The 121896-nt window shown below is 46.8% G+C and overlaps 1 protein-coding gene and 2 long non-coding RNA genes across 14 annotated transcripts, besides 1 other annotated feature; 1 reads left to right on the top strand and 2 right to left on the bottom strand.

Annotated features, from left to right (window-relative positions):
• Positions 1-1363: 1363 nt before the first annotated feature.
• Positions 1364-97135, top strand: Dennd2a (DENN/MADD domain containing 2A). Of its 10 annotated transcripts, none has more exons than XM_011241272.3 (20): positions 1364-1468; positions 31926-32027; positions 35750-36853; positions 51140-51267; positions 52687-52808; positions 62338-62535; positions 64239-64332; positions 64805-64855; positions 66323-66510; positions 70633-70742; positions 71620-71689; positions 73873-73950; positions 76356-76496; positions 79160-79308; positions 89133-89310; positions 90695-90736; positions 93808-93925; positions 94219-94458; positions 95211-95297; positions 96058-96600. In XM_011241272.3, the coding sequence occupies exons 1-20, from the start codon at positions 1413-1415 to the stop codon at positions 96087-96089; spliced, it is 3288 nt and encodes a 1095-aa protein (XP_011239574.2). In that variant the 5' UTR covers positions 1364-1412; the 3' UTR covers positions 96090-96600. The 10 variants fall into 10 exon arrangements, with proteins under 10 accessions (XP_011239574.2, XP_017176973.1, XP_011239575.2 ...); XM_017321484.2 differs by having other exon boundaries at positions 1365-1468; positions 62335-62535; positions 96058-97135; XM_006505836.4 differs by lacking the exon at positions 1364-1468 and adding an exon at positions 1647-1934 and having other exon boundaries at positions 62335-62535.
• Positions 13160-17754: an enhancer, noted in NCBI's record as "VISTA enhancer mm1321". NCBI's record gives its function as "enhancer in: nose[3/4] | heart[3/4] | other[3/4]" and the evidence as "EXISTENCE:transgenic organism evidence [ECO:0001131][PMID:17130149]".
• On the bottom strand, positions 15020-31968 carry 8030453O22Rik (RIKEN cDNA 8030453O22 gene). Of its 2 annotated transcripts, NR_167679.1 has the most exons (4): positions 31865-31968; positions 29987-30060; positions 29690-29817; positions 15020-16405 (listed from the first exon to the last, which is right to left on the bottom strand). It is a non-coding gene; the product is annotated as an RIKEN cDNA 8030453O22 gene (long non-coding RNA). The 2 variants fall into 2 exon arrangements; NR_167680.1 differs by lacking the exons at positions 29690-29817; positions 29987-30060.
• On the bottom strand, positions 51261-89069 carry Gm52860. Of its 2 annotated transcripts, none has more exons than XR_003956284.1 (3): positions 79135-89069; positions 57800-58047; positions 51261-51342 (listed from the first exon to the last, which is right to left on the bottom strand). It is a non-coding gene; the product is annotated as a predicted gene, 52860 (long non-coding RNA). The 2 variants fall into 2 exon arrangements; XR_003956285.1 differs by lacking the exon at positions 79135-89069 and adding an exon at positions 70141-70275.
• Positions 97136-121896: the final 24761 nt, after the last annotated feature.

The following is a 121896-nucleotide window of genomic DNA, read 5'->3' as shown; positions in this document are numbered from 1 at the left end:
ATTTAGGAAGGCCTCAACGATCTCCTGCAATGAGCAAACCCCTCAACTATGAAGGACATGCAACTTTGTTTCGCCTGGAACTTTAAGTCCCAGTTCCCTGGTGTCTGAAGTCCACTCTCATTACCATACCTCACCCCCTGCACACAGACTAGAGATCTCCTGCCTCAGTCTCCTGAGTGTTGGGTTACAGACATGCCTCGCCTGGTTTCCTCTTTATATGAAGCTCTAGTTTTCTTCTGAGGACCCACTTTGTGAAGTTGTAAGACTCTGGGTCTGTACCTATCCCACCCCCAACTGGCCACCCCAACCTAAGCTTTAGGCCATTAGGCTACTCTTGAAGGTCTCTAATAGCCAGGAAGGAGACTGGCTGGCACCTACCCTCAGGGCAGATAAATTGTCACTGTCAGGCCTGAGCACTTAGCATCTGGTGTTTCTCTGCTTGGACCCCTTTGCCTTTAGCATAATATTCAAATTCTGCCCAGGCCACTTGAATCCCTCCAGGCCTACCCATCGATCCTTATTCCCTCCCACTTAAGGGTCCCCCAAATACCATAATGTGACACCCCCACAACACCAGTCACACTCTTCCCTCTTTTCAGGCTGTCTTTTCTTGCCCTGTTTCTCCACCTTCTATAACTGATTCACTATCGCTGGTCACCAAAGCCCCAGAGAATGCCCCAGCCTGTGTTGGCTCCCTTAAGGCCCCCACAGCATTTTCAAGTGGACTCCAATTTGGCAATCCTTTTTTTTTTTTTTTTTTTAAGATTTATTTATTTATTATATGTAAGTACACTGTAGCTGTCTTCAGACACTCCAGAAGAGGGAGTCAGATCTCATTACGGATGGTTGTGAGCCACCATGTGGTTGCTGGGATTTGAACTCTGGACCTTTGGAAGAGCAGTCGGGTGCTCTTACCCACTGAGCCATCTCACCAGCCCCCCAATTTGGCAATCCTACTGTCTTAAAAACCTCCTGTGTGAGTGCTTTGACTGCACCCTGTGTACGTGGGACCGTGGGACCGTGGAACCGTGGGACCGTGGGACCGGTGTGCTGTAGAAAGCCAGTTCTCTGATCACTTTTCCTGACCAGGGCTTGGGACCCATTCTGTACCCTTCTGTAGGGAGGTGGGCCCCTGGATCCTTATGGCCCAGGCTCCTGAGTTGCTTAGGGGCAAATATGGACCCTTGGGTCCAAATAGCTTGTCTCATGACTGTGAGTTGTTGCTTATGGGCAAACTGGGCCTCGAAGGCCTATCTCATGACTGTCAGTTGCTTGGGGGCAAATGTGGAGCCCAATTCTGCCTGAGGCGTCCACCCTAACTGCTCAGAAACAAAGCAAGGGCAGGGAGTGTGGCTACGGCTTTGGTGCTGTCTAAATCTGGTTCTCGGCCCCTGGCTAAGCGCATCTCAAGAATGGACCTCAGTCGGGGTAGCAGAGAACCGGTTCGGCGATCTTCAGCACAGAAAAGGTTAAGCCACCGTCTCCCCCACCCCTCGAAAGGCGAGGGGGCGAGTGAGTGCGGCAGAAGGTCCTGTTTACCGTGGCTCCCCTCGGCGGCGGGCCCTGGGAGAGTGGTTGCTGTGGCAACCGGCCGGGCGCCCGCCAGCTGCGGATTAGCTCACTGGAGCCGCGGGATGGGTCGGGAGGAGGGGGCGCGCGTCACTGCAGACGGTCGCGGCGCAGCCCAGGGCAGAGGAAGGGGCCGCGCGCGCGGGAGGCCAGAGGAGACGCAGCACGCCTCCGAGGCCGGAGGCGGCGGGGACCGGACGGGAGCGCGCGCGGCGGGGACCCGAGGGGCTCGCGGCGGCCGGGGGAGGCCGCGCGGACAAAGGCGCGGAGGGCAGCGGGCCATGGCGCCCCAGGCCCCCGCCGCCCCTGCCCCGGGCGACCGCGAGTTGCGCCCCAGAACCCGCGGAGCCGACGCCCGTAGAGAGGTAGGGCTGGGCGCCGGAGTGCGGGCGACCTCGGGGGAGACCCGGGAGGGTACGCGCGGGGGCGACGAGGAGACTGCAGGCGCAAGCCGGGGCTCCTCGCAGGCGGCGCTGGGGACGCTTCAGCGGGGCCCTGGGGACCCGCGCAGGAAGCGATCCACAGCTCTTTCCCGGGTCGGGCTAACTTCAGGGCCGAAGAAACTTGCAGAAACTGGGCAGAGCCCGGCCCTGCGCTGTGCCGGAGCTCCCGGGCGGCTGTGAGTGAGTACGCGCGTGTGAGACCGAGTGTGTACGCTGGGGTGGGGGAGTCCAGGCGGCTCTAGTCGGGATTTGTCGTGGTGGAAAGTGGGGTACGTTGAAGTTTACTTCTCCCACTTTCCTCCCCAAGGATGGAGTTGGGAGTAGATGGAGCCCAGGGTAAGTCTCTTAACCACACAGGATATAGTCCTGTGCAGGAGAGTCACTGTGATATGGAGTCAGACCACTGAGCCAGAGGGAGCTCAGCGCCCGGAATCCTGTAGTGAGGGGCAGACACAGGAAGCTAAGGAGTGCCTTCCTTTGGCCCTGGATTGGAACAAGGAGAGAGCTGGGACCCTAATTTAACCAGCCTGCTGAGGAAGGAGCAGGCTGACTTCTGGCCGGGTGCTCTGATGGCTTTCAGGGTTGTGACTATAGCTCCCCAAAAGACAGGTAATTGTGGAGTGTGGTAATAGTGTTATAATAGGCACTTTACAGTAATTTGTTATGAAACACTTGCACCTGCTGTGGTTACTATAGAAAAGCCTTTCTCCTTCAGTACCAAACACCTGAAGAGTTGAATAGGCTCTTTAGGGAATGGACCACAGAGGAGAGAGTTGGAGATTCAGAGAGGAAGCAGAAGGCAAACAGAAACAGACAGTTTATTTATTTGAGACAGGGTCTCAGTATGTGACCCAGGCTGGCCTCAAACTTAAAGTCCTCCCTTTTGTCTTAACTCTCTAAATTCAGGATTACTGGTAGGCAGGCAGGCTCAGTTCAGGGACTTGTTTGTTTGAGGCAGGGTCTCAGGTAGCTTAGACAGACCTTGAACTTGATTTTGAATTAATTTTTTTAAATGTACTATATCTTTATGAGTTTCCCTGAATGTATGTCTGTACACCATGTTCATGCAGTGCCCACGGCCGCTCTAGTGCCTATCCTCTAGGACTGGAGTTAGTTACACACAGTTGTGGGCTGCTATGTGAGTGCTAGGAATTGAACCCAGGTCCTCTGGAAGAGCAGCCCGAGCTCGTGCTCTTAACTGATGAGCCATCTCTCTAGTCCCTGAGTCTACCTCCAAAACACTAGAATTACGGGAGTGTGGCACAAACCTTTATGAGATGTCTGGGGTCAAACCTGGGGCTTCCTGCTTGCTCAGTAAGTTCTCTACCAACTAAGCTATGTCTCCAGCTCTGAGACTATTTTTTAAATTAAAATAATTTTATTGCATTTTTATTTATTGTGTATGTGCTACTAGTCATGTATGTAGATCAGAAGACAATTTGTAGGAGTCAGTTCTGCCCTCCCATCGTGTGGGTGGTCAGGATTGAACTTTCAGGACATCAGGCTGAGCCAACTTGCCATTCCTCAGAGACTGTAAGGGATGGTAATAAGGGACTGGCAGAGAGCTTCGTGTCTGGATGTTCATTCTGGAAGATGCACCTGCCAGGTCTTACTTCACTCATATAAATGGGTCTGCGTGCTGGTGACTGGGGACATGTTGGTACCAGAAGCTACCATTCCAGTCTGGCCTGGCTATTCATGCTGTATGCTGTAGAACCAGGAGAATCCAGAGAGGATGCCTGTGGATGCCCTGGGAGTCACTCCACCATGAAAGTGCAGGGAAGGTTATCTGGGACAGAGGAGACAGCAAAGTCACCCAAAGGCCAGAGAGGCAGGCATGGGGGAGAACCCGTGTGTCTGCAGCATGGAGTCAGAGCCTCTCCCTTTCTTCCTGCCGCCTCCATTGTGCATGCGTCTGTCTGTCTGTCTGTTGTCTGTCTCAGCAAGGCAGGGCAAGGTGGAATGTGGAAGGAGGAGTTCCTCTGAGTAGGAATGATGGACCGGCTTTGTGTTTTAGAAAGCTCACTCTGGCCTTGAGGCCAGTGAGACCCAGGCTTTGCAGCCCTGTTGCATGGCAGTGGTAAGGCAAGAGAAATGGATGGGGTCTGGAGGTTGAAAAGTAGGCAAGGGTGATGGGTGTGGGCACGGGATGAGGTTACTTAAACTAAAACCAACGCCAGAGATGTTCAGCAGGAGAGGGCAGAAGAGGGGCGACATTTTGAATGGCGTGAATGGAGCAGATTACAGCACTTGGACAATGAACTTGGCTTCCAGTTTTCTGGCAGCTTAGGAACAAACAAAAAATGCACTAGATTGCATAGCTTTGGACTGGGGACAACAGAAAGCATACAAATGAACTTTCAGAACAAATTTTTTCCTGGAATTGAACTCAACTGGGAGTTCATCAGAGGAACTTCATGTAAAGAGTAGAGAGCGACAGAGGGGGAAAAATAAAGTCCTCATACGTAAACAAAATGATAAACACAGATAAGGCAGAGAGAGAGAGAGGGAGAGAGAGAGAGAGAGAGAGAAAACACGAGAACAGTCTGGATTTGGTCAGGGTGGAGTGTCAGCTGGGGTGTAGCCTTGAGAGCAGCATTTCGGTTTCCTTCCTGATTGATGCGGCCCAGATCCTCTGCCCTCCGGCCTTAATTCTGGGTCTGAATCTAAAGGGGAGGGCAGGATTCAGCAGATCTGAACTCCTCTGCCCAAGAGAGGTCCCAACCATGGGGGTGCTGTTTGCACAAGGTGAAGTTTCAGAAAGAATGAGCTGGGAAGTCCTACACAGCGTGCACAGGTTTCTTAGTGACCCTTCCCGCTGACATCCGCCCGAGGCTGACAGCCTGCAGAGTCCGTGGCCACAGCCTTGTTATTGAGCCCTGTAAGCTTCATGACAGATCTCACGTTATTGGCATTGAGGAAGTGTGGGTTCTGCTCTCTCCATCACATGTCTTTTCTCTCTCTTCCTTTCATTTGTTTGAAACTTCCATGTGTATGGGTGTTTGCCTGCGTGTGTGTCCATGTACCACGCGTAAGCCTGGCAGTCGTAGAGGACAGAGAAGAGGATTGGATCTCCTGAAACTGGAGTTACAGATGAGTGTGAACTGCCATGTGGATGCCGGGAATCAAACCTGAGTCCTCTGGAAGAGCAGCTGGTACTCTTAACTGCTGAGCTATCTCCCCGGCACTCTGTGCCCCGTTAAGTTTCTTTGCCTCTTTGACTATGAGACAGTGTATCAGCATGCAGAGCCTTACTGGTCCTTTTCCTCAGCCTTCTGTATTAGTGCTTTTTCTATCGCTTTGATAAAACACCATGACCGTGGCAACGTATAGAAGAAAGAGTTTATTTGGAGCTAATGGTTCCAGTGGTTGGAGTCCAATACAGCAAACCAGTTGTGGCAGTCGCTGGAGAACCCAGCTGGGGGCTCACATCTCAAGCCACAGACGGGAAGCAAGAGCTAACCCAAAATGGTGTGAGACTTTTGAAACCTCAAAGGCCACCTTCAGTGGTGTTCTTTCCACAGTAAAGCCATACTTCCTAATCCCCTCCACCAACTGGGGACTGATTATTCAAATGCCCAAGACTTATGGGGCACATTTCACCTGAACCACCACAGTCCTCCGAGGGGTGAGTTACAGGTGTGTCCCACCACGCCTGTCTCACATTTCTAAATATTTTAAACTTGTCTTACACCTTAGGATGTATATGTAAGTGCCGGAGAGGGACATTTTTGGGGAGGAGGGGTTGTTTTGTGGTACCAAAGTCAAATGCAGGGATTGATATGTATAGAAGATAAGCACCCTACCACTAAGCTACATCCCCAGGCCGAGGGAAGGAGATTGTTTTAAAGATTAACTTATTTATTTTATGTATGTGAGGGCATCAGATCCCATTACAGATGGTTGTGAGCCACCATGTGGTTGCTGGGATTTGAACTCAGGACCTCTGGAAGAGCAGACAGTGCTTTTAACCACTGAGCTACCTCTCCAGCTATTATTTTAAAAAATAGCTGGTGTTCCCATTTCACCTTTTGTACCAGTTAAAGAAACAAAACAAAACAGTCTGTGATAGTGGTCTCTGAGTGTCAGGTACTTTTTGCTTGTTTAGTTGGTTTGGTTTCTTAGGGGTGGGGGTGGGGGGAGGGGTGGGGAGAGGGTGGTCTCCAGATGAGTTTAAGTTTCAAAGTCGAAGCTTTTGGCTCCTCCCCAGAACGCAGATAAACCTTGGGTTCCAAAAGGACTCAGGGAACATATGGGTTATATCACAGGTACCAAGTAGCCCAGGCTGACCCTGCTTGGGGCTGTGTGTCCCACAGTCTCTGTGTAGCTCTTGGTTGCTGTTTCACCTCTAAGTCTATACAGACCCTTCTGTATCGCTCTGGTGGTTACCTTGTTCAAGGCTGGGGGTCGGGGGTTCCTTCCCTGAGTCTACCTTGGATACTAGTGAAATGATCTTCTGATGTGAAATGGCTGACAGTCACACACTTTTCAAGCTGTGAGATCTTACTGTTTCCTTAGCCACCTCTCAGCCCACATTCTATTTTTTTAAAGATTTGATTTATTATATATATATGTATATATATATATATATATATATACATATATATATATATATGAGATGAGTACATTGTAGCTGTCTTTAGACATACCGGAAGAGGACCTTGGATCCTGTTACAGATGGATGCTGGGAATTGAGCTCAGGACCTCTTGAAGAGCAGTCAGTTCTCTTAACCACTGAGTCATCTCTCCAGCCCTCAGTCCACATTCTTGTCCCTCTGTAGCACTAGGGACACAGCCTTGGGCCCAGCCAGCAGCCTCAAGTGTTCATGTATGAACCTTTTCACAGCCAGAACCTCCGGTCTCCTCAGAATCCAGAGGCCAGCCCAGGCTCTGTTGAAGGTCTTCTCTCAAGCCGTAGCAGAGAGGCTGCTAGACCTGCCTGCACTTGAGGGACAGGAGGCAGATGATCAGCTCAGCCCTCGCCTTTGATGCTCAGAAGACAGCGCTGTGCAGAGAGGCCACAGTCAGACCCTTGCCCTGGTTTTATAAGCAGAGGCTGATTCAGGCCAAAATCCAGTCACTTTGTGCAGAACTTGGACCCTGTATCATCTGGGCCAGAGTCACGGCCCCTTCATGAGTTACAGTCCTTCAGAGACCTCCTTCTCTAACTGCTCAATTTGAAAAACCAAGTAATGGGGTTTCCCCCTAGCTGGGGGGGGGGGGTCGGGGGGATGACTCATCCTTGCAGCAAGCTTAGGGAAGAGGCTCCCTGCCCCCAAGCTCCAGGGCATGGGAGGGCATCAAGCTGCGGGGGAGGGGTCAGGCTAAAGACCCATGACCGTGACTATGGCTATGACTGAGACAGTGACTAGCTACTCTTTCTGTGAAGGTGGCTCTCAGTCGGACAGTTGACAGACTAGGAGTACAGTGTCAGTCAAATTCATTCCCTTTTGTGTTTTGCTTTCTTAGAATTTATGCTTTAAAATTTTCACTTTTATGCCTATGTGCTTCCATGTAAGCTAAGAGAGATTGTGTTCCCTATAAAACCTTTTAGAGCCGAGCAGTTTTAATCCCAACACTCTGGAGGCAGAGGCAGGGGGTTCCCTATGAGTTTGGGGCCAGCCTGGACTACAGAGTGAGTTCCGGGACAACCAGGAAGAAACCTTGTCTCGAAAAACAAAGCAAAACAAAACCAGAACCTTTCAGCAACGTATAAGGAGACTGTGATGAAAACATATCCCCTATGCTCCCTCCAGCCTCAAAGAAGGTTGATGTGTTGTATATAAAACAAATCCTTTTTCCATTTCTTTATTTACTGGGAATTGAACCCAAGGCCTTGCATATGGTGGACATTAACTCTACATTCAAGGTTGTGTCTAACCTTTTAATTTAAAGATTCGTTTTATCTTTAATTACGTGCATGTGTGTGCAGGTGCTCATGAAGGCCAGAGATAGCAGATTCCTCTACAGCTGGAACTTCAGGTGGTTGTGAGCTGCCTGAAGTGGGTGCTGGGAATCGAACTCAGGTCCTCTGCAAGAGCAATGTATGCTCCTAACCCTTGAGCCATCTCTCCAGCTTCTATTTAAGTTTACACACACACACACACACACACACAGAGAGAGAGAGAGAGAGAGAGAGAGAGAGAGAGAGAGAGAGAGAGAGAGAGATTGATTTAGTACGAGGGTGCACATGAATTTATGAGCACCAAAACTCGTAGAAGTCAGAAGTCATTTTGGGAGATTTAGTTTTTTCCTTCTACCAGGTGGGTCCCTGGGATCAAATTCAGGTCCCAGGCCTGCATCAGGTGCCATTACCTGCAGAGCCATGTCATCAGCACCATATCCATTTTTTTTTAGATTTGTTTATTTATTATATGTAAGTACACTGTAGCTATCTTCAGACATTCCAGAAGAGGGCATCAGATCTCTGTTACAGGTGGTTGTGAGCCACCATGTGGTTGCTGGGATTTGAACTCCGGACCTTTGGAAGAGCAGTTCGGTGCTCTTACCCACTGAGCCATCTCACCAGCCCCCAATTTTTTTTAATACCACCCCCACTACCACCTCCTACTCCCCACAAAAGCTTCAGTCTATAATCCTAACTGGTCTGGAAATTTCTGTGTAGGTCAGGCTGTCCTCAAACTAAAAGAGTCCTCCTTCCTCTGCTCTTGTTGCTGGAAAGGCTTTGATCACCTTCCTGGGCCCCCCTTTTAGCTTTCTGTTTTCAAACAGAGCATCACTAAATTGCCCAGGCTGACCTTGAACTCACTTATAGCCTGAGCAGGCCTTACCTTTGATTTCACTGTCCTACCTCCAATTATAAGCCTGCATCACCAAGACTCCTAGGTCTTTTTTCCTTTGCATAGGTGTATAATATGTTATATGTGTGTGTGTGTGTGTGTGTATGTATACGTATGTATATGTATGTGTGTGTGTGTCAAAATGGAACATTTCTGTAACAGTATCACAATATAACAACATTTTATAAGAATAATTTCACTTAACAGCCTTCTTTTTTTAAAAAAAAATTTATTTAATTTAAGTATATGTCTTCATACACACTAGAAGAGGGCATCAGACTCCATTACAGGTGGTTGTGAGCTACCATGTGGTTGCTGGGAATTGAACTCGGGACCTCTAGGAAGAGCAGCCAGTGCTCTTAACTGCTGAGCCATCTCTCCAGCCCCCAACAGCCTTCTTTTTAACAGCTGCCTGCGGTGCCTCTGTTTAAGTTAATTTGAGCAAGCTATCAATTATGGTTCAATTTTAGTTACTGCAAATGATGTTGCCACAAGTCCTGGCTCTAATATTCCTGTCAGCTAAATTCTTAAAAGTGGAATTGCTGGCTCAAAGAGGATCTCAAAGCCCAAGCACTTATTAAATAGCATTTGTGCACAGTCACTCCTGTGAAAATGAAGTTCTGATGGTCTCTTTAAAAATTATACATATTACCTATCGTCGTACTTCACTTGTCCCCACACCAGCTCCATGCTGAATTCATTATGAATTTTTATTTAAGTTTATATGAAATTAAAGTTTGTGGTATGGCACATTCAGAAGCAGTTTGTTATTTTGAGGCTTGTTAAGTATAAAAAAGACAGCATGTTAAAGTTTCTAAGGAAAATGGGATGGATTGTTAGCTAACAAATTGTTTCAATTTTGTCTCTTGCTGTAGCTTTGACTTGAGTCAGTTCTGGATGGGTGTGGTAGCACACCCCTAGATGCTGAGGCAGGAGGATTGTGAATTCCAGGACAACCTGACCTACATAGCAAGACCTCTATAGAAAACAAAAAAACAAATCAACAAGAAAAAATGTGCCATATGGTTCCTCCCTTTTCTCTCTTGCACTTACTCATTTATTTATTTATTATGTTTATTTTTCTTTTATTTTTGTAGCTACTTGGCTAGCTTCCAACTCACTATGTAGTTGAATATTATTACAGAACATTGTGCGTGCCTCCTAGTCAAAGTTCTACCAACTGAGCTGCCCATTTCTCCCTCAATTTCCTCCTCCTCAGAAGATGGAGTGAGAGTCCAAAGATACAAATCTGATTCAATGAGAGTTCTCTGCAAATCCGTACTGGGTGACAGATGACTTGTGTACAAGCCAGATTGGGTCTTTCAAGTGTCGCTCAGGAGCAATGTCTGTCTAGCATGCCTAAGGTATTACCCTGCAGATAAGGGGGTGGTCACAAACTGGGGGCAGACTGAAGGTAAAATTGGGGAACCAGGCATGCTGGCACATGCTTTTAACCCCAGTCCTTGCAAGGTGGGGAGGGGAGGCAGAGGCAGGCGGATCTCTGTGACTTTGAGGCCAGACCAGTTTACATAGTAAATTACAGGTGAACTAGGGCTACTTAGTGAGACCCTGTTGAGAAACGAAGAAAGAAGGTAGGTAGGTAAAATAGGGCTAGGTATGTGGCACAGTTGGTACTTGCTAGCACTGAGCAATCCCTGAGTTCCTTCCTCCAGACTCACTCACACTCCTCCCAACTCCAGACTCACTCCCCCCACCACATAAAACTTACCAGGCTGTAGCCAGGCGTGGTGCTTGGTGCTGCATACCTCTAATCCTAGCACTCAGGCAGGCACTCAGGCGGCAGAGGCAGGCAGATCTCGAGACTGGACTGGTCTATATAGTGAGCTCCAGGACAGCCAGAGCTACATAGAAAAACCCTGCCCCCCCCCCCAAAGCACTAAGTGGGTTTACTTAGCTGCTTATAATTGGAATTCTAACCCAGTCATCTACATGCGGTAGCTCACAAATGCCTACACCTCCAAGTGCTCTGACACCTGCTTCTGGCCTCCATGGGTGTTCAAATACACGTTTGCACATACCTGTGTGCACACAGACCCACTCATATACAAGCACACATAAACCAATCTCTTTTAAAAAATCATCATTAAGGGGGAATATTTTTCCTTTTCCTTGTTTGAGGGACTCACTATATAGCACTTGGCTAGTCTGACACTCACTTTGTAGACCAGGCTGTCTTCAGAGTCATGGAGAACCACCTGCCTCGGCCTCCCCAGTCCTGGGGTTGAAGGAACTTGCCACCACATCCAGCTGGCTCCTTTTTGAAGAGAAGACAGGATCTTGCCATGTTGCTAAGGCGGCCTCATGCTTGTGATCCTTCTGCCTCTACCTCCAGCCTTGCTGGGACTGCTTGTGTCTGCCCCTGTACTCAGCATAAGTAAAAATGAGTTTTCCACAGGAGCGTAGGCAGAACTGGGCAGTCCTGGAGGCTGTGCCTTGTAGTGTTGCTGGCAAAGGCTGAAAGCCAGAAGCACTCGTTCTTCTGACCCAGTTGGCTGAGCAGAATAATTTGGTACTATTCTTCTGTCTCCTGGACTTTTCTTGCCCTCTAGAGTTAGAACCAGAGCCCAGGAAAGGAGAGGGGGCAAGGCGGATGCTGCGGCTTGTGAGTGAACTGGCTTTTCCTGGTCTGAGCCAGAGGAGGAGGGTCCTGTGCCTTCCTCTTCCAGCTCACCATGGGACAAACCTCATCACAACAACCTTCCTGAGGCGGGTTGTTAATTTAGTGACAAGGAAGTGGATGCTCTTGTGTGGTTCCTGGACACGTGTGAGATGGCCAGCTTGAGACCCAGGACATCCCTTTACAGGGGAGGGTGACCATTCTTCATAGACTTGGTCAGAGATGGGGGCAGTAAGACAGGAGATTTCAGATGCCACTGGCTGGCTGTTCTGGGCATCTTTACCAGAGCATTGTGTCTGACTCCCCAGGGGCAGAGGAGTTCGCTACTTCATCCTTTAGGCTACAGGTAACATTAGTTCAGCCTTGGAATGGAGTAGGTGACTGTCTAACTAAAAAGAATATATATTTTGGCATCCTTTGGTGGCTGTCACCCTTTCCATCTGGCCCATGTCATCGTTTGTGTTCACAGCAATCCGCATTCACAAAGCTCCCAGGACATCAAAGAGGTCGCAGTGATCTCTGTTTACCTCCCAGCTGACTGAAGCATCTAACATGATGGGAAAGTGGCGGAGAGGGGGCAGAGCTGTTTAATGGCTCTCAAAACAACCAAGCTTAGTTCCCAGCTGCATGGGCAAGACCAAGAGAGCCGCTTACTCCCAAACACAGTACAGCCAGGATGTCTGGCCTGGGCCTCACCGTGGAGACTGAGGTTGCCTCTAGCCACATACATATAAAGCATAAGGCCCGGGATGACAGTTTGTTGGAGGGAAAGAGAAAGCAGCTTTCAAGATGAGGGGAGACACTTTGCAAATGGAAGCATACAGAGACAAGTCCCCAAGTTTCTTCCCCCGAAGTCCTGAAACTGGTTTTCGCCTCTAACCATCTATAAATACAGGGGCCAATTCCCCATGATCATGGCTGCTGATCCCTTTTTGGAACTCAGGTCAAGGCTAATAGGAAGTTGGTGTAGACTAATACCTTTGTGCCTTTGGTCAGATCATTGAAATACTGCTGTGCTAGTATAGGACTAGTCACCTAGAACCATGTAGAATGGCCATTAAGGAGTTAACCAGAAGGCAGTTCTGATTGGCTGGTGCCCATATCCTGACTTTCTTACATATGTGTGTGTGTGTGTGTGTGTGTGTGTGTGTATGCATGCATGCATGTATGCATACATGCATGTGGATATGCTGCTTCCTTGCCATGGATGCTGTGCCTCACTAGTTGCCCATAGCTGTCTCTCCCCCCACTTCTTACTGTTGTGCAAATGAGAGACTGCTCTGGTGTGCAAGGGGTCGTGAGAGGACAGCTTTGTGGGGCGTTTTTCTCCTTCCTCCTCTATGTGGTAGATGTCAGGGATCAAACTCAGGTCTCAAGATCTGCAGCTCTCTTATCCACTGTGATATCTCTCGAACCCCTCTTTTGCAAAAAAGATCTTCACTGATCACCCCTCTCATTCTCAGTAGCCCTAGAGTGGGCTAGACAATAGTAGAGACATAAAAAGAAATAAAACAAATTCAGTCAGATGTTATGAGCCTAGAGTCTTAGTTTCTTGGGAGACTGAGGCAGGAGAATCACTTGAGTTACTAGCCTGGGTAACAAAGGGAGGGCTGGAGAGATGACTCATGAGTTAAGAGTGCTTACCACTCTCTCAGAACCAAAGTTTAGTTCCCAGCACCCACATCAAGTGGCTCACCACCACCTCTGGTCTTTGCAGGGACCCAAACTCATGTTCAGTGCGCGCACACACACACACACACATACACACAATTTTTTGGTGATTGTTTTTGGTTTTCAAGACAGGGATTCTCTGTGGCTTTGGCTATCCTGGAATACTCTGTAAACCAAGCTGGCCTTGAATTCACAGAGACCCACCTGCCTCTGCCTCTGCCTCTGGAGTATTGGGATCAAAGGCCTATGCCATCACGTGCTGCCTATATACACAATTTAAAATAAAATCTTATTTTCATAAGATAAAAAGTCCAATGCACATATAAGGCCTAGAGACAGCAATGTTAGAAGCAGTGAGCGGAGGGTGATGTGAGATCCCATGTGGCTCGCCCCTCTCACAGACATCTCATTTATGCTCAAATCTCAGCCTGGCCCCTTCAGAGCTGTTCTTTCTCTCTCACTTAGCTCACTGCTCTGCCTACTCTACACTACTGGTCAAGCCACCCAGACCTTAGTGTGTGCACAAGAGAACAGCTCTTTCCTGCAGGCCCTCCACATTGCCTAGGGTAGCAAACACTAGCTAGTTTTTCTGTCCTGTTTTGCAAGTGCCTTCCGTTCCAGCTCACCGGACTTCTGTCTTCTTCTGTGTCCTCTCAGCATCCTAGCTTGCAAGTTTTCCTATTTCCAGACAGTAGAGCCCATCTGTTACGGCTCCTTCTCTGAGGCTGACGCTTGCTTTATTGCTGAGGCTGGGCTCACGTTCTGTTTCTGAGTGCTGGGATTACAGAGATTTTCCATCATGTCAGATGGCTGTACAGTTTCTGTTGCTAACACAGTACCAGAGGCCGAGCGGGTTATAAAGAAAAGAGGGTTTTGGTAGCTTGGTTCTGACCCAAGGTCAGCAATATCTGGCAATGCCCTTTCTGTCAGAATCCTGAAATGATGCAGGACATTGTATGGTCGAGTCAGGGAGCTGGGGATACCTACCAAAGCTGGCTTTTAAATTTACAAGCTGTTTAATAAGAGGTTTTTGTTTTCCGCTTTGTGGTTCTGGGGTTTGAGCCCATGGCCTCAAGCATGCTAAGAAGGCACTATACCACTGCGTCTCCAGGGAAACTGGCTCATGGAGTAGATCCACTCTTTAGATAGTTCAGTGGCTCAGCCTGCTAACTGTGTGACTGGATGAATTCATTCATAAGGCCAGAGGCCTGAACACCTCAGGGTTCTCTCAAGGCCTCACCATAATATCTCAGAACAGGGGCTAAACTTCAGCACAGCTTCAAAGGGACCAATGTTCAAATGGTATGGCAAGTCTCATCTAAGAACTTGTTAAGTTCTGCTTTCTGTGACGGCGGCTGTGGCTCTTAACACAGCCCATGCGGTGTTACAGGGTTCACTGCCCTCCTGAATTCCTTAACATCGCCCACTCAGTGTTACAGGGTTCACTGCCCTCCTGGATTCTTATACCTTTTGTTTCATATTTACCGCTGTAATGGTAAATTCAGCACCTAGGCAGAGTCACTGGGATTTTTGTTTTGTTTGTTTGTTTAATGTAATAGCTCACATTTCCTGGGCCTGGTATGTCTTATATGTCTGCCTGTTTGTTTTTAAGACAGAGTTTCTCTATGTAGCTCTGACTATTCTGGAACTCCCTTTGTAGACCAGGCTGGCCTCGAACTCAGGGATTTCTGCGCCCCCGGCGGCCCCCCCCCCCTCTTCCTCCAGAGTGCTCGGATTAAAGGCTACACTACCACACCTGACTTCCAGCCTGGCTTTTTGTCTAGAATAGTAGCAGTTCTTTATTGCATTCATACTGCCTGGCATTATGTCTCATCTGACTAGCTTAGGGCAGAGACTAATTCTTATACTGGTGTGTTCCAGACAGTAACAATGCTGTGTTCTGCTTGGTGACTGAGTTTATTGGTCAATTTCAAATCCATTCATGCTGCCTCAGATTAACTAAATTGTAGGTGAAAGACCATTTTTCATATCTCAGAATTTAGCCAGTGAAGAAGAACATACTCGCAGGCGTTACGAAACTTTTGAGTACAAAAACACCAGGCTAAGATAGTAAACAGACAGATCCGGGCCTTAGCCCACAAGAAACTGAAAAATAGCTCTGGCTGGGGAGGTCAGGACAGACAGCAGGCTCGGTGACCCCTGGCGAACAGAGGCTGAGGGTCAGCGTGTCCTGGGTGTCTTGCTTCTCCTGCAGAAGAAAGGGGCTCAGCTCTTGGAATAACCGAAACGTTCTCAGATCACGTTGCCGCTTCGGTCATTTGCTTGAGAGTTTGCTGGTGGGTGTGTGAGCGTGAGGGTGGAGGGTGGGTGTTATAGCGCTGGGGATTTATCCTAGGGCATTGTTAGTGTTAGGGAAGTCCTCCCTCTAGCATTGAACTACACCCCCAGCCTGGTGTGAGAGAGTATTTTAGGTTTCAGAGAACTTGGGAACAATCAGCCCCCTAAATGAGTCGAGTGCACAGTCCTTATCAATTCAGGACCCTGCATCATCAATGCTAGTATCACTTGCCAGGGTGAGGCTCACTTTAAAAAATCTCAGCAGACATTTGTTGAGCACTTCTCCCAGAATGTGCCAGAGTGTCCCACAGGTGCAGCCTCACGTCATCCTTTCCAAGGTCTTGCAAACTTGCTGGTAAAACCAAGAGGCCTGGGGCATAGGGAAGAACTTGCCAGAAGGCCTGCAGCTCTCAGGTTCATTGGAATCAGAGCCTGGGGTCCAGAACCATCCAGATCCTCTGCTTTTAATCGAAGGGATTAAAAGCACCCCTTTCCCAGAACCTTGGGAGCAGCCAGGGGAGCAGCCTTACTAACGAGGCTGTGCCGGCCCTGTGGACAGCATGGAAGGTGACGTCTCCCTCTAAGTCTTTTGTCCACATGTGCTGGCTGTGGGCCAAGCCTGGAAACTCTCTGCTCATGGAAAGAAAGAACAGAAGCCAGCAAAAGAAAAAAAGGGTGGGAAGGAGGCTGAGGGGGAGGAAAGGAAGAGAGAGACAGGAAGGGGAGGGAGGGAGGGAGGCAACACAGCTGGAGCTGGGGCGGCTGCCAGGAAGCAAGTGAATGTGACCTCCAGGTCACTGCCTCCACTCTGCTCACTCTGCTCTGGTCTGCACTGCTCAGTGGTGTGGTGTGAACATCCAGCCCGAAGAGGCACAGGCCACGGTGCTCTCTGGGTTTCCACGGCCCTGGACAGATGAGCAGGGTGGCCCTTCCTCCTCTTTGTGTTATGTGCAGTAAGGTCAGGTTAAGGCAAACATCAGGAAAGCCTGCAGAGAGAAAGAAATTTCAAACGGCAGTGTATGGCTTCCTCTGGAAGTGTAGGCGACTGTACCAGGCATGCCTCTGTACCAGGGCACGGCTGGTGGACAGGAGGCTGACATTTGGCTGCTTTGAATGCAATCAGTTCCGTTGAGTTGAAGGCTGTACCCCACCCCCGGACTTCTGGAATCCTGAGTCTGACCAGCTGTGTTCATTCAGGCATGGGCAAAGTTCATCCCGCCAGATGTCGTCTGTAAAGGGGGCAGTAGTATAGTAGGTTTTGTGTGAAGATGGAATGAAAGCCAGATGTGGGGGTGCAGGCCTGTAACCCCAGCACCTGAGAGGTGGAGTCAGGAGGATCTGGAGCTTAAACTCATCCAAGGCTTGAACAGAGAGAGTTCAAGATCGGCCTGGATTACATAGACCCCCATCTCAAAAACTGAACAAGGGCCAGAAAGGTGGCCACCCACTTAAACAGCTCACAGTGCACCTTACCTAGAAAATAGTGAGTGCTCAGAGGGTGTGGTGTGGTGGTTCATACCTTTAACTCTAGCATTAAAGGCACAGGCAGGTAGGTCTCTGAGTTCCAGGCCAGCCAAGGCTACATAGTGAGACCGTTCCTCCCTCCCCCAAATCAAAGCAAAACAAAACAACAACAAAAACCAAATAGTGAGTCCTCAGTAGTTCTAGGTATCTGTTCATCATTGCAGCATTAACATGGGAAGCCTCGGGCAAAAACACATAAGTGACATTTGAAACTAACTGTAAGAGAGCAAACACGAGGGCTGGCGAGATTGACTGCTCTTCCAGAGGTCCTGAGTTTGATTCCCAGCACCCACATGGTGGCTCACAAGCATCTGTAACGGGATCCGATGCCCTCTTCCTTAGTACAAGCCAAAAAGTCCAAATGCTTATTTTTATTTTCTACAAAAATACAAGGAAGAACATTCGGTAGGACTCTTTCTTTAGGTAAAGGGCATATTTTTATTTTATTTCAAAATAGAGTCACAGTGTAGCCCAGGCGAGATGTTTGAGCTACATATGTTTGCGGATGACTTTGCAGTACTGAGATTACAAATGTGTGCAATTAACCCTGCTTTTGTTTTGTTTTTTCGAGACAGGGTTTCTCTGTATAGCCCTGGCTGTCCTGGGACTCACTCTGTAGCCCAGGCTGGCCTGCTTATTTTTTTTATTACTTATCTATCTATCTATCTATCTATCTATCTATCTATCTATCTATTTTGCTACTGAAAAAGTATCATATCATATGTATGCATTCTTACTTAGCTATACTTCCAACTTCTAGGTGTGTATGTTTTCTTAAAGATGTAGTGACTGAACCTGGGGCCTTCTATGTTGGCCAGGCTGGTTTTTAACTTTGCGTCCAGGCTCGAGAGATGGCTCAGCGGATAAGAGCACTGACTGCTCTTCTGAAGGTCCTGAGTTCAATTCCCAGCACCCACATGGTGGCTCACAACCATCCATAATGAGATCTGGTGTGTCTGAAGACACGTACAGTGTACTTAGACATAATAATAAACAAATCTTTAGGCCGGACTGAGCAGGGCTGTAGCAAACTCAAATTTCCAGCAACCACATGATGGCTCACAACCATGAGTACAGCTAAGCTACAGTGTATATATATATATATATATATATATATATATATAGAGAGAGAGAGAGAGAGAGAGAGAGAAAGAGAGAGAGAGCGCATTACTGCTAAAAGAGGGGGGGAGTTTAACCTTTGCATCCTCCATCTTCAGTATCTGAGTTGAGATTGGTCGTCTGTCTGTCTGTCTGATTCAACATCCTAATAACAAAGACAATTAGCTTACTTGTTTCTTTCTTTTTTTGTTTCTTTGTTTGGTTTTCAATATAGGGTTTCTTTATGTAACTCAGGCTATACTGGAACTTTCTCTGTAGTTCCAGCTGTCTGTGAAATCTTCCTGCCTCCCAAATGCTAGGATCAAAGGCCTGCTGCTCATGTACCACTACGTCTTGACTAGACTATTACTTCTTTAAAAAACCCAAACTAACAGCCAGATGTTGGTGTCGAACACCTTTAATCCCAGCACGTAGCACATGGCAACATAGCAAGACCTGCCTTTTCTTTAAAAGGTCAGCCAGGTGGCAGTGGCACATTCCTTTAACTGTGGGAGGCAGGGGCAGGTGGATCTTTTGATCTGGTCTACAACATGAGTTCCAGGGCAGCCAGAGCTACACAGAGAAACCCTGTCTCAGAAACCCCTCCCCCCCAAAGAAGCACCCCCCCTTCATTACATGTTATGTATTCTGTCTGTCTGTCTGTCTGTCTGTCTTGGTGTGTGACCATCTGCCACAGCAGATGTGTGGAGGTCAGAGGGCCCTTTCACCGTGTTGGTTCTGGATAGTCTCCGCCCACCATGTGGGTCCCAGTGATCAAACTCAGACTTGAAAGCCCTTTGCTTGCTGAGTGGCTCCTCAGTCCAGAACAGCACTTCTTCAAATAAAATTCACTAACTTCAGAGCTTTCTGATAATTCAGAAAAACAAACAAAAACAACTTGGGGGAAGAGAGAGAAGAGGTTGGGGACTACAGCTCAGTTGGTAGAAAGCTTGCCTAGCACATTTGGGGCCCTAGGTTTAATCTTCAGTAGTACTACCTAAACCGCTGGCGGTGGGGATGATAGAGGTGCATGGCTGTAATGCAAGCACTTGGAGGTGGAGGTATATGAGAAGTTTAGGTTCATCCTTGGCTAAAAGGTGAGTTTCAATGCCAACCTAAGATACAGGAAGCCTTGTCAGCAGAGGACAGCCGTGTGTGTGTGTGTGTGTGTGTGTGTGTGTGTGTGTGTGTGTGTGTGTGTGAGTGAGAGAGAGAGAGAGAGAGAGAGAGAGAGAGGCAGAGAGCGAGAGCGAGAGCAAGAGAGAGAGAGAGAGAGAGGAACCCTTCATTCCCTTGAGCAGCTCTGTACAGAAACAGAGTCATCTGAAGAAAGGACTAGGGAGGAGCCAGGCGGGTGGGTGTGGATGAATGATGGCGGTAGCCTTGGGTTCTGCAGGGTCTGTTCCTGCCTTTCTCAGCTCTGCAGGGAAGGCTCGGGGAGCCCCTGGGCTAGTGTTGTCATTTCCAGACCTGACTTCCTGCCCCTCTCTCCCCTGTGAGCGCGTTTGGGAGTATCTCCCCATGGGCTTTTCTAGCTCATTATGTGCCCCACCCCCTTCCTCTTTGAATCTCCTCACTAGACTAGGGCTCTTTAGGAGCACAGTCATTTACAGGCTGGGTTCCCAGTGACCCCTGGGTCAGGAGGAGAGAGCTGCTGAGGCCAGCAGGAGGATGTGGCAGCCTGGGTCAGCCAGTGTAGGCGTCACTCCCAACAGGGTCCTGGGAGAAGGGGCTCCGCACTTCCTGGAACCAATGACTCCATAAGTAGAAGGGTGGGAAAAGTGGGAAGAGATTTGGGCATCCTCTCCCTCCCAGCAGCCCAGATCTGGCTTCTGCTCCTGATGCTGTGAGTGTTTTCATTCACGTGTGTCCCCGGCAGCTGCCGGGTGAATGTGCAGTCTGCTGTCTCGTGTAGTGTAGGTCCCAAAGCAAGAATTGAACAAGCCAGGAGTGGCTATTATTTGGTCCTCTATCTGTAGTGGCCACTCATTAAATTATCTCAGGACACACTGGTTGTTTGTTTTGCTTTTAGTGGGTGGTGGTGGTTTTGCAATGCAAAGAAATTTTACACACTTTCTAATATGGTGACTTCATTTACTTCATCTGGGGCTCAGTACACCCTCTGGTTTAGCACTTAATACCTTCATAGTCTTCAGAGAAACTTAGGTCTTGTGGCCATCTGCCTTACTGAGACTACAACAGACATTCCTGGCACCTCCAGAGTTATAAGGAATCAGCCTCACCAAGGAAAAGGGACTTCCTGAAAGCAGTTTTCCTAAGTTTGTGTTGAAAGCTGTTAGATCACACCCAGTCTGCTATTCAGGCTGGAGGCAAAGGGCTGGGGCTTGGGTTTCATCAGTGGCTGTCTCAGTTAGGGTTTTACTGCTGTGAACAGACACCATGACCAACTCTTAGAAAGGAAAATGTTTAATTGGAGCTGGCTTACAGGTTCAGAGGCTCAGTCCATAATCAAGGCAGGAGCATGACAGCATCCAGACAGACATGGTGCAGGCAGAGCTGAGAGTTCTACATCTTCCTCTGAAGGCTGCTAACAGAATACTGGCTCCCAGGCAGCTAGGATGAGGGTCTTAAAGCTCACACCCACAGTGACACACCTACTCCAACAAGCCCACACCATTGAATAGTGCCACACTCCCTGGGCCGAGCATATACAAACCATCTCAGTAGCCTAGAGAGCTCAGCTTCCACTAATGAACCACACGAATGCAGATGCCTCTTCAAGACTCTCTCTCCCCTTCCCTTTCCACTTTGGAAAATAGGTGTGTACTTATTGAACATAACATTGTGTGTCAATAGAGATCCTTTGTGTTGTTTAAACAAAGATGATGATATCTCATCGAACCTGTGGACAGGAGTGCGGGCTTCCCAAAGAGGGTCGGAACTAGGACGTACACAGTCGCCTGCTACCATCATTCTTTCTCACTGCTAGGCTCTGTGTTCCTTAGCCCGCAGGGAGGGAAACAGCTGCTTTATAGCAACTGTTTCCTGTTCCAAACCCACAGAAATTGACCCAACTTCCCTAAAGTGGAATCTGATTGGCCAAACACAAGTTGTCCCTTAGAGCCAATTAGCCGGGATCTGTTGCTAGGGGTTGCGGGGGAGTGAGTCTCTGGCTTAAATATGGCTGCCAGTGGCCTTGGGATCTGTGGTTGAAGGCAGGGAAAGACTGTAGAAGGTGATTGCTTCTCTGCAGGGTAAGCTAGCCCCTTTCTGTGCATGAACTACCTGCTACCTGTGAGTGCTTTCTTTAAGCATAGCATTTATTGAGCTTAGCTTTTTTGCTTCTTAGATCCTAAAGTCCACTCAGTGAATGCTTTGACACAAGCAGAAAATGAGGATTTGGGGAAAGATACAGCTATCCTGAGGCTTAGTGCTAGATACTGTTCACCTACTTCAGGACTCTTTTTATAAATTGAAATGGCCTTCCTGTTGTGATCAGTTCATTGTATTCAGTTGTTACACTATCAAAATTTGAGGTCAATTTTTCACTGTGCAAAAGAAACCTAGAAAAAGAAACCCGGGCTGGAGAGATGGCTCAGTGGTTAAGAGCACTGACTGCTCTTCTGAAGGTCCTGAGTTCAAATCCCAGCAACCACATGGTGGCTCACAACCATCCGTAATGAGATCTGATGCTTCTTCTAGGGTGTCTGAAGACAGCTACAGTGTACTTACATATATATAATAAATAAATAAATCTTTAAAAAAAAAAAGAAAAAGAAAAAGAAACCCGTATCCAGCATGTCCCTTGGTCATCCAACCTCCAGAAGCCCTAAATGACCTCTAAGCTGCTTTGTCTGTGTGGACTGGCCTATTGGGGACATTTTAAATGAAATTACACAGTATGTGGACTTTTAAAAAAGAGTCTTAAAAATTATTCTTTTATTTAATGTATGCGTGTGTATGTGGTGCGGGTGGGTGCCTGCAGGGTGCAGAAGTCCTGGATCCCTCAGAGCTGCAGTAACAGGTGGTTATGAATCACCAGATGTGGGTTCTGGGAACCAAACTCATGTTCTCGGCGAGAGCAGTGCATGTTCCTGTCCATTGACCCAGACAGGCCAGGTCTCACTCCAGACCCAGATTCGTTTTATTTTAAATTGTGTGTGTCAGTGTTTCTGTGTATGGGTGTGTTCTTTCCAGGGCAGGTGCCCACAGAGGCCAGAGGCATCAATCCCCCTTGTGTTGGAGTTAGGTGGTTGTTAGCCATCTTACCTAGGTGCTTGGTACCAAACTCAGGGCTCCTCTGCAAAAAGAGTTGTAGCACGTGTCTGTACTGCAGTCCTGTTTATGGCTCAGTAATATTCTGTTATTACTGGATATACCACATTATTTATCCATTCATTGGCTGATGGTTATTTGGAATTATTTGTTCAATGCTTCCATTTTATTGCTTTCTGGCCATTATGTGCAATGCCCCTCTGGACATTTCTGTAGAATATTTATGGGCATTGGTTTTTGTTTTTCAGGGCAAGTGTTACTTCTGTTACTAATTGTGCTTGTGCTTAGAGCAATGCCTGGCAGACTGTAACTGTTAGTTTCCTCACCCTGACCATCCCAGAAGGTTATGAATGAAAGTTATTTCCTGCCTGTTGCCCTTAGAAGCAGGTCAAGCTGCTCCAAATAGCCTGACCCTATGGGGTTCCTGAGGTTGCTGTCTCCATTGGGGCCTGGCAGAGCTGAGATTCTTGAATCAAGTCTTAGAGAGGTGATGATCCCATGTCATTCTTTATCTCGGGTGTGTAGGGGACAGAAACCAAGGCTTGAAAGGTGAAAAGGTGAAATATGGGATTTGGACTAGAGAGATCTGCCTGAACTCCCAGTTGTTTTACTTAAACTTGGTGATAATAAGCAAGCCTCTGACCCTTGATTTCATTTTTAAAGTGAGGCCAATTCCTAGTGGGTGGACATCTAGTTCTTCAGAGGCTGCTGTGGACCCCCAGGCTCCGGCTGTGTTGTGAAACTAGTTCTCGTTGGCTGTTGCTGGGTTTCTGACTGAGAAAGACCCAGGCCCTTCTCAGAAGTTCCCCAGGGCTCAAGACTCATCCAGTTTTATGGAATTACCTTTTCTCTTTTGGTACTGGAGGTTGAATCCAGGGTCTTCTTAGTACTAAATGTGTGTTCTACCACTGACTAACGACCTGACCACTGGCTAACTGTAATTGACCACTATTCAGTTGAGCTGCTCAGGTGTCCAGTAGCACATTAAGAACTCTGTCGTCCCCACCAACCCCAGCAACGGCATCAAGGGTGAATTGAAAACCATGCCTGGGACATTAAATGGGTGCTGGGATTCAAGCGCAGGTCCTCATGGCTGCAGAGAGTGCTCTGAACCACTGAGCTTTCCTGCCCCAGAATCATAGTCCTCTAAAATACAGTTTACTTTATAATATTCTAGGGGAAAAAGTTATTATTTAGGGTTTGAGTTGTTTTTAGTTTTCCAGTATTATAAATAATAGCTATGGATGTCATGCATACTTTTATTCCTGTCTTTAGCGTTATCTCTTAGGATAAATTCCCTAAGTATAGAAATACACAGTTATAGAAAAAAAAAAAAAGACAGTTCCATTAAAGACATAGTCCTTTCCCCTGCTCCATTTTAAAAAAACATTTGTTTTATTACTTTTGGTATGTGAGTGCAAATCTGTGTATGTGAGTTGAGGTGTGCATGGGAGCCATGGGCTCAGATCCCTCCTGGAGCTGCAGTTACAGCTGGCTGGGGGCTGCTTGACATGGGATCTGGGACCTGCCCTTGAACTCACAGTAGCCTAAAACTCATAGATCCTCCTGCCTCTACCCCCACCCAAACACTGAGACTAAAGACCCACCATATCCACTCCCCCAGCCACCCTCACCCCCACCCCCCCAATGAACAAGTGTTGTAAAACTCTGTGGTACAAAAAGAATATAAACGAGGAGGTTAACAATAATAACTAGTGACATAGAGAATAATATAGTTATAGTGCAATAAAACAGGACGGCCATTAATAATGGTAATAAGGATATGTGAACTAACTCTCTCAAAATATCTTGCCCTACTCCCATACTCTCCCTTCTTGTGGTGATGAACAAGGATGCAGGGCCTGTGTGGTGAGATGACCTGAGGTGAATGATGTCAGCCTGGGCAGTAATAGGCTTGCACATGAGCACCCTGATATCATTACTGAACTGGTAAGCTACCCTGTGACACAACCTGCACTGCAGGACCAAGGACTGATTCCCATCTGGTGAGATGGAGCAGGACAGCATGAGATTTCCCCCATGCTAGCACTCATGTGAAATATGCAAATGAGCTGGGTGTGGTGGCACATGCCCTTAGGATGCTGAGGCAGGCAGTTTGTGAGTTCCAGTCCAGCCTGGTCTACAGAATGAATTCCAGTACAGCCAGAGCTACTGAGTGAGACTGGGACTCAGACAAAAACAAAACAAAACAAAAGAAACAAAACAAAAAATTACAGATCCTTTCCCTTTTGCCTATCAGTTTTCAGGTAATAATTTAACTTATGGCACCTGACCACAGGTAAATGAAAGTGTGGGTGAGGGAGGCGTCAGGGATGTAGCCTCGACACCCGGACCCTGTCGCCTGCTTGCATTTCATGAGTAGCTGCAATCCTGCTTTCATTATCTGTGAGTTATGAATTTAAGCAAGTGGCTGAATTCTCGCAGATTCATTTTCTCGTCAGATAAATGGCAGAGCCTTGATCTCTGAGGAAATAGAGATAGGAAATAAAACATAATTCCTGTCATGTCTGAGAACAGAGAGAAGCAAGAGTGGTTTAAATATTTAGGAGTTTAAAGAAAGTTAGAATCTGACTCTTACCAGTTTGTGAACCTGCGCTGCACCAAAAAAAAAAAAAAAAAAAAAAAAGACGTGTACTTTTTTTTGGAGGGCGGGGGGTTGGTTGGTTTTTTTGTTTGTTTGTTTGTTTGTTTTTTCGAGACAGGGTTTCTCTGTGTAGCCCTGGCTGTCCTGGAACTCACTCTGTAGAACAGGCTGGCCTCGAACTCAGAAATCCGCCTGCCTCTGCCTCCCAAGTGCTGGGATTAAGGACGTGTACTTTTTATTTTTATTTTTAAATTTTATGTGCTTTTTTTTTTTCTTCAAAACAGTATTTCTCTGTGTAACCCTGGCTGTCCCAGAACTTACTCTGTAGACCAGGCTGGCCTTGAACTCAGAGATCAGCCTACCTGATCCCTCCTGAGTGCTGGGATTAAAGGTATGCCCCACCACTGCCAGGCGTATGTGCATTATGTTTTGTCTGCGTGTATGTCTGTATACCATACCTGGTGCCCTTGGAAATCACAAAAGAGCACCGGTCCCCTAATACTGAAGTTACAGACGGTTGTGAGCCGCCACGTGGGTGCTGGGAATCAAATACAGGTCCTTCGGAAGAGCAGCCAGTGCTGCTCTGAGTATCTGAGCATCTCTCCAGCTCTGTACGACTTCTTATTTCAAAACGAAACAAAAGCAGAAGGATTGCGCTCAGGATGGAGCTTGTGTTAGTTGGATGTGTGTTAGTCCCTGGCTTCAGTTTCCAGTCCACACTAAAGGGAAATCCAAATGGAGCCTATGAAGTCATACTTGAGTACATTTCACAGCGCATACTTTTCGAATTGTACTGTTTGTATGGGATCATCAGATAGCTGAGAAAATCCTTGATCTCCAAAGTGTTCTGCCGCTATCTCTCGAATACTGGAATTGTGAGGTGCGCCACCCAGCTCTATAACTTCTGGTTATATAGTGCTTATGACAGACACACACTGGCTTCGTCAGAGCCAGCACTGTTAGGGACACTGAGGGGGACTGACACCATAACCCTTCCTCACCCTGTAACTTGTGTACACGAAGGTTCTGACCCTCCATAGAAGGCAACAGGGAAGCAATTCTAATTTCTAATTAGCATTAGCATTGCTTGTTTGTTTTTTGTTTTTTAGACAGGGTCTCTCTGTGTAGCCCTGGCTGTCCTGGAACTCACTTTGTAGACCAGGCTGGCCTCGAACTCAGAAATCCGCCTGCCTCTGCCTCCCCAGTGCTGGGATTAAAGGCGTGCTCCACCACGCCCGGCTAGCATTAGCATTGCTAAGGAGAGAAGAGAACTGGAACATGCTTTCTACATAATGTCAAGAGAGAGAAAGAAAAACAAACAAACAAACAAACAAAAAACAAAACGCCTTCCCTGGATGTATTGGTGGCCAAATACATCTCTATATGAAAGAGTGCTCTGCACACTGCAGAAAACCCTTCCTGCCTTTAGGGAAGGGAGAAGGTGACATCTTGACCTGCTTTCAGCCTCGTCAGCACCACGTGAGGTCTCTCAGGCAGGCAAGCCACAGGTTCCCATAGGCACTGATACATCAGACTGACAGGTATCAGGAAAATACCTATCAGATGGCTAAAAGAAAATATCACTGACTGAGTGAGTGTTCATGGTCACAGGCATTCGCGGTGTGACTCGGTTTATGCTCCTGACCCAAAAGCAGCCTTGATATTGAAGCCAGTGTAGGGAACTGCGGCCCTCCATTTCTGTAGCAAATCCCCGAGAGAATAAGGAGAAAAGGCTTGCCTTGCTTCAAAATAAGTCATATTAAGATGTTACAGTCCAGGCTGGTGAAATGGCTCAGCGGTTAAGAACGCCGACAGCTCTTCCAAAGGTCCTGAGTTCAAATCCCAACAACCACATGGTGGCTCACAACCATCCGTAAGAGAAATCTGATGCCCTCTTCTGGAGTATGTGAAGACAGCTACAGTGTACACACATATAATAAACAAACAAACAAATACATCTTTTAAAAAAAGATGTTACAGTCCAAGATCAATGGGCATGGTGGCACGTAGCTACAGTCCATGAGCTGAGGCAGGAGGATAGAAGTTTGAGATAAGCTTTTCCTGTCTCAGAAACAAAACAAGGGCTGGTGTGATGACCCTTGGACCCCCATGGTGGAAAGAAAGGACCAACTCCCCAGAGCTGTTCTCTGACATCCATATAAATGCTGTGCTACACATAATAAATAAATAAAGTTTGTAAATGTGTACATGAAGCTGGCAGTGGTGGCGTACACCTTTAATCGCAACACCTGGGATACAGAGGCAGGCAGATCTTTGTGAGTTCAAGGCCAGCCTGGTCTACAAATCAAGTCCAGGACAGCCAGGGCTCTGTTAGAGAAAAAACATGTCCTAAACCCCCACTCCCCTCCCCAAATCGTACATGTTTAATACAGACAGATGCAGCGCTTTCTCCCCAAACATCTCTGAGCTATGATTGTAAACATCTTGTACAGAAAGCTTATGGTGTGATTCCTCGAGGTCATTGTGAGGCAGCGCACAGCCATTTTTAGGAGGGTCCTGGGGTTCAGATTTCTCCATCATCTTCCATATGTGCAAATATTGGATTGTTTTTGAAAATACTGACAACTAAGAGGCAGGCGGATCTCAGTGAATCCAAGGCCAGCCTGATTTACAGAGCAAGGTCCAGGATAGACAGAGCTATACAGAGAAAACCTGTCTTGGGAAAAAAAAAAAAACAGTAGAAAGAAAAAGAAAATACTAATAAATAATAAGTGTAATCTGCAAGTCTAGCACTAACCACTGAGCATTGGTCCAGCCTGCGTATGACCATTTTAAAAATCAAGTTATATAAATATTGTGCTGCAGAAATAGTATGCCAACTTGAAGTCGGGAGATGTGCCTGCTTCTGGATTCCTTTATTCTCAATTAAGTAAACATACTTTTATTAGTTACAGTTTTACTGACTTTACCTGCGCATGTGTGGTGCACCATGCATGGCTGATGTCCATGGAGGCTGACAAGGTGCGTGTCTCCTGGCACTGGAGTTACAGATGGTTTGTCAGCAGTCTTGCCAGTGCTGAGAATGGAAATGGGTCCTCAGGAGGAGCAGCCAGTGCTCTCCTGCTGAGCCATCTCTCTAGCTCCAGGTGAGACATTTCACAACCACCTGTAACTCCAACTCCTGGAGATCTGATGCCTCTGGCCGCTTGCACTCACACCCACACACCCACACACAGACCTACATATGTGCACATGATTAAAACAGCAAGAATATACTTGATGAGATTCTGAACCATCCTATTTAAGTCCTAAGGGGAGGATTAATGCCCAAGTCTCCCTGGTCACTGGGGAGGGAAGAGAGGCAGAAAGTCAGGCTGGGGTGGACTCCACAGACAGTGCCAGGGCCCTGGAGGCTCCCCCCTTCTACCTTGGAATAAACTCATTTCTGTTTTAATTCTCTAGCCTTTGCCAGAGAGGCGTTGGTTTTTTTTTTTTTGTTTTTGTTTTTTTGTTTTGTTTTGTTTTTGTTTTTGTTTTTTTTTTGAGACAGGGTTTCTCTGTATAGCCCTGGCTGTCCTGGAACTCACTTAGTAGACCAGGCTGGCCTCGAACTCAGAAATCCACCTGCCTCCTGAGTGCTGGGATTAAAGGTGTGCGTCACCACTCCCGGCTGAGGTGTTGTTTTTCTAATTAATGACTTGACTCGTAGTTCAAGCCCCCTGCAAATAGAAAAAATGGTGTATAGGGAGGTAGGTTTGACTGGACTGTAAATCCCGCGGATGGGATATGCTTAAAGGATCTGAAAAAAAATGCTTTTTAAATAAATGCAGCAATGGCCTTGAGAGATGGCTTGGCAGCTCAGAGCTCAGAAGACCAGAGTCTGGTTCCCCGTGCCACGTCATAGCTGCAGTCCAGTTCTAGAAGAGCCATCCAACCAACGCCCTCTTCTTACCTCTGTAGGTTCCAAGCGTGTATGTGACACAGACATACATACTGGCAAAACACTCATACACGTAAAAGCAAATCCTTAAAAAAAAATATGAACTCTGTATCTATAGATCATTTTAGGGCTGTTAAATTTTTTTAATAGTCGGAGATGAGATGGTACACTCCTATAATACCAGTCTGAGGCAGGAGAATTGCCATTAATTCTAAGACAGCCTGACACACATACATACACACACTCATGCATGTGTGTGTGTGCTGCACACTCTGTTTCAGAAAACAAAAAATAGTAATAATTAAGCCCAGCTGGCTAATAGGAAGTTCTGCTTTTATAGAAAACAGTTGGGTGAGGAAATGTGGTATTAATATTCTTTCATTATCCCTCTTGGTCAGCAGTCTGAATCACAAGGCCAAATTGCCGGAGAGAAAAATGAGTTCTCAATTGTGTGAAAATCATCTAAATACTATTATTTATCATGCTAGGTTCCAGACCAGCCCCAGACAGTTGGTTTGGTGTGTCACAGATGTCCCCAGGTTCACAGATTTGAAAACTTGACTGTCTCCCAGACCTATAAAGTGACAGTAAGGCGTATGTGTCCAAAGTATTCCCAAACAAGCCTAGACATACCGTCTTAGTCTTTTATTTACTTCTTTCTTTTAGGATTGATTTTTAGGAAGCAAGCCTGTTGATACACGCATTTGATCCCAGCACTTGGGAAGCAGAGGCAGGCAGATTTCTGAGTTCAAGGCCAGCCTGGTGTACTGAGTGAGTTCCAGGACAGCCAGGGATACACAGAGAAACCCTGTCTCAAAAAAAAAAACAACAACAACAACAACAAAAAAAACAAAGGGGGAAAAAAAGATTGATTATTCTTATTTACATGTGTGTGTGAGTACATACCGTGTGTGCTGATGCCAGTGCAGGCCAGAAGGGTGTGTCAGACCCCCACAGAGCTGAAGTTATATATAGGTGGTGGCGAGCCTCTTCATGTGGCTGTTAGAAGCTGAACTCAGGTCTTAGTTCAGTTCCTAAAATAAAAAGTGTTCTTAACCACTGAGCCATCTCTCCAGCCTGGATTTATTATTTTTTATGTGTACATTTGTGTGTGTGTGTGTGTGTGTGTGTGTGTGTGTAGTGTATGTGTTGCGTGTGTGCCATAGCATGCCGGTAAAGGTCAGAGGAGTCAATTTCTCTTACCATGTGGGCTCTGGTGGCGAACTCTTGATTGGCAGCAAGTATCTCTACCCACTGAGACATCTGTCTAACCTATTCTAATCGTCAAGGGCAAAAAAAAAAAAAAAAAGAAAGAATGAATGAGAGCAGCATACTCCATACTTGTGAGAATTGAGACACTCTGATTGCTAAATGTGAACCGCGCATGCGTTCTTTATCTCTTCACTTCCAGACTCTGCTGCCCTTTCAGATTCACTCTTGCAGTAGGGCTGGTCCCCAGGAGCCTGTGATTTTAGTACTGGGCGTTATTACCTGGTGGGAAGTGACTTCACTTAAGTGTCACGCGTTTGGGGCTAAAGCTACTTAGAAGCATCCCCTGGAAGGATGGTGGTGGCTCTGCTCCATCTGGAAAACGCTTTGCTTCCTCAGACAGTGGGGGGAAGGGCTCCCCTCAGGGAGAGCTGCTGCAGGAGCTGACTGCAGTCCAGGCACTGTCCTGGTGTGCTCCTCAAGGAAGGAGTCAGAGTCTTACTTAACTTGGAGTCTCCTAGAGCATCCTGCACACAGCTTGGCACGAGCCTAAAAGAAAAAGATGGAGAGCTGCCTGGCTCAATGGGAGAAGATTGCGTGGTGGGTGTTTGGTCTGTGGAGCCAGAGTGCAGGCTGTAGAGAGCAGGGGGGTGGGGTGGAGATCGGCTGTGCTCCCTTCTCCCCACCCCCTGGCCCATGTGGCTATCTGCCAGAAGAGGACAGAAAGGCAGTGTCTGTGGGCCCAGCCACATGGAGAGACTCCAGAAGCTTCAGCTGTGTGAGAGTTGTGAGAGGGACAATGAGTTCCTTCCTGTCCCTGAAAGGCCTTTCAGGGCTCCCCTCCACTGTGGGATGGGTGGACCTGAGCTCCTAGCTTCCTTGGAGAACTGGGCTCGGTTACACCACAGATTTATTCCAGAGTATATGGTGCTGGGTTGCCGTAAAGCAACAGCTAGACTCCTGGGCAAGTCTATGCTCCAGTTCTCCCTGTGCCCAACTCCCAATGGCTTCGCCTGCTCCATTTCAGCTTTCAGGTCCCTCCTTGCCTGCTTCCTCTTAAAAAGAGTGTTTGTGCACATTATTTATTTGGATGTGCACGCACACTGGTGAAAAGGACAGACTGGGGCTTGAACTCAGGTCCTCGGGTTCGGTGGCAGGCACTTTTATACCCCCTGAGCCATCTCACCAGACTGTGTCTTCATTTCATAAAGGGTGATCCATGAGTGCTCTATTTTTATTTGTCTTATGTTTTAATTGAATTTATGTATTTGTTGTCTTAGTCACTATTCTATTGCTGTCAAGAGACACCATGGCCAAGGCAGCTCTTTTAGGAAGGAAAAGGGTTTAACTGGGGCTTGCGTAAAGTTTCAGAGGTTTTACTCCACCCTGATCGTTATGATGAAGAGTGCTGGGACAGATGGCACTAGAACAGTAGCTGAGAAGTTTACATCCTGATCCCCAGGCGGCAGCCAGAGACAGACAGACACTGACTGAGAGAGGCAGAGACTGACTGAGCCTGGCTCATGCTTTTGAAACATCAAAGCCCACCCCTGGCAACATACTTCCTCTAACTGGGGACTAAATATGCAAATATATGAGCCTGTGGGGTCATTAACATTCAGACCACATTTATTTATTTCTGTCTCTTCGCTGGCCTTTCCCTCCTGGTACCTAAGATCTGTTAGCATGTTTTGAAACAGGCCTCTTGATTCCTTTGAGGAAGTTCTGAGCCAAGACACTGAGTACCCTCAGTTTTACCTGGCAGGTAGAAGTCTTGGAAGCCCCAGGAGATCATGTGACCTCATCCACCTAAGACAGATTTTCTAGTTTCTTCTTGCCACCTCCCATTCCGGGTGAAATGGGGCCACATACCTGCTTCCTTCTGAAGGAGGGGCCCATGTGCCTCATGGAGTCTTTATCACTGGTCCTCTAGGCTTCCTGGAGTCTCTCTTGGTGCTGACATGGTGACCGTGTGCAAGCAGGCCACAGACAGCCACAGCCCAACTGGAACTCTGAGCTACAGATTGGCTGACAAGTAAGAGCCGCCCTTAGCATGCGCATGCGCCCTGGAAGTAGATGAGCACGCTTCTCCACCTCCTTCTGTTCTCCCTAAGAGTGTAGGAACTGACGGCCTGTCTACTTCTCCCTTTTACTACTTGCACCTACTCCCTTTCCTTAACCGGGGAATGTCACTCTCCTGAGCCTCCTGTCAGACGGCTCCTTGAACTGCCTTCATTTGAGACTTGAGAGGTCTGGATATTGCTGAGTGAGTGTTGTGTGCCTTCCAGGCCAGGGTATCTTTTTCTAGCTATAGAATCACGGTTTTTCACTTCTCTCTAAACGCTAAAGCTTTGCAGCCGTAGCTGTTCCCATCTTCTGCTAGCGGGAAGCCTTCCCCCTCCTCACCCCCCCCCCCCCCCCCCCCCGCTCATATTCTGCTATCACCAATCTCATCACAACTCTCAGCAGCCCAGACGCTAGAAACAGGAACTGCAGACACCCACGGGTATAAGAGTCACGTGGAGAAGACACTCTGTCAGTCCTGGGGACAGTTAAAATAGTGTCATCGCCCTGTACGCTTCTTGCTTGACCTTGGTAATGTTCTTCCAACAAGCCATTGTCTCTTCCTCGAGTATTGTTGAGTCACTCCAGGTATTTGAAAACTATAATGGTCACAGTTAGTTGTAATTAGTTGAGTGCCTTGGGATATATATATATATATTTTTTTTTTTTCTTTTTGGTTTTTTGAGACAGGGTTTCTCTGTATAGCCCTGGCTGTCCTGGAACTCACTTTGTAGACCAGGCTGGCCTCGAACTCAGAAATCCGCCTGCCTCTGCCTCACGAGTGCTGGGATTAAAGGCGTGTGCCACCACGGCCGGCTAAATATATAGTTTTATAATGCATATTTATATATTTAAATGTGTTTATTCTATTTTAAAATATATATATTTATATAATATATAAACATTGTATAAATATATAGTATATTTATATATAAATATATATGCTTATTTTATATATATTCATTTATTAAATGCATATGTACTATCAACCTACCATACACCAGTAACAACAAACTAGATTATGCGGCTTCTGCATGCAGAAGGCTCTCGTCTACAGAAGGCAGCTAGCATTCCTCCTTTTAAAAGAAAAAAGGAGGACTAGGTACATGGTTCGGTGGTAGAGCCCACCCAGCTCAATTCCTGTGCTCACTCTCCATGTTGAGAAGGAAAATGAGCAAGGGCTCAAGCCCCAGTCTTTCATCCCCTGTCCAGAGCCGTGAGGTAGCATATGTGACTGGGGGATTCTGCTCTGTTGGTGGCTGCCAGCAAGCATACACTAACCTGGATGGTCACATTCTCCCCTGTCTGCCATTTCAGTTCTCAGGAAAATAGCAATGAATGGTGATTCTGCCTCAAATCTAAATTCATCTACCATCCTGGAGACAACTAAAAAATTCTTTTTTTTTTTTTTTTTTTTTAAAGATTTATTTATTTATTATATGTAAGTACACTGTAGCTGTCTTCAGACACACCAGAAGAGGGAGTCAGATCTCGTTACGGATGGTTGTGAGCCACCATGTGGTTGCTGGGATTTGAACTCTGGACCTTCGGAAGAGCAGTCAGGTGCTCTTACCCACTGAGCCATCTCACCAGCCCTAAAAAATTCTTTAAGGATTGGGAGGTGGCTCAGAAGTTAAGAGCTCTTGATTTCCAGCACCCACACAGCAGCTCACAATCATCTGTAACTCCAGTTCCAAGGGTGTGGCACCCTCTTCTGGTCTCCAGGGACACCAGGCATACATGTGGCACACATACATCTATGCAGGCAAACACTCTTGCATAAAGTACAAATAAAATAAATACTATTTTTTTCTTTTGTAAGCACTATTATGAATCCTAATTGTTTTCAAAAAGAAATTCTACTCTGATCACCATGGAAAGTGTATTTGTGCTCTCTCAAGTTTGAAATTTATACTGTGCAACCAAGAACAGCAGCCTAATTTGTGGGCCCATGATGTAACTAAGGGAGAGGTCTTTTATATAAACAACTCCTGGTCTTTAGAATGCAAAGTTATAGTAACAGGATGAATGCAGTGGCTAACTATGCATGCCTTGCTGTGAACCTTAGCTGGAGTTCCTTGGTCACTATACAGTCAGATTTATGTAAACTTGGGAAATGTGCCCCGCTAACTTCACACCTGTTTACAGCACCCACGCATCTAGATACCATACATAGCGTGATCTATGCTGTGCAAATGTTTTCTATTTCTAAGCACATATATTCTCACTCTCATTAGCATTCAGATATTTTCTGCCTAAAGAGTCTTTGGCACCTTTGTGGTACTGACCTCCTAAAGTCATATTTAGAGGAGTCTAGTTCCACATGTATATGCTAGACAAAGCTATCTGCAATCACAGAGGACCTCTTTTATCCACTAAGAAGCCATTTGCCACATGGGGTTTGTGAGTGTCTTGCAGGCATCTGGGGCAACTGAGGGACTTGAGTTCAAATAGCTACTCATGGCTGCTAGAGACTGTATTGGACGGTGCATTGCTAGGCCATGTATAAAATCTAGATCTCCCTGTGGACTCACATTCACTCAGGCAACAGGTATCACTGACTCCAGCCCTGCCAGGGAAGTAGACATAACAACCTCTCTCCTGGAGAGCCCTTTCAGTGGGGTACATGCTCCAGAGAGAGTCCTCAACTCACCCTGGCTTCCCACCTCACCTCAAGGCAGTTTGTTAAGCCTAGGATTGGCAAAGACTTACAGACTTGTGGCATTATTTTAGTTTTTAGTCATTGCTGTGCTGGGTATGGATATTTCCTGTGTGAAATAGTTGGGTATGGCAGTTTATGATCCTAGCAATGGGGATGCAGAGACAGCAGGATCCCAAAGGCCCACTACCCAGCCAGTCTAGCCTAATAGTTCCAGGCCAGTGAAAAAACCCAATCTCAAGAAAAGACATACATACAAAAGTAATAAAATAGCTGGGCCGTAGTGGTGCATGCCTTTAATCCCAGCACTTAGGAGGCAGAGGCAGGTGGATCTCTTGAGTTCAAGGCCAGCCTGATCTACAGAATGAGTTCCAGGACAGCCAGGGCTATACAGAGAAACCCTGTCTTGAAAGAAATAACAACAAGAAATAAAATAATTTTTTTTTTAAGTAGCTTCAAAGGCTGGAAAGATGGCTCAGCAGTTAAAAGTACTGTTCTAATAGAGGACCTGGATTCAGTTCCCAGCACCCACCTGGCAGCTCATAACCATCTATCTATAACTCCAGTTCCAGGGATCTGACCCCACTTCTGACTTCCCTGGGCACCGGGCACCGGCACACACAAGGTTAATGGGCATGATATGCAGGAGAACACCCATACACATTAAATTTAAAGATGATAAAAATAAATCTCTTTTTAAAAATGATAGATAGCTTCAGGGCTGGAGAGATGGCTCAGTGGTTAAGAGCACTGACTACTCTTGCAGAGGTCCTGAGTTCAATTCCTAGCAACCACATGGTGGCTCACAACCATCTGTAATGGGACCCGATGTCCTCTTCTGGTGTGCCTGAAGATAACGACAGTGTACTCATATACATAAAATAAATTTTTTTTTAAAAAGTGATAGCTTCAGTGTTGTGGCTGGCAATTTATATATAATATTTACATCTGAGTCCTGGCAATTCTCTATGATTGGCCAAGAACTGTAACTTACAAACCCCTCCTGTGTTTATATCTCTGTGTCTCTGGTACAGGGTCAAGGCAGAAGTTGCAAAGACTAGGGAAGTACCTGGAAGGCAACCACTTGGGAGGCCCATTCCTTTGCCGAAGACTCATCCAGCAGTGCCCTTGGGAAGGAGTCCCTCCGGGAGCCCCCACACCCTCATGCTGGAGGCCAGAGTGGACATGCTCAGCTCCAACATGATCATCAGTGGCCCGGCTGCAGACCTTGGCGCTAAAGAAGCCAGCAGACCCTGGAAGAAGCAGCTTAACAGTGTCCCGAACTCTGGACCATCCGCCCGAGCCAGAGCCCAGCCCCAGCCCCTCAGCATAAAGGACAAGATATCCAAGTGGGAAGGCAAGAAGGAGCCACCCGCCTCCGATCCCGCCAGGCAAACAGATGGCCAAGAGGACCACCTGCCATCCTGCAAGGTAGAGAGAAGAGGCAGTGAGCTCACCAGAACTAAGAATGGAATGAGGCTTGAAACAGAGAGATTGCAAAATGACAGCCGGGCAAGAACTGTGTGTCAGGACACAGAACAGTTGCCAGGCCCGAGGCCTATCGATGGACAGCCAGAGCTCAGCCAGCACCGAGGTCGTGAGCTGAAACCCAGCGATCTACGCTTTCAAAGTGACCATCTCTCTGTGCTGAGACAGGTCAAGAGACTAGAGAAGGCCTTGAAGGATGGCTCCGCTGGCTTGGACCCTCAGATGCCGGGGACTTGTTATTCACCTCACTGTCTGCCTGACAAAACAGAGGAAGACCTGCCCAGTCTTGAAAGCCACGAGAAGGGGGGTGTCTTAGCAGCTGGCCGGAGAGCTCACCACCTGGAGGTCAGGGAGCCGGGCCCTGAGATTTCAGAGGATTGGAAAGGCCAGGAGAGTGTCTATAGGGGCTCCAGGTGGTACCCCCCAAAGCCTTTTATCAACCCTGTCCCCAAGCCCCGCAGAACATTCAAACATGCTGGAGAAGGGGACAAGGATGTCAGCCCAGGCATCAGCTTCAAGAAAGAGAAGAGAAACCTGCCTCCCCTGCCCTCTCTGCCTCCCCCTCCCCCACCGCTGCCTTCCTCCCCTCCTCCCACTTCCGTGAATAGAAGACTGTGGACCGGGAGGCAGAGACCCAGTGCTGACCACAGGTAGGTGCTCACCAGATGACTCTGCTGCTGCCCGTGTTCCTGTGTAACTGCCTCCTCTCCACCTGCTGGCTCACATTCACCTCAGGGCTCTTACATAAGGCCAGTCAGTGTTTGTTCTGTGAGGCAGCTTGTTGGTCTACCTGGAAGGGTGTTAACTGCTGGGTTTTGCTTCTGTTCTCACAAAGGAATGTTTGCTTCTAAATATCTCCTTCTGGAGGCAGGCACGGTGGTACAAGCCTATCATCCCAGCTCTTGGGAGTTTGAGGAAGGAGGATCATAAATTCAAAGCCAGCCTGTTCAACATAGCAAGTTTTAGGCTAACTTGGGCAACTTCGTGAGATCCTGTCTCAAAACAACAAAATTACATTTCAGGTGTGATAAGCACTTATAATTGTAACCAAAGGTTAAGTGAAGAAGTTGTGAACCCAACCACTTCCTAGTTTACTAACTTAAACCTTTCCCGGCTTACCTTTTTCTGTGTCTGTGTATCAGTGTCTCTGTCTGTCTGACTGACTGTCTGGGTGTGGAGGTCAGAGTTGACATCAGGTGTCTTCCTTGATTGTTTTATTTACTGAGACCGGATCTTTTGTCTTTCACTAACCCAGCTTGGCAGAGGGATCCCACGTCTGTACCCTCAGAGTGCTAGGGTCATGGGTGGTCTACAGCGCCCACCTTCAGAGTGCTAGGATCATGGGTGGTCTATAGTGCCCACCTACCTTTCTTGTGGGTTTCAGGAATCAAACCCTGGTACACTTTACAATGCACCCACTCTCTTTACAGGGTCTGTGTATGTAGTCTTGGCTGTCCTGGCATTCTCTATGTAGCCCAGGCTGGCCTTGAACTCAAAGATGTCTCAGCCTGCCATTGCTGGGATTAAAAGTATGTGCCACCGCTCCCAGCTGGGTCTTTGTAGGGGTCCCTACAAACTCTACAGCCAGCAGAGAAACTAACCTTGAGAGGCAAGAAGGAAATTAGGTTCAGCACAACTTAACCAGTCCTGGTTCAAACTTCTAGAGCCTGACACCAGTCAGTTGATTGTAGACATATTTGAGTACACCACAGTTCTGGAAAAAGGCTTCTTGGTAACAATTTTCTTAACTCCATGTGCACAGTAAAGCTTAAGGCACAGTTGCATCAAAACTCCATTGCAAACTGCATGTGGCCTCTACCATGAACACAGGTTCTATAACTTAAGGGCCTAGGATCTGATGTGGTCTCTCTGTCTCTCTCTCTCTCTTTCTCTCTCTCTTTCTCTCTCTCTCTCTCTCTCTCTCTCTCTGTCTCTCTCTTAACATAATTATCAACACAAAATCTAGCTTTATTTGATTTGAAATCTGAAAAGAGAATATTTTTCACAGACCCACAGGATAGTTATTATAGTGGCCAGAGAAAAAATATGATGAATTAATAACATAATGATAGAGGAAACACTCTCCGATAGCTATGTATTTATTAGTCCTAAAGTTAATATATAAAGTGGGAAACAAATAAACAATTCATGCTACCTCAGAGTCTGAAAAGTCTGTCTTAAAAAAATTTTTTTAAAGTATGAAACTAGTTAAAGAGATGCTTGAAGAAATTAAAACAAGACTGGTATGATCTCTTATCTAGGTAGCATAGAGGTCACCAGGCTATAAAGTACATATGAAGTCTCCCCTAAGGATGGGTTCTGTTGACTGAGGAAAAAAACCAAAAAAAAACAAAAAACTAAAGATGAAGGTCTAGGAGGGGGAGACCAGAAACATTCTGGGGGTTTTGGGTGAGGTTTGGCCATACAGACAGCAAAGATCACCTGGTTTGAACAACATCCTCTCCAGCCTTCTAGGTGGAAAACAGGTACACACATCCTTCTGTTGAAGTGATAAGCATGCTTAACATTCCTGATTTCCCTAGTGGTTGTCTATACGGGATATTGAGCCCTCTACGGGTCTTACTCTGTAGACCAAGATGTCATAGAACTCAGGCTGTGTAGCTCAGGCTGGCCTTGAACTTGTGGCTTCCCAAGTGCTGAGATTACAGTGAGCCACCATGTATGACTTATTTTATTCCCTTGTTTGCTTTCTAAATTTGCTTGGCATCTTCCACGTGGGCTTTGGCCGTTCATCCTCAATCTACCATTGCCCAAGGCCACCAGCAGCCTCCATCTCAGTAAATACAATAGCCAATTTTCTGTCCTTTCTTAGATGACATCCCTAGTATTGGGACAACTGCTGATTACCCTGTAAAATACCTTTTATTCACTCTATGTAATTGTTGATTTGGATATTTACTGCTGATAAGCTCACCCTTTCTAGTTCTTTCTGAACTCTGGCTGGCTGGTTCAACTCAGCTGTTCTGTCTCAAAGGCCTCTCCAAGCTGACTGACTCAATCTGGCTTCTCTAGGGTTCTCAATGAATTGTTCTCTTTGACCTCAAACTAAGTCTGGGAGTTTGTTCTAATCTTCTAGCTCCTTATTCTCTGGCTTCAACTGCCTTTGCTGACCTGTACTGAACTACATAAACTAACTCAAATCCCCTGCACTGTGCTCACTGACTGATTCTCCCTGCATTGCTCTTAAATGAGTTCTCTTTCCTGTGCTATTCTCATGAGAATTGGGCATATTCTGTCGAATCTTTCTCTGATTCATCACTTTGTCTGCCCCTCAATTAGACATCACTTTCAAACATGGCTGCTTTCTTCTACAAACTACTTTTACCCTAATTGTTTGGGATTAAAGGTGTGTACAACGGGCTTGTATTCCAGCCAGAAGGATTAAAGATGTCTCTGAATTCCAGCCAGATCACTCAGACTTAGGTCTTCGTATGTGATCTCTTTCCAGAGCAGCCTGTTGCTGGATTAAAAATCATCTACACCATTTATCATGAAACATTGCTTTCATTTGGTGTCTGGGTCAGGAACTTCCAGGTGAGGCCTCCTTCCAGCTGCTCTCAAGAATTTCTTGACTCCTTATACTGTTAGAATAGTACTAGTTAGCCTGGTCTATAGAGTGAGTCCCAAGGCAGCTAGGACTACAGAGAAACCCTGTCTTGAAAAAACAAAAAGAATAGTACCTAGTATCCTAACCTGCTCCTACACCAGCCAGGCTCAAACCAAGGACTTCTCTTGCCTGCCTGCACTTGTTCCTTGATGGTCTCCTCCCATCCTCTGCATGGTCTTGTGAGTGTCTGGCTTCCCAGTTGAGATTTCGTCAGTCTCAGATGTGTGTGGTCATTCCTTGCTTGGATGAGTGTCTAGATCTCCATGTGGTTGTCACTCCAGGCCACCACTAACCATCTCCTCTCACCGTAACCAATATCTCATTAAACAGCATCTCCCTTCATTTAGTTAACAGACCCAAGAGCTAGATGCTCTCTCTGATATTCTTTGTCACACGACCCCGATTAATCCAGCAAGTAACTTCTTCAGTCCTACTTTTGAAGCTTGATCTTGAATCTGATTATATCACCTTGGATCCACTGCCCACCTCTAAAATAGTCCTCCCTCAGCAGTCCATAGAAGTTTCCAGACATTAAGTTCTGTCCTGTACCTACTTAGTATCATTTGTCAGCTAAAGTGCTTTCGGCTCAGATAACTTGATTTTTCCTGTTGTCTTCTGAGAGGAAAAAAGTTTGCATGTTCTAAAGTTGTGTGTGTGTGTGTGTGTGTCCTGGTGTCCTGGCTGTTCTAGAGCTCCCTATATAGACCAGACTGGCCCCAAACTCACAGAGATGCTTCTCCCTCCCAAATACAGGGATTAAGGGTGTCATTGGGCATACATAATTATTTATATATAAAATTCTTGTATTCTAATTTCTAAATATTTTCTCTATTGCTATCTTTTTTGTTTGTTTGTTTTTGTTTTGTTTTGTTTTGTTTTTCAAGACAGGGTTTCTCTGTATAGCCCTGGCTGTCCTGGAACTCACTCTGTAGACCAGACTGGCCTCGAACTCAGAAATCTGCCTGCCTCTGCCTCCCAAGTGCTGGGATTAAAGGTATGCGCCACCACTGCCCGGCTTGCTATCATATTTTACAACTCCAATACATGTTTTAAATTAGGATCGTGTACATTCGTTTCTTCTTAAGTGACTTCATATTTTTGCTGCAATTTTTAAATTATTTTAATTATGTATATGAGTGTAGGTATGTGTAGATGAGTGCAGATGCCTATGAAGACCAGAGGCATTGAATCCCCTGGAGCTGGAGTTATAGTCAGTTGTTAGGTGAATTCAGGCTCTCTGCAAGAGCAATGAGTTCTCTTAACCCCTAAGCTATCTTTCTAGCCCTGTGTTGTCATTTTGTTTTTGTCTTGTTGTTGTTTTGGTTTTTCAAGAAAAGGTCTTACTATGTAGCTCTGGCCATCCTGGAACTAAGTATGTAGACCAGCCTGGCATTGAACTCACAGAGATCTACCTGCCTCTGCCTCTCAAGTACTAGAATTAAAGGCATGCACTACTATGCCTGACTCCTTTGTTGTAATTTTAATGTGATTTATTCCTCTTTTATAGTATGAAAAGTTAAGGAATTTTTAATATTATCTTTAATTTTTTTCTTAGATTCACTCTTTGTATTTTATGTATGAGTGTTTTGACTGAGTGTATATATGTGTATCACCTGCATCCTGGGTGACTCCGTTGATCAGAAGATGGTATCAGATCCTCAAGAGCTGGAGGTATGGATGGGTGTGAACCACCTTATGAGTGTTGGGAATTGAACCCAGGTCCGATGGAGAAGCAGTGAGCGCTCGTAACCACTGAGATATTTCTCCAACCTCTATGTTGTCTTTTAAAGACACCTTAGAGAAACATCTTTCTGCTTTTCTAGGGGTTCACTGTCAGATGATCTTACCTGTGCTTTTATGATGTCACCATAGTATTGTATTATAGATAACTTTTAAAGGACTTATTCATTTTTATGAGTATAAGTATTTGCCTGTACATACAGGTCAGCTTCAGGTGTGCCTGTTACCTACAGAGGCTAGAAGAGAGCATTGGATGCCCTGGAACTGGAGCTGCAGGTGGGAGTGAGCTACCAGGTGCTGCTGGGACCTGAACTTAGGTTCTCTGGAAGAGCAGCCAGTGTTCTCAACCACCAGCCCATCTCTCCAGCCCTTTCCTTCTTGGTTTTAAAAGATATCTTTTCTTTTCTCTTCTTTTCTTCTCTTCTCTTTTCTTTTTTTTTAACTCCTGTCCCACCTCCCAGGGTTTGATTTAGTTTTAATTGTGTGTGTGTGTGTGTGTGTGTGTGTATGTATGTATGTACGTGTACACATACCACAGTAAGAAAGCAACTTGTAGATCCACCATGTAGATTTTGACTTTTGGTATCTATAGGACAAGGCCTCACTAAAACCCCCCAGAGTGTTTATCCCATACTCCCCCTCCTAGACCTTCATCTTTAGCTTTGTTTCTCAGTCAACAGAACCCATCCTTAACAGGAGATTTCATGTGTACTTTACAGCCTGGTGACCTCTCTGCTACCTCCATAAGGGACCACACCAGATCCTAGGCCCTTAAGCTCTAGAACCTGTGTTCATGGTAGAGGCCACATGCAGTTTGCAATGGAGTTTTGATGCAACCGTGCCTTAAGCTTTACTGTGCACATGGGGCTGAGGAAATTGTTACCAAGAAGCCTTTTTCCAGAAAGAACTATGGTGTATTCAACTGCCTGGTGTCAGACTCTAGAAGTTTGAACCAGGACTTCTTAAGTCATGCTGAACCTCACTTAGGCCAGATCGTTTCCCCGCTGACTTTGATTCTTGTTAGATCTCCTACAAATCAGTCCTAGCTAGCCTGGAACTCTCTATGCAGACCAGACTGATTTCACACTCACAGATCCAGTATATTTGTTTTGTTGTTGTTCATTTGTTTGTTTAAATTTGCTTAATTAAAAAAATATGTACATGGGTGTTGTGCCTGCATGTATGTGTGTTTACTACATACAAACCTGGGACCCATGGAAGCCAAAAGATGGTTTCAAATTTCCTGGAACTAGAGATACATAGGGTTGTTACCTACCCTGGGAGTGCTGGGAATTACATTTATATACCATGGAGGGAGCAGCCAGTTCTCCTAACCTGTGCCATCTCTCCAGCCTGCTAGTTGTTGTTGTTAAATTAAGATTTATTTTTATTTGTATGTCTCTGTTTGTACCCTTTGATTTTGTGCCTATAGAGGCCAGAGAGGGTATTGGATCCTTTGGAGGTGGAGATCCAGGTGGTTGTGAGCCACCTGATGAGGTGGCTGGAATAGATCTTGGGTCCTGGGGCTGGCAAGATGGCTCAGTGGTTAAGAGCGCCGACTGCTCTTCCGAAGGTCCCGAGTTCAAATCCCAGCAATCACATGGTGGCTCACAACCATCTGTAACGAAATGTGATACCCTCTTCTGGAGTGTCTGAAGACAGCTACAGTGTACTTACATATAATAAATAAATAAATCTTAAAAAAAAAAATCCTCTGCAGGAGCAACTGCTCTGAACTGCTGTACCAGCTCCCCAGTGCATTGGTAAAGTTTGTTGTTGAAGGAAGAACTGGAAGAATTGGCTGTGGCGCTGGGCATTGAACCCAGAGCCTTGTGCATGTTACACTCAGGTTTCCCTGACCCACGTGGCCTTAGCCTCCAACTCCTAAGCCCTTCCCCAGCCCAGTGCAAAAGCCTGGCTGCCTTAATTACAGCCTTGTGGCTTCTCTGGGGGATAGCCCCCCTAGCCCCTCCCTAGGGCAGGTTGGTTCTGGAAACAGAGATCTTTTGTCCGTGTGTGTCATGGTTGGACAGGCGAGCAAGCGATCAGCCTGGTGAGTCACTGATCTCGTTATCTTTCCCTCCTTGCTACAATCTGCTGCTTTTAGCAGTCTAGCATTTTCTTTCTAAGCAGCCAGAGTTTCTTAGTTTCAATCCAACAGTGAAATTTTTCTTGGCTAGTTTGAATATGATCACATCAGCTGTGCTTTTAGCACTTTTGACTCTAAGTTTCTCATTTTGTTTAAAATACTACAACGGAGGTGATTAGGGCAAGATGCTCACAGTCTACATTTAAGAGAAAAAAAAAAAGAATGCTCTTTGTTGTGGTCCTATCTTGTAGAGAAAGAAAAATGGCTCGCTCTTACATTTGGCAGACGGCCTGGCCTCTCTGAGTCAGGAGAGCCAAGCCAAGGCTGAAGAAAGAAATGGAGGATTCTGAGGCTTGAGGGTTTAGAGTGACACAGCCAGTCTGGGGGCTACGGGCTGAAGTCACTGTATTTCACGGGCCAATCAGCAAACCCCAGCCACCACACCAGGGAATGCTGAGTCTTGGTTTGAGGGAAACGCCTTTTCCCCCCTCTTCTCTCTGTCCTCTTTCCCCTCCTCTCCTCCCTTACCTGCCCCCTTCCTTTTCTTCATTTCTCCAAAACCTCAGGAAATTAACTGCAAAGACACGGGCCCAGCCTAGCCCCTCATGTGTCAGGAAATTCCAAAGATAAGCTTCCTACAGTAATGTGAGCTTGGCTATGTGTGTTTTATGGCGTACGTTTAATAACGCTGCCAGGAGAGCTCCGAGGCTGCCATGAAACAAAAGTGATTTTTTTTTTTTTAAGTATAAGCAATATCTTGAATTCACACTCAGATGCATGCTCCAAATACTTGAGCTTGAATTCAGATTTTTTACATCATTCGAGTTGCACTTTTGAATCTTCATAAAACCAAACGCCTCTCCACTGAAGATGGTTTTAACTTTTCAGCAGATGGTTTTAGCATCAGATAGATTTGTCCTCAGACTTTAGGACCTGAGGAAATCAGACACACTGCCCCGGAGCAGGTGATACATGACATCACTGACTCTGTCATCCCCACCCTGGGCTGGTGCTCCCCACAGTAGTCTGACAGTACAGAACTCTTAGCTATCATCTGTTTGCCAGGTAAAGTTAACTCTGGAGCCTTGCTGCTGTGTCCATGTCATTGTGAGATAGTCTCAGTCAGCATGGGTGCCAGTCTCTAAACCCAAAACATGGATTCGTTTAAGAGCTTCAGAGGGGTGCTGGAGAGACGGCTCAGTGGTTAGAGCTGTGCTGATCCATGTTCAATTCCCAACTCCCATGTCTGGGACTCACAGCCACCTGTAACTCTGGCTCCAGGAGATTCATTGAAAGCTCCTAGCCTCTGCAGGCACCTTCACACACACATACACACACACACACACACACACACACACACACACACACACACACACTAAAAGCTATATATATATATATATATATATTTTAAATTGCACTAGATTTATTTTTCATGTGTGAGTATTTGGCCTGCACGTGTGTGCATACATATACCATGTATGTGCATAGTGCCCATGGAAGTCAGAAGAGAACTTTGGATCTCCTGGACTTGGAGTCACAGATGTTGTGAACCACCATGTGGGTACTGGGAATCAAACCTAAGTCCTCTGAAAGAGCAGCATACTCTCTTAACCATTGAGCCATTCCTCTAACCCCAAATAAATTGTTTAAAAAGAATGTGTCAGGCTGGTGAGATGGCTCAGTGGGTAAGAGCACCCGACTGCTCTTCCGAAGGTCCGAAGTTCAAATCCCAGCAACCACATGGTGGCTCACAACCATCCGTAATGAGATCTGACTCCCTCTTCTGGAGGGTCTGAAGACAGCTACAGTGTACTTACATGTAATAAATAAATAAATCTTAAAAAAAAAAAAAAAAAAGAATGTGTCAAACTAGGCTTGGTGGCGCATGCCTGTAATCCCAGCACTTGGGAGGCAGAGGCTGGTGATCTATGAGTTAACAGCCATCCCAGTCTACACAGTGAATTTCAGGACAGCCAGGGCTATGCAGAGAATCCCTGCTTCCCCCCATCCCCCAAAAAAGCCCGAAGGAACACACTTTTAATCCCAGCAAGTGAGCAAGGGAGGCAGAGCAGGCAGATCTCTATGAGTTCAAGGCCAGCCTGATCTACAGAGTGAGTTACAGTACAGCTAAAACTACACAGAGAAACCCTGCCTCCCCCCAAAATAAAACAAAAACAAAAACAAAAAAAACAACAACAAAATGAATGTCAGAAAGGAGTCTGAAGTTCAGAGCAAAATTGCCTTGAAAGCTTTGGTAAGCTTGGGTTAACAGGCATTTCACCAGTAGCAACATTGGAAAACAGAAATGCCTTAGTTGCTGATATGTGTGTGTGTGTGTGTGTGTGTGTGTGTGTGTGTGTGTGTGTGTGTGTGTGATATGTGTGTGTGTGTGTATATATATATATATATATATATATATATATATATATATATATGATTTATTTATTAAAGGGGTGCACGCCTTTAATCCCAGCACTTGGGAGGCAGAGGCAGGTGGATTTCTGAGTTCGAGGCCAGCCTGGTCTACAGAGTGAGTTCCAGGACAGTCAGGGCTATACAGAGAAATCCTGTCTTGAAAAACAAAATGAGAACAACAAAAAGGTTTGTTTATTTATTTTATGTATATGAGACACCCCAGAAGAGGGCATCAGATCTCATTACAGATGGTTGTGAGCCACCATGTGGTTGCTTGGAACTGAACTCAGGACCTCTGGAAGAGCAGACAGTGCTCTTAACCACTGAGCCATCTCTCCAGCCCACTGTTCTATATTCTAAGAGCCAAGATTGCGTCTTATTATTCAGGTGAGGACCTTTGGGCCTTACATTCTATGCCTTCATGCTTTTATCTCCAGCAGTATCAGAGTTTCACGTCTTATGCAAGGATCTTTAATCAGAGAGATTTTTCTGCAGATAAGAGATTCGGGTGATCGTTTTTCCTAGCACTGTTTGTTGAATCGGCAGGCTGTCATTTCCAATTTATGTGTATGACACATTGGTCCAAGATTAGGTGGCTATAACTGTGTTTATTCCTGGCTCCCCAGCTCTGCTCCATAAGTTTATACATTTACATGTCTGAGGGTTTTGTTTGTTTGTTTTCATTTTGGGTTTTTTGAGACAGATCTCTCTATGCAGCCCTGGGCACTGTGCAGACATTGCTAGTCTCAAACTCACAGAGATCTGCTTGCCTCTGCCTCCAGAGTGCTGGATTAAAGGTATGTGCCAGCATATCAGGCTAAAAGCAACTTTTCATATATTTGTTCATTCATAGCCAGACACAGTGGTACACACTGTTAGTCCATGAACACAGGAGGATTGCTGTGAGTTCAAGATCAGCCTGCTCTATAGAGTGAGACTCTGCTTCAAAAATCAGTCAGTCAACTAATTAATAAATGCTCATTTACCTATTCAGCCAGCTGCTTGCTGTGAATATACTTAGTGCTATGTGTGGGGATTTATTAATGAGCAAAACTGACAGAGACCCCACCATTGTTGAGCACATAGGCAGCAGTGGAGTGCACGGTGCTTATGTGTGGCTTGGCTGCTAACCTCAGTGTTAGCGCTCTGAGGAAATGTAAGGTGCTGTGGGAATCCAGTGTGCCAGGGAAGGGCAGCCTTGAGAGGGGGAGAAGGTCAGATGCCCTGCACGGGAGGAGGTAGCAGACGGTCAAGTAGGTGTAGATCCTGAGCTTTCTTTGTTCTGGAGGAACTAAAGGAGGAGGGTGTGGCCAGAGTTGGGTAGGGGTCCCTAAGGATGAAAGAGGAGGCCTCGACGTCCAATGACCAGTTCTCCAGGAGGTCTGGAGATGAGGGGAACGGTGGGAAGCATTTGACTAGGAGGCATTTGACTGCTTCGAAGGGAGCAGTCATCAGATTGGCATCTGCCAGGGTTCCCCTTGGTGGCTCAGTGGGTGTTGTGGTCACAGCCCCTGATGTAATTACAGTGAGGACAGAAGACATGGTCAGTTTCTAGGAGGCTGGGGAGGTAGAAGGCCACTTAGCTGGTTAGGTGTAGGTGGACTAGAAGGGCTTTGCGGTATGCCTTGTGGCTCCCAAGCGAAAACATCTGGTTGGCCTTCCGGAAGGCAGCTCTGAGAGGAGCTTCATTTAAGACATGTTAATGTTGCAGTCCTTGCCCATTGTCTTCAATTAACATTTCATTTCCAAGAATATGGGAAAGCCATTAGTAACCCTCACACACTATTTGGACATTGGTCATGATTTCTTTTTTCTTTTTCTTTTTAATGTTTTTTTTGAGGCAATTTCATGATATATTCCAGGCTGGTCTCAAACTCAAGATCCCCTGCCTCAGCCTCCTGATTGGAATTAGACTCTCATGAGGGGGAAATGTGGAAAATAAAGGGGACTAGGAAAGAAGGGGGGAGTAGAGGAAATTCACCAAGGGAGTGGGGTGCGTGCTGGAGATGTCTCCGCCGCTTGCCTAACATCCATGAGGACCTGCATTTAATCCCTAGCACCTATAAAGCAGGCATGGGATGCACACTAGTGATCCCGCCTTTAGGGGACAGAGAGGCAGGAGAATCATAAGTTCCAGGCCATCCTCTTCTGCATAGTGAATTGGACCAAGCCTGGCCTATAAGGGGGGGGGGGGGTTCATCGCAACAGTGACACCAGTGTCTCTAAAACCAGCTGTCATGTGATCACTGGCGGGCGTGGAAGGCAGAGAACTTAGAGGAGGTCACATCCTCCCTAGTTCTGAGCATAGTTAGATCCATGGAAGGCGCTTAGCACACATGTGGGTGGTGTGCACAGTGAGTGCCCGGCATGCTTAGCTAGAGAGTCACCTGTTGCGTTGTGCCTGTTACTCATTCATTCACCTGTGGAAAGTCCCCTTTTCTCCAAGTTCATACATAAAGATGCTGAAACCTTTCTCAAGTTCAAACATGTTCATAGAGAATTAGCTCATTGGATCAGTCTTCGATGCGAGCGGATTTCTCTTCAGGGTGTGTGATCTCCTGCTATGTTAAGGCTGGGCTCTTCTCAGCCAAGAGGAGACCAGGATGAGCTCTTTATGAATTTAAAGTGTTTATTGAGCCATATAGACCTTATTGAGCCATTCTAGACCCTAATACAAGCCTATAGAGACAGTTCTGAGCTGTCTGAGCAGGGGGGTTATAAGAGTAAAAACCATGTGTGCTACATCCCCCTGATGTAGCTGTGATGGCTGTTAGCAAGCATGGCAGAATATGAACTTTTAATAATAAGGTGCAGTGTGCCACTGTGGTATTTCTGTTTGGTAGGGGACCAGAAAGCCTTTGGTTACAGAAGCAGAACCATGCAGGTTAGCAGAAGTTCCTGTAAGTACTGTACATGCATGAGGGTCAGCCTGACCTCATGTAGCCCAAGGTCAGGTCAGGATTTAGCAAATATGTTTTTCTCGTTTCATCAGGGCTCAGAATAAGAGGACAGAAGTCCCTGCAAGCCACCACTTGCACCTGTGATGCCAACACAGGACAGTGATCCACCAGATCTTGTAGTGATTGTAACTGCTTTCCTGTCATTTCTAGAAACTGATCATGCCAAGTTTGTGGCTCTCCCTTGCTCCTCTGTAGACCTGAGTTTGTGTTGGCTTATGATGTTGCTTTCTAGATTTCACACATTGGTCACCCGAAAACCAGAGCTTTAACACAGAGATGGAATTGCTATTAGGAAACCCCGTGGTAGCTTATATTACAAGTTAAGTCTTGCGTTAGAGGCAGAAAATCGCCAGTCTGGGCTACAAAGTGAGACCCTCTCTCAAAAGGCCAGGGACTGAGCCACACATGGTGACACATGGCTTTAATCCCAGCACTTGGAAGGCAAAGGAAGGTGGTTCTCTGAGTTCAAGGACAGCCTGGTCTATAGAGTGAGATAGATCCAGGACAGCCAGGGCTACACAGAGAAACCCTGTCTTGAAAAACAAACAAACAAACAAAGCCAGGAACTTAAGGTAAAGCGACAGGGCTCTTGCCTGGCATGCACAAGGCTGTGAAGGGCTTGTAGTGTGACTGCTTATTTCTGATTTTGTTTGGATTTTGTATTACATTTAATTGTTTGTGGGTGTGTATGAGTGGGGTGCTCAGGTACCATGATGCATGAGAGCAGGACAGCTTGCAGGAGCAGGGTCTCATCTTCTACCATGTGGGTCCTAAGCCCCTTTGCCTGCAGAGCTACCTCGTGGACCCTGGTTTTGGTTTTTGGATTTTGTTTTGTTTTGGTTGGTTCTTATTATGCTTTTTACTGTTGTTGTTGTTGTTGTTGTTGTTGTTGTTGTTAATTGTTGTTGTTATGCTTTTTACTGTTGTTGTTATGCTTTTTGTTGTTGTTGTTGTTGTTCATTTTGAGACGGAATCTACTGGCCAGACTGGTCTGAAACTTATTGTACCCTAAGTGGGCCACAGACCTTGACAGTTCCCTTACCTCAGAGTATTGGAATTATAAACATGAATCATCATGCCCAGCTTTTATTTGCTTTGTTTTGTTGTGTTGTACTTTTGGGGTTTTTGGGGTTTTTTTTTTTTTTTTGAGACAGGGTCTCATTATGTGGCTCTGGCTGGACTGGAATTCACTGTGTAGACCAGGCTGGTCTAGAACTCACATAGATCTGCCTGCCTGTGCCTCCTAAATGCTGTGAATAAAGGCTTATTCCATAATGCCTATCATTGATTTTTAAGACAGAATCTCACTATATTGACCAGGCTGACCTACAGCTTGATGTTAACCCTCCAGCTTTAGCCTCCCAGGTGCAGGCATTGCAGACGTGCACTGCCACACCCGCCTCCTAGCCACTTTTTAAAAGTTTAGACTAACAAACCCTTCTTTATGTGTCAGGATCCAAATGCAAAGCATGCCTCATATGTTGACATCTTGATCTCACAAATATGGGGGAAAAAAATCACAACAGAGTTGAGGTATATCCTGAAAGGCCAGGATGTCCTGCAGAGTCCATTTGGATGGTGGCTAATCCCGTCCCATCAAACCCACGATCATCTAAATTAGTTGTTGTGTTGCATGCTCTGTAAGAAAGGGCTTGTACAGTGAAGCATGCAGACACCTTTCGTTGTTAGTGCTAGGAACTTCAAACTACACCTTCACCCTATCCTCTACCCTTATGGGACAAGTCTAGGCAAATAACCTGGACCGGCAGAGGTCAGAGTCCGTGCACCACAGCACATTATCATCCCAGAAAGCAGTTAATATGTATGACCCAGATCCCATAAGCTGGTGCTCTAAGACTTGGTCCCTCTGTCCCGCTTGGAGCCCTCAGTGGAGGCAGAAGAGGCTAATGGAGCGATAGCCCCTCCTTTGGGGATGGGTTTCTGCTGCAAGTCGGGCATTTGCCCTGGCTTACATTACAGCTCTGCAGCCCTGGTCCGAAAGCTTTGGCTTGACCCACTTTGCATTCTGACCTCTGCTGTGTTTGGAACCGGCCTGAATTGATTCAAGTTCTCTCTTTGTTTCTCTCCACGGTGCACAACCCAGAAAGTCCTATGAGTTCGAGGACTTACTACAGTCTTCCTCAGAGAACAGCAGGGTGGACTGGTATGCACAGACCAAATTGGGACTCACACGCACTTTATCGGAGGAGAACGTCTATGAAGACATTCTAGGTAAGAGGTCAGAAAATCCAGAAGTAGAGCTGCTTCCCCTCGAGCTGGCAGAAAGGAAGGAGAAACACCAGGCTGCTGTAAAAGAAAGTAATAAAAAGGGAAGCACTGCTTGCTTTGTACAACCCACCTCAGGAAAAGACACCAAAAAATGGTTGTGTATCCACAGATGGTATACAACTTTTACTATATTAAATGTACTCATCATTACACTGTGACTGTTATAAATACATATGCTCAAAATCACTAATAAAAATATAATGTAACCTTAAAAACCAAAAACTGAGCCAGGCGTGGTGGCGCATGCCTTTAATCCCAGCACTTGGTAGGCAGAGGCAGGCGGATTTCTGAGTTTGAGGCCAGCCTGGTCTACAGAGTGAGTTCCAGGACAGCCAGGGCTACACAGAGAAACCCTGTCTCAAAAAACAAAAAACAAAAAAACACCCCAAAAACCGAAATGGAGCTGGTGAGAGGGAAAAGGCCCACAGGTATTTGTGCATGTGGGGCAGAGGGGGTAGATGCTCACAGACAACATTCATGGTGCAACCAGTACCAGAAATGCCTCATAAGAGGAAGCCCAGGACTGAGGGAGGGCTTAGCAGAGCCGCTTCTGTCTGGGTTCCCACCCATGTGATGAGAGAGCAAAGGAAGTTTGGGAGAATAATAATCTGTAACCCAAACTGGCTTCTTCTTTCTCTTTCTCCCAGGGTGGCCTATTCTCAGCGGGGCTTCTCACAGTCCCCAGGAAGGCTGCTACCAGCTCCCTGGAACCCATGGCTTTCCTCTGTAGAACCAGAGCCTTGGGGCCTGCAAGTCCCAGCAAATGTCCCCAGCCACTCCAGCCAGATCACCTTATGTCCTATGTCCACTTTTAGAGCCAGAAGTGCTATTCAGCAATTGCCTTAGGCCTGGGCTGTCAGCCCTCCCTGAGCGCACCTCTGAGGCAGAGTCCGGGCCTGGCAGAACAGGTAGCCCGGAAACTGAGAGTGGAGTTTATTTGATACAGCTACAAATGGAAAGATGGGGAGTTATCACCTCAGTGAGAATTAGGATCTGCTGCCAGAGGAAAGGATGGCCAAAGAAACAACACACATCCCACAAGCACTCCCAGGAGGAGGCCAAGATAGGGGCTTAGTGCTCCCAGGGCTGGAGAGATTTCGCAGCAGTTGAAAGCACTGGCTGCTTGCTATTCAGAGGACCCAGGTTCAGTTTCCAGTGCCCACCTGGCGGCTCATAATCATCTGTAACCCCAATGCCATGGGATTTGACATCCTCTTCCGGCCTTCTCGGGTGTCAGCCATGCACGTGGTACACAGATAATATGTTCAAGCAAAGCACCATTCACATAAAATAAATCTTTTAAATGTAAAAGAGGAAGAGGCAAAGCTCTAACATTCTGACCCATGTTGTCACTGGTCACAGATCCGCCAATGAAGGAAAATCCTTATGAAGATGTGGAGCTGCATGGCCGCTGCCTGGGCAAGAAGTGTGTCTTGACTTTCCCCGCATCTCCCACCTCTTCCATCCCGGACACGTCCACCAAGGTACTAGCTTGGGCATGCTGCCTGACTGCTCTCCTGAAACCAGCCCTCTCCACAGAGCTCCCTAAAGTACCTCTGGGTGCCTAGCTCAGGACCCTCTCCTAACTCAGTAACTGAAAAGCAGTGCATTCAAACTGCACATCTCCTGATGAGTGTCCTGAGTCACGAGTGGTGGACCACACCTGGAGTCCCAAGACTTGGAAGATAGAGGCAAGAGACCTGTTGCTCAGGGCAGCCTGACTAAGACCGTGAGATCTTGACTATAAATAAGCAAACAAGTAGATAGAAAAAGAAATGGAGAGATGAGAAAGAAAGGCAGAGTGTAGCGTGGATTAGTATGGCATCATCTGCTATCATCTGTGTACATATTTTAGAAACATTTCTTTATTTGCCAGATGTGGTGGTGAATGCCTTTCTTCCCAGCCTTCAGAGCAGGGCAGAGGTAGGCAGACCTTTGTGAGTTTGAGGGCAGCCCAGTCTACGCAGTAAATTCCAGGCATCCAGAGCTACACCCTGTCTTAAAAAAAAAAAGTATTTATTCATGTATATGTATGTGAATTTATGTGTATCACATGTGTTCAGGAGCCATTGAAGCCCACAGGGGACATGAAATCCCCTGGAACTGGAGGAATAGGCAGTTGTGAGCCACCATGTGGGTTCTCAGAACTGGACCCATGTCCTCTGTAAGAGAACTTAATCACTGAGCAGCCTCTCTAGACCCCATGAGCATTTTATAACTCAAAGAATATGTGTACTTGTAAACTCACATGGATTTGCTTATCCACGTACAGAGCATTTCTGTGAGGGAAGCAGCTACCTCACTGGTCTTGTGATGTCTGAGAACCCAGAGATCAAGACTCCAAGACTGACTTCCCTCTCATAGAAGATCCTTTCAGACCTTCTAGGAGATTTGTTGTTGAGGAAAATAAATAAAGGAAGACCAAATGTAAATTGCAGCATCATTCGATGTCCATTGTCAGGATTTGTTTCCAGCCTGAGCCTTGCAGCTATGTACCTGTAGTCCCCCAGGGTGGCATCAGCATTTGCTGGAAGGAGGGGGGTCGAGGGGTGGGTCTTCATAGAGTGTGCTTTCTACACCCGGTGTCAGACAGGAACACTTCCAGCTACAGACGTCTTTCTAGAAGACTCAGGGACATAACCTGTCATGGCTGGTGAGGCTTACAGGCCCATGTCAGCTGCCTCAGTCCTGAATCAACTAACTTTCATTCTTTCTTTCTCTTTCTTTCTTTTTAAAGATTTATTTATTTTATGTATATGAGTACACACTGTAGCTGTACAGATGGTTGTGAGCCTTCATGTGGTTGTTGGGAATTGAATTTGGGACCTCTGCTTACTCTGGTCAACCCCGCTCTGGCCCAAAGATTTTATTTATTATTATAAATAAGTATACTGTAGCTGTCTTCTGACACTCCCGAAGAGGGAGTCAGACCTCATTACAGGTGGTTGTGAGCCACCATGTGGTTGCTGGGATTTGAACTCAAGACCTTCAGAAGAGCAGTCAGTGTTCTTATCCACTGAGCCATCTCGCCAGCCCTGAACTAACTTTCACATGGAGTAGACAGTTGTCATGAGGAATGCATGGTAACCAATAATTAGCAGTTTCCACTTGCCTTGGAAATGTGTTCATGATCCCATTGGAATATGAATGTGCCTAACATTTAGACACTTCCATTCCTTCAAAGGCTAGACTGAGGTAGGAAAGCAACATGAGGGCTGTCTTAGTTAGGGTTTTACTGCTGTGAACAGACACCATGACCAAGGCAAGTCTTATAAAGGAAAACATTTCATTGGGGCTGGTTTACAGGTTCAGAGGTTCAGTCCAGTATCGTCAAGGCAGAAACACAGCAGCATCCAGGCAGGCATGGTGCAGGAGGAACTAAGAGTTCTACATCTTCATCTGAAGGCTGCTAACAGAATACTAGCTTCCAGGTAGCTAGGATAAGAGTCTTATAGCCCACACCCACTCCAACAAGGCCATACCTACTCCTAACAGTACCACTCCCTGAGCCAAGCATATACAAACCATAACCAGGGCTAAGGGTTCTGTCAGTGTCAGAATGCACACACGCCTGGTTTAGTCCCCGGTACTGGTCAAGAAACTGGGCATAATGCTCACACCTATAACCCTAGCTTTTGGGAAGCTGAGACAGGAAGGCCAGAAATTCAAGGACAGCTTCATCTATGTCATGAGTTCAAGGTCAGCTTGGAATACAAGTGACCCCATCTCCAAATGAGAAAGGAAGGGAAGGAAAGATGGAGGGAGGGAGGGAAGTGGGGGTGGGGTAGGGAGATAGATAGCTCAGTCTATAAATGCTTGTCATACAAGCATGAGGACTGAATTCAACCCCCAGAAAACTCATGTACAAGAACCATCTAGACATATGTACTTGTAATCACAGTGCTGGAGAGGCAGAGGGGCTTACTGATGTCCATCTGAATTAAGAGTTCTAGGTCAGGGAGAGACCCTGTGTCAAAAAGGAAGGGAAGAAGGGGGGAGGGGGAGGAAGAGGAGAGAGAGAGAGAATGAATGAATGAATGGGTTAGTGGTGTCCTAAGGAACACCACCAGACATTGGCCCCTAGCCTCCACACATGTATGCACATGTGCATGCGGACCCCCACACGCATATACAAAAAAGAAGCAGCCATGCCATTCTGTGTACACACACACACACATACCATCCTACCTAGCTCTCAGCTTCATGCTCTTAGAAACCGTGGAAACATCTGCCCTGAACAGCTGCATTCTGAGCAGGTAGCTCCTCCCTCATACCAGAAAATGAAGGCTGAGTAGCCCTTCCTGTCCTTGCTAGGCTGGGCAAGCCTGGAGTCTGGGCCACCACAGCAGCCAAACTGCAGTGGCAGTGATGCCAGCCAAGTTTCCTGTCCAGATGTGGTTGTCCTGGATAGCGTGGTGCACTGACCAGTGCCGCTGACATTACAGGCTGTTAGGGCCTGTGCCGGTCATCACCGGGGCCCAGGGTCTCATGCTCATTACTCTGCCCTCACATCTGTGCGTCTGGTCTGTGCCCCCGCTGTGAGGGACAGCTACAGATGTTGCCACTTCCTCTATTTAGCTCACCAGCTATTCACTGAGTATCTGCCACATCTGGGCTGCATCTGGGACCTTAGAAGTAGTTGAGGCAGCCCCTCTGTGTTGAACTCCCATACCAGCCTCAAAAAGCTCTACGCCATCTTTGGGATGTTCGTTAATTAACTCCTGTCTGGTCCCAATGGAAAGGGAGGGACAGTTGGACAGAGTGTCTTCAGAAAAGAGCAGATGTGCAGCCTAGAGCAGATGTTGTGGTCTGCGAACCCCAAACAGTGTTACATAACCATACCTACTACATACTACAACGCAAAGAATGTTAAAATGTAGAAAAGAAATTGTACATGTGGAGGGCAGGTGGAGTCTGCTGTTATGTCCTCATGTATGTGGGGGAATGGGGGCATTGTAGATGTGCACAGAACGTGTGCATGTGAGGGTCTGAAGTTGACACTGGGTGTCTTCTTTGGTCATTCTCGACTTTATTCAGTGAGTGAGCCTTACTGAATCTACAGCTTTGCCACTCTGGCTAGCCAGCTTACCCAGGAAATCCCACTGCCTCCTGAGTGCTAGCTTAAGGGTATGCTACATCTGCCCAGCTGTTTGCAAGTGCTCACACCTACAGAGCAAGCATTTTATCCAGGGAGCCATCTCCCCTGCCTCTTTCAGTTTCTTTGTTTTGAGATGCTGGGCTGGGGGAGTCCTCACTCTGCAACCTGGCTGGCCTCAAACTGTGATTTTCCTGCACCAGCTTCCTAAGGGTTGTAATTATACAGATGTGTGCCCATACAATTGTCAAGGACCAATTTTTATGTCAGAGAAAGATGTGCTAATCAAGACAGTCCTTTTTCTCTTTTTTTTAATATTGTGACACCCATTTAGTCAAAAGGGGCTCATGATCTCAGCTTCAGGCCACAGCATCTCCCTCTGAGGAGGCTCAGAGCTTTGGCCACCTCCTCCCTACCAAGGTGTCACATGTCACCCATCCTGCAACAACTCACAAGGCTTGACCAGGCAAGTCAGACCTCAGGCCAAGAAGGCCTTTGTCTGCCTCTCTCCTTCAGGCACTATGGGCCTTCTGTGGTGCCCAGTGAGTCCACTGCCCATGGGATTAGAGGCCCTGTTCTGTGCTGACACAGCTGCCGGGAAGAAGTGGGGGAGGATCAGGCACTGTGTTGGCCTGTTGCTTCCCATCAACAGTCTGGGGGACAGCCTGAAAAATCCCACCTTTAAGGTGCTCCGGTGGCTTCCCTTTGAGGCTACAGTCAGGGTCCGGCGAACTACCGCCAGTTGCTGATTTTTATGAATGACATTGTGGGAGATTTTTAATGAATGAAGTCTTATCCCTCTACTTACCCTACGCACATTACATGCTGTATATGGGCTTGGTATGGTTTAGAAGCTGCAGCAGAGAGGGCATGGCCCACACTGCCGTGGATACTATCTGGCTTTGAGGAAGAACTTTGCTGGCTCCCACTAGGTCTAAGGCTCACATCCTTGCTTTCAGAGGCTTCGGATGCAAACATCTTCACGATGGTACCATTTTCCCCCAGGACCCTCAGAACCCTTGGAGCCCCAAATAAAGACTCCTGTCAGGATTCGCTGCTTTTTACTGGGCCTCAGACTGAGGCTCACTCCCGTATCCTGCTGTCTTCCCTTTTATCAAACAAGAAGCTACCAAAAGCCCACTCCTCCCACAAACTCCCTGGCCCGTTATCTGGGAGACTGCTGGACCCTTCTCTCCAACAGTGGCACCAGGAGGCATTGCCTGGATGCAGCCTGCACATAGCTTCTGCCAGGCTCCTTGGCATGCTCTCCAGAGTTGAATACCATACTCTGGTTGCTTCTCATCTCAGATCTTTTCATTAGTCAAATATCCTGTAAGCAAACTAGCCTGGTATAAAACTTGAACAGAAGCAGATACCCACCAGTTGCCAGCAGTTACACAGATTTCAGTGTCTTGAAAGTATCAGGACATTTTCTTGGACTTCACTGCAGGTAGAATTAGGCTGCTAAGAAGGCTGATTTCTGTGTCAACGTGATAAAGATGACCGCACTGGCCACAGCAGTTCAGCACTCCACTGGTGGAAACTTCCTGTGCTAAGCAGTTCCTTGCTTCTTGTACACCCATGATGAATGGGAGAACCAACCACAGGGCAGATAGGAATCTTTGTTCCTGGAAATTTTGAAAAAGACAAGGCTCTGAAGTTGTAAATATATCCTACTTGGAACTAAGCAAGACTAGAGAATTCAGGAACAATGTAGGCCTTTTCCGTGAGCACTTACGATACTGTAGATGCGACTTTGTAAATGGGTTGAGAAAGAAAGATTCATTCATTAAATAGAATTGGGATAAATTAGCATGGAGGGAAATGATTTAGATTAGCATACCACATAAAATAAATTTCCGATGGATTAATGAATAAAATATGTTTCAAAAGCAAACCAAGAAAATCCAGACCAAAATAAAATTTGGTATTTATTAAATATCTAACAAGAAATAGATGCTCTTCTTTTTTTTTTTTTTTTTTTTTTTTGATTTATTTATTTACTTATTATATGTAAGTACACTGTAGCTGTCTTCAGACACTCCAGAAGAGGGCATCAGATTTCATTACGGATGGTTGTGAGCCACCATGTGGTTGCTGGGATTTGAACTCGGGACCTTCGGAAGAGCAGTCGGCGCTCTTAACCACTGAGCCATCTCGCCAGCCCCATAGATGCTCTTCTTTTTCTAGTTTTTTTTTTCTTTTTCTCGTATTTATCTGTATATGTGTGTACATACATGTACCACAAGCAAGTGTGTGGAAGTTAGAACAGCCTGTGTGAGTAGGTTCTCTCCTCCCACGCAGGATCAATAGATCAATTTCAGGTCCTCAGATGTGGCAGCAAGTGTCCCCTACCTGCTGAGCCACTCACCAGCCCAGCAGATAAATTCTCTAGGTAAAGAATGAGGACGTTAGAGGACTAGAGAGTTGACTCATTAGGTAAGCATGCTTACTGCTCTTGCAGACGACTGGAGATTGGTTCCTAGTCCCCATGTCAGGCTGCTCACGCTGGCCTGTTAGTCCAGTTCCAAAGGAATTGATTCTCTCTGGCCTCTGCAAGTGCACACATACACACACACACACACACACACACACACACACACACACACACACACACATATATATACATATATATATATATATATATGTATATATATACACAAACCCATACACAGACACAAATGCACACGCACAGTTAAAAAATAAGTCAAACACTGGGAGGGGCAGGGCAAAAAAAAAAAAAGAAAGAAAAGAAAATCAATCTTTTAAAAACAAGAATGAAGGGGCTAGAGAGGTGGTTCCATGGTTAAGAGCACTGGCTGCTCTTCCATAAGACCCCAGCACCCACGGGGTGGCTCCCTGCCACCTTTAACTCCAGGTAGTTACAGGAGATCCAATGTCTTCTTCTGGTTTGTTTGTTTGTTTGTTTGTTTGTTTTTCGAGACAGGATTTCTCTGTATTGCCCTGGCTGTCCTGGAACTCACTCTGTAGACCAGGCTGGCCTCGAACTCAGAAATCCGCCTTCCTCTGCCTCACGAGTGCTGGGATTAAAGGCGTGCGCCACCACGCCCGGCATTCTTCTGGCTGTCTTGGGCACCAAGCACACAGGTGGTCCACATATATACATGCAGGCAAACACCCATACACATAAAATAAAATCTATACAACATATAGGCGGAGCTCAGGGCGAGCATTTGACTCTCTTGCTCAGGGTCCTAAGGTGTGACCTCCTAGCACCATAAAAGCAAAACGGTTGTGACAGCCATTTCCTGTGATGAAAATATAAATATAAAGGAGCCACTTGGCAAAGCACACTTAAGGAAAACTGACAAATGGCTAGAAGTTCTATAGAGAACACATCTTAAAATAGCCAGAAAAATAAGAGAGTTCCCAAAGGAAAATAGGCAAACAGCATTGCATCAAGAACACAGGAGAGACAAAACAGTGGGTGGGAAAAATAACAGAGGAAGAAGGCCAAGGACAATGAATGCCTACCAATTTCCAGATACTCTAAATTTTGTTTGTTTAGTTGGTCAGTTGTTTTTTGTAAGTTTGGTTTTGTTTTGTTTTTTGAGACAGGGTTTCTATCCTGGAACCCTGTAGACCAGGCTGGCCCAAACTCACCGAGATCCACCTGCCTCTGCCTCCCAACAGCTGGGGCACCCAGTGATACCCTATATCTTAAAATACAAGAAAATCAACATGCCATGCCTTGCTTTTTATGCAGAGCAACATATAGCGGATGGACTAGCAAAATGACTCAGTGGGTGAAAGCGCTTGCTGCACAAGTCTGGCATGCTGAGTTTGGTCCCCATAAACCAGGCACAGCTGAAAAGCTTGGAAGGAAGAACTAAAAGCTGTTCTCTACATACATACATACATACATACATACATACATACACACACACATACATACACACACACACACATACATACATACATACACACATATGTACATGCATACATACATACATACATACACACACACACATACATACATACATACATACATACATACATACATATATACAGTGGCACACACACATTATGCACTCACACACACAGTATAAAATATGTTGGTAATTCTAAGATGCTGGAGGTGTCAGTAAGCACCTGTAATCTCAGCCCTATTATGATTTAATGAAAGGCAGACCAGAGGATCGTCAGGAATTTCCTGTACACAGTACAATAGCAAAACCAAGAGAAACCCTGCCTCAAAAACAAGGAGAGGTCTGACCCCTGAAAAGCTGTCCCCTGACCTCAACATGCACCAACAGCGTGCGCTCACACACACACACACACACACACACACACAATAAGTAACTGTTAAAAATGATAATACAAGTCTAGAGAGATAGCCCAGCAGTTAAGAGCACTGGCTGCTCTTCCAGCGGACTCTGGTTCATTCCCAGCATCCACATGGCAGCTCACAACCATCTGTAACTCCTTTCCCAGGGTATCCAACATCATCTTCTGGCCCTGCTGACACCAGGAATGTTCATGGGGCACAAACATACATGCAGGCAAAATACCTATACACATAAAAATAAAATAAATACATTTAAAAAAAATAGTATGTGCCCGAAAGAACCTGTATGTCCATCTTTAACTTTTGTTCTTACGATTGCGTACTATTCCACTGTCTGGATATGTCATAATTTATCTGCTCAACCTCTGTCAATGGACACTTAGTTTGTTTATAGTGTTTTGTGATTATATGCCATGTCACAATGTATGATATTCTCTGCGGAGTATAACTTTTCTTTTACAATATAATGGACCACCGGGCAAGCACTCTGTCGTTTTGGTAACTTTGTAACTAGCTTACCTTCCTCGCGGTTTGCTGGTTTTCACACTCTCTCTCCCCGGTGGAGTCTGGAAGTTACTTTCCCTCACAGTCTCCCTTACAGAGTGGATTAACAAATCCATTTACTTTTTTGTGTGAAAAATGTTTCCTTGGTGGAGCTTGAATTCTCTTTTCCTTTTGGAGAAAGTTGAGATTCCTCTACAGATCTGGGACTCAGTACACTCCCACTTCAGGAACGTTCTTATTGTTTACGTTTTTGTTTGTTTTTGTTTTTGTTTTTGTCTCTCTAAATGGGCTTGTGCTTATCAACTTGTATTTATCAGGAAAATGGATTCTCTTCTGTGTTTTAAGCTATAACTTTCTTTCTTTGGTTTTTTGGTTTTGTTTTTGGGAGTTTTTGTTTTTTGTTTTTTTGGAAACAGAGTTTCATGCAGCCCAGACTAGCCTCAGACTGGCTATGCAGCTGGGGAGGACCTCGCATGCACATCTGGTTACCCCCAGTGCTAGAATTACAGCCACACACTACTGTGCCAGGAGTAAAGTTCATTTTATTTTGGGGGGTACAGGAGATCAAACTTGGCACTGTGTATGTGCCACATGAGTCCTCTGAGCTACCTTCTCTACTGAGCTGTAAACTTTTGAGTAAGGTTTTCATTTTGATTTGAAAGAAGCTTTGCTCCAGAAATAAAATCCTGGATTGGGGCTCTAGCTCAGTAGGAGAGTGCCTGTCTGTGTAAGGCCTTAGACTCAAACCTCAATACTCCAAATAAAAGAAGATACGGATGCCCAGAGGGATAACACTGCCTATAGAGCAGGCCCTTGGCAAGCCAATTTAGTCCTGCAATTCCCAGGATGTGTGTCTTTTATCAAGGCTCATCTCTAGAGCAGTGGCAGCAGGTGGCTTCCCACACATCTGAAAAGAGATTAGACTAGAATCACAGCCTCTGTCACATACATTTCCACAGTGGAATGGTAGCACAGCACGGTTAGCATAGCAAACCCTGGTACCCTAGGAACCCAGCCCAGCTGCTCAGCTCCAAGTCTCTGCACTGACTGACCACCTCAGCCCCTTCGTTTGGACTTACGCCCATCTCCTTTTCTCACACAGCAGTCCTTGTCCAAGTCTGCATTTTTCCGGCAGAACTCAGAAAGAAGAAACTTGAAGCTGTTGGACACTAGGAAGCTTAGTCGGGATGGAGCTGGGTCCCCGCTGAGGACCAGTCCTCCCTCTACACCTAGCAGCCCGGACGACACGTTCTTTAACCTTGGAGACCTACAGAATGGCAGGAAGAAGAAAAAGATCCCCAGGGTAATACATACTTTGGATTTTGAGGTCCAGGATGCACCTCCACTTCTCTGTCGAGGAGGTTGAGGAGAGAGAGTATGAGGTCCACTGGTTTCTCCATCACCATGGGACAGATAGACAGCAAACCAGGATATGTGGGTCACCGTTACCATTACAGTCTGTGCCCTTTGCCTTAGCCACGCCTCTCCCTGCCTCCTTACCTAACCTAGACTCTGGTCTTTTCCTACAAGTGTGTGTATGCGTGAGAGAGAGACAGACAGACTGAACATGAGTTTCACACTTGCTAGGGAAGCACTCTCCATATACCTCCAACTTTTTCTTCCCTCAGTGGCTGACTTACAGAGAGGAGTTCGTGACCCATTCAAGAGAGCTGGTCCAAGAGGGAGGGGAGGGTAGAGAGTTAACAGTCACACACACACATTCTTTCTTACACACACAGGTACACACACGCTCATACACACTTTCACACAGAGAGACATACACTCTCACACAGTCATGCAAACATACAATCTCTCTCTCTCTCTCTCTCTCTCTCTCTCTCTCACACACACACACACACACACACCAGTACCTATGCTATTCCTATTCTTCCCAGTGCATTAAAAACAAAATTCAAACCTCTCTTAAACATTTGATTATTTATTACTTTATAATTATAGATGTGGGCTGGCGAGATGGCTCAGTGGATAAGAGCACTGACTGCTCTCCTGAAGGTCTTGAGTTCAAATCCCAGCAACCACATGAAGGCTCACAACCATCTATACAGCTACAGTGTACTCACATACATAAAATTTAAAAAAAAATCTTAAAACAAATAAGTATAGGTGTTTTGCCTGTATGTAACGTGTGCCTCATGCATGCATTGTGTCTCTAGAGGCCAAAAAGGGGCATTGGATCCTGCAGAACTGGAATTACAACTGCTTATAAAGCCACCATGTAGGGGCTGCAAATTGAACACAGATCCTCTGACTACAGAGATGGCTCAGAAGTTAAGATCACTAACTGCTCTTCCATAGGTCCTGAGTTCAATTCCCAGCAACCCACAATGGTAGCTCATAACCATTTATAATGAGATCTGGTGCCCTTTTCTGGCCTGCAAGCATACATGCAGGCAGAACTCTGTATACGTAATAAAATAAATAAAAATCGAGAGAGAAAGGAGAGAGAGAGACAGAGAGAGAAAACATGGACACTTTAAAAGTAGCCTATGAACCCTGTCTCGAAAAACCAAAAAAAAAAAAAGTAGCCTATGTTCTTGACCACTGACCCATCTCTCTACCCCTAGTACTGGGGGCTGTTCAAACATTCTTTGGAATGGTTCCTACCAAAGTGACCCTGCCTGGGAATTACTGTCTTTTCCTTCTCCTGTTTCATTTTGGGAGTAAATACCTAAGCTACAGTGACATCACAGTGTTAAAGCATCAGAAGGGGGAACTGAGTGATACCGAGAGCCAAGGACAGCCCCTCCTCCAGGGTCTCAGCTGGGGAGGGGGGTTAGACCTGGCTGGCCTCAGGGCAGTGGGGACAGCCACCTTCAGTGTTTTGACAGTATGGTTGGCAAGAAGGATCAGAGGACACGAGGCAGTGGAAGTGTGTCCCCTCCCCTTTCCCTTTGTCATCCTGGGAACGAAGGGTCAACCTAGGCAGCCATCTGCACCAGGGAAGATAATTGACGATGGTTTTTCTTCTGGTATCTGGTTTTTCAGCTGGTATTGAGGATCAATGCCATTTATGAGGCCCGGAGAGGAAAGAAACGGGTGAAGAGGCTATCCCAGTCCACGGAGAGCAACTCAGGAAAAGGTAGACTACTCTGGCTCACCCTGCTGGGGCTGTCCTCCTCACTAGAATCAGAAGACGTCCCTCCTAGAGACTGCATCTTCCCTTGTTTTCCTCAGTTCGCCAAGGAAAAAGCAATGGCTGCTTCTTTTCTGCTCTTCTCTCTGGGACAAAGGGCCAGGAGCCAGCTCAGTGGCACATGCTCTGGCTCCCTCTGCCTTGCCTACCATCAAGTCAGCTGAGGGCTGCACATCACCTGACTCTGGCAGCAACCTTCCTGGCTACTACAGAGGGCTCCTGCCTCTTGCTGTATGTAGTCTGCAGAAGGAGCCCTCTTACCCAGGGTCTAATCGGTTTGCTAAATCATTAAGTTGAGCAGAATTTGACTGACACTTTTTACTTAGTTGGCAAAACACCACCTATGACCTAGAAGTTTGGGGTTTGTTTCCTGCACTGGGCTCATATATGCCTCTTTCTTCCTTGTTCTTTGTTCCAGTGACAGATGAGAACAGTGAGTCTGACAGCGACACAGAGGAGAAGCTGAAAGGTGAGGAGAGCAGGTGCATGAGCTGGCTGGGAGGTGAGGAGAGCAGGTGCGTGAGCTGACTGGGAGGTGAGGAGAGCAGGTGCGTGAGCTGACTGGGAGGTGAGGAGAGCAGGTGTGTGAGCTGACTGGGAGGTGAGGAGAGCAGGTGCATGAGCTGGCTGGGAGGTGAGGAGAGCAGGTGCGTGAGCTGACTGGGAGGTGAGGAGAGCAGGTGCGTGAGCTGACTGGGAGGTGAGGAGAGCAGGTGCGTGAGCTGACTGGGAGGTGAGGAGAGCAGGTGCATGAGCTGGCTGGGAGGTGAGGAGAGCAGGTGCTTGAGCTGACTGGGAGGTGAGGAGAGCAGGTGCATGAGCTGACTGGGAGGTGAGGAGAGCAGGTGCATGAGCTGACTGGGAGGTGAGGAGAGCAGATATGTGAGCTGACTGGGAGGTGAGGAGAGCAGGTGTGTGAGCTGACTGGGAGGTGAGGAGAGCAGGTGCATGAGCTGGCTGGGAGGTGAGGAGAGCAAGTGTGAGTGTGAGCTGACTGGGCAGCTATAGACATGGCTCCTTTCTACAGCTGAGGGACAGACAAGGCCTGCTCAGGCTTGCAGATCAAGGCATGAGTGTCAAGTGTGAGCAGAGGTGGGCCAGGCCTGTGCAGAGATCAGGTGCGACAGTACTGCAGCCACCTGTTCCTCCGCCTCTGACGATGACAGGCACCACACTGGATAGTGGCTGTGTGAGCTGTAGGCAATGTCTTAAACTCTCAGAGCCTCCGGCGCCTTGCTTGAAAGATGAAGTTGGTAAAACAGTTGGTGCCTGTGGGCCTGGCGTTCAGCAATCCGGGTCCAAAGCCTGAGTCCATTTTTTTGAGATTTTTCAGACCCCATGAGAGAACAGAGAGGGCAGCCCTGGGTGTTAAGTGAGGTGATAAGACTGGTCTACCTAGTGGCTCCCCCTCATTCACCTCTGACATCGTCAGCTACCGGGCCACCCCCAGAGCAAGCAAGGCTGTTCCCACTGCAGAGAACTGACTGGAGCAGAGGTGGGAGGGGGCTCCTGAGGTAGCTGAGTCTCTGTTGTCGCATCATACAGGATGTTTACAAAGCTCTCAGCTCCAAAAGTCCCATGGTCTGGATTTTGTAACATCACACAAACTGAAGACACGACAGTGAACGAGGGGGAAGGTGCCTACAGTCGCCACCCTAAAAACCCCTGGCCCTTCCGACTCAAGGCTTAGCCAACCCTGGCCAGTCCTGAGCCTGGGTCCTGTGCCTTACTTGGTTGCCAGGCCTGTAAATGAATGGCGCCCCTCCCACAAGTTTGGCAAGAAGCCAAAGAGTTTTCTACTAATTTGCTAGATGTGGAAAGACTCGGGGGATTAGACAATGTACTGAAGCTAGGAATTACATAAGCAGTTGAATGCTGAGCAGTTCCACATTGACAAATGAGTCACAACAGGCCTGTGGCTTCTTTCTCTCCACAGCTCACAGCCAGCGCCTGGTCAATGTGAAGTCTCGCCTGAAGCAGGCCCCTCGATACTCATCGCTTGACCGGGATCTCATTGAGTACCAAGAGAGGCAACTCTTCGAGTACTTCGTGGTTGTGTCTCTGCACAAGAAGCAGGCAGGGGCCGCCTACGTGCCAGAGCTCACCCAGCAATTTCCTCTGAAGGTAGGGGACACAGGTCCCTGGGGGCTGCATGGGGACTACCACGTTCTGGCCATCAGCTTGGGTTCAGGGAGGGGTAGCAGTCCATGAAAGGCTTAAGGTCTAAAACCTTCCAAGTGAGCCCCACGGAGTGTCTGCCACATGAAAAAACTAGTAATGGGGACTTGAAAGACAGGGTCCAGGAAGACAGATTAAAGGATGCAAAAACAACAACAACAACAACAACAAAAAAAGCGGGCAAAGATAATCCAAGTTGTGGTGGCATATTATCTGTAAGCTCAGCACTTAGGAGGTGGAAGGAGAGGCAGGTGGATCTTTGTGTGTTTGACGTCAGCCTGGTCTATGTAGAGAGTTCCAGGACAGTCAATGGTACACAGAGAAAAATAGAGAAACCCTATCCCTAGTCCCACATAAATTGGACAGGGTAGTGCACACTTGTAGTCTTGGGAGGTAGAGAAAAAGGATCGGAATTTCAAGGCCATCTTCAAGGGTACATAGTGAGTTCAAGGCAGGCCTGGGATACATGCGACCGTATTTAAAAACAAACAACAAAACAAAACAAATGAAACTTCCTATACCCCTATGGTCACAGTGCTGATCATCTCTGTCATTCTGCAGGCTCCTTATCCAGCCTGACTCAGCATTTTCTTCATAAGCCACAACAACTCCTAAGTGCCATCACATTTATGTTTGAGCTAAATCTTTGCATGTATCCTGCTTCTCTACGTGTTGGGGGAAAGCCCTGCCCTGTTGTGGCTTACACCACTGATAATTTCATGGCACCTAAAATAAAGGGCACTTAATAAAGCCTACACAATGTAGCCAGTGTTGCCAGAGGGACTCTTGCATTAAAGTGTCTACTGTACTCTAATTCAATCCAACCAGAACTTACATCCAGACATTCTATCAATTTTCTGCTTGGTCCCAAAATGATTAGAAAGATAAATAGAGTGGGTTTCCTGCCCTTTCAGAAGGTAACAGAAGTAAGCTAAAAGAATGAGTTTTTGCACCAGAGCTGTCAGGAGATGGCATATGACAGTCATCGTACAAACCAGAGCGCCAGAGAAAGGGAGGAGACGGAGCTCAGCTTGGTTCATGCTGAGCTTCTGTGGCTGTTACTTTATGCAAGATCCTACAAGGTCTGGACCCTGCTGCCTGGCTGTCTGCCTGCCTGCCTGGCTGCCTGTTTCCCTGCCTGGCTGTTTCCCTGCCTGCCTGCCTGCCTGCCTGCCTGCCTGCCTGCCTGCCTGCCTGCCTGCCTGTTTCCCTGCCTGGCTGTCTGCCTGTCTGTCTTCCTGCCTGCCTGCTTGTGTTCTTCCCCAGCCAGCCTTCTTTCATCATAAAGGGCTAGCATAGTCTTTAAGTTCTGAACAATGGTATAAATGGAAGTAACCATGGGCATGTGTCCTCCGTACAAGAGCCTACCCTCTTCCTTCAACACCTTTAAGGAACACGCTCCTGAAACCCCTAGTGCATGGCTGTCTGGGTTCTGGGGTGTTGCCCAGTGGATCCATGTGAGACAGGCTCATACTTATAGCCCAGTTGAGAGCCCCAGTAGGCGCCAAGGCGTGAGGACCAGCTTGTCATTCTGCATTGCCCTCAGGGCTCGGCACATTGCTGTACACATGGTAACACTTAATTGGGGTACCAGAACAAAGGCATTAAGTCATGAATTAATTACTTAGTCATTAGAGCTGCTAAATGCTTGCCATTTGCTGCCTGGAGCCTTTAGACTCAGACTCCCACTAAAAAAAAACCTTTTAGGGGATATAAGTCACTATTGAAAACAGAGCTAATTCAAGAAGACAAAGAAAACAGTCACCCACAATCTGCAAGAGTCACCCACGGCTAGCACACTGTTGTTTCTGCTTCTAGTCCTTCTTCATACTGTGTTTCCTCTATTGTTATTCTGCAGTCATAGCTATGGTTTTCATAGCATGGTCCATGCACAGATATGCTTGTGAGCATATTATTTTAAAACACATTTAGTTCAAATTCTGAAGCATATGTTTTTGAAGTTCTCTAATGTAGAAGGCCCTCCTTTGTATGTATGTATGTAGGGAGCCCTCCTTTGTTTAACTAGTCTTTCACTGTTGGAAGTGTATCTGGCTCCTGATATTTCTTATGTAAATCTGTTTTATTTTTTTCATTCTGGATCATTCTGGGCCTCCTTGTTTTGTTTTTGTTTAAGATTTATTAGTTTAAGTATATGAGTACACTGTAGCTGTCTTCAGACACATGAGAAGAGGGCATCAGATCCCATTACATGGTTGTGAGCCACCATATGGTTGCTGGGAATTGAACTCAGGACCTCCGGAAGAGCAGTCAGTGCTCTTAACCACTGGGCCAAGCCTCCAGCTCTTTTTGTTTTGTTTTAAGATTCATTCTTTCTCTCTCTCTCTCTCTCTCTCTCTCTCTCTGTGTGTGTGTGTGTGTCTCTCTCTGTGTGTGTCTGTCTGTCTGTGTGTGTGTGTGTGTGTGTGTCTCTCTCTCTCTGTGTCTGTCTCTCTGTCTCTCTGTCTCTCTGTCTCTCTCTCTCTAAGATTTTATTTGTTAATGTATATGAGTGCTCTGTCTGCATGTGTGCCTACGTGCCAGAAGAGGGCATCAGATCCCAGTATAGATGGTTGTGAGCCACCATGTTGTTGGTAGAAATGGAACTCAGGAAGACCAGACTGCTCTTAACAGCTGCACCATCTCTCTAGCCCCAAGACAGAGTCTTCTCTATAGCCCAGACTTGGACCTTTTTATTTAGATTATTTTTGATGATTTTGTTGTTCGGGGGTTTTTTGGATAGTGCTTGTTTGCCTGGGTCCATGTGTGCATGGTGAGACAGGATCTCTGTTTCATCCTGATTACCTGGGACTTGCCGTGTAGACCAGGCTGGCCTCAAACTCAGAGATCTTCCTGCCCCTGCCCCTCCAGTGATGAGATTAAAGTGGTGCATCACCATACCCAGACTTTTTTATACACTTTTAAAAAATGAGTTTTATCCCACATTCCAATAGACCCTTTATTCAAGGTTGGGAGTCCACATTGTCACAGTAATAATATTTCATTAAGCCACGTGTGGTTGCTCACATCTGTAATCCTAGCACTTGAGACTGAGGCAGGAGAATCTTTGTGAGTTTAAAACCAGCCTGAACTACATACTGAGACCCCGGCTCAAAAAAAGCAAAACAGGGGTCTGGAGAGATGGCTTGGTTAAGAGCACTTACTACTACTCTGTGAGGGGTACTTCATCCAGTTCCCAGCCCCCATATCAGGTGGTTCACAACAGCTCCGTAGGATCCAATGCCCTCTGACCTCCAAGAACACCTTCACAAATGTAGTGCACATAAACACATCCAGGTGCACACACATATACATAAAAGTAAATAAATAAGAATAAAAACAAAACAAAACAAAAAAAACCTATAAAATGAAAACGGATTCCTATTGATGGATGCATGACCATGCCCAGTCTTCATGACATTAACTATAATTTCTAAATTAGACTTCAGTTGATCCTCATCCTTCCCATTCTATACTGCCTGGGATTCTGTGCTGAGTGCTGGAGGCAGAGCCACCAGCCGTCGCGGCCACCTTCCCTCCACACTCTAAACTCACTGTGTGACCAGGACAAATCATTACCATCATCACAGGGCATGTTTCCTTCCTTCTGAAATGAGAGTGTAGGCCTCCTGACGTCTAAGCTCCCTTCCAGCTCCACGTTCAGTGACGCCGGGGGACCAGTTGGTTTCAAGGTGCATTGTGATCTTGCTGTTCATAGTCACTGATTATTACCACACTTGGCGGTCAGAAGAGCTGTGGCCAGCACACCTCCCAGATCCACAAGCACCCTTTGGAAGGGACGGCCACGGTGACTTCTTCACTGCCTAGAAGCCTGTATTCCAGAATATTAATCAGAACGTCGCTCTGCAGCACGTGATTGCCTGTCTCCTGATTGCCCTCTCAAACTACAGTTGGATTGTCTCCGGGAAAACAGCCCACAGATAGGCTTCAAACCCTTCCCCAAAAGTGGCTGAATTGTAGTCATAGCCAGAGAAGGGAACACAGAGACTTTACCTCTTTGTCCCTTATTGGGGTTTAGTCTGTGACCCTCTCCCATCTTTCTCTCTGCAGTTAGAAAAGTCATTCAAGTTCATGAGAGAGGCTGAGGACCAGCTGAAGGCTATCCCCCAGTTCTGCTTCCCCGATGCTAAGGACTGGGCTCCTGTCCAGGAGTTTACCAGGTAAGCGGTTCCAACAGCCCCATCCACATCCAGGGTTTGAGAGTTGGATGTCAGAGGTACAGAGGTTGTAACTCAGGAGTTAAGCAATCCTGATGGGTACCAGCCTAGAGATTTCCCCTGTGGGTTTTTAAAACTTCCCTGAGACAAAAGGTGCCCTTCTAAGTGGGCGTTTGTGAAGCCTCCACACAGTCTGGAGCTGTGTGTGTTTCAGACCTCCCGGATACAATCCTAACCTGGGAGAAGTTAGGAAAGCAGCCGTCATCCGTCCTCACCCACACAGGGCTCGGGAAGCCTTCCAGTGGCTTCTCTAGCTGCTGCTAGGATTGGGATCTGTTCACATTTCTGCTTTAGAGCCAGTGTTAGCCGTCAGCAGTCGCCCAACTCATTAGGCTCATATGCTGAGTACTGAGACTCGCTGCTGGCCTGCAGTCTGAAAGGCAAGCCTCAGGGTGGCTGTGTGTGAACATTCCTGTGAGAGAACCACACTGCAGAAAGGTCCTGAGAAAGGCCCAGACCTGTTCTCTCCTCAGCTGTTCCCTCCTGAGTCACATCCTCACCTTCCACGAATGGAGACAAGCAGCCATCCTTGCCCCTCTCTGTAGTCACAGTAGTGAATAATAGCTGTGTCTAAGCCCTAGGATACCTCAGGTGACAGAATTGTGGGGCAGTCATTTCCTCCCTGGACATTTCCAATCCGCCTCCTTGACATTTACTTGGGTGACCCAAGTCTCAAAAAGAGATGGGCAGTCTGAGCAAGGAGCCTGAGCGGCCTCTCCTGCCGTTCCCCATTGCTTACTTCCACGTCATCACTCCAGTAGGGGGTGTCCCTTTGGGGTTTGTCACATTTTGTAACCTGTTTTTGTTTCCACAACCACAGTGAAACATTCTCGTTTGTCTTAACTGGAGAAGACGGGAGCAGAAGGTTCGGTTACTGCCGAAGACTGCTGGTTAGTACGCTGCCTTTCGCTCAGCCAGAGCTTCCCAGAGAGCCAGTTCCTCAGATGTCACCTGTGGTGCTGGGGAAGGAGCAGGTGGGGGTAGGGTGACCAGGGAGTTAAGACCACAGATAAGGCTAGCCCTGGGAATATGCACCTGCAATCCTAGTACCAAAGAAGTAAAGACGATGGGCAAGAAGCTCCTGAGTTCAGGGCTAACCTGTCTCATATCACACAGACACACAGACACACACACACGGACACACATACACGCACGCACACACATACAGACACACACGTGCACACACAGACACACACAGACACACAGACACACAGACACACAGAGAGACACACACACAGACACACACAGACAGAAAGACACACACACACACATGCGCACAGAAATCGATTTGGAAATTTGGAAACTCACTGGGTTTCCTTAGGTAGAAGTGATTATTTCCATCATTAAAAAACACTTCACTGCCAGGTATTGTGGCACACACCTTTAATCCCAGTACTCAGAAGGCAGAGAGACAGGCGAATCTTTGAATTTAAGGCCAGCCTGATCTACAGGATGAGTTCCAGGACCTTCAAGGCTGTTACACAGATAAACCTGTCTTGAAAAACCAAAATAAAAAGAAAACACTTCATTGATTTTTTTTCCAAAATTAAAGATCTTTCTTTGCTTAAGCTAAATTTCCTCTGTGATCAAACATCATTCAACAGACCCTGAATGAGAACATTGAGAATAGTTGGTGAGAAGATTCAAATAATGTAAAAATATCCATTTTTAAAAACCTGGTGGGGAGGGGCAGAGAGAGCTGGCACAGGGGTTTAAAGCACTTCTTGTTTTGAAAACAAAAAACAAAAACAAAACCCCTGGGTTTGGATTCCAGAATGCACCTGGTGGTTCACAACCATCCACACCTACAGTTCCAGAGTATCCAACTTGCTCTTCTGACCTCTAAGGATGCCAAGCATAGAAATGTGTTTGAAAGATAGAGGTGTATATAGGTCATCGGTGGCCCTGGTGTCTATCTCCAGCCATTGCAGGGAGGAGGGAAGGGAAGGAGGAGGCTACTGTGTGACACTTTAAATGTTTAATATTTTTTGACTTGATGGATAAAAAGCAAGGCTAACAACCAAAGAGAGTAAGTGGAGGGATATCCATGTTATTATGATTGCTTTAAAGTGTTGGGATCGACTGGTCCATTTCCCTTGAAAATGAGTTTAAAGTGATTTCCCAGAAGGGTCTTCAGAAATAAGTTCTCATTTAGGGCACTGATTATGATATTAGGACATTCCCTCTCAAACAACTGGTAGGAGGGGCTACAGCGAAGCAGGTAAACAGGCCTCCTGACCTTATGGTCCTCCGACCACATTCAGCACCCATGCATTTAAACCCTTGACCCAAACCACAAAGAAAAAAGAAAAGAAACTAAACCGGGCGTGGTGGCGCATGCCTTTAATCCAAGCAAGAGGCAGGCAGATTTCTGAGTTCGAGGCCAGCCTGGTCTACAAAGTGAGTTCCAGGACAGCCAAGACTATACAGAGAAACCCTGTCTCGAAAAAAACAAACAAACAAACAAACAAAAAGAGGTATAGGTCCTTGATGCCAAGGCTGATGACCTGAGTTTGAGTCTCAGGACCCACAGGGGCTGGATATATGGCTTAGGGGCTTAGAGCACTTGTGACTTTTGCAAAGAGCCTAGATTTGGTACCCAGAATGTACCTGAAGGCTCACGGGCATTCATAACTCCAGCTCCAGGGTGTCTGACTTACTCTTGGAAAGAGAGAACTGACCTGCAAGTTGTCCTCTGACCGCCACATATGTGCTGTGATATACATATACACACCCACACAAATATAAGTAAGTTCGTAAATAAATAAATGGCATAAGCTGTCCTGGAACACACTCTGTAGACCAGGCTGGCCTCGAACTCAGAAATCCACCTGCCTCTGCCTCCCGAGTGCTGGGATTACAGGCGTGCGCCACCACTGCCCGGCTGGCATAAGCATTTTTAAAGCAAAAATGAATACAATGATCTAACAGACTTCTGAATGGTAAAATGGGGTGATAGCAAGTGCCTGCCTTACTGAGTGTTCCACAACTGACACAGGATAGCTCCAGGGCATGGGGTTCCACCTTCCCAGACCTAACACTCATGATATCCTTCTGTTTCTTTCCCAAACAGCCTGGGGGCAAAGGGAAGCGGCTTCCTGAGGTTTATTGCATTGTGAGCCGCCTGGGATGCTTCAGCCTCTTTTCAAAGGTGAGCACTTGCCCAGAGAGTGGAAGACAGGGCAAGCCCTAAGAGACCCAGGAAGCAGCACCCATCTGCAGGAGCACCCCATCTGCAGCAGCACCCATCCACAGCTGCAACCCACCTCCTGCTGCTTATTTATTTATTTATCTATCTATCTATCTATTTATTTATTATGTATGCTCTGTATGCATGCAGGCCAGAAGAGGGCACCAGACCTCCTTATAGAGAGTTATGAGCCGCCATGTGGTTGCTGGGAATTGAACTCAGAACCTCTGGAAGAGCGGCCAGGGCTCTTAACTTCTGAGCCATCTCTCCAGCTCCATCTGTTGCTTTCAATCTTAGTATTTTACTCCCCATTTCTTTGCTCTCTCCTCACTTCTCCTTTTTTTTAAAGATGTATTTATTTATTTTATATACATGAGTACACTGTAGCTGTACAGATGGTTGTGAGCCATCATGTGGCTGCTGGGAATTTGAATTCAGGACCTCTGCTCACTCCAGTCGACCCTGCTATCTCTGGCCTAGAGATTTATTTATTATTATACATAAGTACACTGTAGCTGTCTTCAGACACACCAGAAGAGGGCATCAGATCCCATTACAGATGGTTGTGAGCCATCATGTGGTTGCTGGGATTTGAACTCAGGACCTTTGAAAGAGCAGTCAGTGCTCTTAACTGCTGAGCCATCTCTCCAGCCCCATCTCTTCCCTTCTTCTTTTATTTTTTTTTCTTTTTCCAATTTTTTATAGGTATTTTCTTCATTTACATTTCAAGTGCTATCCCAAAAGTCCCCCATACCCTCCTCCCCCATCTCTTCACTTCTTATCTGTGTCTCTCATCACTAGTTTAAGGAATAAGAGTTAGTGAAGGGTGTGTCCAGAGTGGCTCCTAGAAGAACCGGTATCCTGAAGAAGAGACAGACCCAGAGAAAGGAACAAAGGGGTCAGAGTTGTAGCTCAGTCCCTATTAATGCACATAGCCGAGGAATAAAAAAAAAAAAAAAAAAAATGTACGTGGATTAGTCAGTAAATCACAAGTCAAAGCAGCAAGAAGAAACTGTGGCTTCCCTATTAAGGAGTAGTATGAAGTACAAAGCACGTGGTAAAAGGACCCAGAAGCCCCTGAAGACCCAGGGCTTGCCGGGCGTGGTGGTGCACACCTTTAATCCCAGCACTTGGGAGGCAGAGACAGACGGATTTCTGAGTTCGAGGCCAGCCTTGTCTACAAAGTGAGTTCCAGGACAGCCAGGGCTACACAGAAAAACCCTGTCTCAAAAAAAAAAGAAAAAAGAACTTCAGGGCTCCCCCTAATCCTTTGGGGAGGCTGTTACATATTTTTATTAATTCTTTGAGAATTCCATACATGTACATGGTTTTTGTTTGTTTTCACTTTGGGTTTATTTTTAATCATATTCACCCCTCTCCCTCCCCCTAACTCCTCCTGAGACCCACCCCACCCCCACCTTCATGAAACCTTTATTGTTGTTTGCTTATTTGTTTATGATCAGGTCTCACTATGTAGCCCTAGCTGACCTGGAACTCCCTATGTAGCCCAGGCTAGCCTGGAAGTCACAGAGTTTTGCCTGCCTTTGCCTCCCAAGTGCTTTGATTAAAGACATGTGCCACTGTGCTGGCTTTTGTTGTTTTTAGGATTTACTTATTTTATGTATGTGGGGTTTGTCATGCAGTACCTGTGGAGGCCAGAAGAGGGTGTCAGATTCCTTGGAGCTGGTGTTAAGGATAGTTGTGAGCCACCACGTGGGTGCTGAGAATCAAACTCAAATCTTCCAAAAGAGCACTCAGTGCTCTTGACCAGCCCCCTTGTCTGTTAGTAGCTGTATATTCCGTGTGTGCCATCTATATCTACGCTCACGAGTATGGAGCCATCCACTGGACTGAGGTCAACATACAGGGGCCAGCCACATCTTTAAAGAAAACCAACTTGGGCTGGCGAAATGGTTCAGCAGTTATGAGCACTGACTGCTCTTCAGAAGGTCCTGAGTTCAAATCCCAGCTGGTACGTCTGAAGATAGCTACAGTGTACTTATGTATAATAATAAATAAATCTTTGGGCCAGAGCAAGCAGGGACTGAGCAAGCAGAGTTGACCTGAGCGAGTGGGGTTGACCAGAGTGAGCAGAGGTCCTAAAAATTCAATTCCCAACAACCATAGGAAGGCTCACAACCATCTGTACAGCTACAGTGTACCCATATACATTAAATAAATAAATCTTTTTTTAAAAAAGAGAGAAAAGGGAAACGACTTTACGCCCCTACGAAGCCATCAGCTGTGGCCCCCTTGAGCTCCCACACTCCATCCCCCCAATCCTGGAGTCACTCTGGCAGGTCCACTGCACCAGAACTGAGCACGCTGACTTCGGCAGAGCTGAGGTGCTTTTCTTATTCCCGTAGATCTTGGATGAGGTGGAAAAGAGGAGAGGAATCTCCCCTGCCCTCGTGCAGCCCCTCATGAGGAGCGTCATGGAAGCCCCTTTCCCAGCCCTGGGCAAAACCATCATTGTCAAGAACTTCCTGCCAGGCTCGGGGACTGAGGTAAGCTGTTGGATTCATTTCCTCTGCCAGGAGAGCAGGTGGTCCAGCCAGCCGCGTCCCCATGGCTGGAGAGGCTGTGTCTTTCAGCAGGGCATCCAGTTCAGTGGTCAGTCTTCACCCACCCTCAGTCCAGTCTGTCCAGCCCAGGCTCGGCCCCTGGAAGCAGCCAGCAAGAGCCATGCTGGACAGCATGAGGTTTGTCCGCAGACATGCACTGTGCCTCATTGGCTTCTTTCAAAGCTCAGTCAGTCATCAGTGTTATTTAGATCTATTCACATCTTGGGCCTGCATCACTTTCTAACTTTTTCAGTGAAGACTGTCTTGGGTGTACTTGATATCTACCCTAGGCTTCAAAGCCTGTCCTTGACCTGTGAGGACCTGGGACCTGATGACAACATATGTTTTCCTCTCTCTTTTCACACCATCGATCCCAGAAAACATCAGAGCACTGGTCTCTTCCGGCCTTGGATCTCTGTTGGCAACCAGTTGCTTCTAGACACAGAAGAGATGAGGGTGCATCCGGAGCATACCAGATCAACCCAGTTGTCCAGTGCTGAGCAGTTGTTGGGAACCCAAAACCACCCCATCCGGGTGTAGTTAGCTGACCATGGAATTGTAGCTGAAGGTTAGGAATGAGGGAGCCCTGGTGTAGGGAGAGTTCTTAGTGGGTGCCATGGTTGAGGAAAAGCGAGTCTCTACTCACGACACTGTGCTGAAGCTCTTTACAGAGAAACTTAGAAACTCACACATGCGACTTGTAATAAATCCAGGATCCCATCAGACAGTAAGGGAAAAGATGATAAAACATAGCAAGCTTAAAAGCTAGGAAAACACACCGTAGTGACTGGAACTGCTAGACACAGTAGTGCACACCTATAACCTCATTCTCTGGAAGATGGCGGTAGGAGGATCAAGAGTTCAAGGCCATGGGGCTGGAGAGATGGTTCGGTGGTTAAGAGTGTTGGTTATTCTTCCATAGGACCCAGGTTTGATTCCCAGCACCCACATGGTGACTCACGGCCATCTGTAGCTCCAGTTCTAGGAGCTCTGATGGCCTCTATGGGTGCTGCATTGCATGCTCAAGGTGCACACACATGCAGGAGAAACTCCCAGAAGCTCTGATGGCCTCTATGTGTGCTGCATTGCATGCTCATGGTGCACACACATGCAGGAGAAACTCCCAGAAGCACTGATGGCCTCTATGGGTGCTGCATTGCATGCTCAAGGTGCACACACATGCAGGAGAAACTCCCAGAAGCTCTGATGGCCTCTATGTGTGCTGCATTGCATGCTCATGGTGCACACACATGCAGGAGAAACTCCCAGAAGCACTGATGGCCTCTATGGGTGCTGCATTGCATGCTCAAGGTGCACACACATGCAGGAGAAACTCCCAGAAGCACCGATGGCCTCTATGGGTGTTGCATTGCATGCTCAAGGTGCACACACATGCAGGAGAAACTCCCAGAAGCTCTGATGGCCTCTATGGGTGCTGCATTGCAAGCTCATGCTGCACACACATGCAGGAGAAACTCCCAGAAGCTCTGATAGCCTCTATGGGTGCTGCATTGCATGCTCATGGTGCACACACATGCAGGAGAAACTCCCAGAAGCTCTGATGGCCTCTATGGGTGCTGCATTGCATGCTCATGGTACACACACATGCAGGAGAAACTCCCAGAAGCTCTGATGGCCTCTATGGGTGCTGCATTGCATGCTCATGGTGCACACACATGCAGGAGAAACTCCCAGAAGCTCTGATGGCCTCTATGGGTGCTGCATTGCATGCTCATGGTGCACACACATGCAGGAGAAACTCCCAGAAGCTCTGATGGCCTCTATGTGTGCTGCATTGCATGCTCATGGTGCACACACATGCAGGAGAAACTCCCAGAAGCTCTGATGGCCTCTATGTGTGCTGCATTGCATGCTCATGGTGCACACACATGCAGGAGAAACTCCCAGAAGCTCTGATGCCCTCTATGGGTGCTGCATTGCATGCTCATGGTGCACACACATGCAGAAAAAACTCCCATACACCATCCTGTCAAGCCAATGACCAGAGTGATCTCTGGAACCCATAGTAGAAGGGGGAACAGGCTCCTGAAAGTTGAATTCTGACCTTCATATATGTATGTGCCTTGGCACGTGTGTTCCTACACTCATACACACATCACAGACACAATTATAGATAGGTAGATAGATAGGTAGATACATACATACATACATACATACATACATACATACATACATACACACACAGATAGTTCAAGACCACCGTAAGCTAAATTTGAAGCCAGCCTAGGCTACATGCTCAGGCCTGGGATTTCCTTCTAGCAGAAACAGACCTTTAGAAGACAGGATTTCTTCCAAGTCTCTAAGACTAGGTCAGTTTTCATGTAAACCGTCCAAGGGGCATGCAGATACACTCTTCCAGGAGGAGTCTCCTACTATGGCCAAGGACCATGGACGCTGACATCCATTTTCCTTGTCCAAGCTCTCCTCAACCAAGCATGAGGTGCCTGTTTCTCTAACACACCTCCGTCCCCACTCCCATATTCCTTCCTTTCCCTTCCCTTCCCCATGCTAGTGGGTCACTTGTGCGAAGGCCACGGGGAGGCCTGCTGTGTACGCCCACCTTAGAAGTTTCTGTTCCCTGGCAGGTGATTGAGCTGTGCCGACCGCTGGACTCCCGGCTAGAGCACGTGGACTTTGAGTCTCTGTTCTCCTCCCTCAGTGTCCGACACTTGGTCAGTGTCTTTGCCTCCCTCCTTCTGGAAAGGAGAGTCATCTTCATCGCAGACAAACTCAGGTACCAACCTCTGCCACTTCTGACAATACCTGTAAATGATGCTTAGTCTTAGACTCTCAGCGTGTAGATTGGATTCTGGGAGACAAGGATGACCTGGAGGCCTGTGAGGCTCACTCATGAGGTAAAGAGAGATAGAACTGCGTGGTGCCCATGCCTCTCTGCTGTTTGGCCTGCTTTCCATGGGTTTCACTGTGGGCTAGGCACTCTCTCCTATGAGAACGTGGACCTGCCCTCCAGAGTTCTAATTCTGTTGGGGGACCAGGAAGTAAGCAGACTACACCACACCATGGTGGGAGGGCTTGTTAGAGGCAGTGAGTTTGGGAGATAACAGAGGCCACTCCTCACCTGCTGACTTGGTGCTAAGACTGAGAGCATGTTACAGAAGCTGTCTGTACGAAGGCAAGGATAGTAGAGACTGAACATGTCACCCTCAGGGACTGTGAGGCAGCTCCCTGATTGGAGTGGAGAACGAGGGTGGGCAGGAAGAGATGAGATTCTCTGATTCTGAAGGCCACATCACAAATCAAAGAATGTCCAGAGGGAAATAAGAATTTGCATTGGTGGGCTAGAGAGATGGCTCAGAAGCTAAGAGCACCAGCTGTTCTTCCAGAGGTCCTGAGTTCAATTCCCAGCAAGCCATGGTGTCTCACAACCATCTGCCCTCTTCTGGCAGGCAGAATACTGTATACATAATGAGTGAGTAAATCTTGATTCTGGATTCTAGCAAAGGAATGGTTCCAGCATTTTCATGATCTCAGTCAGCCCTTTAACTCCAGAACTCTGGAGGCAGAGGCCGGCAGATCTCTATGAGTTCAGGGTACCATGCACCACCTAGAAAGACCTTCTCTCTAAAAACTAAACAAATGAAAACATTGAGGAGCTCAGCAGATAAAGGAGCCTGCCATCAAGGTAGACAACCTGAGTTCAGTCCCCAGGACCTGCCCAGTGCAAGGAGAGAACCAACTCCCGCCAAGCTGTCCTCTGATTTCCTGTGTGTGTGTGCACGCACATGTGCACACTCACACGTGCACACGCACACGTGCACACTCACACAAGAAACGTATGGCTTTAAAAAAAAAATTCTAAAACACTGACCTGGAGCTTTTTAGAACCATGGGAGAATATGTGAACCTGCCACTCCAGAAAAGGCCAAGAAGGGGGCCACCAACAGCTAAAATAGTGGAGGCCATCTGGGAAGGAGACATACCAGGAGCTAACAAGCAGAGCAGTGCTGCCTGTGGTTTGGAGAGGAAATGACTGAGCTGCTGCAGAGAACAAAACAGGGGAAGGAGAATGAAAAGGACAACATGTTTCAACGTGGAATTCATCAGGGGGCTGGGGAGGGGTCAGCAATCCCGCCCTGTGCTCAATGCATCCATCTGGTCACCTTTAGGATGCTCCTCTTTGGACCGTTGCCATTTGGCTATTCCCCGGCTGCCCCTACCTCATGTCTGAGCTCTCTGTTCACTTTTAAATGTCACCATCATTGTTCCCTGTGCATTTCTGTTAGCTCGGGAAGCAGGCCCTGTCTTCAGCCTGCAGCTGGTGCTAAGAGCCGGGCAGCTCTCCAAGCTCCTGGGCACTGGGGAATTCACACAGAGAGCTCCCGATGTTGGGGCTAGAGCCCTGGAAGCCAGGGATGAGTAATAACCCTTTAGTGACCAGGATCAGATTTCATCAGCTCTGTGGTGACTATCTCCATGTTCTGGAAGGCCCACTCACCTTTCCCCAACAGCCCCCATTCCCTTGGATTCAGGGAAGAGGGAAAAGATGGATTTCAGAAAGGCCTTGGCATAACGTGGAGACCAGCTAAATAAACCCAGCACCTGCCAGGAGTGGGGGTCACGCATCCCCTCGGGGACTGCCTCGGGGGTGAAGGTGTTAGACTAGCGAAGGCCAGTGTGGAGAAGATGCCCATGACCATGAGAACAGCTGAAACTGAGCAGGCCAACCAAGCATCATGTATGCATTTTCTGGTCAGAGAACACTGAAAGGAAAGGTAGGAAGAGACAGGGAGGTAATGTCTAAAGGGCAGCTTGGGCTCAGGATATTAGAAAACTGGAGGAGACCTTCTACCCAAGTGTCAAGAAAAGGGTACGGCCCACCTGCTCTCTCCTGGGCAGATTGCACGCTAGCCAACCCCTCTGAACAGATCCCCCTGCACCCGAGTGGGCTCCCCTGGGGCCTCAGCTTTCGTTCCCGGAGGGCCTTCGGTCTTTTTCTCCTCACCTCACCTTCCATGACAGTCTGCTCTTGGAGTTGTGCCCTCTGTGAACAGCCTATGGTATCGAAGAGTCACTTACATTGCCCTCTGAGGCTTCAGCAAGCAGGCTGCAGAGCCCATTGCCCAGTGTGTGTTTCTTTTGCAGCAGGATTGTGGTAAAGTTTTATGCCTCCTCAGGCACTGGAGAGCTGCCTGACACTGGAGATAATGGGGGGGGGGGGGCTAGGAGCTGCCATGCAGTGGTGGGGCTGGGGATGGGGGTGACAGGACAGCCTCTGGGCCCTGTATCCACAGGAATGCAGGAAGTCTTTGCCAGGTAGGCCACGCAGACCCTTTGAGAGTCTGGTGGTGCAAGCTGCCTATATTCCAGTGTGAGTCGGCTGAGGTAGACTGGCTTTGAGTTTCAGGTTGGTCTTGTCAACATAGCAAGAGCCTGTCTTGAAAAGGTTTGAGATTCTTTTCTCTTCCTTTGTGGCTACAGAAGCTAAGTATTTTTGTCTAGAACCAACCTTCTCTTGGTGGCCTTCCAACAGGGGCCCCAGTGGGTAGTATGAGTAGGTTTCTCTCAGATCTGAGATGATCAGACTCCCTGGGCTAAGAGCCTCCAAGTCTCCTGGCACCACGTTCCATAAGATTCTCTGATTCGTAGGCCTGGTGGAAGGATCTATTTGTTTCTGATAGATGTATTGGGTAGTAGCCATGGGGAAATGAAGGTTCTCTGTCCAAGCCTTAACAAACAAGGGGCTGGGGTACAGGCTGCATGTTTCTTGATCTGGACGATTCTGAGAAGAAAATCATTAGCGTAAGTCCCAGCTGTTGCCTTCATCTGAGCTGCTCCTCTGCTGAGCACACACGGGTCCCGATCCTCTTCAGCTGATGGTGGAAGGGAGAACCTACCTACCCTACCCCTCTTCCTTCCGTGCCCCAGTCTCAGTGAGGCCACCAAGTGGAGCATGAGAACACCATAGATGACAAACCCAGGGAGTGACCCTGTGACATCTGTGGTGGACCTTAGCTGCCCTCAGCACTTTCCTCCCACCCCACCCTGCCCTCTTCCACCCCCCCACCCCCACCCCCAGTGCATTTAGTTATCTTTGCTGAGGAGTCTAAGCACTGGAGAGAAACTCACTGGGAGTCAGTGGCAGACACTCTGACTTACAGAAGGGTTTGAAGTTGAGCCAAAAACCTATCACATTTAAAATAACATGTTTGCTCTGTTTCATCTTTAGGGTGGACATTGAGTGTTTCTAAAGGTTCTGTCAAGCTCGAGCTTGACAGATGGAAAGCAAAGAATGCTGTTATGATGGCCTGCTCTGTCTCCATAACAACCCAGATAAATACCCATCTTCATTTTCTTTATGATAAATATTTTGTTTCTTATTTACTGGTATCAGCTCTAAAAACCTTCCGCAACTGTAGACCATGGCTGCACACAAGCAAGTTTGTATAAAAGTTTTTGATGGCAGAGAGTTTAATATTTAATATTCTATCTTTTTCCCAGTGTAAGAAATCAGAAGCTGAAGGTCCGTGTCCCAGCTAATGAGTGGGATGTGGTGACCAAGTCTTGACAATGGTGTCTGAACCTTGGGTTTCACACACAAGTCACAAGACAAATAGGTTCTGGTGTAGCTGTATGTATTCATTCTTTTGTTCATTCCTCTATTTTATTTATTTGAGTACATACACTGTAGCTATCTTCAGACACACACCAGAAAAGTGCATCGGATCCCACCACAGATGGTTGTGAGCCACCGTGTGGTGGCTGGGAATTGAACTCAGGACCGCTGGAAGAACATTTGGTGCTCTTAAACACTGAGCCATCTCAGCCCCTCTCCATTCATTTTTACTCAGTTTCCATAGCTTCAGTGAGGTCCTGTATGTCTTCTATACCCAACTACACTCAACAGTGTGGCACCCAAAATACTATACTTTTGCGGGTCCAGCACGTTCTCAGAGTGGTTGACAAGAGTCTAAGAAAAGCTCTATGGAAAGAATTTTGATAGCATGATAGTACATTGTAAAGTCATGGGCCAGGAAAAAAGGATGATGGTGAAGTACTTGCCTAGCCTGTTAAAATTCTAGCTTCAGTTCCCAGCACTGAAAAGCAATTAGTAAATATCACTAGCTGGGGGTAGCTTGGATGGTAGAATGCTGGGCTAGTATGCTCTAACCCCTGAGTTCCAATCCCCGGTACCTAATAAAACCAGGCACAGGGGTCCACACCTGTAGCCCAGTACTCAGGAGGTAAACGCAGGAGAATGAGAAGGTCAGCTCTCATTACATAATTCGAGGCCCCCAGGACATATGAGATCCTGTCTCAGAGTGGGAGGGTACATTCTGAGTGAACTCCCTTGGTTTGTAAGATGAACACCAGGAGGATAGCTTTTGGAGCGTGGTTTAGAGGCTAACAAAGCAGTATATAATGTTCTTTTCCTCAAGCCCATAGCTAACTGTCCCTCGCTGGGACCCGTCCATCCCAGCTCTTTCCTTGAAGTCAGTGCCCACCCCTTTCACGCTGCCTCTGCCAGGCCTTCCGCTTCAGGACTGCCTTCAGTAGTTCATGGACACCAGGGTTATCTCATAGTTCCTCCGAGCGCGATGTCACCATTGTTCCTCGATCCAGGCGTGCTAACAAGCCTTACCATGATAGACTTGACTCATTTTGTGGGTCAGGAGAAAGCTCCCATGTCTAGCCCCTGGATGTGTCGTTATACAGAGTCAGAGTGGGTGGCTGCTAAGGCTGGAGGGGACACTGGGACTCGTCTAGGCCGGCTCATATCTACCGTAGGGGTAGAGTGGGGGGCCTAAGGTAGTGAAAGGTTCTTTCTGAAGTCACACAGAAGATAGCAGAATGAGACCCTTCAAGGGCCATGTGTGCCTTTTAAACTCGGCGACATGTTACTTGAGAGTTAAAGGTGCAGTCAGAGAAACATGGTAGTCTTGCTTGGTGATACAATTTTGGGAGGTTTCATCATGAGCAGCACAACCTGAGTTTTAACCCTTCACTCCTGTTCTTGGAAATGGCGTGCAGTGGGATACCTGCCTGCTCATCATCTGAGCTGCTCCTGGGTGTCTGATTCAGGAACCCAAGCACCCAGAACCGAAACATTTCCAGATGTTAACTCTCACAAGCACATGCTGATGTTCTAGCACAGTGCTTCAGCCCTTAGGAAACCACCACCCAATACTAAACGTCTCGTCTCGAGGCCTGACCTCCCTCTCTCACCTGCGTCCATCACTGAGCCCTCTCTCTGGCCCAGCCACCTTCCTACTGGGGGATTCTCTTCCCTCCCCCACTTCTGCACAATTGGTCACAGCTGTGGGAGCTTGGCAGTTCCTCCACCCCCACAGTAATGGGAGCCAGCTGTGAGACAGCTCTCCTTGGCCATCCTTCACAAATGCCTCTTCTGCAACAGCCAGTGCTCAGCGAGACACTTGGGCTCTGCCCCAGCTTCCTCCAAGAGTCCCCCTCAGGCTCTATTTCCCCTTTCCCTGCAGCACCCACCCTCTGCCCCACCCATGAGTGCAGAATTCCATCAGCGCTTACTGCAGCAATTGGAAAAATCGAAAGCTCTTCGTAGAGTCCTTCATTTCTTCTCTGCCACTTATGTTATAGGGAACAAGCAGCTACCACCGGTGTAATTACAGAATCCAGCCTTGCCATTCCTTGGTGCCCAGAACAGAATTGTTTATGGTAGCCAGCGAATGGGCTGGAGTAAGAGGAATGAGGTCTCCAGCAGCTGCATGCCTGTTGTCCTGCTGGTTCTCTGTCCTCCCTCCCTCCTGTCTGGTTACCGAGGTGTTAATGATAACCAGGTATCAGGGGTGTTTGATCCTCAGCTGTGATAAAGGCTCTGACCTTTAAACAGAGAAAAATCCTGAACACTCCTTTCAAGAAATAGCTGTGAGTAGCAGCCCCTACCTACTGTGTTCCAACTGTCACCCAACTGTGTCCTCCCCGGTTATCCCCTGCAGAACTGAATACAGGGCTGGGATGTAGCGTACTTGAGGCCCTGGGTTCATTCAGTCCCTGTGACTGTGAGGAAAAGAGAAATTTGAATATAGCGGATCTTGCGCTCAGCATCCTGATGGCGGAGTGTCTCTCTAATCCTCCTTCACCAGACCTGTGTACCTAGCATCCACATGGATTCACAGTGATTTTTCCTAGCCTTGGTCCAACTATATTCTCAACTTCCCTTCCACCTGGTTTGCTGAAGTCCCTGACGGCAGCAGAGGGTTCTTTTTTGTTTGTTTGTTTGTTTGTTTGTTTGTTTGTTTTTTCGAGACAGGGTTTCTCTGTGTAGCCCGGGCTGTCCTGGACCTCACTTTGTAGACCAAGCTGGCCTCGAACTCAGAAATCCGCCTGCAGAGGGTTCTTAAAGGTGTCATAGAGTGCTATAGCAGGAGAGAGAGCAGCCTTCTGGAGATGAGACTTACAGGAAAAAGTCAGCTGCTCTTTTTTTCTGATTTGGGGAAAAGGTCAAGTAGGTTTCTTTTCCTACGGCAATGGCTGAGAAAGCACACAGGCTGTCCTCCCTGAGCTCTGAGTCTCCTTCCGTCCCCTTCCTCTTTCCCTCTCTTCCAGCATCCCTCCCCGCTCCCTCGGGTGCTCCTTGACCCCCATACATTTGCCTCCTTGGGCTCACAATCCCTAGCTTCCCAAGTTTACCTTAAACTCCTTAGGGCTCAGTGTCTTTAGCTATAAAATTCAAAACCAGGTAAACCAAAACCAGTTATGGTGCCACGTGCCTGACATCCCAGAACTCCGGAAGCTGACACAGGAGGACCTCGGGTTTAGGGGCAGATTAAGCTGCAAGATGAGATGCTGCTGCTAAAGAAGAATGTGAGGGCTATCTCTAGGATTGCTTCCAGATCTAAATCTTGTGATTCCTGGAGTCAAACGTGTTTAAGAGACTGGGTGTGGCAGTACATGTCTCCAATCCCAGCGTTCACTGATCCCAGCACTGAGGGGTGGAGCCACAAGGATCAGGAACTCACAAAATCCACCTCAACAACAGTAAATCTGAGCCAGCCTAGGATCCCTGAAACCCTTACTTTAAGAAAGGAAGGGAGGGAGGGAGGAGGAGGAGGAGGAGGAGGAGGAGGAGGAGAGAGAGAGAGAGAGAAAGAGAGAGAGAGAGAGAGAGAGAGATAAGGCCCTGTGTTCAGTCCTTTGCACTGGCAGGTTAAAAAAGGAAACTATTAACTTGAGATCCCTTGACAGCGTAAGGAGCTGTGGGTGTAACTGGACTGGTAGAGCACCTGCCTATTATGCACAAGGCCCTGAACCTCCCTAACTCCCAGAATCTATAAATGGGGCATAGGGGTTAGACACAGATAAATATGGCTGTTCACAACATACCTATAATCCCAGCACTAAGAAGGCAGACTCGGGGTCATCCTGGCTGGTTATACAGAGAGGTCAAGGGCATCTTGAACTACTTGAGACGGTTCTTTAATATACAAGGACCTTTTTCATCAGTCATTTCTGCAGTGCTAGGGGCGGAACCTGTGGCCTCATATGTAAAAGTCCTTCCCAGAGCTGAGTCAGTCCCTGAAGCCCTTTCTTGTAGCACTGTGGAATGTGTTCTATGCACTATGCTGGGGCCAAGGGACGTGATACAGTTCAAGGCTCTGATTGTTTTGAAATTTATTCTCTCATAAGTCTATGCTGTTTGAGTATCCTCTCCCCACAGCCCTCACCTCCCTCTCACCCCTCCCCCATCTCCCACCCATTAGTGCCCTTTATCCCCCAGACACCTTTACTTCCACTTTCTTTTTTTTTTTTTTCTTTTGTTTTTTCCAGACAGGGTTTCTCTGTGTAGCCCTGGCTGTCCTGGAACTCACTCTGTAGACCAGCCTGGCCTCGAACTCAGAAATCCGCCTGCCACTGCCTCCCGAGTGCTGGGATTAAAGGTGTGCACCACCACCGCCCAGCTACTTCCACTTTCATGTCACATATATACACAGAATTTTATGTGTCTATATAAAATCTAGGAACCAAAAGCAAAACATATTTGTCTTGTTATTGGCTTAATTCTTTAATATTATTGCATATCTCCAGTTGCATTCATTTTCCTGGAAAACACAACTTCATTCTATACAACACACACACACAAATTAAAGGGGCTGGAGAGTTGGCTCAGTGATTAAGACAATTTTTGCTCTTATATAGGACTCAGGTTCATTTCCCAGAACCCCATGTAGCTAACAGCTATCCATAAATCCAGTTCCAGGGGATCGGACTTCTGACCTGTGAGGGTACCAGAAACACATGATGCATAGTCGCACATGCAGGCAGAACACACAAACACAGAAATACACATCTTTAATCTCAGCATTTGGGGAAGCAGAGACATTCGGATCTCTTGATTTGATCTACATAGTGAGTTCTAGGACAGCTAGGGCTACACAGAGAAACCCTGACTCGGGGGAAAAACAAAACAAAACAAAACAAAAAAGAAAAATGAAATGAGATTTGCCGCGTTTTTCTTGTCCATTCTTCTGTTTTTGAACTCTGAGATTAGTTCCACAATTTAGTCCTCTTGAAGAGCACCCAGAAGACATCAACGTGCAAACATCTCTATGAAAGGTTGGCTTGGAATCCTTTGGGTAAATGCATGGGAGTGGAACAGCCAGTAGAAGGGTGGAGCTATTGTTAGCTTTTTGAGGAAGCTCATATCAACTCCTACAGTAGGGGACCTGTCTACCAACAGGGTAAAAGCAGTGTCCCTTTGTCACATACTTACAGCATTTGTTATTCACAGCATTTGTTATTTGGGCTCATTGTCTCGTTTTGTTTGTTTTTTGATGAGTTTTGTTTTTTGGTGTGTAATGGTTTTGTTCTGTTTTGTTTTGTTGTTGTTCTGTTTTTGTTTGAGATAGGGTTTCTCTATGTAGCTCTGGCTGTTCCAGAACTCAATCTGTAGACCAGGCTGGCCTCCAATGCACAGAGACCTGCCTGCCTCAGCTTCCCAAGTGTTAAGATTAAAAGTGTGAGCACCACTGTGAGGCTCATTTTGTTGTTTGAAACAGGGTCATGTGTTCCTGGCTGTCTTGAAACTCACTGGTAAAGCAGACTGTCCTGAAACCCACAGAGATCATCTGTCTCCTGAGTGCTGAGATTAAAGATGTGTGCCGCTATGCTCAGCTGGTATTTGTTGTTGGTTTTCTGGTTTGTTTTTTTGTTTTGTGTATTGTTTTTGTGTGTGTGTGTTAAAGTGCATGTGCAGTGCACATGTGATTGTCAGAGGAAAACTCTCAGGAGCCTGTTGTCTCCCTACACTGTGGCTTCTGGAAACCAACCTTGGGTCATCATCTTGTGTGGTAATCGCGTTCACCGTTTTTCCTATGACTGCCATTCTGACTGGGGGACGAGGAACTCTCGTGTGGCTTGACCTGCATTTCTCAGGCGGCTGGTGAAGCTGCTGAGTGCTTTTTTCTTTTTTGTAGAGGTGTTGACTGTGCTGGTTTGAGAACCCTTTATTCTAACCAGTGCCCCTTTGGGATGATCCCGGTGCTCTTCCCTAGCCTCTGCTGTTGAAGCCCTGCCCTCACCCACGCTGAGCCGGCCTTTTCTCTCTGTCTGTCCCTCCTGCAGCACTCTGTCCAAATGCTGCCACGCAATGGTGGCGCTCATCTACCCCTTCAGCTGGCAGCACACCTACATCCCGGTGCTACCGCCCGCCATGATCGACATAGTGTGCTCGCCCACGCCCTTCCTCATCGGGCTGCTCTCCAGCTCGCTGCCTCTGCTCAGGGAGCTGCCACTGGAAGAGGTGAGCCAAGGAGCCCTGCAGCCTGATTCCTAGGGCCACACAGGGAGCGGGGGAGTGCTGGGCAGGAGTGGGAAGATGCCAGGGCTTGCTCTGTGGCAGGTCCTTCCCAGAGTCTCTCCTAAGTCATTTCCCCTCTAAATGGCATGGCCTGTATAAGCAGCCATTTAGAAGCCATCAGACATAGCCATCTGCCCCATCTTCCTGTCCCCCTACACTGGGCAGAGAAAGCAGTAGTTGGAATATGTGCTTAACTGGTGACAGAGTAGGCAAGAGCTTAGCTATAATATTAAAATAAATAAGTAACCACAGGGCGTGACTGGGAGGATGGTTCAGTGCCAGGCCTGATGAGCTGAGTGCAATCCTCTGAGAGGCGCATGCTGAAGAGAGAACATTGGCTCTTGAAAGTTGTGTTCTTGACTTCCACGTGCATGCTGCGGTGTAACACACACACACACACACACACACACACACACACAAACACTCTAAAGCAAGGATGTGGGTGTCACCCTCCTGCACCCCAGCACCCACCAAGCAAGGTAGGAGGATCGCTTGTTTGAGGTCAGCCTGGGCTACATAACAAAACACTGCGAAATAAACCACATTGTTGTGATAACAGCAAGTGCAGGAAGTTTGCATGTGGTCTGCAATCCCCTTTAACTAGTGTCTGACCTGCCCTGTGTCAGGGGACCCCAGGAGTCAAGGGTAGGAAATAGGAATCAGATTCTGCTGTTTGGCCTTGAACTTGGTAAGGATGCTACTCTGTCGCCCATCTGCCCTGGGTCATCCCAGGGCTGGGGTTGCCGGTCCTTTGATTGTGTGAAGCCAAGGGGTTTATGTGGCTCTCAGCACAGCATAGCCTGTTTCCAGCTGTGGCAGGCAGGCCATCCAACCCCTCCTCTTCCTTTATCATATTTGCCTACCTATGGGTCTACATAAGGGTCCACCCTCAGAAGCAACATGTAAGCCATTTGCCCATTTGCTGGTCCTATATATCAACCCACTGAAGAGAGAGTGCTCCCTCCCACAAACTGTAACTCAGGAAGGCACACAGCCTGCAGCCTGACAATGTTCCCCAGACCCCACACCTCTTCCCTCTGAAGAACTAGCAGGTTCAGTGGCTCTCTCAGGGATAAAAGGGTAAATTCCCAGTGTGGAGAGGGGCAGATTAGCAACTTTTGTAACCCATAAACAAACCAACAACAGAGAAGCCCTGTGTGTTCTAGCCTTCAGTACTAGCTTGGTCCACTCCCCCATTCCCTGTACAAACACAGACACACAGACACACACACACACACTTCCACCTCCAGTGCTGAGGAAGAAGAGGACACATCCATCTTTAACCCAGAAGCCCTAGTGACAACACTCATCCCCTTCTGCCTTGCAGGTTCTCGTGGTCGATCTCATCAATGATCGGTTCCTCAGGCAGGTGAGTAGAAACCCAGCTCTGCCTGCTGCTCCTGTGCCTTCCCTTCTTCCAGCTCCAGAAAGGCTCTGTAGCAGGCCTGATCCTGCTGGCTCGGCTAGACAACGGATCCAGCCCAGGCCAAGGCCAACCAAGGATGGGGCAGACAAGAGGAAGGCCTTAGCAAAGATGGCTTTTCACCTGTACAAGCATCAACCAGTTATTTATCAGGCCACAGGCTTGAGAGATGGCTTAGCAGCGAAGACTTCACACCGCTTGTATGAATGCTTGAAGAATTCAAGTTTTTTCCTTAGTACCCATGTCAGGCCGCTCACAGCCACCTCTAACTCCAGCTTCAAAGGACTCCACAGCTCTGACCTCTCCTGTCACTGTGCACTGCACTCACATACACAGGCCTACACATGGACATACTCTTACACATGATTTTAAAATATAAAGCTTAATTATTTTAATGGGGGAAAGGGAGAGCAGGAGAGCCAACTGGGCGGTTAAGAGCACTTGCTGCTCTTGCAGAGGACCAGGGTTCAGTTCCCAACAAAAGCATTCATACACATAAAGTTAAAGTAATTTTCAATTTAAAAAAAAAAAAAAGCCGGGTGGTGGTGACACACACCTTTGATCTCAGCGTTTGGGAGGCAGAGGCAGGCGAATTTCTGAGTTCAAGGCCAGCCTGGTCTACAGAGTGAGTTCCAGGACAGCTAGGACTACACAGAAAAACCCAGTCAAAAGAAAAAAAAAAAAAGGCTGGAGAGATGGCTCAGTGGTTAAGAGCACTGACTGCTTTTCCAGAGGTCCTGAGTTCAATTCCTAGCAACCACATGGTAGCTCACAACCACCCATAATGAGATCTGATGCCCTCTTCTGGTGCATCTGATCTGAAGACAGCTACAGTGTACTTATGTATAATAATAAATAAATCTTTGGGCCTGAGCAGAATGAGCAAAGGTCCTAAATTCAGCTCCCAACAACCACATGAAGGCTCACAACCATCTGTACAGCTACAGTGTATTCATATACATAAAATATATAAATAAGCCAGGCGTGGTGGCGCACACCTTTAGTCCCAGCACTCGGGAGGCAGGGGCAGGCGGATTTCTGAGTTCAAGGCCAGCCTGGTCTACAGAGTGAGTTCCAGGACAGCCGGGGCTAGACGGAGAAACCCTGTCTCGAAAAACCAATATATATATCTTTAAAACTAAAAAGAAAAAAGGAAGGGAAGAAAAGGAGGAAGAAAGAGAGGAAAGGAGAGGAAAGAAAGAATGAATGAATCAGGGCACGTCTGGGCATGGGGTTACCTCCCAATAGTCCTTCTACTTGGGAGGAGGAGGTAGGAGGATTGCCTTGAATTTAAAGCCAGCTGGGCCACACTGGGATAGTGATACTGGGCCAGCCTAGGTTATAGAGACCTTTAGGAAAAAAAAAAAATCATAAAGAAGTAGAAATACAAAATGATGTGTTTTATTTATTATTTTGCTGTCTTTTGTCTTAGTCTGGTGTTTTGCTTGGCTTTGTCTCTGCTTGTTTTGGTGCTGGACATAGATCCCTGGCTTGCACATGCTAGACAACAAACTCTACCATGGGGTAGCATCCCCCAGCTTGAGTCTATTTTTTTCTGTCCTCCCAAAAAACAGACTGATAAGAAAACCTACCAAAACATTGGTGCTTGTCTTGGGAGACTGGAAACAAGTGGAATGGTTTAAACGTTGTTTACAGACATTCGTGGTGGAGGTGATGGTGCTGGCGGTGGTTGTTTTGTTGTTTAACTTCACCTTTTGAGCCAGGGTCTCACTCTAGAGGCCAGGCTGGCCTGACCTGGGAATTAAGCTCCCCGCTCTAGATTACTGGTGTCACAGACCTTCAACACCATGCACTTTGACCTGCTTTCTGTACTGATCTGAAAGTATTTCCATACCCAAGAAACTAATACACTTTTATTTTCGGCTGAGAGGTTATATTGCCTGGCACCGCCAGCTCTACCATTGCTCCAATGCAGCTTCGCCTCACACTGTCCACGTCCCTGGCCAGGTCTCTCAATGAGTGCTGGCCTCCCTTCGTGTGAGGGTAGCAAGAAGCAGCTGTTGCCACCACTGAACACTTTTACAAGAGAGCTGCATGGACTTAAGTCTCTAAGATGAAGCTCATACTGACAGGCAAGCCCATCTTACAAATGAACACAAGGAGGCTCTTGTAACTTGTAAAAGCTAGAGTGGAGATTTGAACCTGAAATCTGTGGTTCTTCACAGCTCTTCTACTACATTAGGAGCTGAGGGCCGATAAGATGATTCAGTGGGTAAAGCCACAGACTCTGATGGCCTGAGTTCAATTCTCAGGACCCACATGGTAGAACAAGAGAAGTACACACACACTAAGTACTGAGTACTTTAGGGGGCTGGAGAGATGGCTCTGCAGTTAGGAGCACTGACTGCTCTTCTGAGGTTCTCAGCAACCACATGGTGGCTCACAACCATCTGTAATAGGATCTGATGCCCTTTTCTGGTGTGTGTGAAAACAGCTACAATGTACTCATATAAATATAATAAATCTTTTTTTAAAAAATCTGCTGGATTAGCCGGGCTGTGATGGCACATGTCTTTAATTCCAGCACTTGGGAGGCAGAGACAGGTGGATTTCTGAGTTCGAGGCCAGCCTGGTCTACAAAGTGAGTTCCAGGACAGCCAGAACTGCACAGAGAATCCCTGTCTCAAAAAAAAAAAAAAAAAATCTGCTGAATAGTGATAACACACACCTTTAATCCCAGCACTTGAGAGGCAGAGGCAACCAGATCTGAGTTCAAACCTAGCCTTGGTCTACAGAGCAAGTTCCAGGACAGCCAGGGATACACAGAGAAACCCAGTCTTGAAAGCAAACAAACAAACAGGCATAGTGGTGCATACCTTTGATCCCCGAACTCAGGAGGCAGAGGCAGGGGGATATCTATGAGTTTGAGACCAGCCTGTGAGATCTTGCTTCAAAAATCCAAAGTTTAAACTGTGAGCTCAGCTGCCTGCCCAGGGATGTGGCCGGCACACACCTTGTTGGGTGTAGCTGCGCCCACTGCGTCTCCTGCCTTTCAGATGGAGGACGAGGATTCCATTCTGCCCCGGAAGCTTCAGGTTGCCCTGGAACACATTCTGGAGCAGAGGAATGACCTGGCCTGTGACCAGGATGGAGGCCCGCTGGACTGTGTGCACGGTAAATGCCAGAGCCTGGGAACAACTGGCTGATGGCTGACTGAGAAAGTAGGGTTACAAGGAGAGAGTGGGGCTCAACCTGTCACCTGGATTTCATTCCAACAATAATCAGGGACTTCCCACTTCCTCCGTTTAGGTTCTAAAATATCTAAAAGAGAGAAAAGGAAACTTTCAGTGCCTTTTCTCTTAGAAGGTCCCGGGTAGCTGTGGAGGGTAGCTGAGATCAGTACCTGACCAGGGCGCCAGTCTACCAACTTCCCTCACTGTCTCGGCTTTTTTGTGCCCCTTGCTCAGGCCCTGAATCCAGTTCCTTGAGTGAGGTGGTGTCCGAAGCCTTTGTCCGCTTTTTTGTGGAGATTGTGGGCCACTACCCCCTGTTCCTGACATCGGGTGAGGAGAGAAGCCTGCAACGAGAGGCCTTCAGAAAAGCTGTCTCCTCTAAGAGCCTGCGGCGCTTCCTGGAGGTCTTCATGGAGACCCAGACGTTCCGTGGCTTCATCCAGGAGCGGGAACTACGCAGGCAAGATGCCAAAGGTTAGGACAGCACACAGGCCTTATGGGGGCAGTGAGGCAGAGGTGCCTAAGGCTCTAAGTGGCTGAGGAGCAGGGGGAAGTCACAACAGTATGATGGAGGCATCAGCCCAGCCTATTCTGTCCATTGTCCCAGCTGGGCGTTCTGGGAGTCTAAAATCTAAGAATGCTGGTAAAGGCTGGTTTGATGGGAGCTAAAGCTGGAAAGGGAAGGCCTTACCTTTGCAGCATGGCTATACAAAGGCCAGAAGCTTCCAGAGGGGCAGCTGGCCCGGGCCTGGGGTTTCCCTGGTGCTATGAACTCAGCTAGAAGCCCTGACTGAACTCCCACGGCAGCCACCAGCATAGGAAAGACAGGCAGCCATACTTGAGGCCGTCCTGATGAGGATTTCCTCAGGACAGGAGAAATGTGTTTAGAGGGTGTGAGAGAGCCGGCCTCCTTCAGGGCTTGCTTCTCCTCAGAAGAGTGGCCAGCTGCATGTAGTCAGGTTGACAGGTCTGTTGGTGAGTGAGGAAGCAGGAATGAGATGGAGTCTCATGTGTGAACGGACTTTACGGCTTCCCACAGACAGCTATTATACAAGGTGGGGCAATTATAAGGACAGTAAAATCCCTTATAAACCCCAGGCTTGAAAGCGTATTTATAGGCACAGCTGCGCCTCAGAAGCAAGGTTTCCCGAGCTATCGAGGAAGAAGGTCAGTGCAGAAGCACAAAGGCAGGCATCTAACATATCCTGGGTATTTCTCCTCACCAGGTCTGTTTGAAGTCCGAGCCCAGGAGTACCTGGAAACCCTGCCCAGCGGAGAGCACAGCGGAGTCAATAAATTCCTCAAGGGACTGGGTAAGGCTGGGTCCCTGTCGCCAGCCTCAGCTCTAAACCATCTTTCCTGGAGTCTTCACTACTTCCATCCACAAGAGCCAGGAACGGTACAGGGTGGACTGTCTACCTCTCTTAGTCTGTCCCTGGGAACTAGGGTGGCCTCACTGACATCCTTGCCACCATCTTCTGAACCCCCGAGTCTTGTGGCAACCAACAGAGGCAGCATGCCCTGGGCGAGGCAGGGAGTACCTTAACACAGGTAGGATTCCTCCCAACCTCCGAATGCCCCTGAGCAAAAAAGAATCATCAAGAGGACTGCTGGTGGTGGCGGCGCACACCTTTAATCCCAGCACTCGGGAGGCAGAGGCAGGTGGATGTCTGAGTTCGAGGCCAGCCTGGTCTACAGAGTGAGTTCCAGGACAGTCAGGGCTACACAGAGAAACCCTGTCTCAAAAAACCAAAAGAAAAAAAAAAAAAAGAAGAATCATCAGGACTACAGTTTAATCAGCAAAAAGGTCCTTAAGGGTGCACACTGTGCTCCAGAGTAAACCCTGGAGGTGGAGGAGGAAGATCAGGAGCTGTGTGACCAGCCAGCAAGACATCACAGCATGTGGCACACAAGCCTAAGTCCAGTCCCCAGAACCCACATAAACGCGGGAGGAGGGAACTGAGTCCACAAAGATGTCCTTTGACTCCACAGCCTGCTGAGAGACACACACTTTCCTGTGCACCCCCTCCCTCCCCTCCCCCCCTGATAAAATGTTCTCACTTTCTTTTTTAGGCAATAAAATGAAGTTTCTCCACAAGAAATAACCCTCATCTTGGCCCAAGGGAAAACCTCCTCCCTACGCCCCAGTCCTCCCAGGATGGACCCCTTAGCTGGGCAGGTGGCACGCGCTCACAACAGCTCCGGAAGGGACCAGCCAGCATGCAGAATGTTGTTACTGTGGTTAGTTGCTTCTGGGACCTTTAAATCTTAGATATTAAAAGAGAAGAAGAAGGAAAGTGTTTGGCTCTTCCTTCATTCAGCTCTCCTGCCCCATCTCATCGCCTCTGGGCCAGCTCATTGACTCTGTGGAGCCAGGAGTTAGGAAGCGCGGCAGCCACAGAAACACTTCTGCCCACGCCACTGCTTCTTCCGCACTGGTCTATGACGCCACCTGGTGGCAGAGACTGGACTTTACTGTTCTTGACTACATTTTCTTTTTTTTTCTCCTAGAAGCCGTATAGCTCCATTCATGCCCCAAAAGTCTGTGGCTTTTAGAGGGACACATTTAAAAAAACAGGAAATCTTGTTAACTGGTAATAAAATGTTCTAAGGGTCCTGAAGTTTCTATTTCCTGTGGCCCAACCATGACACTTAGGCCACTGCTGTGAGCCTGTTCCTCTTGACCAACAAAGCTAGGAGAGGTTTCTGTAGTTGCTTCTCTTTTATGAGAGAGAGGACCCGAATCAGCTGACCTGTGGGGACAGTAAGAGTCTGCAGGAGCCCTGTGTGCAGCAAAGGAAGGTTCTCGGGCTGGCCTCGGGGCTGCCACCCCGATACTGTGAATGCCACCAAAAACTGACTACATCTGGATCGCCTCTGACCTGGGCAGGATTAATAGGAGTGCGTGGCTGGGATGTTGGAGGTAGCCAGAGAAAGCAGGTGAGCACAGCACGGGGGCTCAGGGACCGATTCCACAAGCTCCTAGGCTTAGGTAACTTTCTGATAGCAATATTCTGTGTATTTTTATATTGCCCCCAAGTGATCACAGTTAGTATTTTGGAATATACGTTCTTTTCTAACTTATTTTATATTATACTGTTTTACTTAAGAACTTCAGGTGAATAAATAAATAAGTATATCTTTATCAACATTCCTAGTGAGTGTATAATATTCTATTTTATTGATGTTTTTGTATTTGACTTAAACAAAACCTAAAATAAAATTGGGGGAATGTGCTAGGCGGTGGTGGCGCACACACACCTTTAATCCCAACACTTGGGAGGCAGAAGCAGGTGGATTTCTGAGTTTGAGGCCAGCCTGGTCTACAAAGTGAGTTCCAGGGCAGCCAGGGATACACAGAAAAAACCCTGTCTCAAAAAATCAAACAAACAAACAAATATTGGGGGAATGTACTAGGCTATTTGTATGAAGAGGCTTTTTTCTTTTCCTTTTTCATTTTTTGAGACAGAGTTTCTCTGTATAGCCCTAGCTGTCCTGGAACTCACTTTGTAGACCAGGCTGGCCTTGAACTCAGAAATCCACCTGCCTCTGCCTCCCGAGTGCTGGGATTAAAGGCGTGCACCACCATACCCGGCTCTTTCCTTTTTTTTTTGTTTTGTTTTGTTTTTTTCAAGACAGGGTTTCTCTGTATAGTGCTGGCTATCCTGGAACTCAGTCAGTAGACCAGGCTGGCCTCGAACTCAGAATTTTGCCTGCCTCACAAGTGTTGGGATTAAAGGTGTGCACCCCCTGCCACACTGAAGAGGCTTTTTTTCAGTGGTCTTTATATTAAAAGGGGGAGACACACTGCATGTGTAAAGAAGGCTCAGGCTGGTGAGATGGTGCCACCGCTGGTGAACGCTGCATAGGAGACACATGAAGGTGGAAAGGCGCCAACTCCACCAAGCTGTCTGTGAAATGCATGCCCCTATACAGATGCACACCACACAGGTTTTTATTTGCTTGTTTGTTTATTTGTTTTTAATGCTTTAAAGGATTGGTGATTTTATTTTTAATGTTCATAAAATAGGAATGGCAAGATTCTTATCCCATTAAGACACTTGCCACCACCAAGCCTGACCACCTGAGGTCAATCCCCAGGCCCTCCAAGGTGGAAGAAGAGAACCAGCTCCCACAAGATGTCCTGACCTCCAGACGTGTCATGCCATGTGCTTGCACACACATGTGAACACGCAGTAAATGAAGTAAAACTTTTAAATGGAGACAGGCAGTGGTGGTGCTGCTTCGCTGCCAGGCATTTGGTACGCACCTTTAATCCCAGCACTCGGGCAGAGCAAGCAGATCTTGGAATTCGAGGCCAGCCTGGTCTGTAGAGCAAGTTCTAGGACAGCCAGGGCTACACAGAGAAACCCTGTCTCAAAAAACCAAATTAATAATAAGTTTCTTTTGTCTGTCCTAGTGGTGTGTGCCCTTAGTCCCAGCACTCAGGAGACAGAGGCAAGCAGATCTGAGTTCCAGGCCAGTGTGATCTACAAAGCGCGTTCTAGGACAGCCTGGGCTGCATACAGAGACCCTGCCTCAAAATAAATAAGGTGTCTTTTTGTGTCCCTGTAAATCATGTTTACTGCTATGTCTCCAGTCTTCCCTCTCCTATTTGACACCACAGCATGTACTGCCAGGCATAGTGGCTCAAGCTTAAAATTCCAGCCCTCTGGAGACTGAGACAGGAGGATTGCCATTACAAAACAGTGAAACACACTTTTTAAAAAATACACAGACACACACACACACACCCCAAAAAGCAGGATGAAGGCTAGGGGAAGGAGGAAAGGCCTAGTTAATAAATTACTTACTATGCTAGCCTGAGAACAGTCAGTTCAGTCCACACAACCCATGCTTTAAAAGGTAAGCGGTAGCCGGGCATGGTGGCGCATGCCTTTAATCCCAGCACTCGGTAGGCAGAGGCAGGCAGATTTCTGTGTTTGAGGCCAGCCTGGTCTACAAAGTGAGTTTCAGGACAGCCAGGGCTACACAGAGAAACCCTGCCTTGAAAAACAAAACAAAACAAAACAAAAGGTAAGCATTATGAATTGTAGTTGTAATTCCAGCACTGGCAAAGTGGAGACAGGCGGATTCTGCTGCCTCGAGTGGCCAGCCAAGCTAATAGGTGAGCCTCAAGCCAATAAAGAGATCATGTCGTCGTAGTCCCCAAAAAGGGGGGCGGGGGTTCTGGAGCTCGGTAGTTAAGAGCTCTGCCTATTCTTCCAAAGGACCTAGATAGATTCCTCCCACCCACAAGGTGGCGCACAACCATCTGTAATTCTAGTTCTGGGGGATTCAGCGCCCCCTTCTGACCTCTGCTGGCACTTGTGCTCACATGCACACATAGGCACACACATGAATGAGCAATAAAGTAAGATAACAAGGTGGAGTCCAGTGTGTGTGGGGAGCGGGTGTGGCGGCAGTCCTAAAGGCGCCAGGGACTGCAGCTAAGTCATATGACTTGCACCTGACTTCCTCATATAAGACACAAACATCTTGAGTGCTGCGCAGGTGTACCAGGATACAGGTGAATCCAATTTGGTGGAGATTTGCCCCTGCTGCCCTGATTAGCTGAAGCTGCGTGCCTGGTGAGGTGGCGTGGCCTGCTGTGCATGGATGGGAACTGAGAGTATAAAAGAGTGAGAGGCCCAGGGTTCGGGGGAGATATAAAAACAAGGGAGATATAAAAACAAGGGAAGATATAAAAACAAGGGAGATATAAAAACAAGGGAGATATAAAAACAAGGGAGATATAAAAACAAGGGAGATATAAAAACAAGGGAGATATATGGAGAAAGAAGAAACAGGACTGAATAAATGTGTGCAGAAGGATCCTGTAGCAGCGTCGTTCTTCCTGGCCTGTTGAGCGTGCGCAACAAGTGGTGCCGAAACCCGGGAAAAGAAACATCTTCAGGCACGAGCGAAGACCCCCTGCTACAGGGAGGATTCAGAACTGCATAACGGGGAAGGAGTGGTTAATAAAGTGTTCCCGTAAAACAGACTGTTGAGAAGGATCTGGTGTGGATTCAGAACTCTTCAGCTGGGGAACGGTACTGATGAAGAGAAAGAAGAAAGATGAAGACTGAATAAACTGCTGTTAGAAGGACTGGTGGTCGTGTCGTTCTTGCTGGTCGAGAGCGGACGCGACAATTGGTGGCCCGTACGGGGAACTGACTCCCCCACCGAGTTCAGAACTTTCAGCAGTCAGTGGTTGCTGGCAGGGTAAGTTCATGGTGAGTGAAACTTGCGACCCCAGGGGTTTGGGAAGGACCTCGGATAAAATTGAGGCAAGTATAAAGTTGCCAGGAAGGAGGCACAAAGTAACGATAAGGTTCCTGGCTTTGGGACAAGTTAAGGTTCCTGGTTTTGGGACAAGTTAAGGAACTATGATAACCTCAGTGTAGTGATCAAGAGATCCTCGCTGTGTAGTTATGCTTTTTTCTCCCATTGACCCTTTGTGGGTAGGTCTGATAGTTTTGGTCTTGTTTGTTCTGATATATGGACTCTGTTACTGTTTGAAACTGTGTGTAGAGGCAGTCAAGACAGGTCAGAAAATCCTTACAGAGCAACAAGAAAATATGTCGGAAGAGGAAAAGGGCTTAAAAAGAAAAAGGAAAAAGAAAGAAGACACAGTGTTATCAGGTGGACAGAAAGGACAAAATAAAAGAGCTGAGGCGGAGGAGGAAGGCGAATTAGCTTCTGTGCCTCCTCCCTATGCCTCCTCAGCAGTGAAAACTTGACTTTCATATTGACTTCCCAGATGGACACACAGGTGATTGAGTTTATGGTCTCATTACCACGAGGTATTGTGTCCATCTCCCCTGGGGATCGACCAGATCAGGTGTTGATGTGGGCGAGAGGGTCTGTTTGTGTGTTTCCACAGGACCAGACGGAACCTCTTTGGGTGCCGGAGAGATTGATGAGACGCTGCAAGAATGAGGCTCCTGATCCAGTTGCCCCTGTGGATGTGGTGGATGGTCCCACAAGCACAAACAATGGAGCCGAGATGGGAGATCCTTTCGGTATTCCAGAAGCCGATACCAGCTCGACATGACATTCAAATTTTTCCACGCTTTTTGATCCCTGAATTCCCCTTAAAGAGATAGCCCCGCTGGCCATCTATCCCTTGCTTCAGGGAAGATGAGCGGGGATGAGAGCCCTGGGATGTATGCTTGTTATAGTGTGTGTGTGCGTTGTGTGTTTGGCACATGTGTTAGGTGCAGAGTGTGCGGCCCGCACTTTCGCCATGGTAGCGTAGGCTTTTGCTGCAGTGGAGGCGGGACAATCTCCTCAGATTCGGTTTGCCGCTCTAAAAGAAATTATGCTGCGTTATGCCGTGGGGTGCGAGGCTAAGCACTGCACAGAGGATAGCTTGCTGTTGGCATCCTGTGGAAGGCATGTCTGATTGCATGAAGGTTCAGTGTCCTAGTTCCCTTCCCTCAGGAAAAACGACACGGGAGCTGGCCAAGACCTCTCTGGGTGATGAGCCTAAGGGATGGTTTTGTGTAGGGCCCCTATGCTTGCACACTGGGGATCAGACCTCTACCTTCACCCATGAGGCTTGCTTGCAGCAATTAAGATCTGGCCATAGGTTCATTAACATCCTGGCCTTTTGATGCACCTGCCACAAGCAAAACACAATCTCCCCAGGTGTGGCTTGGCATAATAGAGAGGTAGTCAGTGATAAGACTCCCTGGGCATGTCACCAACCTAAGACAGGGATCAAACCAATGCTGTTTGTCACCCAAGGACGGGTAAGGGGCATGGCTGCGGGGGGCTATCTACAGACATTCTCTCTGCCAAAAAAGAAAAAAGGGGGAATTGTGGGGAGCGGGTGTGGCGGCAGTCCTAAAGGCGCCAGGGACTGCAGCTAAGTCATATGACTTGCACCTGACTTCCTCATATAAGACACAAACATCTTGAGTGCTGCGCAGGTGTACCAGGATACAGGTGAATCCAATTTGGTGGAGATTTGCCCCTGCTGCCCTGATTAGCTGAAGCTGCGTGCCTGGTGAGGTGGCGTGGCCTGCTGTGCATGGATGGGAACTGAGAGTATAAAAGAGTGAGAGGCCCAGGGTTCGGGGGAGATATAAAAACAAGGGAAGATATAAAAACAAGGGAGATATAAAAACAAGGGAGATATAAAAACAAGGGAGATATAAAAACAAGGGAGATATAAAAACAAGGGAGATATATGGAGAAAGAAGAAACAGGACTGAATAAATGTGTGCAGAAGGATCCTGTAGCAGCGTCGTTCTTCCTGGCCTGTTGAGCGTGCACAACAAGTGTGGCGCCTCGAGAGAATGCTCAGGGAGCAAAGGGCCAGTGCCAGGCCTGATGCCCAAGTTCAACCCTCAGGCTACACAGGAGAAAGAGAAAACTGACACATTGTCCTGGGACTTCCATAGCACACACGTGTGCGTGTGCACACTCATACATACACACACACACTATTCAAATAAAAAGTACACATACGTACACATGCACACATTTTAAAACAAAACATGGCCTGGAGAGATGGGTCAGTGATTAAAAGCACTGAATGCTCTTCCAGAGGTCCTGAGTTCAATTCCCAGCAACCAGATTAGCTCGTAACCATCTGTAATAGGATCCAGTGCCCTCTTCTGGTGTGTCTGAAGACAGCAACAGTGTAGGAACATACGTAAAATAAATAAAATCTTAAAAATAAATAAATAAACCATGAAAAAGCCACAAAATGGAGAGATGGCTCAGTGATGAAGCACTGCTCTTGTGGTAGACAACAGCTCAGCTACTGTTGTCTAAACAGGGTGTTCACAATTGCCTGTAACTCCAGCTCCAGGGGTTTGATGCTGTCTTCTGGCATCCAAGGGGACCTGCGTGCACATGGGCATGCACACCACTCACACACACACACTACATACATGTGCCACACGCATTTTTTTAAATGTTTGAAAAAAGAGCAGGAAAACATTATACAACCATGAAAGCAATAGATGAGTGTCATTCTCTCTCAAAGGGAGGGGCCTCTTTGTTGCTGGAAACAGCTTTTTCCTTCACCCAGGTACCTTAACAGCATGCTAAGCAAGACCTTTACCACAGATCCTGCAAAGGAAACCACACAAAGAAATTTCCAGAGGCTTGGTGAGGGTGAAGCCAGAGCTAAGGAGTTCCAGAGGCTGAGAGATGTGGTAAATTCTCCTTCCCTCTTGTCTTGGTTTCCCTGAGCCCTGGGACAGTACAGGCTAATCCTGTATGCTCCCGGCCTTGCATTTTCCACCCGTTTCCTTGTTCGATTGCAATGAAAGTCCCAGAACATAAACTTAGCCGTTTTTAAAGTAAAGAATTCGGGGGCATGCAGTATACTCACGGTATGCAATTACAACCTCTCTTGCATTAATAAACTTCCTTTTCCTAAACCAGAATGCACATCCATTTGGCAGTGGTCCCTTCTAGGCAGACTTTGGTGGTAGGTGGGGCTATTTCAGGTCTGACCAGAGGCAAGAACAGGAAACAGCAAAACAAGGCAGGTGAACAGGCTATTACTACCCACACCTGTCGAAGCCAATTAACTGTGCTCCATGACTCTCTATTGACCACACCTTAACCCCACCCAGGCCCTAGGTGGAGTTCAGTTGCCAGCTTCTGGCTACAATTAGGTAGCCTGGTACCAGCTTCCCTAACAAGGACAAGGTCTGTGTCCCTTACCTGCCCACCCTTTTCCTAACGGACACACGGACACACACAATTCTACAACCAAACATCACAGGCACAGTCCCTTCCCAGCAGGACTAATTCCTGTACTCCCTGGGCAGAGTAGAGGCTACATTGTTCTAGAGAACAGAGATTTACTGCAGATTCGCACAGAGCTAGACTTGGGCTCTGGCTAAATGACAGTCGTAAAACTACTTGAGCAAGGGTCTGTGGGTGCAGCAGGACCGTGTTCACAGGCCAGCAGAGCAGTAGGGTTTGGCCACCGTGTAAGCAGGATGGCCCCTGCCCACCCTGTTCCTCAAGTTTCTCTTGGAGCCCTGGAGCCTGGACTGAGGCTCTTCTCCACACTATTATCTCTGTGCCTCAGCAACCTATGGGAAAACTCCAAGCAGGGCCAGAGATGGCATAGCAGGACCAGCCTGTAAGGTGGGGCCAGCCTGTGTTAATGAGACTCGTGAAGAAGCTGGTAAATTTCCTAGTGATAACAAATTCAAGAGAGTAGAAAGGAAGAGGCAGTTTCGCTTCGTTGTTGGACTTCCTGTGGGTTATTCCATTTTGTTTTGAGACAGCCCCCTCCCTAACTGTCCTGGAACTCACTGTATGTCAGGCCGCTCTCAAACTCTCAGAGATCTGCCTGCCTCTGCCCCATGACTGCTGGGATTATAAGCATATGTCATGCCCACCTTGATGTAGGCATAATATTACTGTGCTCTGTGTAATTCAGGTGTTGATTTCTGTGTTCCCTTACCTGGTTGTAATCCTTATTCTGAGACTCTCCTGTCTCGAGGTTCTGTAAACACGGCTCCCCAGCCTTTCCCTGATTAGTCAATAAAGAAGCTGATCAGCTAATGAATGAGCAAGGGAAAGCATAAACCTGGGCTTCCTCCCAGCCCTGGGAGGTTGAGGGGGTAAAAGAGAGAGGAAAAGGAGATTAGCCTTGGGGAGAGACTTCCGGAGACACCTTGAGAAAACAGCTGGAGCACAGAAAGCCATAAAATGCAAGTATGTCAGGATTTTAGCTGGGAGGTAGCCAGATTAGCACAGAGGATTAATGGAGTAATTCTGCCCAGTTGTTGTGCCCTTCAAGCTTGATAAATACATAGTCAGTTCTCAATGATCTGGGTGCTAGCTGGGTCAAGAGGAAAGCTGACACATTTGTAAAACAATGTGGCTAACACCTTGAATTCGTTTTTAATCCATACAGCTTTGCAGAAAGGGATGCCAGTGTCCAGAAAAGGCAAAAATGGCCAGCATTGTGACTTGACAGAAAACAATGTTTAAATCCTTTTTTTAAAAAGATGTAGGGGGGCTGGTGAGATGGCTCAGGGGTAAGAGCACTGACTGTTCTTCCAAAGGTCCTGAGTTCAAATCCCAGCAACCACATGGTGGCTCACAACCATCCGTAACAAGATCTGACTCCCTCTTCTGGTGTGTCTGAAGACAGCTACAGTGTACTTACATATAATAATAAATAAATCTTTAAAAAAAAAATAAAATAAAAAAAAATAATAAAAAAAAAAATAAAAAGATGTATTAAAAAAAAAAAAAAAAGCCGGGCGGTGGTGGTGCATGTCTTTAATCCTAGCACTTGGGAGGCAGAGACAGGCAGATTTCTGAGTTCGAGGCCAGCCTGGTCTACAAAGTGAGTTCCAGGACAGCCAGGACTACAGAGAAACCCTGTCTCGAAAAACCAAAAAGAAAAAAAAAAAAAAAAGAAAAGATTTATTTATTATTTATAAGTACACTATAGCTGTTTTTCAGATGCCCCAGAAGAGGGCATCTGATCTCATTACAGATGGTTGTGAGCCACCATGTGGTTGCTGCGATTTGAACTCAGGACACTGAGCCATCTCTCCAGCCCATCTTAAATCCTTAAATGGGGAAAAACTCTTACCCTCTTCTTCTACAAGCTGGGATCCGCATCCCGAATTCTCCCATTGACAAGGACGCAAAGCTTCATCCAATGAACTGTTTGGGACTTGGACCTGCCTTCCCAGTCCCATGCCATTCTGGGCTCAGTCACTTAGAAGACCGCCTGTACCTTACTAACTCTCAGAATTCTTCTTTTTTTTTTTTTTTTTATAAGTACACTGTAGCTGTCTTCAGATGCACCAGAAGAGGGCATCAGATCTCATTATGGATGATTGTGAGCCACCATGTGGTTGCTGGGATTTAAACTCAAGACCTTTGGAAGAGCAGTAGGTGCTCTTAACCACAGAGCCATCTCTCCAGCCCCAGCTCTCAGAATTCTGAGACAAGCAGGTGCTAGCCCCTAGCTAAGGGAGGGAGAGGTCATATTGAAAGTAGACCATAACTATTTCCTACACTGGGCAACATGGGGACCCAAAGCCTATAACAGCCTGGCAAGAGATATCGTCTAGAGCAGAGGCTGTCAACCTTCCTAGTACCGTGAACCTTTAACACAGTCCCACATGTTATAGTGACCCCCAACCATAAGATTACTTTAATTGGGCTGGTGAGATGGCTCAGTGGTTAAGAGCGCCAACTGCTCTTCCAAAGGTCCTGAGTTCAAATCCCAGCAACCACATGGTGGCTCACAACCATCCGTAACGAAATCTGATGCCCTCTTCTGGAGTGTCTGAAGACAGCTACAGTGTACTTACATATAATAAATAAGTAAATAAATAAATAAATATATATAAAAAAGATTACTTTCATTGCTACTTCATAAGTGTAATTTTGCTGCTATTGTGAATTATAATGTACATATCTGACATGCAACCCCTTCTGATAGCTTAAATCAACATATTTCTGGTTCTTATTTCAGCCTTTTGTTTCTTTTTAAAAAAGAGTCTCTCTACTCTAAGCAGCCCTGGTTGGCCAGGAGCTCATGGTGTGGACCAGGCTTGGACCCTCCTGTCTCTGCCTCCTGAGTGCTCAGATCAAAGGTCCACACCCCCACGTGTGTCTTGTTTCATTCTTTGTATAAAATTGTTAGCCTGTCATAGAAATGGCAGAGAGAAGCCAGGAATCTTCCTTCAGTACCTTTTGACCAAACTATAAATAAATGGATTTCCCTTTATCAAGATCTCCTGAACGATTTTAAGAAGCTTAATACTTGCCGGGCGTGGTGGCGCACGCCTTTAATCTCAGCACTCGGGAAACAGAGGCAGGCAGATTTCTGAGTTCGAGGCCAGCCTGGTCTACAGAGTGAGTTCCAGGACAGCCAGGGCTATACAGAGAAACCCTGTCTCAAAAAAATAAATAAATAAATAAATAAATAAATAAATAAATAAATAAAAGAAGAAGAAGAAGAAGCTTAATACTTACAAATCAGGACTGGAGAGATGGTTCAGTGGTTAAGAGAATCTATTGCTCTTCCAGAGGAAGAGCAACTCAATTCCCAGTGTTACAGTAACACTCCCTGTAACAGCAACCCTGCTCTAGACTTCATGGATACCCACAAACATTACACACACACACACACACACACACACACACACGCATGCACGCACAATTTAAAATAATAATAATAGTAATAATAATAATAGAAGACATGATTCTGGACATGATTCTGGTGTGCCTATACCATGATTAGGAGGCAGACTCATGGCTGATAATCTGGGCTAAAAATAATCAAGGGGATTCTCATCTGCTGGGAGTTTCCCCTCTGTTCCCTGGCCTTGGATGTCCGTTATCTACAAATACATATTGATTAGTTTATAAAGGAAAGAGGCTTTTTGGATTTTGACTGTGCTCATGTATGAGGAATACTCTTAGTTTTATGGCCTGGAGAGGTCCTGGTGAAGTCTCACAGTTCAGACCTCCTCGGTTTGCTTTGTGTTCTGAGTGCTCATCTGTGAAGATGGTGCATTTTAAGTGTTCTTTTTGAAGGCTTGGTTAAGCCAGTAGCTGAGTATTTGCTGGTCCTGTGATGGGAAATTTTGGGCTCCTTTGGCAGAGTCCTCTTTTATTTGCTTTCTATGTGACTTGCTTTGGCATTGTCTTTATGGTGTAGGTGAGAATCTGGGTTCACAGGTTACTTGCTGGCAAAGAATTATCCCAGGGACACAGGGTAAGAAATAGAAACAGGAGCCGGGCAAGGTGGCACATGCCTTTAATCCCAACACTTGGGAGGCAGAGGCAAGTGAATTTCTGAGTTCGAGGCCAGCCTGGTCTACAAAGTGAGTTCCAGGACAGCCAGGGCCATAAAGAGAAACCCTGTCTCAAACAAACAAACAAAAGAAATGGGGAGCCAGCATCATGAAGCAGAGGTCCAGGCACCTGTGGACACACCCACACTGATCGATCACCTGACACAATCCCTGGGATCCACGTGGTGGAAAGAGCAAATTGACTCGTGAAAGTTCACCTCCACATGGGTATGTGATATACACATAAAAATGTCACAAGCCTCATAACTCTTTATAGGTCATCTCTATCGCACCTGCCTCGCCCACCTTTGTGGAACATAAGCTTCTCTTGAGCATGCTCTGTTTGCTGTGTGTAGCCCCACTAGGGAAGAGTTTCCAGTCTTCCTATGCCAACTAGCTCCTTTCCTGTTAATTTCTTTAAAAGATGTGTTTATTTATTATGCATACAGTGTGCTGTCTGCACGTATGCCTACTGGCCAGAAGAGGGTGCCAGATCTCATTAGAGATGGCTGAGAGCCATCATGTGGTTGTTGGAATTGAACTCAGGTCCTCTGGAAGAGCAGCCAGTGTTTTTAACCTCTGAGCCATCTCTTTAATATAAGGGTATGCCAATCCTTTCTTTCTTTTTGTTTTTTGTTTTTTTGTTTTTTGTTTTTTTGTTTTTTGTTTTTTCAAGACAGGGTTTCTCTGTGTAGCCCTGTCTGTCTTGGAACTCACTCTGTAGACCAGGCTGGCCTCCAACTCAGAAATCTGCCTGCCTCTGCCTCCCAAGTGCTGGGATTAAAGGCGTGCACCACCACGCCCGGCTCAGTTTACTCTTTATTCTCCCGTTTGAGTGTGAAGCCATGTGGACTCATGGTGAATCTCCTTGAAGTAGTAGTTGACCTATGATAAATGACTTTGGCTCTCCAAGGCTTACATACCTTTTGGGGTATTGTCTTTGTAATGGGAGAAAATTTAAGATTCTTGGCTGTGGTATGGTGGTACATGTCTGTCACCCCAGGAACTGGTAGGTGGATCAGGAAAGGGCAGGAGTTCAAAGCCACCTTCAGTCTCAGAATGAGGTCAAGGTCAGACTGAGTTATCTGAGTCCCTTTCTCAAAAAATAATCCATCATTCTTGGCTTGCATTTGAATTTGAGTAAATTGTTTAGATTCCTACTACTATTAGTGTAGAATTATGTGAGCCTGTAGTGGCCAAGCAGTAGTGTAAACCTTTGATCCCAGCACTTGGGAGGGAGAGGCAGAGAGATCTCTGAGTTTGAAGCCAGCCTGGTCCAGTTTTCTCTCTCTGTCTCTCTGTCTGTCTCTGTCTCTCTCTCTCTTCCTCCCTCTTTCTCTCTCTCTCCTTCCCTCCTTCTTTCTCTCCCTCTCTCTTCCTCTCTCCCCCTCCCCTCTCCTCTCTCCCCTCTCCCCTCTTCCCTCTCCCCTTTTCTCTCCCCTCCCCTCTCCCCTCTCCCTCTGTCTGCCTGCAAGCTCTTTCTCTCTCCCCTCTCCCTCCCCATGGCAATTTCCCTTGCCTCAGTCTTCAGGGCCAGTGAACTCACCCAGCTGAGAGCAGCTTCCCAATAAACCTACATTTATTATAATCTAATCTGATTTGAATTGGCTCATTTCACCAGAAGAGAAATAACTTCTCAGAGACAATGGAACTTAGGGTCCAGTCCCAGCAAGACCCTGCCCATCTCAGCTGCATATGCTCTGGGGATCAAAGCCTTCTGCCTTCCAGACCCTGTGGAGCAAAGTCTCCCTGCTTGATGACCTGTATTGGTTTATGGCAGCGTTCTAGAGCCTGGAAGTAATCAGCCATCCTTTGCATCAGAAGCCGCCATCCTTTCCCCACTGTTGCTCTCGTTGCTGTGTGACTGTTTAAAAGCACACTGTACTTGCCACTCAACTGTATCCTCTCTGGAATTCATTGTGCTTCCGCCCATGGACGTTTCCCTTTCTAATAAACATGTTTGTTCAGCTCTCTAGTGTACAGACACCTATAAGACACAATCCTATGGAATCACAGACAAGAACCATCACAATTGTGTGTCTTATTCTGTATCTGCTCTAATTAACCTGACAGAGGATGGACATTTGGCTGATGTAACAATCCCTATTCTGAGAAACCCCCGGACTTCAAAGAGAAGAGACAAATGCTTTCCCCTCCTTTTTATAGAAACCCTTTTTTGTTTGTTTCGAGACAGGGTTTATCTGTGTAGCTTTATCTGTCCTGGAACTTGCTCTGTACACAAGGATAGCCTCGAACTCACAGAAATCCCCCGGCCTCTGCCTCCGTGTACTGGAATTAAAGGCATATCCTACCACTGCCAGGCTCAGAAACCTTTTAATAAAAGTGAAATTTGGGGAAAGCAGTGAAGACTTGCAGACCTGCTGGCACCGGATTAAACATTAGTTGCAGCAGGGTGTTTTGTGGGCTTGAGTTGGTTTTATTATGAGAGCGAAACAATGTATCAGAGGCAGCAACAGTATCAGAAAGCTTTAAGATGCTCTAACTCTTCATCCAAAAAATACGAGGTCCTCATTTGTGCCGGACAAGCCACGCATTGTGATGAGGGTTCCCAGGGTTTTTGTTTTTGTTTGTTTGGGTTTTGTTTTGTTTTGTTTGTTTGTTTGTTTGTTTGTTTGTTTGTTTTTCTTTCAAGACAGAGTTTCTCTGTGTAGCCCTGGCTGTCCTGGAACTCAGAAATCCACCTGCCTCTGCCTCCCAAGTGCTGGGATTAAAGGCGTGTGCCACCACTGCCCGACAGGTTCCTAAGCCTTTTAACCTGTGCATGATTGCTGTTGTGGGCCACATAGGCAAGATGGACACACCCTGACTGTGCTCAACAACCCAGATTTATGGATGTACCATGACCAAGAGTTCCCAATTTTGAAGTGCTGGCCTCTGCAGCTCCTTGTGCTTTGCAGAGTGAGTATATCTGCCAGTGGGACAACATGAAGTATGTCAGCACGTGCTGACCTACACGTTCTGATGGGACGGACTATACACAGCTCTCTAGTACTGAGAAGTTATTTCTCCGCCAGTGAAATGAGCCAATTCAAACCAGATTAGATTATATTAAATGCAGGTTTATTGAGAAACTACTCTCAGCTGGGTGACTTCACTGGCCCTTAGGACTGAGGCCAGGGATGTCACCATGAGAAGGGAAAGAGAGGGGACGGAGAAGAGAAAGAAAGAGCACATGTGCAGAGAGGAGAGAGAGAGAGAGAGAGAGAGAGAGAGAGAGAGAGAGAGAGAGAGAGAGAGAGAGAGAAAGCCAGAGCCTGCCTGTCTGGATTATACAGGGAAGAACCTCTGAGAAAATGGCAGACGACCATGCCCTGGCCTGGGAAGTTCAGGGTTGGGGACAGGGTATGCCAGGAAGGAACTGAGGGATGCTGGGAGAACCTGGAGGCCAGGTCTGCTTTGATATGTAAAATATACATCTCAATTCCTTGTTCCAGGTATGAAGCCAAACCAATATAGTCTGGGACTCTGCTTACTATGGTCCGGTGCTCTACAGAGCTAAAACAATGATCTTCCCAAAATTAACTGTTCCTAAGAAAGCCTGCTAGGGGAAAGAAAGGGCTACAATCCTTGCTGTTGTTTTGTTATTTCCTCTAGTTGTTACAGTAACAACTCCAGTGGAGGAGAGCTTCTCCAGCAAGCTGAGCTGCCTACGAGTCATGCAGGGAGCTTCAGGAGGCAGCGTGTGTGAGTCACCAGTGCACTGGGATGATGGGGCAGGCTTTTCAGTGATGCAGCTGACTTTGAGTCATTCTCCTCCGTGTTCCCATTCACCCACATCCCTATAAGGAAGCCCTCACCCACACTGCTGAAACTCACCCCAGGAAACTAAGCCAGACTTGGATAGAAAGGTTCCTTTGGTCTCTTGACAGTGTGATACCTGAGATAATAGATGTTTGTCACATCAGAAAAAGTTACACAACAACTTAGTTCAGCAAGAGGAGAAATGTGCCTGGTGCCTGGTAGGGAGAACATTTCCATATTTCCTCTTTTTTATAAAATTGTTCTTTTTTCTTTTTTTTTTTTTTTTTTTAGAAATGGGTTGCAGGACTAGAAAGATGACTCAGCAGTTTAGTGCTGGCTACTCTTACAAAGGATCTGGGAGATGATTTGGATTCAGTTCCCTGGACCCAAGTGACAGGTAACAACAGTCTGTAATTCCTGTCCCAGGGGATCAGATGTCCTCTTCTCGCCTCTGCTGCTACCTTGGAAGCATATGGTGCACAGACAATACATGCAGGCAAAAAACACACATACACATAAAAATAAATAAATAAATAAACATGCATTCACATAAAAATAAATAAAAATTTAAGACCTATTAAAATAGTATTTTGGGGACTATTAAATATTTCGTAAAATATTGAAATGAAGTGACTTGTTTGTGCTAAGTTGATAATGGGCTTGCAGAGCATGCGTGAAGGCCTGGGTTTGATCTCCAGCACTGCGGAGACCAGGCCCAGGCGTGATGATGCATGTTAATAATTCCAGTGACCAGTGACATGGGTCTTTTTTTTTTTAATAGGATGATGGGACTCTTCTCCAAACAGTTGTGTCTGATCTAGGGACTTTGGGTCACTGAAGCTCAACCTGAGAGAATAGCTGAGTTTCTTTGTCACAGGCTCTTGTTGGAGTGTGCAGAGCAAGCTTTATTAAGAATTACAGAGGTGGGGGATGGTGTCACATTCCTTTGATCCTAACCCTGGCAAGGGCAAGGCCTGATGGGTCCCTACAGAGAGTTCCAGACCAGCTAACTAAAGGCTGCTGTAGTGAGATCCTGTCTCTTAAAAAAAAAAAAAAAAAAAAATATATATATATATATATATATATATGTATATATATATATATATATATATATATATATATATAGAGAGAGAGAGAGAGAGAGAGAGAGAGAGAGAGAGAAAGAGAAAAGGGAGAGCCGGGCGTGGCTGAGTTCGAGGCTAGCCTGTTCTACAAAGTGAGTTCCAGGACAGCCAGGGCTACACAGAGAAACCCTGTCTCGAAAAAGTAAAAAAAAAAAAAGAAAAGAAAAAAGAGAGAGCCATGATACTTGTTCTATGGGTTTTTTTTTCCTGTTCATATAATATATATAGTACACAGTGCTCCCATACATATATGCCCGCACCCCAGAAGAGGGCACCAGATCCCATTATAGAGGGTTGTGAGCCACCCAGTGGTTGCTAAGAATTGAACCCAGGACCTCTCGAAAAGCTTGCATAATTCTCCGTGACTCCACAGGCTCAGCCAACAGAGGGTCCGACCCTCTATTCTTATTCCCTGGCTCAACCAGGAAATCGCCTGTGATCTGTCCGTGCACTGCCCAGTTCCTCTGCTCAAAGCCCCTTCTGCGCGGCTGTGTCTGGTTAGCGGCAGAGCTCGACTATCTGGCGGATCTTGGTCTCTATGGGTGACCCAGGCACAGTTGATCATTCGCAGCTCCCTTTGTTTTCAAGAGGATTAAGGAGCTCCCTTTTTTTTTTTTTTTTTTTTTTTTTTTTGTTCTACTCTCCGGAACTGGGTGGAGGCTTCAGGTTAAAAGCCTTTTTAGTTTGTTTTTGTTTTGTTTTGTTTTTTGTGTAGTCCTTGCATGTCCCGGAACTTGCTATGTAGATCAGGCTAAAGTCTAACTCAGACTTCCACCACCTCTCAGGGTGTGCGGCCCCAACAAAAGAAGATATTCAAAAGAGGCACCTGAGTCTCTCAATCTGACTATCAATAGAATTGAAATCAATTGGAATAATGGACCGCAAAGAGATTGGAATTCCTCCCACGGAGCTCAGGCGAAGCGAGGAACCAGCAGGAGGGGAGATTGCTCAAAGCTGCAATGAAAAAAAAAAAAAAAGTCAAACTACCTTATGGAAGGAGACTTGACTGGAGCTGTGTTTGGTACAGGTGCGGTATGGTGGAGTAGAGCCTAAAAGGAATGCTAACACTTATTTAGCCCTTAATCTAAACTTAGATCTCATTCTAAGACGCTAAATTTGAACTTGGAAGGTTTCAATGATTTCACTTTGGTTGGTTGGTTGGTTTGGTTTGGTTCGGTTTTAAAGTACAGGGTTTCTCTGTGTAGCCCTGGCTGTCCTGAGACTCGATTTTGTAGCCCAGGCTGGCTTTAAGCTCAGAGACCTATCTTTGCCTCCCTGAGTACTGGGATTAAAGGCATGTGCCATCACACCTGGCTGCATTTCACAATTTTCGGTGATCACATTGAAAAGGAATAAATCCCAGATCACTGCTTTCTACTTTCTTTTTTCTTTTTTTTTTTTTTTTTTTTTTTTAAATGACAGACTACCACTGTATAGTCCTTGGCTGGCCTAGAACTCACTATGTAGATCAGGCTGTCCTTAAATTTGACCTACCAGTGCCTCCTAGTGCTATAATTGTTATAATTAAAAATTAATCCCAGCACTTGGGAGGCAGAGGCAGGTGGATTTCTGAGTTCGAGGCCAGCCTGGTCTACAAAGTGAGTTCCAGGACAGCCAGGGCTACACAGAGAAACCCTGTCTCAAAAAACAAAACAAAAAAATTAAAAGCATGCACCAACATACCTGGTCCCAAACTTCTTTTAGGATGTGGCAAGGATGCCCTGCATCCCTTGCTGAAAACAAGCACCACTATCTGAGTTCAGCCAGGGATAAAGTTCCAAGCTTGGGAAGAAAGCAGGGAGCTGCCCCTGTGTTAAAGAGTCTCGGAGGCTCATTGCCTAGAACACCCATGGTTTGTGGTGAACTGGAATGTTAGAAATCTGGAACCAAATTATTGTGGACTATCTTTAGCTTATTTTTTAAAAGATTTATTTATTTATTTTGTGTATATGAGTGCACACCAGAAGAGAGCATCAGATCCCATTACAGATGGTTGTGAGCCCCAATGTTGTTGGGAATTGAACTCAGGACCTCTAGGAAAACAGCCATTGCTCTTGACCACTGAGTAACCTCTGCAGCCCCCTATCTTTAGCTTCTTCTTCTTTTTTTTTTTTAAATCTAGTTATTTATTATATGTAAGTACATTGTAGCTCTCTTCAGACACCCCATAAGAGGGCCTCAGATCTCATTATGGATGGTTGTGAGCCACCATGTGGTTGCTAGGATTTGAACTCAGGACCTTCAGAAGAGCAGTCAGTGCTCCTACCAGCTGAGCCATCTCTCCAGCCCATCTTTAGCTTCTTAATAGCCATTAATAATCCCCTCTGTATTTGCCTATCTCCATCCCATGGTTATGAGATAAATCTCTTCTGAGTTTATAAACAGACCATTAGCTTTCTACCAATACAAAAGCTAAGAAGGTCATCAGACAGCACTATGTATGGACTATTGCAGAGGTCCCCATGCTTTGCTGTGACCCGCCTACCTGATGTTCTCATATATGTATATATATACAGGTGGGGCACAGCACAGTCCAGGAGTGAGTCCAGTTTGTCTTTATTGTATGATTGCTTTCAAGCGTAAAATGGCAGCAGGCTGGTCTTACAGTCTCCAGGGTTGTAAATCTCTCCCTGAAGAGGACTGCTCTCTCCTGGCTGGTGCTTTTTCCTTCTTCCACAGTACTATTCCTGAGGATATTCTCCCAGTCCTTTGAGGCCCAGTCTCTCCTCCCCCCACCCCACCCCCATACCTGATTCCCACCACCACCATGCCAGCCCCCTCTCAGTCCCCCACAACCCCACCGCCCTGGTTGTTGAGACAGGGTTTATTTGTGTAGCTATGCTTGTCCTGTCCAAGAACTCAGATCTGTATACTAGGCTGGCCTTGAAGTCAGAGATCACCTGCCTCTGCCTCCCCAGATACTGGGATTAAAGGTGTGTGCCACCCCTGCCTAGTGGAGTTGAGCTTCATTGTTTCAGTAGTCTGATAGGAGGCACACGAGTCACTTTAGAATATCTTTTTTTGTTTTGTTTTGTTTAGTTTTTTTAGTTTCTGCCTGTTCAGATTTATACTCTCCATACAGACTTATATACTTTATTTTCCATTTTTTAAAATTTAGTTTAGAATATAAGTACACTGTAGCTGTCTTCAGTCATGACCAGAAAAGGGAATCAGATCCCATTACAAATGGTTGTGAACCACCATGTGGTTGTTGGGAATTGAACTCAGGGTCTCTAAACTGCTAAGTCATCTCTGCAGCCCTAACTATCTTCATTTTTGTCAGGCTAGTTACACACTGAGCCCAGAGCTAGAATTATGGGTATATACAACCATGCCCGGCTTTAGGCTGGGCTGGGTATCCTACAGGTAATCTAATCCATGACTCTGTGTCTTAAACAAAGACTCTATTTACAGGGCTGGAGAGATGGCTCAGTGGGTAAGAGCACTGACTGCTCTTCCAGAGGTCCTGAGTTTAAATCCCAGCACCACATGGTGGCTCACAACCATCTGTAATGGGATCCGATGCCCTCTTCTGGTGGGTCTGAAGACAGCTACAGTGTACTTACATATAATAAATAAATAAATAAACAAACAAATAAATCTTTTTTAAAAACATCAGATCTCCTTATGGATGGTTGTGAGCCACCATGTGGTTGCTGAGATTTGAACTCAGGACCTTTGGAAGATCAGTCAGTGCTCTTGCTGAGCCATCTCACCAGCCCACTTTTTCTTTTCTTTTCTTTTTTTTTTTTTTTTGCAAAGTAAATGGGCTCCTTAATTTGCAAGGTATGCTGCTCATGTTTTGAGCTCTTTTGTCTTTTGGAGTCACAGAGACAACCATGTGACTGCACTCAAAGCCTCTGGATTAGAGATCTGAAAGTGTCAGTGCAATGTAGGTTTCCTAGAGAACCCTGCAATGGATGATATAGCTTGTCTTGTGTTTTTATGACAAATAACTCAGGAGATTCTCCCTCATAGTGCCATGTGGGCTTTGGAGATTGAAATTAGACCATCAGGCTTCATGGCAGGGGTGTTTAACCCTCTAACCCTCTCACCAGTGCCAGTGTGCTCATATACATACTTTTGTGCCTGCAGTTAGGGTCAGAGGCTGGGCTCCGGCAGTCATGCTAGCTTCTGGCATGCTTCTGACATTCTAGCTTCAGCTACCTTTCAGCTTTTGTTTGACTACAGAAACTGAATATTGAGAGGAGAGAAAGAGACGTCTTCAACATGGCCCCACAGGAGAGTAATCAAGAGTTGCCAGGGGAGCCGGGCATGGTGGCGCACGCCTTTAATCCCAGCACTTGGGAGGCAGAGGCAGGTGGATTTCTGAGTTCCAGGCCAGCCTGGTCTACAAAGTGAGTGCCAGGACAGCCAGGGCTACACAGAGAAACCCTGTCTCGAAAAAAACCAAAAAAAAAAAAAAAAAAAAAAGAGTTGCCATGCGTATCCCCCTAATCCGTAAAAGGCCACACTGGGAAAGAATAACAGAGACATTCCAGTGACTAGCTCCTCTCCCAAGAGGGCAAGTCAGAAGCAAGAGAGCAAGAGAACAGGAGGAGGAAGGGGCAAGAGCCCCTTTTATAGTAGGTCAGGGCTACCTGGCTATTGCCAGGTAACTGTGGGGAAGAGTTTAGACAAAATGCTACCACCCAGGACAGCTGGGCTAAGGTTTAAGTAAAGAGCAAGAGGTATGCATAGTGAAACAGTCTGTTCTAGGCATGCTCCCACAGATTTTGGCTCAGTTTATCTTTCTGAAAATGACCTGACAGCACTGTGAAACTCTGTGAAATCTCCCTGGACCAATGAGCACCTTCTCTTTTTTTTTTTCTTTTTTCTTTTTCTTTTTTTTTTTTTTTTTTTTTTTTGAGACAGGGTTTCTCTGTATAGCCCTGGCTAGCCATCCCGGAACTCACTCTATAGACCAGGCTGGCCTCAAACTCAGAAATTCGCCTGCCTCTGCCTCCTGACTGCTGGGATTAAAGGCATGTGCCACCACACCCAGCCCAATGAGTGAGCACCTTCTGATTGGATGGATGGCTTCAGCCTTTTCCTTCTTCCAGCTAAGATTCCTGGAGCAATTTCTATTTCTTGAGGTTCATGTGACAATAGTCTGATAGCCAAAGGAAAAAAGCAAGAATCTATTTAGAATAGATCCATTCTAGCCAGGCAGGCTACACTCTGCAATGATCTGAACCTCGACTTTTTTTTTTTTTAAGATTTATTTATTTGTTTTATGTAAGTATACTGTCACTGTCTTCAAATACATCAGAAGAGGACATGGGATCCCATTACAGATGGTTGTGAGTCACCATGTGGTAGCTGGGAATTGAACTCAGGACTCGCAGTTGGTGCTCTTAACTGCTGAGCCATTGTTTTTTTAAAGATTGATTGATTGATTGATTTATATGAATTCATTGTAGTGTACAGATGGTTGTGAGCCTTCATGATTGTTGGGGATTGAATTTTTGTAGGACCTCCCTCGCTCTGGCCCAAAGATTTATTTATTATTATAAATAAGTACACTGTAGCTGTCTTCTGACATACCAGAAGAGGGTGTCAGATCTCCTTAAAGATGGTTGTGAGCCATCATGTGGTTGCTGGGATTTGAACTCAGGACCGTCAGAAGAGCAGTCAATGCTCTTACCTGCTGAGCCATCTCGGCAGCCCTTATTGTACATATTAATGCTTTGCCTGCATGTATACATACAAAGATCAGAAGGGGGCATCAGATCCCATGGAACTAGAGTTACAGATGATTGTGAACCAATAAAGTACCAGCCTGGCTCCATCTTAGGCTTCAAAGCCATCTTATAGTAAAAGCAAACTAGGTTCATTCCTGTTTATGATTAAACCTTTCAAAGACTGGGCTATGTACCACCCGTAGCCTTAACTACAGGAGGGATATAAAATGGAGGTTTAGAGGGCTGGAGAGATGGTTCAGCAGTTGTGAGCACTAACTACTCTTCTAGAGGGCCCAGATTCAAATCCCAGCATGGCGGTGTTAATCCCCACCCCCCCCCCAAAAATGGAGGAGAAAGACCACTGAAGGACCCTAAGGGTCCTTCAAGCAAGACACCGGAGACACTGAGACACAGATTGATGCAAAAGCAAGAGGTTTGTTTTCTGGGGTCGTCCTTCAACTAGTCCCTCAAGGCAAGTGACTAGAAGGTGACCCCAATGGCTAGTACAAGCAGTTTTTATACTTTCTAGGGGCACAGGTTACATCAGCAAGGTTACAGTTCAAACCTCTTGGCTAAGCATATTGATCTTTAAATCTATTGACTAGCAAGCATGGGCAGATAGATCATGGTACTCATTTGAATTCTACCTGGACTTTCCAGAAAGTCAGGTGACTATCAGTCTTACATTCTGTGAATTTTTTACTCAAGTAGGTTCCTGTGTGTGGAGAATGGAACTTGGCCTAGCCTTGACCCCAGGCAGGAGGGGGAAGCTGTAGGGGGAGGGAGTGTAAGGTTGGAAAAAGCCCTTAGAGTCCTTCAGTGGTCTTTCTCCTCCATTTTTTTTTGGGGGGGGGGGAGTGGGAATTAACACCACCATGCTGGGATTTAAATCTGGGCCCTCTAGAAGAGTAGTTAGTGCTCACAACTGCTGAACCATCTCTCCAGCCCTCTAAACCTCCATCTTATATCCCTCCATCGTATGTGTGTTTCTGTAGAGCAAATGGCAATTTCTTCCCCTCTGTCATTTTCCTCCTGAGACTTAGTTTTATGGACTAAGCTTGGAAATCAGATATCTAAGGTACAGAAATGACAAATATAGGTTAGAGATAATGGTGTTCTTCCTGCTCTGTCTCCCCCACCATCTTCACCCAACAACTGATTTGCTAGAATTTGGCCTCTCGCCCTGATCCTTCCTCTCCTGTTAGTCTCTCTCCCACATAGCTCAGGACTCAATCTTCTTGTTAGCAGGATTCAAGACTTTAAGGTGAAGATTGGTGTCTCAGGGAGACATCTTGGGGTTGGGAGCTGTTCTGTATTGTATGTTCAATTTGCCATCTCCTCATGACTTTCCTGCCTAATTCGGATAAGACCTCTAGCACCAAGCTCTGGCATACCCAAAGTAGCTTCAACTTGCCCTAGGCAGTTCCTACCTCCCAACCCAGGTCCTTCAGAACAGAGAGACCTTCTCTTTGTGTAAGTGCCTTTGGAGAGAACCCATTATTCTGTCTTCCCTCCAGCTACTGCCCAACTAGTGCTCATGAGACGATTATTTCTGTTCCACAGTGCAGCCTCCAGTCATGGATAATTGCCCTATTGGAGCATCATGGCATGGCACAAACCCGTTTGTCAGTCAGTCCTTAGTTCTAGATTTCTGCCTGGCTGCAGAGGAAAGGTTAAGGGGACAAGCACTGAGCCAGAGAGAGACAGAATGGACTGAGGTGGGCTGGACAGATGGCACAGTGGGTAAAGTATCTGGTGCGTAGACACGAGAACTAGAATCTGGCATTCATAAGAAAAGCCAGCTGTGGCAATGCTTATGTTGGGGTGGGACAAGAGGACATTTAGCACCTGCTGGCCAGTAAGTTTATCCTAAGATGGCAAAATCCAGATGCTAAAAATAAGAAAGAGAAAAGTGGAAAAAATTTTTTTTTGTTTCCCCCACTGGTATAGCGGCTAACTGACCACAGTCTGACCATGTTCCTGAAGGAAACATTAATTAAATACAGTTGGGTTTTCTGTGTGTGTATGTGTGTGTGTGTATTATATATGTTTGGTTGTGTGTGAGTGTGTGTGTGTTTAATGAGGGTCTAGATGGGACCAGAAAGATGGCTCAGTGGTCCAGAGCACTTAACTGCTCTTACGTAGGACATAAATTAGTTCCCAGCAGCCAGGTCAAGCAGCTCACAGCTACACATGGTAGCTCTAGCCAGGGAATTCAGACCCCTCAAGCCTCTGAGGGCCCCTGTACTTATGTGTACAGACAGACAGACACACGCACATGCCCCCACCAAAAACATAATTTTAAAATAAATAAATCTTAGTATATATGGCTAGAAAGATTTTTCAAAAGTTAAGGGTACTTCTTGCTTTTCCAGAGAACTTCAATTTGGTTTCTAGCACTAATGTTAGATGGTTCACAAGCACAAGTAAGTTCAGTTCTGGAAGGATCCACCACTCTCTCCTGGCCACCCATACACATGTGGCACTCATATACACACAGGCACCACTTACATACAAACACAGACACAACACACACACACACTCACTCATGTACACATACAACTCACATAAATAAAAAAATAAAAACTAAATCTTCAAAAAGGTGGAAAGCAATAGAGGAAGAGGCTCAAGGTTGATTGACCTCTCTCTGGCCTCTACATGTGTGCAAAGGCAGACAAGCATCCAACCCCCCCACATGGGCACACAGACACACATACTCAAGCACACATCGCCTCATGTGTACACACTCAGGAAAATACATGCCCTCACTTATTTAAGCACACAGACAAGTACACATACCCTCACAAGAATGTTTACACACGCACACACACACACACACACACACGCACAATGGTGGGGAGGGCTTAAACTCTGAGACAGTGCCCTCCTCCAGATGCAGAGAGATCACTGTAAATTCAAGGCCATCCTATACTACATAGTTAGACTTTCTTTCTCTCTCTCTTTTTTTTTTTTTTTTTTTGAGACAGGGTTTCTCTGTAGACCAGGCTGGCCTTGAACTCAGAAATCTGCCTGCCCCTGCCTCTCAAGTGCTCGTGAAAGAACCTAGTGGGGAAACCCCTAGTCAATTTCTGTTCGGCGCACACCCAAGAATCACGAACAGATGACCATCTTGATGTAATGATGGAGCTCCAGGCCAACACATATCTCCCGCAGGAGACAGAGGTGTTGACTACATGGTGGAGCCATAATGGCGGAGTTCCGGTTCAAAATGTATCTCACACAGGAGACAGTGGTTCGACCCTAAGGCTTGGAAGCTAGGGACTTTTATAGAAAAGGGGTGGGGCTGGGGGAGGAATTGGTGCGGTTTCACATGATTGGTCCATTTAAACATCAACAGACTGTCAGAAGGGTGGGAGATAGGGAGGCTCTAGGCCAGTCAGGACACGTAACGACAGGCCTGCCCGGGCATGTCCTGGCCAGTTCTGCTATGTTCTCAGCCCCAGGTTTCAAAGCTCACAAACAACTCTTTGGGCTATTTGACATACATTACATGAATCACAGGTCTCAAGT

This window comes from Mus musculus, chromosome 6 (genome assembly GCF_000001635.26).
Source record: "Mus musculus strain C57BL/6J chromosome 6, GRCm38.p6 C57BL/6J".
NCBI lineage: Eukaryota > Metazoa > Chordata > Mammalia > Rodentia > Muridae > Mus > Mus musculus.
Note: the sequence above shows the minus strand (reverse complement) of the source record. Positions and strands in the feature narration are given on the sequence as shown.

Coding starts and splice junctions, on each gene's coding strand:
- Dennd2a (XM_017321484.2), top strand. CDS start 1,413: ATGGACCTCAGTCGGGGTAGCAGAGAACCGGTTCGGCGATCTTCAGCA. Junction 52,809..62,334: donor TCCCGGACACGTCCACCAAG/GTACTAGCTTGG, acceptor TTTCTCACACAG/CAGTCCTTGTCCAAGTCTGC. Junction 64,856..66,322: donor CACAGAGGAGAAGCTGAAAG/GTGAGGAGAGCA, acceptor TTCTCTCCACAG/CTCACAGCCAGCGCCTGGTC.